We start from the raw sequence: 144,179 nt of genomic DNA on the forward strand, positions 1-144,179 counted from the left end.
GCTGAATTTTATCACCACAAATGCAGAACATGTTTACCTAAATGTTTTAATATCAAAATGGGATAATAAGAACAAAATTTTAGGGGCCGTTAGTTTGGTAGGATGCTTGCCTAGCATGCACGAAGACCTGGGTTCAATTACTTGGTACCACATACATAGGGAAAAAAAGCCAGAAGTGTTGCTGTGGCTCAAGTGGTAGAACTCTAGCCTTAATAAAGTCCGAGGACAGCCCAGGACTGGCAAAAATAAATAAATAAACAAACAAACAAACAAACCACTATAAATGTGGAGGAGAAATGAAGCAAGAGAAGGTAGAGAACAAATATGATATGTTATAATAAAATACAACTTTACTGTGTGTACTGGTCATAGAGCTTAAACTCAGGGCCTGGCTCTATCTCTCAGTTTTTTTGTGAGCATTCCACCTACCATGTGAGCCACAGCTCCATTTCTGGCTTTGTGGATAAGAATCTCATGGACTTTCTTGGGCCAGCTCTGAATGGCCATCCTCTGATCTGAGCCTCCTAAGTAACTAGGATTACAGAAGTTAGCCACTAGTCCCGCAGCTTGAAACACAATACAATTAATGAAATATTAAAAATCCAATAAAACCTGATATAAAAATACTCATTTAGAAATACTGGGCCAGGAGTGTGCCCTTCCAGTAGAGTGCTTGCCTAGCATATACGAAGCCCTGGGTTTGATTCCTCAGTACCGCATACACAGAAAAAGCCAGAAGTGTTTCTGTGGCTCAAGTAGAACACTAGCCTTAAGCAAAAGTGCTCAAGAACAGTGTACAAGCCCTGAGTTCAAGCCCCACGACTGGCAAAAAAAAAACTTCTACTAAAAACATGTTGTAATTCCAGGAATAATTTTTTCTTCCTTTCTATAATTGCTTTTTTCAATCACTATGTAAAAGTGGTTAGAAGGAATGAAACCTTTTAGATTGTAAATATAAACTACCTAACTCAAAGCAACTGACTTGGTATAATATGTTCAGTATGCTATGTTTTATGAGGAAATAAGATAAACATAGTCATGAAAAAGTGTGAAGTTCCTCAAAAATTACAAATAAAATTACTGTATGGTCTAATAATCATTGAGAATATATCTAAAGGAAATAAAATTATGTCCAAGACTGCCTCCATTTTCATTGAAACACTTCACAGTAACAACCTAATGTCAACAGGTTTGAATGGAAATTGAAGAGGGTGTGTGTGGATGTGTAGTAACTCAGGCTAAAAGGAAAATATATCTTGTCTCATAACATAGGAATGAACCTGGTGGCCATTAAATGATATAAGAAGGCAAAGAAAGACAAACGCTGCTCAAATGTACAATCTAGAAAGTTAAACTCATAGAAGCAGAGAGTAAATGGTGGTTTCCAGGGGTTAAATGGTGAGAGTTGGTAGGGGGTTGGGGGGACATAGACTGGGACAGATGTTTCCTAAAGGAAACAAAATTTCAGTTAGGAAGAAAATGTTCAAAATATTTTATATAACATAGTGACTACCATAATAACAATGTATTGTATACTTGAAAAATGAAAGGAGAAAGTAAGATGTATTTGTTGTAACTTTACCGAATCTTGGGATTATATATAGGAAATAAAAATGACTACCTAGGGGCTGGGAGTTTGGCCTAGTGGTAGAGTGCTTGCCTAGCATGCACGAAGACCCAGGTTCGATTCCTTGGTATCATATACATAGAAAAAAGTTGGAAGTGGTGGCTGAGGCTCAAGTGGTAGAAAGTCCAAGGCCTGCTCAGGTCCTGAGCTCAAGCCCTGGACTGGCAAAAAAATAAAATAATTAAAAAATGACTACCTATTGAGGCTAAGGAGTGGGAAATATATAGATGCATACAGGTAAGAAGTAAAACATTACTGTTTAAAAATTTTTGAATCATGTATACACGTATATATTACATGAGCCATTTCTTAAAAATCATGAAGAAAAAATAAAACCTAGAATGAGTTGGAAGTTTGTTTTAATTCTACATATATTCTTTTAGAATTTGAGCCACATCAGGGCTGGGAGTTTGGCCTAGTGGTAGAGTGCTTGCCTAGCATGTACAAAGACCCAGGTTCGATTCCTCGGTACCACAAATGTAGCAAAAAGCCAGAAGTGGTGCTGTGGCTCAAGTGGTAGAGCCCTAGCCTTGAGAAAATCCAGGGACAGTGCTCAGGCCCTGAGCCCAAGCCCAGAACTGGCAAAAAAAAAAAAAAAACCCAAAACCCCAAAACAAAACAAAACAAAAAAAAGAATTTGAGTCACATTATCAACAGTATGCTTGTTTTTCTTTTAAATTTCTTTATACTGGCACTGGTGACGTATATCTGTAATCCTAGCTACACTGGAGGCTCAGATTTGATGACCTTATTTTGAAGCTAGCTGGGGAAGTAAAGTACAAGAGATTATTATATCCAAGAAACATCTCAAAACAAAAAAATCCAGAAGTGGAACTGTGGCTCAGTAGTAGAATGCTAGTCTTGAAAGTAGTTCAGGGTTAGCATCCAGTCCCTGAGTTCAAGCCCTAGTTCTGGTCTTTATTTACAAAACAATATCTAAATCTAGGATCTCTATGAAACTACCCAAAACAGCCCAAAGTGGAGCTGTAGCTCAGTTGTGGTAGGGTGCAAGCCTTGAGCAAAATGAAACTTAGTGACAGCACCCTCACCCTGAGTTCAAGCCCCAGAACCAGCCAAAAAATTTAAAATGGAGTGGGGGAATGAGGTCCAGTTATTATTTCGGTATTACTTCCTTTTCAGATTCTCAACTTTTACCTAGACAAGTTTAATACCCACTATTAACAGTTCTCCAGGTTGCCATTAATTATTGGAATGGCTATCCTCTTCTTGGCTTGTTTTGCAACCACCTAGTTCTATCTCTAGTATAGCAAAAAATAAAAAATATACTTGTGATATATTAGATATATTACCTGGTTTTATACACTCAGCTACAAGAGAAAAAGCAATGTTTTAGTCCGTTCTTAACCAACAAAACCTAACAAATTGCTCTGCACACAGAACACAAACAGATGCACACTTAGTTTCTGGACATAGATATAAGACAAAGGGACAATATTCTACTTAAACATTCAGGGAAAGCTAGTTGTATGAAAAAGCATGAACTAAAAACTGATCATTGTAGATCAACTACAAGGAGACATTCTATTTCTTCACACTTAAAAGATAAATGTGGCACCAAACTTTGGGTGCACAGTTCCAACTATTATTGAATATAAGATGCTTTATGCAAAGGAATCCAAAGTTATCCCACTGTGGAAGGCCTTCTATTTGATTACTTTCAAGAGAGTTTAGTGTTTATAAATTGTGCACTTACACTACAAAAAAGCTTTTTTTTTTGCCAGTCCTAGGGACTGAACTCAGGACCTGAGCACTGTCCTTAGGCTTTCCTAAGGCTAGAGTTCTACCACTTGAGCCACAGCACCACTCCTGGCTTTTATATGTATGTGGTACCAAGGAACAGAAGCCAGGTCTTTGTGCATGCTAGGCTAAGCCCTCTACCACTAGGCCAAACTCCTGCCCCCAAAATAACTTTATAACATATAAACAGACATTATAAAAAGGAAACATAAACTGAGTTTGAAATGCACTTTTTATATTGTTTCAGTAAGTTTCACATACTATTTTATGTTGCCAGTTAATTAAATCTAGCAACATTTTACATTGTTCATGAAGTAGCAATTACCAGAAGATAGATATTCTGCAAAAGGTGTATTTGGCTAGTACTAAAGATGTGATTCAGCAGGGACCACATTCCCAAAGAGATTAACATTCTTGATGTCTCCTATTTTGAGAGCTTAGATCCTGAGTTATAGACTTGATTTAATCTATAATTTGAGATGCTTTTGAATTAGGGCTATTTAGTGTAATAATTTCTTTAGCTACACAACGAGTGTTTATGATACAAAACATATTTCACGTAAGAATAAAAAAGGATCAAAATAATGATTAGATTTTACATAACGTAGACAATACACATTTTTTTCTTTGCTTTTTGCTGCGTTAAGTAATACGGAAAGCTCTGTAACAGTCTCAAATACATAGTCTTTAACTTATTTTAAATATCCTGATATAAAAAATAATTATCATACAAAGAATTTAAAATATGTAAAAGTAATTAGTTCATTAAAATGTACATTTCATACATTGTTGTTGATGAAAATATGTAGAGTTGTTAAGAATTTTCTAAGGATTAGCATGGAAGTAAAAAAAAAACCTGTTTCAGGTTGCATTTATTGCTACATAATGACTACTTCAAGGGTCATCTCTGGCCTATCGTCAGTCTTACAAGTGTTAAATGCAATGGTATACTTTGAAAGGAAGGAAAAAAGATAATACACTGTGATATAAAAATATTGCCTATTTATAAATTATTAACCATTTATAAAACACATTCCAAATCATATGTTACTATAAAAACAATATACTTAAATATAGAAGCATAAAATCCAGAAGCACCCACAATAATTTTATGAATACCCATTTAATCAAGAAAAATGATATATCTGTTTTTATATCTAACTATATATATATATATATAATAATTTAGGGGAAAATGTAAAATTCTGACTCCAATCCAAACAGTTTATCTAATCATGGAGGTAGATTTCCACTCCATTTATACAAATAAGTTACTGGCTTTATTCAAAGAATGATATCTAAGATCTCTGAACTGGTCAGTATCATTGAAACAGATTTTTAACAGACTTTAGAAACTGGTATTCTAAAGTGACATACGCACAAAACAGGTATTTCCTTCATATAGTTACATCTGAAAAGCGCCTTCACTGAAATCACTCTTGGATATAAAGAGGTATAACTAAGCGTAGATACTTTGGCTTAACATTTAAATAACACAGTAAATTGGACATATTTCTTAAAGTGAGAAGAAACCTGTGTAATTTCAGTACTTGTATTATGTAAAGCTGAAATAATTGTGATTTTCTTAAATTCTTAGATTATTTCTGCCTAAAAAAAGCAAAGCCTCTATGTATCAATCATTAAATGTTTACTTTTTTGTAGTATTTGTGGCATTTCAGCAGTGGTACTAGAAACAGTTTTAACAGATTAATTCGTAATATAAAATATAGCACATCCTTTCACTAAAAAAGATTTTCTATAATGAAAAATACCAGTTCTATTTCCAATGGTAAACTAGAATTGGAGGTCCCGCCATGGATCACAGGAATCAGAGCACTGTCAAGATCATTTAGATAGTGCTGAGGCAGAAGGTGGCCTTCACATCCCGCCTGAAATTCAACCTGAGGAAAAAGAAAATCTTGATAAGATGACTCTGAATCTTAACAATCTAGTTTACCTTAAGCAGGTGAATATAAATGTAAATATTTAAAAAATCTACTTAAAGTAGTTCAAATGTGATAATATTAGAATTTAATATTGATGGTAAAATTACATTTGACTTAAAAAAAAAATCAATAGTGGCTCATGCCTGTAATCCTAGCTACTCAGGCTGAGATCTGGGGATAAGGTTCAAAGTCAGCCCGGGCACAAAAGGACCTAAGACTCTCATTTCCAATTAACCTCTAGAAAATGGGAAGTGAGGCTTGGCTCAAGGGCAGGGCAGTAGCCTTGAGTTGAAGAGCTCAGGGACAACACCCAGGTCCAGGGTTGGGTGGTAGCCTTGAGCTGAAGAGCGTGGGGACAGTGCTCAGGCGGCTGAGTTCAAGCCCCATGATCCACAAAAAGAACAAAAACAAAACCAAAAAACCAACAATGGCCAGGAGTTTGGCCTAGTGGTAGAGTGCTTGCCTAGCATACACGAAGACCTGGGTTCGATTCCTTGGTACCACATACATAGAAAAAAGTCAGAAGTGGTGCTGAGGCTCAAGTGGTAAGAGTGCTAGCCTTGAGAAAGTCCAAGGAAGGTGCTCAGGTCCTGAGCCCAAGCCCAGGACTGGTAAAAAAAATATACATATATACTAAAAAAAAAAAAAAACAACCCAAACAAACCAACAATGGTGCGTATTCAAATAACTAATAATTATAAGTAGCTTCCTTGAAAGGGAGTTTTTAACAAATATAATGAAAACAAAACTTCTTCTTTACATTAAGAAGTATAATATAGGGCTGGGAATGTGGCTTAGTGGTAGAGTGCTTGCCTACCACAGATGAAGCCCTGAATTCGCTTCCTCAGGACTACATAAACAGAAAAGACTGAAATGGTGCTGTGATTCAAGTGGCAGAATGCTAGCCTTGAGCAAAAGAAGCTCAAGGACAGAAGCTGTAGGACTGGCAAAAACAAAACAAAACAAAGAAGTACAATATATCTTGGCTGAGAAAAACAAACCAGTATATTAGCCACTCTAATGAGAATCTGCTTTGAAAATAATAGATGTTGGAAGCAGTTACAAATGAACAATACACTTTATTTAACAGATATGAATGAACTGAAAGCTTAAAACAAATAGCTTTTACTTGTAAGGTGAATATTGTTCATTGTTAAGAATAATACAGACTAAGAAAATATTATGGTATCATTTTTTTTCTTTTTTGCTAGTCCTGGGGCTTGAACTCTAGGCGCTGAGCACTGTTTTTGAGCTTTCTCAAGGCTAGCCACAGCATCATTTCCAGCTTTTTCTATGTATGTGGTACCAAGGAATCGAACCCAGGGCTTCATGTATACTAGACAAGCACTCTACCATTAGGCCCTATGGTATCCATTTTTTATCTATGAAATTGTCAAAGATCAAAAATTTTAGGGCTAAGAAATATAGCTTAGTGTCACAGCACCTTCCTAATTGTATGCGGCTGAGTTTGATTTTTATATGCATGACAGAAGAATAAATCTCTCAGAATTTGCAGTTGAAAATATAGCTTGGCATGATTGCTGTTTGGGACAATATGACATCTATTGAGTACATACTTGAATCTGTCATTCCCCTACAAAATTTTCTTATGGCTGTATCCATACTTGTTAAAAACAAAACACTGTGTAGATTAAATTTTAACAACATATACCTAATAATGCATGAAGACCTTGTTGAAAGATTATCATCTACCATTTATTTACACTACCATTAAAAATATGTCCTAATGAGTAATATATCCATGACATATTAAGGAAGCACAGAAAAAATAGAGGGGGGATAAAAAGCACTCATACCTAACTGCTTTGTACATGTATAAAATCATAAAGAATATATAGGAAAATGGGTAATGTGGATTGTTTGATCAGGGATAGAGAACTGAGGAGAGATGATGGTGAAGCAGGATTGAGAGTAAAGGATTGTTGCTTTACATATCTACTGGTACCAATTACTTTATTGTCTGGAGTTATCATCTCCAAAGTTCTACCATTTATATAGAATATATGGTGAATGCACTTTTCTGGAAAATGTTCAGAAATGATCCTTTCACATATGTACTTTCAGACTTTGTGTGTGTGTGTGTGTGTGTGTGTGTGTGTGTGTGTGTGTGTATGTGTGTCATGGGGCTTAAACTCTGGGCCTGGGTGCTGTCCTGAGCTCTTCAGCTCATGGCTACTGCCCTACCCCTGGAGCCCTAGCACCATTTTCACTTTCAGACTTTTAAATTTTTAAATTATGTGAATCTAGTCACATAAATATACTTATGTGAATGGGTCAGTACACCCTGCTATATGTAAAATAAATTGCACTGGCCACATTCATTCACTTACATATTGGTCAATAGCTGGTTCAACTATAATGACACAGTTGAATTGTAAGAGACACAATATCCTACAATGCCTAAAATATTTAATGTCTGGCCTTTTATTTTAAAAATTGGCTGAATTAGGGGAATAATGATTCAGTGTTAAAGCACTTGCTTAGTATACTCAGGGCCCTGGCTCAATTCCTACTAATACAAGAAAAAATGTAATTGCATTTTATTGTCCAGTTAATGTATAGAGGGGTTACAGTTGCAATTGTCAGGTAATGAGTACATTACTTCTCAAACATTGATAATCCTTCTCATGTTTTTGTCCCCCTTTCCCTTTCCCCACTGCCTCCCAATCATCTTGTTTTCACCCTTCTTTTACTTATTTCAAATAAACAAATAAGTGCAATATACAAGGTAATAAAGTCAGAAACAGTAACCACAAAAAAAATTGGCTGAATTATGTTTTGGAGATTAACAGGTAATATATGTGAAGTGTTTAGCACACTACTTGTATTCTTAACTTCTAGTTAAGGGCTGGGAATGAAGCTCAGTGTTATTCCCAGCACCTTCAACAAACAAACAAAAAAAGACCCCCTAATCTCAAAATGGTACAGAAAATCTTTTATTTTAATATACATTATATTCATCTCAAAATCATACCACAAAATCTGCCTTACCATATCCGTGTCAATGGAGACTCTGAGCGCAATCTTATTCATTTTATTAGCCTTAAGAGTTTTCAGGTGAGGGCACAAGGCAGCACTACAAGCCACAGCTATTTCTTTTGCAAACTGATAACATGTCGATACAACAGATAAATCCTGGTCTTTGGGGAAGTAGATCACCTAAAATAAATTTAATTAGGAAATAGTAATGATTAAAAACTTAAAAGTTAAATGCACTAACTGCTACTTTCAGTTCAATTTTAATTCCAATGTTTCATGAAAATCACTAGCTGAGAACATTCTATACAAATCTATATAAACCAAAGATTGTAGATGATGAGAAAGGCTCAGTTACTTTTATCTAAAGTTGGCTTGTATCAATAAAATTTTTAGAAACTCCATCCTATAAAGACATCTATTTGAAATTAAGACTGAAGATAATATTCTATTATTTTTATATTCTCTATAGCTTTTATCTAACACATAATAAAATAATAAAAATTACATAAGAAATGAAATATACTGCTTGCCTGACAAGAATATTTGAATGAAGGAGAGAGAATAAAGAATTGAGAAGCTATAATTCTAGTTTCATATTCTCTTACTATTTTTTTTTTAAACAGTGAGCAGGCCGGGTGGGGTAGCTCATGCCTGTAATCCTAGCTACACAGGCGGCTGAGATCTGAGGATAAAGTTCAGAGCCAGCCCGGGCACAAAAGGACCTGAGACTCTTATCCTCCAATTAACCTCTAGAAAACGGGAAGTGGAGCTAGGCTCAAGGGTAAGATGGTAGCCTTGAGCTGAAGAGCTCAGGGACAGCACCCAAGCCGAGTTCAAGCCACATGACCCCCTCGCCCCCCCCCAAAAAAAAAAAACAGTGAGCAAACTAGGCACTGGTGACCCATGTTTATAATCCTAGATACTCAGGAGGCTGGAGACTATCTCTAATTTATCACCAAAAAAACCCGCCAAAAAGTGGAGCTGTGGCTCAAGTGGCAGAGTGCTAGCATTCAGCAAAAAAAGAGCTCAAGAACAGCATCTAGAACCCAAGTTCAAGCCCTAAGCTCAGCACATTAGGAGAAAAAAAAAGAAAAATTAAAAGAAGCAAAACTAATTTTATATGCTGATTATAAGCTGAAGTCAATAAAATGTTAAAAGAGTAAAATGAAAATATTGTGAAATAACATAAAATAGTACAAATACAACAATGGACAGTCAGATGATAGCCTAGAGTTAGTCTACTGAAAGCCAAACATGATAGGTAAGAGTCAGTCTTGGGTAAAAGTCTGTATCTCAAAGCATAAAGTAAGAAGAATAATGAACTATACTTAAACATGCAGAGGTAGAGTATGTGCTATAATCTTAGCTATTCAGGAGGCTGAGATCTAAATTTCATGGCTCAAAGGCACCCAGGGCACAAAAGTCCCTGAGACTCTTATCTCCAATTAACCACCAGAAAACTGGAAGTGGCACTGTGGCTCAAGTGGTAGAGAGCTAGCCTTGAACTGAAGAGCTCAGGGACAGCACCCAGGCCCAGAGTTCAAGCCCCATGACCAACCAAAAAAAAAGCCAGGTACTGGTGGCTCATGCCTATGATCCTAGCTACTCAGGAGGCTGAGATCCAAGAATTATGGCTCAAAGCCAGCCTCTGCCCAAAGGGCAAGAAAGTCTGTGAGACTGTCTCCAGTTAACTACCAGAAAACTGGAAGTAGAGATGTGGCTTAAAGTAGTATAGCGCTAGCCTTGCAAGAAAAGAACTCAGGGACAGTGCCCAGGCCTTGAGTTTAAGCCTCAGGACCCAGACAAAAAAAAATGTATCCTTACCTCAGTACATTTTAAAATCTTCTCATCAGTTTCAAAATCTGCTTCTAGTTTTATTTTTTCACTTGGAAATCCTTGTAATGATATTCCATCCACTGAACTGGTAACACTAAAGAATTTTTAAAAAATGCAATTCTTTTATTAACAAAATGCTATCTATATAATAAATTAACAGGTTTGAACAGGTGGGAAAAATTATGAAACAACAAATAAAGTATCTCAATTATATGCAAAATAATTAAATCTCTAGTTTATATACTTGACTGTATAAGTAATCGTTTTTTCTTAGTCAGTAAATTGTATCTTCTTTTTCATATAGACAATTAGGGCCTAGGTTTAAAATACCTTAAAAAGTGTCCTAAAATCTGTCTCATCAAGTCAAAAATTCTATTTTGAAATGCTTTAGCACTAGCCCCTCTCTTTCTTCTGTGGTCCAGACCCCTCAGCTAGTCTCCAAAAGAGAAAGACCATGGGTAACTGAAAAGCAGAAGGAAGGGCAGCAATAATTCAAGGTCCATAAGTCCAACTTATATTTATAGTAAGTCCAAATAATTCAGTCATCCAAGGGGCATTCTTCTTTGAAAAAAGAAAATGTACCACACAACAGGAAAAAAAACGTGCTGACTTTTCTCATTCCCAGCAGCAAGCCCACAATACTATTCATTAAGTGTTTTGACATTGGTTCCTTCTCAATTTGGCAACCAATCAATAGCAACCTGACCAAGAAAACGCCTTTGAAAAATAAAACTATATTTAATAAGCACTTAAAATAGTGGCATAATTGTATGTTCAATCATGACATATTTCACTATATCTTAGTTTTCATCCATCTCCTTCCATCAAATCAATTACATTGTAGTAATAAAAATTCCTACCCTTTATTTCCTTTTTCCTCTGAATCTACCCAGCAGATATCCACATATTCTCTCAGGTCTACTGCATCCACTTTTCCACAAGTAATTTTAAAGTCTTTTTGCTCTCGTAGAGCGAGCCGCAAGGCATCCATAGTTTCTGGAGTTATCTGGACCATTAAGCCATCTAAAAAGGAAAGTTATGTTTCACATTTCTAAATATCTCGGTGTACCCATGACATAAAACTCAGTGGGTAAAGATGATGTGGTATGCATATAGACCAGAATATTGTTCATCTAAAGAAAGAATGAAATCCTTCATTTGCAGCAACATAGATGGAACTGGAGGATATTATGCTAAGTAAATACAATACACACAGAAAAACAAAATGGTTTCCAGTTTACATGTAGGAGCATAAAAGCTGATTTAACTAGAGGTTAAGAAAGACAGTAGAAAAGGGTATCAATGTATGGGAATTAATGCACCATCTATCTGGCAAATATCATGTAACCCTTCTATTAATTACAATAAAAAATATATGAAAAAAAGATAGTAGAAGGGATACATAGATATTAAATGACAAATACCCAATTACAGTTACATAGGAAGGATACACTTCAATGCTCTACATGCAGAAAAACGACTAGAGTTTGCACAAATTATTTCATAAAAAATGTAAGAATTTCAAGTTCTCCAACAAAGAAATAAGTTTATGAAAATGAAAATACTAGTTACTGATTTAATCATTACAAATTATATATGTATTAGATAATCACATGCACAGCAAATAAATAGGAATAATTACTATATGTAATTTAAAAAACAGAACTGAAGCATCTACAGTGTCTACCATTATATCAATTACAAGTTAGTTAGAAAAAGAAACATACAAACATGAAAAATGGGAAAATAATAGGAATAGGCATTTCAAAGTGATATATGTGCATTATATATAAGGTACTCTATTAATAAATAGAAATATGCTAATAATGACCAGATTTAGAAACACCTACTGACACAAATAGTCTGATCATACTGTTTGGAGAATATATACACCAATGAAAACTCTTATACACTGATGGTAATGAAAATCATTATAAATACTTCAAAAAACATTTTAGCAATGTCTTGTAGAGCTAAATATTCACTAATCTAATTGCCCCAGAGATTCCACTCCTAGACACTATGTTGAGAATGAACTATACAACTTGTGGGTGGGGAAGGGAGGGAATAACTGGGAAGAGTAGGGGAAAGGTGACAGTGTCCAAAAAGAAATGCACTCATTACTTATCTTAAGTAACTGGAACTCCTCTGTATATCACTTTTATAATAATAATATTTTTTTTTCTTCCAGGCTTTCTGATTTGAGCTGAATTATTTACTCTCTCTTTTTTAAAGAATCTATTAACATTGATTTTTTTTTTGCCAGTCCTGGGCTTGAGCTCAGGGCCTGAGCACTGTCCTTGGACTTTCTCAAGGCTAGAGCTCTACCACTTGAGCCTCAGCACCACTTCCGGCTTTTTTCTATGTATATGGTACCAAGGAATCGAACCCGGGTCTTTATGCATGCTAGGCAAGCACTTTAACCACTAGGCAAAACTCCCGGCCCTTAACATTGATTTTTAAATCATATTTCAAATGTCATGTTTAACAACAAAGATTCGAGAAGGGAATCTCTATATACAATCACTGGCACTTAGGTTTTAGAACATAATTAAAATTAAGCTGAGGGTTTGTATGTCATAGATAGATATTAATCTATGTAATAAAACATTACATATAGAGTACATAGCCCATCATAGATCTTTATGTCTATGTAGTTATGATTATATCTCCAAGAATATGTCCATAACATTAGGTACCCAAATATTGAGTCTTCGCTCTTGTACTATCTGGATCTAATATCCACATATTAAGGATACGATAAGCCTTTTGTTCCTTAATAACAGTATTTTTAAAAGTACAGAATATTGAACATATTATTAAGTCTAGTAGTTAATTCTAGGGACATGTTCTAGTTCTTGGATTGGATGATAATTTCACTTAAGTCTATTCTTTATAATGTATATAATAACTTTATTCTTTATAACATATACAATATTATATTAAAACATTAAAAAAATGAAGCTCATACCTTCCACTATACTGGACTTAGCAAGAAATCCTGAAGATGTTTTCAGTGCACCATTGAACACCACAAAACTTGCACCTGTCACTGATAGTAAAATATAATCATTATTTATGTCATAACCTGCTTATTTTATATGATATTTGTGAAAATCAGAATATGGAACATTTTATATTTTGAGGGAGAACGGTAGTTCTGAGGTCTAAATTCAGAGCCTGGGTGCTGTCCCTAGACTTTTTGGCTCAAGGCTAGTGTTTTATATACTTCAACCACAGCTCCACTTTCTGCACATGAGTGAGTGTGTATGTGATGTGTGTGTGTATTTAACTGGAGATAAGAATCTCCTAAATTTTTCTGCCAAGTCTGGCTTCAAACCACGACCCTCAGCTCTCACTCTCCTGAGAATTACAGGCATGAAATACGTATGCCTGGCAGGATTACACACACACACACACACACACATTTTGCCAGTCCTGGAGCTTGAACTTGGGACTTGAGCACAGTCCTTAGGCTTATCCTCAAGGCCAGCGCTCTATCACCTGAGCCACAGCACCACTTCTGGCTTTTTTTAGTGTATGCGGTACTGAGGAATCACCAACCCAGAGCGTCGTGCATGCTAGGCAAGCCTTCCACCATTAGGCCAAACTCCTGGCAAGGATCACATGTATTTTAAGTACTCAATAAATATTATGCTTCTAATACATTAGAAACACACAACACAAAGCAGATAAAATTAAAACATAGCATAAAAACAACTTAATGTTCTTGTGTAATAAATAACAGACTATATGTGAAATGTTTATACTATGTAAGGATGTGAGGAATACTATTAGTGAGAGCACAATTCAGAATGGAAGCCCACTCTTGATAACTGTATATTAAATTACAAATGAATGTGACTTTTGACACAGCAATTCCATTTGTAAGAACTCAGCCTAAAGATAATATACATGGTTATTCAGAACAATATCTTTATAAAGAGCTTACAATTTATAACTCCATAAGGAACACATGCTGTACACATGAAATGTTATGTGAAAGCCCCTTTTCAACAAAGAATTACCACCATGATGTAAAAGAAAAACAAAAACAAGATGCACTATGGAACCAATGTTACAACATATCTTTAAAAAAATCTGGGATGATAAGTCTATGTGTACATAGTATTGAACATATACTAATGGAAAAAAAAATGTCTCTAAAGAGAAATCAAGGAACTAACTAATACCGATTCGGTTACCAGTGAGTAAGAGGATGTTTAGGTGGTTAAGAGACAAAATGTTTTCAATTACTGTATAAATATTCATATGCTCTGAATTTTGCCACACATATGTGTCTGTGTATATTTAGTTACTTATCAACAAATATCAAAGTTATTAAATGTAATGGCAGAAAAGCCAATCACATATTAGGTAAAACATAATACAAAGTAAAAAATATAAAATCAAGTATAAAAGTTAAGGGCTGGGAGTTTGATAGAGTGCTTGCCTAGCATGCACAAAGACGGGGGTTCCATTCCTCAGTACCACAAATATAGAAAAAAGCCAGGAGTGGTGCTGTGGATCAAGTGGTAGAGCTCTAGCCTTGAGAAAGCCCAAGGCCAGTGCTCAGGCCCTGAGCACAAGCCTGGGACTGGCAAACAAACAAACAAACAAAAAATCAAGTTAAAAAGGAATTATAATAGAATGCCAACAATGATCTTATCTTGGCAATTTTTCTTTTACTAGTTTTCAGAAGATATTTTCTAAACTCAATAAAAATTAGTTTATATTGCCTTTACAATTAGGGGGAAAATGACATATTAGCAGCCAGAATATCAGGGTTATTTTAAGTATGCCTATAATAATGTGTTAATTCCATGAAATATTTATCTCTACCTCACTTTGTGTTTTTCAGGCCCAGTACTTTAAGAAGTTGGCAATCACAGCAGTCACTGAAGCCATTCAGCCACAACTGAACATAATATCACTCACATATGTTCTTCACTCGACTACCTTCATCATTTTCATACCTGACCCGCTTACAAGTCTTCATCATTTTCCACCCTGTGCTTCCCCAACTAATAGAGTTAGGCAGAGACTAAGTATAAAAATAAAACCACCTATTTGTACACAATGGAATTCTATGCTGCTGTCAGAAAGAACGACATTGCCCCATTTGTTAGGAAATGGAAAGACTTAGAAAAAATCATATTAAGTGAAGTAAGCCAGACTCAAAGGAACTTAGGCTCAATGGTTTCCCTCAATTGTCATAATCAGTAGAAACCTTGGGCTCTACTAGCAGAGATCTGCAATAGAGCAAAATCTTGATACATAAGGCCATATAGTATGAAGCTAATTGAAAGGACCTCCAGGATATTGAAACAAAAGCCATATAACGAATGATTGTTGTCCTTAATGTACTATGTTGTCTCTCATCTCCTCTGCTGTCCCTTGGTTATCTCATATTGTTATAGTATCTCACTTTGTTATCTGATATATTGAATTTATTTGTATTTGGTTATTTGAAATTTGATAGGGAAGGGGGGAAAACCAAGACGGGTGGGGGGTGTGGGGGAGAGGGAAATGGGTACCAAGACATGTGAAAGGGTATCAATGTACGTGAATTAATGCACCTTCTATCTGGCAAATATCATGTAACCCTTTTACTAATTACAATAAAAAAATGCAAAAAAAAATAAAACCACCTTTCCAAAGATAAATTATTCAGATTATTCTATTATACTGTATATTAAACATGAATAGTACAAAAGGACTAAAGTCTTACAAGTCTTTTAATCTTGATGTAACTAGAAAATATCACAAATTGGAAGCAATTCTACCAATGTGCTATTTATGTAATTGAAATTTTAAGCATACTGTTTCATCAAGTCAGCAAATAAGTAAAATATATGTATATATTTAGCTGTGGCTTTAGCACCTGTGCCTCATGCCTGTAATCCTAGCTACTCAGGAGCCTGAGATCTGAGGATCACCGTTCAAAGCCAGCCTGGAGACTTCTATCTCCAATTAACCACAAGAAACTGGAAGCAGCACTGTGGCTCAAAGCGTTACAGTCCTAGCCTTTAGCTGGGACAGTGCCCAGGCCCCAGAGTTCAAGACCCATGACTGACCAAAAAAAAAAAGAAGAAGCGAGTTTTTAAATTGAGGAGGCTTTATAAATTAGCACTAAGAACTAGGTCTTACCTTTTCTAGGATGGCCAGTAGCACTGTTAGCCTGGGTTTGATAAACTCCATCATTCTGCACACAGACCAGATGAGAATCTGCTTCTGTACTAAAACTAGCGCCAATACTAATAACATGCTCATTAGAAGAATTTATTACTTTCATCACCTGGAAAAAAATCATTTGATGATGAAAAATAGGATTAAACAGATTATTATCAAATTCTAAAATATCAATTTCATACTTGTTGCTATTATATATTAGCCTAATTCAAAACAAAAATAGATTTTAACAATCCTAAGGAATTCTTGTGTCTAGCATACATCTTTAAAATTTGAATAAGCCAAATATACTCACATCACTATATTTTTTCCGAGGGATTTTTATAGAACTTTTCCCCATTTCCATATGAATCAACAGCTGGTCTATATTGTGCAAGGTATACTGATAATTTCGAAGATCCTACATAAAAGAATCACATTTTCATAAACTTTATGTTACCACCTCATGAACATTTACCTATTCATTAAAATCCATTTACCTATCCATTATTTAGTCTATCATATTAAAGCTTCTGACAGAGCTATCAAAATGTTACCCAGAAAGCCAGTACTAACTTTATAAGTTGTTACAAAACAAAAAAAAATTCTTTTGTAAGTTGTTAAAAAAACAAAATGATGTTAAAAATCAATGTTAATAAATTTTTTAATTAAAATAAAGAAACCAATTAGGGATGACTTGTTCCTAGCTCCATATCTTCCAAATACAGGTCTCTGCTATGGTTTTTGTAACTGTTCCCTGAAGGCCACTGCTAAATGCTTGTCAGTCTTTGGTGCTGTATGGGAGGTGGAGCCTTTCGGAGGAGGGCCTAGTAGAAGGGTTGGTCATTGAGGTATGCCTTGAAGGAGATATTTGTGTCCTAACCCTTTGCTGTTTCTTTGCTTCCCAGCCACCATAAGGTGAACAGACTTCCTCTGTGAAGAGCTCTAGTATAATGTTAAGTAATTATGGGCTGAAATCTCTGAAACACTGAAGTAAACTTTTTCTCTTTATAATTTGATTGTTTCAGGTATTTGTCTTGAATATGAATATGGATAAATGAAAATACATACTTTTCTATGGCAACAGGTAAACACAAAAAATTATAAAATGTATAGATGGAAGGGAACCAGATTACACCAAATCCAATCTTTGCTTTTATAAATGTAGAAACTAAGGCTATTATTTGTTCAAAATCACAAAACGAATTGATTTTTTACTACTACTCTTTTTACTAAAGCTTCAACAATTCTAGAGAATTCTGTAAAGGTCTCATATTACCTAAGTATGTAAGAATTGCAACCAAAGTCATCAAAACATCAGAGTCATTTACACATAAATGAAGAGATACTATAAAAAACCCAACTCATCAAGAATAGTCTACATTAAGTGAACTGGGTTTTAATATGAGTTTTCAGCTACCCAAAATGTAAACTTGAAACAGAAAACACATACAATTTGTTCAATAGGAATACTTAATAAGTTGTTACTCACAACAAGTAAGTTCATAATTGTGTGTCCTATTTCTCCGAAAAGAGGTTTTCGGCCTCTAATACTTGTTAGAGGAACAGGATAGGCTATATATACATAAGAAACAACTGGTTACTACTAACAAAGTTTAAAAAATAAAGCCTATGCTTATTATTTTCATTCTTAATTTCAAATAAACATGCATAAAGCACCTACCCAGTCAGTTCTTAGGGGAAAAATAAAAAATGATATTAACCCTTATTGTGTAAATATACACTATTCTCAACAGACTCATGGCCTATCAGTGTTATAAAGGGAATTTGTAAGTTACCTAATTCAACATTTAATGACATTTCAATCAGGTTGTCTCAACATTAAAGAATAGCTAATGCTCATTAGTTTCAGTCATTCATTTTGAGGTTTTAACTTTCATTATTAGCTTCTTTTTTTCTTTTTCTTTTTACCAGTCCTGGGGCTTGAACTCAGGGCCTGGGCACTGTCCTTGGACATTTTTTTGCTCAAGGTTATCACCCTGCCACTTGAGCCACAGCGACACTTCCGGCTTTTTCCATGTATGTGGAATCAAGGAATTGAACCCAGGGCTTCACACATGGTAGGCAAGCACTCTACCACTAGGCCAAACTCCCAGCCCTAGCTTGTTTCTTATTATGCATTATTTCTATAATAAAAGCCAAGCTATGTCTAACATAGCTAGATATAGGTTCAAGCACCACTACTTTCAAAGTGCAAGTTTTGCTGGTGTCTCATGTCTGTAATTCTAGCTGCTAAGGAGGCTGAGATCCAAGGATCACTGTTTAAAGCCATCCTGGATAGGGGAATGTCCTTAAGACTCATATTTTTAATTAACCAGCAAAAAACCAGAAGCAGAGCTGTGGTTCAACGGTACAGCACTAACAGTGAGGGAAAATAACTATTAAGGACAGAACCCAGGACCTGAATTCAAGCCTAATTTCACACATGCACACACACATACATACACACGCGCACACACACAAACCCAAATTAAAAAGTTGCCTGTTTATCTAAAATTTAACAGAACATAAGAGAAAATATTTGAGTACTTATTCCATATGTATAACTGATGATTTTTATTCATTACCACTAAATAGCTATTAACTTTGCAGTTTCAACCCTTGCAATTAAAAGTTCCCTATGATGTTCCAAAATTTTCCAACTTTCAGTCTTATTATTTATAGGTGTTATCAGCCAAAATACTGACCTGTAGTACAGATTATATGTTCCATAATCACTATGATTAGCTAGTAAACTCTAAGCATCCATTAAAAATAATATTCAAAACTGGGCACTGGTGACTCATGCTTGTAATCCTAGCTACTAGGGATGAGGTTCACAGCATGGACAGAAAAGTTTTGAGTCTCCATATCCAAAGTAACCAGCAAACAGCTGGGCTAGAGGTATGGCTCAAGGGAAACTGGCCATGAACAAGCAAGCTAAACACCCAGTTCATGGCCCATACTTAGCAAACCAAACAAAATATAACACAAAAAAATGGCATTCCAGGGCTGGGAGTTTGGCCTAGTGGTAGAGTGCTTGCCTAGCATGCACCAAGACCCGGGTTCAATTCATTAGTACCAGATACACAGAAAAAAGCTGGAAGTGGTGTTGAGGCTCAAGTGGTAGAGCTCTAGCCTTGAGAAAGTCCAAGGACAGTGCTCAGGCCCTGAGCTCAAGTCCAGGACTGGCTAAATAAATAAATGAATAAATAAAATTAATAAAATAAAAATAAAAATAAAAATGGCATTCTATTATCAGAAACAAGACATTAGGCTGAATTGAGAAAGTGCTGACTCAGAATGAATTATCTTCTGTGCTTTATACAGAGAAAAATCTCAAATGAAAGTAATTTTTGTTGCTGCTGCTGTTTCAATAGTACTAGGGGTTGAACTCGGAGTCTTGAACTTGCCAGGCAGGTGTTCTACCACTTGATTCACGCTCCTAGCCTTTTTGCTATAGCTTTTGTAGGAATAGGGTCCCTGAGTTTTAGGGGGTCAGTCTGGGAATGATAGATGCATACTGGCATGTCAACTTATTGGTTGAAATGTTATCTGGCTAACTTTATGATTTTCTGTGGTTAGCCAAAATTTATTATTATTGTTTTGCGTGTGTGTGTGTGTGCGTGTGCGCGCGCCAGTCCCTGGGCTTGAATTCAGGGCCTGAGTACTGTCCTTGGTCTTTCTCAAGGCTAGGGCTATGTCACTTGAGCCACAGCACAACTTTCGGCTTTTTTCTGTATATGTGATACTGAGGAATCGAACCTGGATCTTCGGGCATGCTAGGCAAACACTCTACCACTAGGCCAAACTCCCAGCCCTGTGTTGTTTTATTCTGGTACTAGGACTTGAACTCAGCTTTTTTCATTGAAGGCTAGCGCTCTACCACTTTTAGCCACAGCTTCATATCTGGCTTTTTGCTGTTTTAATTGGAAATAAGAGCTGGCTTCAAAGTGTGATCCTCAGATCTCAGTCTCCTAAAAACTATGATTATAGTAATGTGCTCCCAGTGCCCAGTATTATCAAGAATCCAAAAGTAAGAATTAAGAATTGAAGGCTTAGAAAAATGACAGCTAAAATATTTAATTCTTGATTATGGTCAGCAAGTAAATGAAGTAGCACTGATTTTTTTTGTTTAGCTTTATGATATGGGTAAATTCAGAGGGTTAATAACTTATTCTCACTAATATACACTTTTATGAAGACTTTAACAAAAGTAACACTATCAAAATTTTCTATGTTTTGTTTTGAATTTCAGAAAATTTTTAACTTATGAACACCTAGATACTTCATAACATACTAAGGTTGTTTAAATTAACTTACTAGAAGATGTTTCAGGAATTTAAAAGTATAGCAAGTAAAAAGTAATTCCAGTAATCTGTTAAATTATTTTTAATAATTTCCCTAAATGTTTTAAAAAATGTGCAATCTTTTTATTCTCAAACTTACCTTTATATTCTGTACCCAATCTCAACATTAAACGCATAGGAAAAACTTTTGCCCATGGAATTTCCAGTTTCTGGATAAGGATTCCACAAAGAAAAGGACTACTTGGTAATGGGAGATCATCAAGTTTCTGAAAAGTAGGTGTAATAAACAAGAATCCTCCATGATCTTTGCTATTGAGAAAACTCTCAGTAAAGGTAATATTGTCCAAGTTTTCTATGTATTTTCCTAGAAACGAAATTGTTAATAAAAATATTAAAATTGTTTCACTGTTGCTGAAAGATGAAGACAAATAGAATTTTTTTCTCATTTCTACATTTTGTTTTGTTTTGGGTTTTTTTTTGGTGGGGTAGTGAGAGGAGCAATACTGTGGTTGAACTCAGGGCCACACATGATATATTCCGGTACTCTACTACTTAAGCCATATCTTGGCTCTTTTTTAGTAATTCTTTGTATAGTGCCTTGCATCCTAGTCTTAGGGCCAGCCTAATACCATGACCTTCCTACCTAATGCTTCTTGAGTAGTTAGTATCACAGGTATGCTAAACTACTGATTGATAGTATCACAGGTATGCTAAACTACTGATTGATAAAGTCTCATTTTTTTTTTTGACACCAAGTGGTTTGGAATTGAAATCATCCCAATCTCTCTTGAGTAGCTAAGATTAAAGTTTTGAACCACCATGCCTAGTCTACTTATTTCTAATCTTAGAGAAGTAACTAGGCCATATGGTGGCACGTAACTATAGAAGCAGAGACAGGAGGATATCAGTTTGAGGCCAGCCCAGGCAACAATAAATAAATTAAAAGTCAATGAGACCTTATTTAAAAAAGCAATCTAGGGGTGGTGGCACTCCTGTAACTTGGGAGGCAGAGGTAGGAGCAACACAGTGTAAGATGAAGCAAACAAGGTTGGGAACATGGTTCAAATGGTGAAGTACCTGCCTAGCAAGCACAGGGCTCTAAGTTCATATCTAGTGTCTCAAACAGGGGTCAATGTTATCTATTTCTAACTGTGAACCAAAATTTGAAAATATGGATAACTTTATATTCTTCTACCAAATTATGTCCCCCCAAAGTGAAGTGAAACAAATGGTAAGCAAGTATATAAATACATTTTTTAAAAATCAAGGAGGTAGACACATTTCTATTTTTAAAATTGAACCTCTTTATATAGACACTAATCAAATTAGTGCTAAGTTTAAGGGGACAAAAAATGATTATTAGTTAAATCTATCACTTTAAGGAGGCTAAAAATGAGTAGGTTCTTTTAAGGAAATTACCAATTCCTCCACAGCAATAAGGCAGAAAGACTGAAAATAAAGCCATCTCATATAATTTGCACAAGCAGAGACATAAATTCCTTTAGCTACTTTATACATCTCCTACTCTGACAGTACAAAATAAAGTTATACCTTTTAGAGCATTCTTATACAAAGTGATGAACAGTTTGAAGATGTCCTTAGGAATTCTGTCTTCATTTGGCAAGCATAACAATAGAATAAAAATTTCTGCCTGTCCTAAACCATGCAATCCGTTGGTTGAGAAGTACCAATATTTTTCTGAAGAATCTTGAATGACAAAAGCATACAATCATAAACTTCAACTTCTATTAATCTAATAAGCTAAAAGCTGCTTTTGCATGAAGCAAAACTTTTTGAATTTCTTATTTTTCCAAAGATACCATCATAAAAACTATAAATTGAATAGGATTAATGTAAGAAAAGAGAAAGAATTGTCTTACATCAAATAACAAATAATATTGAAGGAAAAGGTATAGTAATATGGTGAAACACAGTAAGAATTATGCTAACTTTCAAAGAGAATAAAAAGCTAGAATATGCATTAATGAGTAGTGAGAATTATTATTCAGGGTTTAAAAAATTAGATCCATGACATTTACTTTAAAACTTATCTTTATTGCTTTTATTGATTTCTATTTATTACCAAATGTCAACTTTTCAAAAAGCCATGAGTCAACTGTATTATAAGCATCAAAATATACTGCATCTACTGAACAGATGAACTTAACAGAGGGATGCTGTTCAAAATCTCTTAAGCTTATATATCAAGTTTCAGTGAGTATAAGTTTATGAAATTTGTTCTAAATTTTTAGTCATATGTGACTAAATTGCATGTGCTCATTTTTTCCCTGTTGCGATTCAAAATGTAACTTAAAGATATAATGACTTCAGAAATCTCACTTAACAATTAAGCAAAAATGTGAATATTTACTTACAAAATATTAGCTTGACATTCACGAGCAGATTAGCATTTAGAACAAATGTAACAGGACAAAGCCCTTCACCTTCAAGAAGTAACATTATCTGCTCATGGGATGGGTGCTCTTGTATAACAGGCACTAAACAAGAGAGGTCACATATTAGTCAGCACAAATATATTCTTAAATATACTTACAATGAAAAAAATACAAATGTGTAAGTTCACCAACAGCGTGATGAAACTGAAGAATAAACAAAAACAAATATATTTCATAAAATTAACCAACATCTTGAAAACTATTTTATATTCATTTTTACCTTTCTATTCAAGAACAATATTGATACTATTATAATGTAGCATAACATTTGTACATATAGTTACTATAAATATATGTACAGTAAATACGTAAATATAGAATATGTACAAATACATATAAAATTTTAGCATCTTCAAACACGTATGTTAAAAGTACATTCTAGTTTTGCGTTCACTCCAATTCTAACTTCTGAAATTACAAGTATGTGAAAATTTCTAGTTTACAAAGAGCAAATATGGATAAGTTGGGGCTATACTGTTAGCTCTATTTTATAAATGCTTCCTGATGCTACAGTGACACACAGTAAAAAAACAAAAAACAAAAAAAAACCTTGACAATCAACAGGAAAATATACATGGCATGCAAAGGAAACAACTTCATATATTTTTGTCATTAGAGCTACGTTTATGAAAGAAACATTCAGTACTACTCACTACTACTCATATGACTTACTAACAGTAATGCATTTGTCAGCTTTTTATTCTCTTTGAAAGTAACATAATTCTTAACTCACTGCATTTCACCATATTAATATACCTCTTCAGTGTCATTTGTTATTTAAGATAATCCTTTCTCTTTTCTTACATCCTAGGAATAGGCATCTTAAGCTTCATCTCTCTACATCACGTAGAGAACCAGAGTTTCATGATTTATGATACATCATAATAGATGAAATGGCAAATATCTATTCTAGGGTGTCAGTCTGAGGTATGAGCTAGTTACATAATCTCTTAGAAAGGACCTTAGAGATCATTTGGTTTATAAAGGAAACTGAGACCCAAGGAGATAACTTTAAAGCACATGTAAAATAAAGAACAGATGGGGAACTAAAATCCCTAGTTTTGTCATCTAATCTAATACTTTTTTTTTTCTTCTGGCACTATGATTCTTATTTTAGATCAAAACAGTAATATAATGGAATTCTACATGTCTATGAATTTCTCAACTATATTGTATTTTGACTAATTCTAATAAGGGACCTAGATGTAATAAAACATCATAAAAATTCAAGTAATTTAGGATTTTCTCTCTGTAATAAAACTTTTTATAAACTAAAATAATATCCCTAGTACATACCACAAAAAAAATTGTCTAGGTAGCTGGGTGGTGGTGGCTCATGCTGGCAATCCTAGCTATTCAGGAGGCTGAGATCTGAGGACTGTGGTTCAAAGCCAGCTCGGGCACAAAAAATCCGTGAGACTATTATCTCCAATTAACTACCGAATATCAGAAGTGGCACTGTGACTTAAGTGGTAGAGTGCTAGCCTTGAGCTGAAGAGTTCAGCCTGGGACAATGCCTAGGCCCAGAGTTCAAGCCCTACAACCAAACCCCCCACTCCGCCCCCCCCAAAAAATTGTTTAAGTAAAAACTGAAAACACTTCTCATAAAATATATACCAAATTCATCAGCATATGATTTTTAAAATTTTAAGTAACTGCTATCCTACCTGATCCTTCTTCTCCAGATGTTGCTAGAAGTGGAGGCAAACCATCCTCATCATCAGGTAGAAGACTAATCTTGTTGCAAACGTATTTGTCAATACCACACAATAACCTATAATCTGACGTACTGGCAACAGGTAAATTGCTATTAACTATGATGCCAGTTGAACTAGATGGCTCCTCAATTTCTGCAAAAACATCATCATCTAGAGTAAAAGAAGCAGCATTTGGTAACCCCTCAGTTGCTGTGTTTATAAGCAATTTTTCTGAAGATGGAACGTGAGAAATAGGACTCTGAATTATCTCATTTCTTGTACTATCTCCTATTTCATTGTTTTGTTTTCCCACTGTTGTAGAAAGAGTATGATCTCCTGTGTTTACAGTCTGTAAAATACAGAATAAAAATTAAATAAAATCACAATATATTATCTTGTTCAAATGCAAATGTTGACATCTATAACCAAACTACTTTTTTTTTTTTTTTTGCCAGTCCTGGGCTTGGGCTCAGGGCTTGAGCACTGTCCTTGGACTTTTCTCAAGGCTAGAACTCTACCACTTGAGCCTCAGCACCACTTCCAGCTTTTTTGCTATGTATGTGGGGTACCGAGGAATTGAACCCGGGTCTTCGTGCATGCTAGGCAAGCACTCTACCACTAGGCCAAACTCCCGGCCCAACCAAACTACTTTTTAATAGAACAAAACTCATAAAATTTTCTGAAGTCAAAGTTCCCAAGAAACAATGTCACTTTACTTTTAAGTTCAGAGGCATTTGCCATTAAAGAGCATGTTCAGGTAAGTATTAATGACTTTAAGATTACTGACTTGAAAATAAAAAGTTGGGGATCTTGAACCACATTAGAGAGCAAGTAACTCAGCTCAACTCAGCCAGTCAAAAAAGCTGTGGCAGTCGGGCTCTGGTGGCTCATGCCTGTAATCTCAGTTACTCTGAGGTTGAGACCATCTGAGAATCTTGGCTCAAAGCCAGCCTGAGCATGAAAGTCCGTGAGACTCATATCCAATTAACCACCAGAAAACACTGTGGCTCAAGGGACAGGGCAGTAGCCTTGAGCTAAAGAGCTCAGGGACAGTGCCTAGGCCCAAGGAAGTCCCACAACAACCCCCCCAAAAAAACAAAACAAAACAAAACAACAACAACAACAAAAAAAACAACCTGTGGAAGGGTAGGAGAAAAGGAAAAGAGAGAAGGGGAATGGTTAGGAAGCAGAAGGAAGATACATTCCATAATAGCAACTACCTAGAAAAAAATACCCATCAAGTCAGGTTAATAAAGCCTCCTTTCTCATTTTTAATGCCAGCATTGGGACTTGAACTTAAGCCCTTGAGCTTTTTTGCTCACAGTTGGCATTGTAGCAGTTGAGTCATACCTCTACTTCTGCCTTTTTGCTGGTTAAGATAAGTCTCTCAGATTTGTCTGTCCAGGTTGGCTTCAAACCACAGATTCTTAGACCTTAGCTCCTGAGGAGCTAGCATAATAGGCATGAACCACCAGTGTCTGGCAAGTCCCCTTTTTCTAAACTGTCAGGAATAATAGTGAGAACATTTCACAAACTCAAGTGAGAATATATTATCCTATCTGTAACTTTTATTTTGTTGAAATACTGAATAAGAGGTAATAGCTAATAATTGGATAATTGTGCTTATTTGTAAAATTGAGTTCAAGAACCCTTACGTACAACAAATGGTATGTTATCTATCTTCTACTAAACATATCACTTTTATGTAAATACATAAATATCACTACCAGATTCTTTCCAGTTTTGAAAACCATGAAATCAATACTGATTTAAACTTAAATCATAAAGTCTCAGTTACAACATTTTACTATAAGCCTTTATGAACCAAAATGTAGCCTACGGATCCGTGGCCTTGTCGAGATCCTTTCAGGGATCTGATAAAATCCCAGGGTTCTCTTCCGTATAGTCAATGAACACAACGCATCATAAAATACTACCAGAAGTGATGGGAAATTTGTGTTCTGTTAATTCAATTTTTTTTAAATAGCAAAAACGTGAAACAATGTCACTCTTTTCACAAAAATTCTTCAATGTAAGAATATTTTCCTTGGGGCCGGGAGTTTGGCCTAGTGGTAGCGTGCTTGCCTAGCATGCACGAAGACCCGGGTTCGATTCCTTGGTACCACATACATAGAAAACGCCGGAAGTGGTGCTGAACCTCAAGTGGTAGAGCTCTAGCCTTGAGAAAGTCCAAGGACAGTGCTCAGGCCCTGAGCTCAAGCCCAAGACTGGCAAAAAAAAAAAAAAAAAGAATATTTTCCTGAAAATATTATTTCTATTAGAATAGTGAGCTATTTTAAAATTTACTCCATTTTTAACTTTAAATACAGAAATTAGTAATATAACATATACGCAACTTCTATGTTTTTCAAGTCCTCCCTAACTTTAAAAATGTAATAGGTACCTGAGATCAAAGAGTTTCTGAACCATTGCCTTAAATTCACACAAAAAAGGATAAAAATCTAAACTATATAAAGACATAAATATACTTCATAAATAAAGACATTCATTTCTCAGAGATAATGTGGGCTCAGTTCAGAGCATGGTCAATAAAGCAAGTCATTTAAATTGCTTTTGTTTGTCATAGAATACAAATGTTTATACTATATTGCAATCTACTAAGCACATAACAGTATTTTTTTTCAAGTATCACAATGTTTATGGATAGATACAAGTATATAAAATCAGGGTATGAACATGACTTGATAAATTAAGTAGACTTAATTTCAATATTATAATAAGAGGGACCAATTCAAATTCTCACCATTTGTTTCACACCCACAAAAACCACCAAGGGAATTAACGATCTCTCAAAACTGATCATCTTTGTGCAAGTAAACCATGCATGTAACAATATTTTATCAAACATAGCCAGGTGCCAGTGGCTCACGCCTGTAATCCTAACCACTCAGAAATCTGAAATCTGGGGATCATGCTTCAAAGTTAGACTGGGCAGGAAAGTCCATGAGACTGTTACCTCCAGTTAATTACCAAAAATGCTGGAAAAGGAGCTGCAACTCAAGTGGTACATTGTTAGCCTTGAGCAAAAAAAGTTCAGGGACAGTACCCAAGCCCCAAGACTGGCACCAATATTTTTTCAAGAAGTATACTACTTCATTTAAAAATGCTCTATTGTTAAAAATTGTTAACAACTATCTGAGCTGTTGAGACATAGGACAAATAAGACTTGCTCTGTGAACAGTTACCACAGTTTTCAACTCATACATAATGCAGTGTGTGACTGCAAAATACAATGAAGGAAGCCATTTCTTATTTCACCAAACTCAAATAATCACCCAAGTAATTAACTAAAAAATAACATTTTACTTAATAAGTTAAATTCTTTACCATGGGCACACTAGGCAAGACAGGACTAAAATCTTCAGAACATCTTTTATTTCCAGATGATAATTTTGTTGTATCTGCAACTTCACCATTAGGCAATATGCCATCTGCAAACCAGACTCTCTTCTGTTCTTTGGAACACAGTCCTACAATCAGTTGGAAAAGTAATTAACTTTAGTTTCTCAATATTGCTCTGATATAGTACCAAATGGGTTCGGGAAATGTTTTCAAAACCTGCTATCCATTGGCAAGTCCCAAATTTTCAAGCCTGTGAATTCTCATGGTTTTTTTTGATTCACCTATGGTGAACAAAGTGTGTTTCTGCATATCATACAAAAAGGAGCCTAAAAGGCCAAGTGTAGCCCTTGGAATCATACCCTGAAGTGTTCAGTGAGATTACTCACAAAAGACAGTAGGAAAGCTGGGTATGGTGGCTCATGCCTGTAATCCCAGCTTACTCAGGAGGCTGAGGTCTGGGGATCGCAGTTCAAAGCCAGCCTGGGCACCTAAGTCCATGAAACTTTTATTTCCACCAGAAAACCTGAAGTGGCACTGTGGCTCAAGTGGTAGAGCCCAGTCTTGAGCTGAAGAACTCAGGGGCAGGGCCCAGGGCCCAGGGTTCAAGCCCCATGACCACCACCACCAGCAACAACAACAAAAAAGATACTAGGAAAGATATAAAGCTGATATTATTGAGGCTGTATTTGTGAATGTGGAATGGTATCTTAATGAGCTTTGCATCCCTTTATCAAACATAACTACATAGACATAAAAGTCTACGATGGGCTATATACTCTATAGACATAATGTTTTATTACATAGATTAATATGTATTTATGACATACAAAGACTCAGCTTAATTTTAATTATGTTCTAAAATCTATGTGCCAGTGATTGTATATAGAGAATCCCTTCTTGAATATTTGTTAAACATGACATTTGAAATATGATTTAAAAATCAATGTTAATAAAATCTAAAAAAAATACCAGAGAATATGACTTCAAAGGAGGAAAAATATACTTTGGCTCATGATTTCAAAGAGTTCAGTCCAAGGCTGTTTGGCCCCATCACTGTAGCCATGTGCCAAGGCAGAGCATAATGGTGAGGAGGGTGTAGCAAAGCAAAGCTGTTTATCCTATACAGCAGAGAAGAAGCAGAGAAAGAAAGAGAAAAAGAAGAGGAGGAAAGACTGTTCTTCTAGGGCTTACCTTCAATGACCTACTTCATCAACTAGGTTCTACTTTCTAGTTTCTACCAATTCCTCACAATACCACTAAATCATGGATCCAGAAATGGATTAATCCATTGATCAGGTCAGAGCCCTTAAGATCTAATAACTTCCCCTCTTAATACTACACAGGAGTAGTATTCAATATAAGCTTCAATAAAGCCTTTGGGAGACATTTCACATCTACTATAATAAGTGGAGAATAAATAAAATTTAAGGACTAAAGGAGATATAAAAGTGGAGACCAGAGTATAATGGATAAGGAAAGAAACACATACAAAAAGACATGAAAATAAATAAAATGTTTTATCAAAATATATAACAGGCTAGGCATAATAGCTCAAGAGGCTGAGATAAAGACTATTATGGGCTGAGTACCATTTGGGTAAGAGGTTTAAAGATTCTCTAATCCTAGTGGTAGTAGCTGATTCTTACATTTATTAACTACTGAGATTCTAGAGCATGTCCTTTTTGATCTTCTAGTCTTTGTGTATTTATGTAGTAACCTATTCCCTATATTAAAATCCTCTTCCTATTTGGTTTGGGTTCCACTCCCTAGCTGGACTCTGATTATAATAGATAATTCTATTTTAATAATTGAGCTTTAAGACATGGTGCTGTTTTCATTACCTTCAACATTTGGTTGTTTAAGTGCTGAAATTGGCAAAGCTGTAGGTGAAGGTATACTGGATATTTGGGTGTCTTGAAGTGGCTGGACAGTGGCACGTTCACCAGAATGATTCGATTTAGAGTTAGAACCAGTTGGGCTCATCATCCTTTCAAATGCCTGAGCTACAAATGGGAAAAAATAGTATTAGCAGTGTCTTTTTTGAACCTCAAAGTAAATTATAATTTTTTCTTATTTTTCAGTTGTAAGGAGAATAAATAAACCAATCCAGAAAAAGTGGGCACTTTACAAAGATTCTGGCTCCTTCTTCTAGCTGGTAGCACTCCAATTTGATAAGCTAACAATGAATTACTTCAGTATTATATCTGGCATATGTGTGACATCTACTGCCGAAAATAATACTTTTTTAAGTGTGAGTGTCCTTATTTTTTATCTTATACTCCAAGGGTCTATTTCTAACATGATTCAAAATCATTTTTTAAAGACATGAATCATTACCATTTTTCAGAAAAACTTAAGTTGTTAAAATGACTAATAAGATCCGTATGCTCCAGATCCCCACTTCTTCCACCTTCTTGCTTACCTGTCCAACCTCATTTCTTACTTTACTCCCACTCATTTACTACAAATCCAGACACCTGGGCCCACTCATTCCTCAAGTTAATCCCACACTGTCCTAGCTTAGGCTCTTTGCTGTTTTTATTCCCTTTGTCTCTGGTTTTTTTTTTTTTTTCCTTTCTTTCTTTTTTTGAGGGGGGCTAGTCCTGGGCTTGAACTCAGGGCCTGAGTACTGTTCTTGGACTTTCTCAAGGCTGAGCTCTTCCACTTGAGCCACAACACCATTTCCGGCTTTTTCTATGTAAGTGGTACCGAGGAATCAAACCGGGGTCTTTGCATGCTAGGCAAGCATTCCACCACTAGGCCAAACTCCTGGCCCAACCTCTGCCCTTTTTTTAGGCATCTACATAGCTCTTGTCTCTCCTTTCAAGTTTCTAATTTACATGTCATGTTATCTTAAAGTCTTATGATGACTACTTGTGAAAAACACTTCTTGCCACTAATCTGTTATTATCTGCTCTGCTTACACTTTTCTATTTCATTTCAGGATATTATCACCATCAGATATCCTGTTTACTCTCTTCCCTATATTTATAAGTTTCATACATCTAGTATGTGCTCAATTGGAATATAAAATATCGTCTGAATATTGCTGAGTGAGTCTGAGTATTGCTGAATGATTTTTCAATCAAAATATACATCAGCTCTTGTAGCTTGGCCTTCAGCATTTATCCAAAGTGATCTGCTGTTGGCTACTGCTAAAATAATCTTCCTTAAATGCCACTAAGTGACAACATTCAAAAAATGGCTTCCAGCTGGGTGAAGTGGCTCATGCCTGTAATACTAGCTACTCAGCAGACTGAGATCTGAGGACCAGAGTTCAAAACGAGCCCAGGCACAAAAGGACCTGAGACTCTTATCTCCAATTAACCTCTAGAAGTTGGAAGTGGGTCTTGGCTCAAGGGTAGGGTGGTAGCCTTGAGCTGAAGAGCTCAGGGATAGCATCCAGGCCTAGTTCAAGCCCCATGACCTCCACCCCCCCAAAAAAAAAGGCTTCCAAGAACCAAGATAGCTTACTATAATCAAGTGAAATCCAATTGCTTACTCTCAAGGCTTTAAAGTAATTCTAATTTGCTCCAGCTCTTACAAACAGCATTCACATGCAAGGCTTCCTAAAATTCATACATCTTAGCACAATGTTTTCATTATTTACTATCATTTTCTTCTTTATCTACAGTGAATATGGATGGGTCACAACTCTTAAATCTTATATGATAAAAATACCCATTTCTATCATTTCAAACCCTAATGCTGATGTTAAGATAACTTTTATTAATGCTTTCTTGTAGTATATAAATTATAGCTCTATTAAAAATTGTACAAGAGATAACAAAGAAAATAAAACATAACTAAACAAATTCAATTCACCATATATTCTCTAATAAATCAAAGTTTGATTTTAGTATCCTACGTAGTGTCTTACATCTTCTCCTCTCTTGGACTTTGTCAGAATATATTTTAATCCTCATCCCCAAATCTAACCTGCTAACTCAGAGAACACATCAATTCTTCATAGGGGTGTTAACTTTTTTTTTTTTAATGTTTGGGAGATAATTATGTGAGAGTTCGCTCTAAAATTTCTGAATTGTAGCAAATTATCTTGGCTAGCAGCACGACTAGTTGTCTTCTATACTTTTGCAACAGTGTAAGTGTAAGAGAAAACCCAACTAAAAGGACTTAAAACTTAAAAAAAAACAAAAAACCAACAACAACAAAAAAAACAGGCCAGGAGTTTGGCCTAGTGGTAAGAGTGCTTGCCTAGCATGCATGAAAACCCAGGTTTGATTCCTCAGTACCACATATATATAGAAAAAAAAAGCTGGAAATGGTGCTGTAGCTCCAGTGATAGAGTGCTAGCCTTGAGAAAGCCCAAGGACAGTGCTCAGGCCCTGAGTTCAAGGCCCAGGACTGGCAAAAAAAATTTTTTTTTCAAAAAACAATATGGTTACTGAGAAAATGTTTACACTCTATTAAAAGAATTTATAGTCTATAATCTTCCAAAGAATAGGCAACAGCAGGGAGTAGGACAGCTTACCTCAGGCTAACAGACTCACATCAGAGCTTTTTGGAGAACTGCTGAAAAAAATTAATCTTCATTCAAAAGAGAAAAATAAATTATTATCAGGTATTTATTCTCCTTTTTAGTAGGAAGCAGTGTCTGAGCTAGTGCACAGGTCTGGTCAAAATGTTCCAAGTAATCTTTGCTGAGAACTGAACTGTCAAAAATTTTTAAGAATGAAAGAAGTACTCAAAAGAACAAATATGTATTTAGGGGGAAAATACAATATAACACATTCACATAAAACCTATAGAACTCAAAGAAGACCATCAAGACTATTGCTAAAAATGAAAACTAGCTAGAAAGCCAGAGAACAATGAGAAGCACACATACACATAACACTCTAAAACTTAGAAAGGGGGGGGGGGGGAAAGGAGGCTATAATGTATATAATGTACAAACGGCATGGCAGTCCTAAAAGTTCATAAAACTATATAACTACTTTATATCTTATTGTCAATTTAGGTTATTCTTGAAAGGTGCAAATTTTATCTTTATAGATAATATTAAGCACTATTTTTGGTAGGTATTTTTTAAATGTGAGATTAAGATGATGAGGATGACCATGATGATGACAAAACCAATAGGCAGATGAAATGCAGCATTTAGGGACTTGGTACCTGTTAAAAGTTAATGAACTGCTACTCCAGAAACTGAATGCTTCCTTTCCAGACTGGTAGTATTAATTGTGAGAGTGGAACAAAAAGAAGAGAAACCAAGCCTTGGGATGTCCCACCTAAGCCAGATAAGTCAACACTAGGTCCTTACCTTAAGAAAATAAAAAGTTTATCTTTGTCACAGTCCAGATAAAAACAAAACAAAACAAAATATGTATTACTCAATTACTGGAAGTGAACATGTCAGATTAATACTCACCTTTATTAATAGTCTCATAGCAGATTACACACACTCTTGCTTCCTTTTCAAGATACTGAAGTTTACATTTCCTATTACAACAGACACCACAAAATACCTACAAAGGAATAAAATACCAAATATGTTTTTATTTCAAGCATATTTATACATACTAGAGGCAAAGGAGGGGAGATCCTAAACTAATAACTAAAATCCACTTTTCAGCATGGCACAGTAGTTAACAATAGTAATTGTACCTGCTTTGCAGAAGTGTTTAGGATTACAGTTCAAAAACTGTTTGCAATGAGACCTCCCATCTCAACTAACAAAAACCTGAGGATTGTGGTACGTGCTGTCACTAATTAGGTGGGAAGTTAGGAAAGTGTTAGAATGAAGAGCTAAAAAAGAGCTGGGGAAGAGTACACAAGTGCCTGCCCAAGGCCCTGAATTCCAACTCCAGTGTGACACAAAGCTAAGGACAATATTCTTAAATTTCACAAAATGGACATGTTCATTACTTTCTAGAATATAATGAAAATTTAACATAACTATCAATTAATTTGCAAAAGAGTAGCACTTTATGTATTTCCACAATAGGAAAGAAAAAAAATCTCATTTTAAATTAATGAAATCTTATAACTACTTATTAATCAGTGTTTTTTTATATTGGATTTCAGAGACTCAAAAGAAATGATTTGGCTGGGGATAAATGTGATAGAACAGTTGATTAAATTCCCAATACCATACAACAAAAAGCAAAGCAAAAAAAATGATTTTTATAACTTACTTTCCCACATGCTCGGCAGTGATGTCGCCTTTTTGTAAACGTAAATTTGACTTGGCAGTTCATACAGTTGGGAGCTTCCGAATCAGGAACCCAAGTAGGTTGTTTTTGGCCCAAAACCAAGCCTTCTTTGCAAATGTTTTCGGGTGAGGATTCCTCATTTGCACTTACAAAACTGGATCCACCTTCAAAATTACTTTCTATATCAATATAATTAGAATTGAAGCCAACCTGTGGATCAGTTGTAGAATCTGTAGTACAAGTGACTGGAGAAATGGTATTTGCTAAGCAGGGTTCACTTTCTGGCGTATTTGGAACATCCAGCTTATTTGGTTCCTTTGAGTTGCTTATTCTTGGTGGAAGACTAAACAATTGTTTAGGTCTAGCCCCTCCAACATGAGTAGACTGACTGTTAATACCAGAAGCTGGTAATTCCTTTACCATTTCAGACTTACTAGTAGGTAACTCTTGTTCATTTGGAATTGTACATTTTTCTCCTGCAGAAAGGCCATTGTCTCTTGTATTTTGTTTATCAATTGTTTCACAAAGAATGTTAATGCCACCATTTTTCCCAGGAGTTCCTGTTTCTGCATTGAAATACATGTCACAGACATTTCCATCATGAAAGCCTTTCATATCTGTCTGATTCACTTGAGGTTTAGAATCTTCTACATTTTCTTCAAAAGATTCTATGTTAGTGGTCTGAAGATACTGTTCTGTCAAAAAAGCATCAAGTTCAGCATCACTAATGAGCATGCCACTTTTCATGCTTTCATCAATATTGAAGTAATCTAAGTCTTGCACGTCCATATTATTGCTAGAAAAACTGAGACTGTGACAAGGCTCTGGGGCACTCGCACCAAGGAGCTCGGCTTGAGATTCTGTAGCTGCAGAACTGGAGTCCTCATGGTACTGCAAAGGTTCAATTCTGATTACCATCTGCTCACGTTCCACTTCTCCATCATCCCTCTTTCCATTCACTGGCTGAAGAAATATGGTTTTAGATTTTTCCTTTTTCAACAGGTCAGACTCCCTGAAGGATCCCCCATGTACAAGAGTGCTCTTCTGTAAATCTTCATGCATAGTCACTACATCTTCTTTATGACCTTTAGGTTCACTCTGAGGTAAAAAGTCATCCTGTGTTTTACTATCTATTAGTGATCCACACAAAGACCCAGATAAGGAAAGACAGGACAAGGAAGAGTGTACACTTTCACTTGAAACAGGTAAAGTGGGAGAAGAATCTTGGACTGTAGTGTTATCTTTAAGGTCTGGATTTCTTGAGGTTTCATTTGCAGATTGTTTTGTAACCACGGCAGTTCTATCTTCCTGCAAAGGAAAGTCAGGCAATTTGAAATTCTCATCTCTTGAGTGTGAGTCATTGAGGCATAAACTTTCAATATTTGGAAGACTGCTAGGCAAAATACTCATACTATCTCCTTCTTTTAAACGTTCTGTGGTGCTTCTTACTGCCATATTTTCCTGTTCTTCGGCCAAACAACCATCATCTTTTTGTAACTCACATGGCAGAGTCTTGTGTTCTAGGTTATCTTTGGCATCATACATTGTAGAACTTTGTTGTGTGAAAGCAAAGGACATGTTAAAATCAACAACTGGTTCTAATTGATTAAAGATCCTTTTGTCCTTTAACTTTTCTGTTCCACTGTATTTACACATATCTGAAAGTGATGTGTCTACTTTTATTCCTAATTCTTTGGTTCCATCAATTTCTCTATTTTGTAATTCAGAGCTGACATCATTCTGTTCTTCTCTGACAGTAGTACTATCATAGTCTGTGGAAACACAGAGAGTATCTGAAACTGAGGAGGTCTCCAATCCAATCAAAGAATCTGTATTGAACTTTAAGTCATCTGGTTGTAATTTTTCAATGTCTTCTTCGCTATTAGTTGCATGAACTAAGTTACCCATGTCACTTATCAGGTCACAGACAGGTTTACTACATCGGCTCATATATAAAGGCAATACTTCATCTGAAGTACTACCATCCACAGAAGAAAGGAGGTCAAGTCCTGTTACATTTTTTTCACTTTGTATAGCAGTCAGTCCTTCAAGTGGTTTTTCAGTCAAGAAAGTCTCATTTTTTTCACAGCATGCTTCTGATGAGGCACAATTGTTAACATACTGCTGGGCCTTTGGTAGTAGCAAAGTTAGCTGTGAAGAAGCTAACTCTGAAGAAACTGAACAGTGGTTATCATCATATGTATTTTGTGGACCTTGGAGATAATCTTGCTCATCTAATTAAAACAGAAACGAAGTTTAGAAGATCCAAATCAAGTAAAAATTATTCAGAAAATGAAATCCCTCCCCTCTGCTATTAACAAGTGCTAATAAAAAACAAAGTTTTGTAGTTACTCTGCATTTTAAGACTTCTATACTATATGACCTTATTATTTGTCATTATAGTATTTTCTGATTTTCATTTTTCTTTTCTTTTTTTTTTTTTTTTTGTGGGTCATGGGGCTTGAACTCTGGGCCTGGGCACTGTCCCTAAGCTCTTCAGCTCAAGGCTACTGCCCTACCCTTGAGCCACAGCTGCACTCCCCATTTTCTATAGATTAGTTGGAGATAACGGTCTCAAGGTCTTTAGTGTCCAAGGTCTTTAGTGCCCAGGCTGGCTTTGAACTGTGATCCTCAGAACTCAGCCTCCTGAGTATCTAGGATTACAGGGGTGAGCTACTGCCTATTCATTTTTCAGTACACATATCAAGAGTGATAAAAAAAAATTTTTTTTTTGTCCAGTCCTGGGCTTGGCCTCAGGGCCTAAGCACCCTCCTTGGGCTTTTTCAAGGCTAGAGCTCTATCACTTGAGCCTCAGCACCACTTCCAGCTTTTTTCTATGTATGTGGTATGAAGAAATCGAACCGGGATCTTCATACATGCTAGGCAAGCACTCTACCATTAGGCCAAACTTCCAGCCCAAGAGTGATAAAATTTTGACTCCTAATTAAGTTGTATATAAAAACCAGACTAAGAGCTAAAAACTAACTGAAATATTTTGTTCCACACACCCACCAAGTTCCTAATTTCATTCTGAGGGAAGCTCCATGAGCTTTTGCCTTATGTCATTTATAGATAATACTGAGTAATATGTTTTTGGTAGGCATTTTATAAATATAAGATTAAGATGACAATGATGATGACAAAATAGGCAGATGAAATGAAGCAATTAGGGACATAATACCTGTTAAAAGTAAATGAACTGCTATGCTGACTTTGCAGGTTTTTCTTATAGCTAAATTTGTATCTGAAAAGAAACTAGTCTGTGCGGTGGCTCATGCCTGTAATCCTAGCTACTCAGGTGGTGGTTGAGATCTGAGGATCAAGGTTCAGGGCCAGCCCAGGCCCAAAAGGACCAGAGACTCTTATCTCCAATTAAGAGGGGCTTGGCTCAAGGGTAGGGTGGTAGCCTGGAGCTGAAGAGTTCAGGGACAGTGCCGGGTCCAAGGGCAGGGTGGCAGCCTTGAGCTGAAGAGCTTGGGGACAGTGCTCAGGTCGCCGAGTTCAAGCCTCATGACCCACAAAAGAAAGAAAGAAAGAAAGGAAGAAGAAAGAAAGAAAGAAAGAAAGAAAGAAAGAAAGAAAGAAAGAGAGAGAAAGAGAGAAAGAAAGAGAAAGAGAGAGAGAAAGACAGAGAAAGAGAGAGAAAGAGAGAGAGAGAAAGAGAGAGAGAGAGAAAGAGAGAAAGAGAAGAGAGAGAGAGAGAGAGAGGGAGAGAGGGAGAGAGAGAGAGAGAGAGAGAGAGAGAGAGAGAGAGAGAGAAAGAAAGAAAGAAAGAAAGAAAGAAAGAAAGAAAGAAAGAAAGAAAGTTTCTTTACTTCTGTTTCTGGCTATTGGTTCCATTCTAAGAATAAACTAGTATGTTATAGTCAAACAGGTGAACTTTTTAGAGAAGATGACAATGTGACCAAACTAAACTAAGAGTACTTACTCTATTTCTGCAATAACTAAATTACAGACATTTGAAAATTTTGTTAGTGGTAAAACAGAAAACCAACAAACCTGGGTTCTGTTCAAAATCATCAAGGAGTTTGTCCAAGTCACAGACAGCTGCTTTAAAATAATGGTCCATCCTGCTTGTAGACTTACTCAAAATTTAATCCTTGTACGTCTAAAAAAAAACCCCAGAAGATATAATATTTAATCTTCAAATATGAAATATTATGTCACATACCATAAAATATTCCCTGAAAATAGAAATAAAAGTAAAGCTTAACAGTACTTTCTTGAAGAACTTGTAATTTAGGCTGAAAAACTATACATAAAAATAACATGATGGCTGGGAGTGTGGCCTAGTGGTAGAGTGCTCGTCTACCATGCATGAAGCCCTGGGTTCAATTCCTTACTACCACATACCACAAAGAACCAAAAGTGGTGTTGTAGCTCAAGTGATAGAGTGATAGCCTTTAGAAAGCTCAAGGACAGTGCCCAGTATCTGAGTTCAGGCCCAGGACTGGCAAAAACAAAAACAAAAAAACATAAAACCCAACTCTTCTAGACCGCTCCCAAGACTGTGGCCGCACAGACCCTGATCCTGAGCGGAGCCACGGCAGTGAGGAGGAAGGAGGAAGTAGAAGTATTAGTGGAGAAGGAGGAGGAGGAGGAAGAGGAGGCGGAGGAGAAGGTGGTGGTAGTGGTGGAGGTAGAGATGATGATGGTGGTGGTGGTGGTGGTGGTGGTGGTGGTAGAGGAGGAGGAGGAGGAGGAGGAGGCGCCAGACTGGGTGGAGTGTCAAAAATTTAAAAACCACACCATGAGTGAGTACAAGTTAGTAGTCCCCAGCTCAGGAGGCATGGGGAAGTCTGCTGTGACAGTTCAGTTTGTTCAGGGAATTTTTTTTGAAAAATAGGACCTGACGATAGAAGATTCCTATAGAAAGCAAGTTGAAGTAGATTGCCAACAATGCATGCTAGAAATCCCGGATAGAGCAGGAAAAGAGCAATTTACAGCAATGAGAGATTTATATATGAAGAATGGCCAAGGGTTTGCACCAGTATATTCTATTACAGCTCAGTCCACATTTAATGACTTTCAGGACTTGAGGTAACAGATTTTGTGAGTTAAAAAGACAGAGAAAATGTCCCAATGATTTTGGCTGGCAATAAATGTGATCTGGAAGATGAGTGAGTAGTTGGCAAACAACAGGGCCAGAATTTAGCAAGACAGTGGTGTAACTGCTTTTTTAGAATCTTCTGCAAAGTCAAAGACCAATGTTAATGAGATATTTTATGATCTGGTCAGACAGATAAATAGGAAACCACTGGAAAAGAAGAAGCCTAAAAAGAAATCATGTCTGCTTATTTAGATCTGAAGCAGCAGCAGCTTTGAGCCCAGATGAACTGTTGCCTAATGGGAAAGCGCCAGCATTCCAGACTTCAAAAAACTACATCCGAAGAAGCTTCTCCTGTTTTATATATTATGTGAAGAATTTAGATCTTATATTGGTTTGCACAAGTTCCCTGGAGAGAAAAAAAAATCACTCTGTATATAAATCTCTTGGAAAATAAGACAATAGTATTTCTCCTCTGCAATAGCAGTTATAACAGATATGAAAATAAGTATACTGGACTCTAATACAATTATACAAAAGAGCATGGATGCATTTCAAATGTTAGATATTTCTACTATAATCAAATGATTTCATACTGACCTTTTTTTTTTTTTTTTTGCCAGTCCTGGGCTTGAGCTCAGCGCTTGAGCACTGTCCTTGGACTTTCTCAAGGCTAGCACTTTACCACTTGAGCCTCAGCACCACTTCTGGCTTTTTGCTATGTATGTGGGGTACTGAGGTTATTAAACTAGGGTCTTCGTGCCTGGTAGGCAAGCACTCTACTACTAGGCCAAACTCCTGGCCCCTCATATTGACCTTTTCATCATAATCCTCCCTGTCAACTAAAAAGTTGAACCACGGGGCCGGGAGTTTGGCCTAGTGGTAGAGTGCCTGCCTAGCATGCACAAAGACCCAGGTTCGATTCCTCAGTACCACATACATAGGAAAAAGCCGAAAGTGGTGCTGAGGCTCAAGTGGTAGAGCTCTAGCCTTGAGAAATCCCAAGGACAGAGCTCAGTCCCTGAGCTCAAGCCCAGGACTGGCTAAATAAATAAATAAGTAAGTAAATAAATAGTTGAACCACTATACTTTGTATCTGTAATATTATAGATTACAAAATTTCCCCTCAAACTCATTTCAGCAAATAACTTTTTCAAGTCGTTGACTTCATTTTATATTTAAAACTTATAAAATATCTGTTATACTCTAATTAAAATTGTGTATAATGCTTTGGAAAAATGGGTCTTTTATAGGAAAAAAACTGGATAACTGATTTCTAGCTTTCAAAGCTAAAATATATAATATACTAAACAAACTCTAATATTGCTTCTTGTGTTTTGTGTCAGATTAAATTACAGCTTTTATGGATGATTAAATTTTAGTACGTTTTCAAAAAACCCAACTCATATTTATTTACATAAGTTATAAATTTTTAAAACTATATCTACTAAATAATTTACAAGTCAAAAAATTCACAATGAAAATCTCCAAGTTGGGTGGGGGAAGGAAAATAGGGACAAAAACATGAGAAAGAGTATCAATATGGGAGAAGTAATGTACCTACTACCTGACGAATGTAACTGTAAGCTCTCTATATATTACCCTAACAATAAAAAAAAAGAAAAAGAAAATCTTCAAGTATACTACATACAAATAAATATACTACATGGAAACTTAAAAGTTGATTTTACTAAAAGATGAATAAATTAGATGAACCTGTGGCTTGAGACAGATTTGGAAAGAAACTTTAAAAACTATGTCTGAGATCCTTTGTGGGAATCTACCCAAAACTAACTGAATAATGTCAAGAAGCCAAGAGTAGGGCGCTCACTGGCTTGAATGCAACAAGTGAACATTAAATGAAGACCACAGAGTACCAAAAAATCACTCATATCGATTTTAAAAGCAAGAGGCCATAACAATATTGCAGTAAAAAAACAAAAACAAACTACTTACTTGAGAGTTGTTAGGGCAATTACCTATTATTCTGAAAATTAATAAAGTAAGAGAAAAGAGCCAGGCACTGGTGGCTCATTTCTGGAATCCTACCTACTCAGGAGAAAAGAACAACAACAACAAAAAACTATAGTAGAAAAGTCTTATCAGCCAGGTAATTGAAGTTAACAACAAAAAGCACTTAGTCATATGTATAACATATAGCACTGATATAACCATATCTTTAGTATTCTTTTTGATATCTCTCTAGTCTACTATCTCAATTTAATCATGACACAAATCTCAGCTAACATTTTACAAAATACCTAAAGAGTAATCCTCAAATGTCAAATACATCAAAAACAAAGAATAGCTAAAGAAATGGTTATAACCAAGGGGTACTGGAGGAAACATGTTGCCTAGTCACTACACTTTACCATTCTGAATGGGATCTTAGAATAGAAAAAAACACACTAGGGAACACATAAGGAAATGTGAATAAATGTTATTAGTATTAATATTGGTTCATTAATCAGGACAAATATATTAATATATGAAAATAAACAAGGTGTGAAGTAATTGAAAACTTATCTTTACAGAATTCTGTGAGTTTAAACCTATTCTAAAATTAAGTTTATTTTTAAAATGCAGTCAAGCTGTCATACAATACAATTGATCCGCTGCACTAAAAAATTTTAAACTACCTTTAAAAGTTGAAGAGATAAAAATAGGAGATAGAATATTAGAGCATTTGAGAATCAAGTATAATATAATCCAATACTCAAATAACAGAACTCCAGAAAGTAAGTTTCTCAGTTATAGCTGAGAAACTTATAAAATGGGGAAACACATCACATGAATGAAAAACCCTTGCACTAAGCCACATCATTGACAGACTTCAGAACAACACATTTTAAGGGAAGAATACTCAACGTAATACAGTAATTTGCATCCCCTTCCTTTCCCAGTCCTAACACTTCTAACTTTCCCATTTAATCCTGTTCGTCTTTTCTTTTTTTTTTCTTTTTGTCAGTCATGGGGCTTGAACTCAGAGCCTAGGTGCTATCTCTGAGCTTTTCCTCTCAAGGCTAGCTCTCTCCTATTTTGAGCCACAGCTCCACTTCTGGTTTTCTGGTAGTTAACTGTTTCATGGACTTTCCTGCCCTGGCTGGCTTTAAACTGTGCTCATCAATCTTAGCCTTCTGAATAGCTAAGATTATAGGCGTGAGCTACTAGTGCCCAGTTTTATGTTCTTCTTTTTCTCTTTTCTAAAGCACTTACATTCTTTTAACATTTCCTACAAGTTATTTATTAAATGTGTTGCTTCCTATGTAGAACAGCACTTCCCATAATTTAAGTTCCCTAAAAGCAAGGGTCTTGTATCTTTGTTCACTCATATATTCACAATGTCTTTACCAGTGCCTGGGATATAAAATGTGCTTAATACACATTGGTAAATAAACATAAAACTTTTGAGAGAATACATCACAATCAAAGGATGGGCTATCATATCTAGCATCAGATGTCTCAAAAACAGCAATAAAATGGAGCTAAGCCTCTTCTAAAATTAAATGACTGATAACCTAGATTTGTACTGATATCAACTATGAGGAATAAATTTTTTTAAAAAACAACAACAACAAAAAACCTTTAGAACTTCAAATCCCCCAAATTCTGCCTATTTAGTCTTTCTTAGGAAATGACTGAAAGTTGTATTCTACTACCAAGAAATAGACATTGAGAAGAGGAAGAAATCCAGGAAAAAAGACTATCCAACACAAGAGAGAGGCAAATAAAATTCCCAGAACAATATAAAATGATATATCGTCCAAGAAAACAGATGCACAGAGACTTACAGAGCAACTCATCAAGATGAAAGCAGATGACAGATCATAATGGGAAGACAGTGTAAAACCTGATTATGTGACACATTTATATTTACTAAGATGTGATTGTCATCTGAGGGGTTAATGTATCTAATATAGAATACAAAAGATGTATTAAGAGATACAAAACACACATTTACAAAGATTCACAAAAGGCAGATATACAAAAGACAAAATTACTAACTTTAGGAAAACTGTACATAGTATTTATACAGTTTAAATTATGTAAACACTAAACAACAATAACCATTTTGAAAATATTTAGGGGAGAGGCAATATTTAAAGGGTATAATGGACCTAAATCCTACCCACTATCATTTGGAATGCTATCTGAAACCAGAGTCAAACAGGAAAGGGAGGAAAGATAACAGTCTTAACTAAACATACTACTTAAAAATACTGGAAATGGGGGCTGGGAGTTTTGCCTAGTGGTTAAAGTGCTTGCCAGGCATGCACAAAGACCCGGGTTCGATTCCTTGGTACCACATACATACAAAAAAGCCGGAAGTGGTGCTGAGGCTCAAGTGGTAGAGCTCTAGCCTTGAGAAAGTCCAAGGACAGTGTTCAGGCCCTGAGCTCAAGCCCAGGACTGGCAAAAAAAAAAAAAGTTATAGTATGGGGCCGGGAGTTTGGCCTACTGGTAGAGTGCTTGCCTAGCATACACGGAAGACCAGGGTTCCATTCCTCTGTACCACATACACATAGAAAAAGCTAGAAATGGTGCTGTGGCTCAAGTGGTAGAGCTCTAGCCTTGAAAAAGCCTGAGGACAGTGCTCAGGCCCTGAGTTCAAGGCCCAGGACTGGAAAAAAAAAAGTTATAGTATGCATTCTTACTACAAAATATAATTGTTAGAAAAACACTCGGTAACTAAACTCTGAATGCCACCAGACAACAAGGTCATGAGAAAAATTATCAATACATCACCAAAGCAATAGTTAGAAAAAAAGAAAAGAAACACTTATAGTCTACTAAATTAAAACTTACATTATCTAAATAATAAAAGTCTTGGTGACATGATTTAAAAAAACTGATACTGCTGACAGTTGATACAACAACTCAAAAAAAGAAGTGACAATATGTATCAATTATGCCTTATGTTTGCTGTAGACTTGAGAAAGTCCAAGGATAGTGGCCTAAGCTCAAGCCCCAGGACTGGCAAAAAAATAAAAATAAAAATGCCTCATATTTGACCTGAAAGTAAAAATATTGGTGAACTTTGATTTAAAACACAACTCTGGGGGCCAGGAGTTTGGCCTAGTGGTAGAGTGCTTGCCAAGCATGCATGAAGACCGGGTTCGATTCCTTGGTACCACATACATAGAAGAAGAAAAAAAGCCGGAACTGGTGCTGATGCTCAAGTGGTAGAGCTCTAACCTTGAGAAAGCCCAATGACAGTTCTCAGGCCGTGAGTTTAAGGCCAGGACTGGCAAAAAAAAAACAAAAATAAAACAAAAACCCTCTGATACAGCTAACAGAAAGCTGATACAACTTCTCAAAAACAAAACAAACAAAAAAAACCAATGTGACAATACTTTTAACATATTTGACCTGAAAATTCTCTCCTCAAAAACTTAAGAATCCCAAACTACTGAAATATGCAAAGCTGTTTCACCAGTCATTAATTGCAGTGATCTATACCAATGTTAGGAAGCAGAAAAATTACAGTTATCAAAAGCAGTATTTATCTCTATCCCCCCCCAGAAAAAGGGGAAACATTAGCATCTGTGCATAAGAATGCATGAGAAAGAACTTTCAGTATGCCAAGTTTGCAATAGTGTCAAATTGGAGGTACCCTAACCAGCTTATTAATGACACAATGATTAAATCAGCTTTCTCAAATTGTGTACTAAGTATCCCTGAAAGTCCTAAGAGCCTTGGAGAATCTACCAGACATTCCCTTTCTGGGTAGATAAGATGGGTTTTCTTCTTATGTACAGTACATTAGACTGATCTAAGCCAAAATAATAAAAAGCAAAAGAATTCAGGTGTATTTTATAGCACCAGAAATTAAATAGATTTTCCTACAGGTAAAATACCTTAGAAAATTCTACTCTAGAAATAATTATTCTTCATTAAAAATCTAATCAGCTGTCATTTTTAAACAAATGAAAAAATGTTTTGAGTTTTAATTTTCAAAATGGTAATTATACTGTATTAAGAAACAAAAATCAGGGGACGGGAACATGGCCTAGTGATAGAGGGTTTGCCTAGCATGCTTGAAGACCTGGGTTTGATTCCATGCACAGAAAAAGCCAAAGTGGCGGTAGTAAGAGCGATAGCCTTAAGGAAAGTACAAAGCCCAAGACTGGCAAAAAAAAAAAAAAAAAAAAAGACTTTGGTACTCAAGAATGGTTTTAGATGTGATTATCCCCAGTGATATTGTTTAAAGTGAACCATAATGTTATCCCATTATGTTACAATATGACTGGAGTAAAACTAAATGGGAATTTATCTGTTATGACCTCAAAAGATACCTTTGCTCTTGTATTATTTGTACAATCACAACTATGTTTATAAAACATTAAACATGAGAAAAACCAGCTCTGCAACTATATACTATTATCTCACCACTTTAATCGCAGGGAGACCTCAAAAAAAATATTAAACGGCTGACGACGTGATTATATTTTCCTTAGGTCTTAAATTGTTTTTTCACATTTACTGTCAAGTGTGCAGCTTGACAGCCAGGAGAGGAAAACAGAAACTATATGGAAACAAAAAAATTCCATAGCGTTCTACCGTATCAAACCACTGAAAACTCCCAACTTGAAGAGGCAACTTTCAGACGAATAAACGAAGGGACCTAATCGAGATCAACAAATGGTTTTTCAAAGAAGGTGGTTGGGAACACGGGCTAGTTCAGTTTTGTTTTTTAAACTCGTCGATGGAACACCATCTATCTGGAACGCAGTAACTGGCAGCCTCGGTAGTGTACAAGATTAAGTTAGCTGCGGATAAAAGTAAAGACAGCTCCTCCAAGATGTCAGAGAGTGGAAGACCGCGGGAGGGGCGGGGAGCCGAGGCTCGGCGGGGTGCGGAGGGCGCCGCGCCGGCGGGGGCAGCCGGGCCTCCCCGAGGCGCCCCCCGGCCCGCACCCCTCCGGAACCCGAGGCTCCGCCCGCCGCGGCGGCCCCTCCCTCCCCAGGGCGCCGCTCCTCAGCCCGCCGCGGCCCCGGCCGCTCCGCTCCCACCGCGGGGGTGGGGCCCCACCGCTCTCCTCCCGGCGGGCGCGTCCACCGCCGGGTCTCCGCGGTCGGCGAGCCCGAAGCCACTCCCGGAACGGGGAGGGCCGGCCCCGCCGCGCAGCCCGGGGTGTCTATCGGCACCCCGCCCCCTCCGCGAGGGCACGGCGCCGAGGGGAGGCCGCGGAGGCGGCGGCGTCCTCCGGGAGCTCTTACCTCCCCACGCCCTGGCGCGTCTCGCAGGGGACTCGACGCGCGACGCCGCCGGGAGGACCGAGTTAGCGAAGACCTACCCAGGCTGGGCGTCCCGGGAGTGCGCGACGCCAGCGCCCGGTCCGTCCCCCTCCGGACCTGGGCAGCGCGCAGGCGCAGAGTCGGCTTCCCGTCCTACGCCCCCCGCCCACAGCGGCCGCGGCCCCCGGCGCCTGCGCGCTGCGCCTGGGTCCGAGCCCCAGCGGTCGCGTCCTACCGGAAGTGTCAGACTGCGTTGTGGGCTAGCTGCGTCGCCGCGAGTCGCGGCCTCCAGATTTCCACTGGTCACCCTGCACCCGGGATGTGGAGTCAACTCGCGCCACCCTCCGGCTTCCTTCGCCCTTCGCTGACCTAGACGCCTACCGCCGCCGCCGCGTCCGGAGGAGCCTGCGCTGCCTCCAGTCTGCCCTGGACAAAACCGCCTGGCCGCCGCTGACCAGGCCTGCGCACTGCGGACGCGGGGCCTCCAGCCGTGCAGATGCACCTAGCAGCCCCCAACACATACACACTTCCAACTTCACACCCCGACCCGCGCACACTCCCCAGTACGACCCCACATTCTCTACTTGCTGGCCTCCTCACAGGTTCTCAACATAACACACACACTCCAGCTTTCTTCACTCTTCCCCTACCTCTCTGTTCTAATATCCCTGTCTCTTTCCCTCTCTCTCTCACCCACCTGTAGCAACAAAAAGGCTCCCAATTTCCACACTGGCCAGTGCCTGCCAGCCACCCCTTCTTTCCAGTCCTCACTTTACTTCTGCTTTTCTAGCCATGGTGACTCTCAAAATGAAGGCTAACTACCCTGATGCAAGGATAGAACGTCACTCACCTGATGTCCATGTTTCTTGCTGAGCTTTGTCGTTTTTCTTTTAACTTAAAACAAAACGTGACATCTTTGAGGAGTCAGGGTATCATTTCAGAGGGTGTGTTAGGAGAATCATTGGCTAACAAGTTCTGGGTTTTCAAAAAAAGATGGCAGCAGTTTTGCTGAAGTATAGCTTCAGGGCTCACATCTTAAATCTACACTTTACAACTAAAGTGATTTTTTTTTTTAAGTCAGTCTCTAATCTTGGTTTTCCTACACATGAATGGCACTGTGATTCAATTCAACAGCAAAAATTTTGCCCGAAACAACTTAGGCATCATTAGGTGCATTGCTTACATTATCTCCTTTCATCCCAAGAGTAATCCTACAAAGTACAGTGCATAGTTTCTCAACTATGTGTTAGACACTTCAAGACGAAATGGGGACCACTGCCCTCAGGGGACTACAGTCCACTAGCAGGAGCTCAAATGTATGAATTTGTATTAGAGGCAGGAGTGTTTGTATAGTTCAGTGTGAGAACAAAGAGAATAGATGTAAAAGTAGAAATGAAAAGTAAATGAAATTACACTTTGTGTCACTTATGAGTCTTCTTGCTACTTCATGCAAGGAATTAGGAGAATTGCAAAGATGAATAATTCATAGTTTTAACTCTGAAGAGTTTCACAATCCACATGCCATTTTTTTATTTACTATCATAATTATTTGAGAAGTAGATTGAAGAAGATAAAACTACAAGATTTTGGATAGGTTCCTAGTTGATCAGATTTTCTGTGATTGCCTTTGTTGACTGAAAAAGAAATAAGTACCTGAAGTGAACTGAAAAAATTCTGGGCAAAACTTGGGTCACAGTTGTTTTTAAAAATTGTGTTTGTCTTTTGAGGAACTGCCATAGTGCTTTCCATAGTGGTTGAATGAGTTTGCACTCCCACCAGCAGTGTAGTACTGATCCCTCCTGGCCACATCCCCTCCAGCATCTGTTGTTATTAGTTTTCTTGATCCTGGCCATTCTAACTGGAGTGAGGTGGAATCTTAGAGTTGTTTTGATTTGCATTTCTTTTATGACCAGAGATGTTGAGCATTTCTTCATGTGTCTATAGGCCATTTTTGTTTCTTCTTCAGAGAAGACTCTCTTTAAGTCTTTGGCCCATCTTTTGGTTGTTTCTTTGGAGATTAGTTTTGGGGTGATTCAATTTTTTGAGCTGTTGATATATTTTAGATATGAGGCCTTTATCCATTGTGGGCATAGAGCTCCCCTACGACCCAGCAATTCCACTACTAGGCATTTACCCAATTGTCCAGAAACAAGGTCAGACTACATCCACTAGCACAACGATGTTCATTGCAACACTATTCACCGTAGCAAAGATATGGAACCAACCCAGATGTCCCTCAGTTGATGAGTGGATCAACAAGATGTGGTTTTTGTACACAATGGAATTCTATGCTGCTGTCAGAAAGAACAACATCGCCCCATTTGTTAGGAAATGGAAAGACTTAGAAAAAATCATATTAAGTGAAGTAAGCCAGACTCAAAGGAGATAGGCTCAATGGTTTCCCTCATTTGTCATAATCAGTAGAAACCTTGGGCTCTACTAGCAGAGATTTGCAATAGAGCAAAAGCTAGACACATAAGGCCATATAGTATGATGCTAAATGAAAGGACCTCTAGGATATAGAAACAAAAGCCATATAATGAGTGATTGTTGTCCTTAATGTACTATGTTATCTCTCATCTCTTTTGCTATCCCTTGATTATCTCATATTGTTACAGTATCACACTTTGTTATCTGATATATCGGATATATTTGTATTTGGTTATTTGAAATTGGATAGGGAAGGGGAGAAAACAAGATGAGGGGTGGGGGTGGAGGGAGGGAAATATGGACCAAGACATGTGAAAGGGTATCAATGTACGTGAATTAATGTACCTTCTATCTGGCAAATATGATGTAACCCTTCTATTAATTACAATAAAAATATATGAAAAAATTGTGTTTGTCAGCTTTGTTCTCAAGTCTGCTTATAACTAAAGGGTTTATTTTTAAAAATAATCCTTTAAAAAGTAAAATAAAATTCAAGTTATGTTTGCAGATGATATGATCCTGTAAGCAATCCTTAAAAACTCCAACTGTACTTTTAGATCTCATAAACAATTTCAGCAAAATAGCAGGGTACAAAATTATTATACAAAAGCTAGTAGTTTATATACTAACAATAAGCTCAGAAAGAAATCAGGAAAACAGCTCTATTCACAATAGCCTCAGAAACATACCAATGAATAAATTTAAGGTAGTAAAAGACCTCTATAATTAAAATTATAAAAACATTTAAAAATAAATTGATGCTGGGCATTGGTGGCTCACATTTGTAATCTTAGCTGCTCAGGAAGCTTAGATGTGAGGATAGTGGTTCAAAGTCAGCCCAGACAGGAAATGTCTGAGAGACTCTAATATCCAATTAACCACAAACTGGAATAAATACATCTGGAAATGGAGTGTAACTCAAGTGGTAGAGCACTAGGTTTGAGTGAAAAAGCCAAGGGAGAAGAACCAGGCACTGAATTCAGGCTCTAGTACCAGCACACACATACTCAAAATAACCCCTCTTTTTGGTGGTGGTGGTGGTGGTGGTGGTCATAGGACTTCAAGTCTGGGCTTGGGGACTGTCCCTGACCTCTTTTGCTCAAAGCTAGCACTCTATCACCTGAGCCACAGTCCCACCTCCAGTTTTCTGATAAGTCTCATGGACTTTTCCTGCCTGGGCTGGATTTTGACTGCAATCCTTACATCTCAGCCTCCTGAGTTGCTAGGAGTACAGGCATGTGCCACCAGCACCCAGCCAAAAGAGCCCTTGAGAAAATGACTTCATTGTTATTATAGAAGTGATACGCAGAGGGGTTACATCTACATGTCTAACTGATTATTGACTCCTTTTGGCCCTGTCTCACACAAGAGCTTCATATGGACTTAGCACATTATCTGTGGCATCATGCAAATTAAAAATACGGAGCTGGGAGTTTGGCCTAGTGTTAGAGTGCTTGCCTAGCATGCACGAAGACCCGGGTTCAATTCCTCGGCACCACATGCATAGAAAAAAGCCGGATGTGGCACCGAGCCTTAAGTGGTAGAGCTTTAGCCTTGAAAAAGTCCAAGGACAGTGCTCAGTCCCTGAGCTCAAGCCCAGGACTGGCAAAAAAAAAAAAAATACTAGCTAATTGTCAAATATATTTATATAGTCTCAGGTAAAGTACTGACACATCAAATTCACTTTCATTTACAAAATCAACATTTTATTGTACTATAACCTAATAATAATGTGTTCTGTATGAATGAGACAAAGATAGACCATGTCAAAAATTCAAAGAACAAACAAAAAACCCCTGAAGTCATTGTATTTCTCACCCAGACAGCTTTTCCTCCAGTAGTTACTATATAGTGAACTATACCCATTTGCTCGACAGGAAATTGAGAGACATCTACTGTGCTACCTTTATCCTAACCAACTATCCATCCACCAAACACACACACAGCACAGGCCTATGACATTTCTTATACATAAAATTGACTATCAAATCCTCAGTCCTGGCCCTCAAAGTATGATTTAATAGGTGCTATCAGGTCTGTTTCTTAGCCTTCATCTTTTCTGACCTCAATTTGTAGCCACTATCTGTCTTACTCCTTTGCCTCAAGCTGCGGTGGCTTCCATGCTCTGCACATAGGTCAGTGTTGCTCCAGCTACTTGGAATGCACATTCCAGTTTTCTGTACTTCAATTCAAAAGTTACTTCTTCAGTTAAACTTCCCTAAAAACTTACCACCTTGGGGCTGCGAGTTTGGCCTAGCGGTAGAGTACTTGCCTAGTATGCATGAAGACCCAGGTTCGATTCCTTGGTAACACATATAAAGGAAAAAAAAAGCCAGAAGTGGTGCTGTGGCTCAAGTGGAAAAGCTCTGGCCTTGAGAATATCTCTCAGTACCCACAATTATATTTATATTGTGCTAGGTATTCTAGTAATCTACAAATGATTGAAGGTACATGGGAAGGTATGCGCAAATTCTATACATTACTTTATGCAGGGGAAAAGAGAATCTATCAGTCTTTGTATCCCTGTGGATACTGAGAGATAGCTGGCTCACTATCTAGCATCCTATATGTTTTACCTGTCTTGTTTGGTATCTTCTCTAATAGAAATAAGCTCGGTAACAGCAGGATTTTTTTTACAGAGATCAGTTTGGTTCACTACTGTTTGATCAACAATAGACCAGGCAGATTATACACATGCTAACAAATTTATTAAATAAATGAATGAAGTTTTCTTCTGTTCCTCCACTTACCTCAGAAAGTCACTCAGTCTTATCTGGTTTGCAACAAACCTGAATGGAAATAAGATTATTTAAGGTGAATGAAGAGAACTAAGAATATAATTGTAATGAGAGAAAAAGCAATAATCAATGAACAGTACTGGACTCATAATAATACTCAAAACAACATATGTATGTGAACTTTACATGGGCCAAACCATGCTAGAAGTGTTACATTTATTAGTTCATTTGCCACAACTGAGCTAATGAAATTAGGTTTATTTATTACTCACACTTAATAGATTAAAAAAAAAAACAGACACACAGAGGATAACTGACTTGTCTGTGGTCACAGGTCACATTATTAAGTGTCAGAACCATGATTCTTACAGGTTCTAAGTAAGCCAGGAAGTCTTACTCAAGGGCTGAGTCTTGGAAGAAGGAAATTGCAGACACATACCACATTCCAGTGTCTCACCAAACCAGAAATAAAGTCTCAGCTTCTGCCCCAATCTAGAACTTTCAACTGACCCTGGAATACCATACCCAGCCTGCTGTCCAAGGACAACCTCCATGAATTAGTCCAGAGGGTATATGTAACACAATAGAAGTACATTCAGAAATCTGGGTGCTGAGCCAGGTGCGGTGGCTCACGCCTATAATCCTACCTACTCAGGAGGCTGAGATCTGAGGGATCAAGGTTCAAAGCCAGCCCAGGCACAAAAGGACCTAAGAGGTTATCTCCAATTAACCTCTAGAAAATGGGAAGTGAGGCTTGGCTAAAGGGTAGGGCAGTAGCATTGTGCTGAAGAGCACAGACAGAGTTCAACCCCCATGATCCACCAAAAAAAAAAAAAGAAAGAAATGTGAGTACTGAAGATGGACAGAGTATGCACTTTGCTAGAGACTAGGCAAGCATACAATCTGTTTTGCCACCACCAAGAAATACTAACTTTTCTTTTTCTCTTTTACAAACTTTTCTATTGGTTGTTCATTTTACTTCTTTGTTCTATCATTGTTACTATTTCTGTCACTTTGTAATCCAGGAATATAGCATCCTTCCACTTAATAGCTGAACTTATTTGTGTTCATTATTATTTTGTTAACCTCCAGGCCACATCCATCTCCTTTTCCTCACTTCTTGTTGTTATTTAAGTTTAATTATTATTACTTTGTTGTTGCCAGTACTGGGGCTTGAACTCAGAGTCTCCCTCTCTCATACAAGTGTTATTTTGCTCACAGAGGCACTTTGCCACTTGAGCCACACCTCCAGTTCCATCCCCTTCACTTTTTCCCCTGTATCTTTTTTATTTTTGCCAGTCCTGGGCTTTGAACTCAGGGCCTGAACACTGTCCTTGGGCTTTCTCAAGGTTACAGCTCTACCACTTGAGCCACAGCACCCACCACTTCCAGTTTTTTCTACATATGTGCTACTGAGGAATCACATCCTGGTCTTCGTGCAAGCTAGGCAAGCACTCTACCACTAGGCCAAACTCCCGGCCCCAACTATGTCTTTTTTTTTTTAACTTCTTTATTTTAAATACCTAATTTTTTAAACTCCTACACATTCATTGTTTTTCCTGATCCCTCTACTATACCGTATACAAATATTAGGGCAAGGAGATGCTTGGTATGATAACAGAAGTTTACAATAGAGGAAAGCAAATGAGAGAGGAGACAGGCGACAGGAGGGAAGAGAAGATAGGAAAGGAGAAGAGAGAGGGAGAAAAGGGAGAAAAGGAAAGGACAAGAGAGGAGAGAACAGGAGAAGAGCAGAAAGAGCCAAAGCTATAACACTAGGAATTGCACTGCATTTACACAGTGAACAGAAAGGAATTTCAACAGTAATTACACAGAGGATAATACAAACTGAAAGTCAAGGAGAAGTTTACAAAGGTTTACATTGTCAAAAGGGAATCAAGAAATCAATAAGCTAGACTTGTGGATTTAATAAAGATCAGTTGCAGTGAATGCATTGGATATAAGGCTGGGGAGGGTTTAGATCTAGCAGAAAAGTGAAGGTGAGGAGGAGAATCAGATAAAAACTGGTCTTTTGAGATACTTGCTTATACAGGAAGAAACAATCCAGGATCTAGAAGAAAGTGCAAAAAGAGATAAGGCATGTATAATATGAAAGTTGATTGATACTTGTAGTCAATTCAGTGAAATGAACTGAATATATTGACAGTGATCAAGTAGGATAGGAGAATAAAACTCAGAGTACAGGTAAGAGGCCAAAACAGTGATTTTTTTATACCTTTTTATGAGAGTAAATTAATTGTAGAACGGAATTATTTCATTGTAACATTTCAATACCTATATAATAACATAATTTGGTTGTATTCAGCCCCTTATTTTCATTTTGTTTCTTTCTTTCTCCTGATGGTTCCCTTCCTTTTCCCAAATAGCCCCCTGTCTTCATCTTCTTCTTGTTCTTAACTTAGATTCTGTATATGAGAGAAAACACACATTTATCATTCTGGGTCTGGGTCCGATTCAACAAATCAAGGGGAAAAAATCTTCACACACAGGTATGACAGAGCCCTTGTAATCTCAGAATTTGAGAGAGAGAGAGAGCCAGGAAAATACAAACTTGAGCTACAATGCAAAATTATTTTAACTGCCGCCCTCAGCAACCAAAGTTGCTGTCTCTGCCTAAATGCTAAAGTGCAAAATCAAGGATCTTTAGCTAAGAAATGACTCAAGATTATTTGGGTAGCAGTCATAGTTTAAATTTAAAAAGTAGAAGTATGGGGGTGGGGGACTGGAAAGGAAGAGAGCCTACTCAGAATGTGCTTGAAGAATAAAAGAAAATTGAGCAAGTGCAGTATTTTGGTATGAAAGTTTGTATTCCACCACCTCCCAAATTGATGTTAGGACCTAATCCTCATTACGATGGCATTATTAGCAGTGGGGTCTTTAGAAGGTAATTAACTATACCATAAAGGCTTTTGTGGATGGGATTAGGGCCTATATAAAAAGACTTGAGGGAATGAATTCATTTCTTTCTTTCCTATTATCCTTTTTACCATGTGAGGACATAGCATTCATCCTTCAGAGAACACAGCATTGTGGAAGATACCATCTTAGAAGCAGAGAGAAATTCTTATCATACACTAAGGCTATTGGCACTTTGATCATGGATTTTTCCATTCTTCAGAGCCATGAGAAACAAATTTCTAGTATTTACAAACTACGCAATGTAGAAGTAGGAAAGGATGAAGACATACAGTGACTCAGTAAGGGTGGGCTGGTAGGACTTCTAGAGAAGAAGGGACCCTCTGGCACCCCAGAGGTGGTAGTCACATGCTCTGACGAAAATGAGAATCATGACAGCCTTCAATGGGGGTGATTTTAGTGGAAAGGAAAAGGAACTGAAATCAAATTGCAAAAGCTAGCAAGAGGCTACTTCAATTTATTGAATTGACATGTTGATGGAAACATTTAGCTGAGACAAATGGATTACTATACCCCAAGTAAACATTTAACCAAGTAGCAAAGTCCCCTAGATGAAGTTTTTGGCAAAATAATAAAATGAAACAGAACATCAAGCCTGATTGTTTAGTTTTCCTGACAACAATGTCTCAGCGGATACTAAAGCTGGCAAAACCCAAGCTAGTGAGGGAAAATGTAATTTCCAGGATTTATCATGTAAATAAATGCTTTGATCAAAGCTAGGACCTTTAATTTCCCAGAGCTTTAGTTATGATCTGTTTGCATATGTCATTCTCTTGTGTAAACCATGTAAGAATAGTATTTAGCAGATATGCAACAACTATTGACTGTTATTTTTATTGTTGCTGACTAGGTCATAGGAATTCAATAAGGATTCTCCCTTCCTAAAAATGAAAAAAAAAATAAAAGCTTTAACCCCAGTTTAAGACATTTTAGTATGTAAGCTTATCTCACTAGGGGAAGGAAAGGGGAAGCACAGAAACAAGGGGACAAAGGATAAACCAATTCAGCAGTGATTCTCTCTGACACTATGTTAGAAATGAGCTATACAACTTGGGAGTGAGGGAAGTAGGCAGGGGAAAAACTTTGAGAGAATGAGGGAGAGGATAACACTGTTTAAAAAGAAATGCACTCATTACCTGACTAATGTAACTGTAATCTCTCTGAATATCACCTTTACAATAAACTATTTTGAAAAAAATTTAAAAGATGTTTCAGTGATCTATTGGGATATGAAGAGTCAAAAAATGATACCCTTAAATATATATCTGAAGTTCTGCAAATGAAAGTTAAAACTCGGAACTAAAACCATTAGGAGTATGAAAGTGCACTTGCTCATCCTAAAGACACGTCATTTACAACATCTACAAGACTAAATTCTTGATTTTTCTTTCTTTCCTTGTTGGACTCCTCTGTGTTTTCTCATATTTAAACTCAACTTTTGGAACTCTCCTGACTTACTCTCCTAGCCTCATTCCTCACTTCCAATTTATTGCTAAATCCTGTCCACTCCTTTCTCTGTCTGCTATTCTCCATATCCAGGCCATTCCTGTTTTTCTGCTCTTGGCTCTCAACTGAGTTTTAGCTTTTACACACAGATGCCAGAGCCATCGCTTAGAAATAAGAATGGCACCATCTTTCTCTTCTTTTTGAAATATGGCAATGATATGATGTAAGCATTTGAACCTTTTATAATTTTTGGAGAGTTTACCAATTGTCCTGCCACTAATTAGGAAATAATCTTCCTCTTTATTTATAATGATGGTAGATATGCTTTTATTATATAGTTTAGTCTATGCTTTTAAGATATCTACTTTAATCCTTTGATTTGTCATGCAATTGAATTTTTAAAAACATAAACAGAATTTTCTGCATTTATAACATGTACTTGGGCTGATACTCAGTAATTCAATAAAGCACTTATATGTAGCATTTTTATTTGAAAAGCTTTTTAGTTTTTAATGACAAATATCTGTTTAGTATAAGCACAAAGTAAATGAGTTAAAATAAAAGGATCCAAACACATAAGGATGAAATCAACTTAGCTCGGTTTTCAGATGCTATGACCTCAAAAACTCCACCTGAACTTTTAGATCTCATAAACAATTTCAACAAAATAGTAGGATATAAAATCACTACATCAAAACTAGTACCTTTTCTCTCCTCTATCAATGAATAGGCTGGGAAATAAATCATGAAAACAATTCTATTCACAATAGCATCCAAAACATACCTAGGAATAAATTTAAGGAAGTGAAAGACCTCTATAACTAAAACTATAAGATACTGAAAAAAAGGAATTAATGCTAGGCACCAGTGGCTCACACCAGTAACCCTAACTGCTCAGGAAGCTCAGATCTGACAATTATTTTTCAAAGCTAGTCCAGTCTCTCCAATTACCCAACAAAAGGCATAAGTGAAAATGTAGAGTGCTAGCCTAGAGTGGCAAAGATAAGCGAGAATGAGAGTCCTTGAGTTCAAGACCCAACACAAAGAAAATAGAAATTGAAAAAGACATTAGAAGATGGAAATCCCACTCGTGTTCATGGACTGGCAGGATTAACATTGCAAATATGTCTATGGTGCCAAAAGCAATCTAGACTTCATTCAATGTCCATTAAAATTCCAATGTCCTTCCTCACAAAGCGAGAACATCAATTTTAAAATTGATATAAAAGGGCCGGGAGTTTGGCCTAGTGGTAGAGTGCTTGCCTTGCATGCACGAAGACCCGGGCTCAATTCCTCGGTACCACATACATAGAAAAAAGCTGGAAGTGGTGCTGAGGCTCAAGTGGTAGAGCTCTAGCCTTGAGAAAGTCCAAGGACAGTGCTCAAGCCCTGAGCTCAAGCCCAGGACTGGCAGAAAAAAAAAATTGATATAAAAGCACAAATGACACTGAATAGTCAAAGTATTTCTGAGCAAAAACAGCAGTGTTGGAGGTAATGTGACACCTTACTCCAAACTGCTTGTAAAGCCATAATAAAACAAAAACAAAAACTGAAGGCTGGGAGTTTGGCCTAGTGGTGGAGTGCTTGCCTAGCATGCACGAAGACCCAGGTTCAATTCCTGGGTACCACATACTTAGAGAAAGCCGGAAGTGGTGCTGTGGCTCAAGTGGTAGTGAGAAAGCCCAAGGACAGTGCTTAGGTTCTGAATTCACGCCCCAGGATGGGCACAAAAAAAAAATCAAAATACATCAGAAGCTAAAAAATAACTCCCGAAGAACAACTCAATTAATATATAGGCAAGTAACCTTAAAAGAAGTACAACCAGTAAATATGTGAAAAAACATATTCAACATCCTTGACCAACAAGAAAACACAAATCAATACAATACTGACACTCTATCCCGCCCCAGACAGAATGGCTATCATGAAGAAAATCAACAGCAAATACTGATGCCAAATCTTTATATACTGTTGATGAGAGTGTAAATTAATGCAACCAAATAGAAACCAGCATGAAGGTTCTTTTCCTTCTTTTCTTTTTCTTTTTCAGCTCAGGGCCTGAACACTGTCCTTGGACTTTCTCAAGGCTAGGGCTCTACCACTTGAGCCTCAGCACCACTTCTGGCTTTTTTCTATGTATGTGGTACCGAGGAATCGAACCCAGGTCTTCATGCATGCTAGGCAAGCACTTTAACCACTAGGCCAAACTCCCGGCCCCGCTTTTTCTTTTTCTTTCCCTCTTTCTTTCTCTCTCTGTCCCTTCCTCCCTCTTTTCCTTCCTTCCTTCCTTTCCTTTTTTTCATACATTTTTTATTGTAATTAATAGAAGGGTTACATTACATTCACCAGATGGAAGGTGCATTACTTCACATACATTGATACCCTTTCTCATGTCTTGGTCCCCATTTCCCTCCCCTCTTCTTTTTTTTTTTTAAATGGGTCATGGGGCTTGAACTCTGGGCCTGGGTACTCTCCCTGAGCTCTTCAGCTCAAGGCTACAGACCTATCCCTTGAACCACAGCCCCACTTCCCTTTTTTAGTGATTAATTGGAGGTAAGTGTCTCAGGGTCTTTATTGCTCGGGCTGATTTTGAGCCATGAGCTTCAGATCTCAGCCTCCTGAGTAGCTAGGATTACAGGCATGAGCCACCACGCCTGGCTTCTTCCTTTTTTTTTTTTTTTTTTTTTGCCAGTTCTAGGCTTGGGCACTGTCCTTGAGCTCCTTTGCTCAAGGTTAGCGCTCTACCACTTGAGCCACAGCATCACTTCCGGCTTTTTCTGTGATTAATTTTGGAGAGATATGAGTCTCCTGTACTTTCCTGCCCTGGGTGGCTTTGAAACATGATCCTCACATCTCAGTTGTTTTTTGGGGTTTTTTTGGCCAGTTCCGGGGTTTGAGCTCAGGGCCTGAGCACTGTCCTTGGGCTTTCTCAAGGCTAGAGCGCTACCACTTGAGCCTCAGCACCAGTTTCAGCTTTTTCTATGTATGTGGTACCAAAGAATTGAATCCCGGTCTTCGTGCACGCTAGGCAAGCAGTCTTACACTAGGCCAAACTCCCAACCCACATCTCAGTTTTCTAAGAGGCTAAGATTACAGATTTGAGCCACCAGTGCACAGATCAGTATGAAGGTTTAAAAAAAAACAACAAATAAACAAACTAATTAACTAAATATAGAACTACTATACAACCTGATACCACTGGAGCATATAGCCAAAGGAATATGAATCAGGATATAAAGTCACCTGTACCTCTATGTTTGGTGTAGCAATATCTACCATACCAACCTCTATAGAATCAGTATAGCTGCCCTTCACTGCCTAATAAATGAAAAAAACTGTAGGATACAATGGGGTATTATTCTCCCATAAACAGACAATGAAATTATGTCATCTGTAGGAAAACATTTTAAGGGAAATAAACCAGCTTCAGAAAGACAAATATTGCATGTTTTCTCTCATAGGTGGGATCTAGACTATATATGTATGCATAACATGAATGTGATTATGGGACTATTAAGGGGTCACTAGAAAGGAAGAGAGAAGAGAGGAGTGGTGTTCAATAATATTAACATTCATTACGGATGTGGATTAGCAAAACTATAAAAAAAATAGAAGAGGAAGGAAATAAAGAACAAATTACCAATAGAATGCAGTAATCAAAGTACTATACATGCATGTATGAAACACTGTGGCAAAACATCTTTGTGAAATTAATAAATACTAATAAATAATGAAAAAAATTTAAACTTTAAAAAGCACTTGACTTGGTGGGTGCGGTGACTCACGCCTATAATCCTAGCTACTCAGGAGGCTGAGATCTGAAGATCTCAGTTCAAAGCCAGCCTGGGCACAAAAGTCCATGAGATTCTTATCTCCAATTAATCACTGAAAAACAGGAAATGGGACTGTGGCTCAGGGGTAGGGTGGTAGCCTTGAGCTGAAGAGCTTAGGGACAGTACCCAGCTCCAGCGTTCAACCCCCATGAGCCACAAAAAACCTAAAACCAAAACCAAAAAAAACTTGGCTTATATTAGTTAATTGCCCATACACATCTTCATATAAATTACTGTAGCATAACTGCTGGCAATATGTAACTAAGATAATTATCATGCTATGTATATAACACATTTTATCATAACTTAGACAAGATGGTTACCTCACTATCTATAAATCTGGCACAGAATTAAATTTTTGTAACTTAATACTGTTGAAATTATGGAGATGATTCACAAATGCCTGATTGCCAATATTCTACATAAATTCCAGGCACTATAATAATCACAGCAGAAGATTTATAAAGTAATAATTTTTTATATACATCTGCCAAATAAAACTCTTGAAGAAATCCTATCATGCAGTTTTTTTAGGTGGAACTTAAATCAAGATAAAAACAAATTTTTAAATTTTGCATAGCAAAGTTAGAAAATAAAGAGAAATTATTTCAACTTACCACTTGGTTACTGTCATTTTTTTTTTGCCAGTCCTGGGCTTGAGCTCAGGGCCTGAGCACTGTCCTTGGACTTTCTCAAGGCTAGGGTTCTACCACTTGAGCCTGTGTATATGGTACCGAGGAATGGAACCTGGGTCTTTGTTCATGCTAGGCAAGTACTCTACCATTAGGCCAAACTCTTGGCCCCTGTCATTTTTAAATAAGTATACTTACAGATATTTTTCCCCTTAGCCAATCTAAGGCCTTCCTTCCTTACCATTTAAATTAATGGTCTTAGGAGTATGGCTCAAGTAGTTATTATTTTTCTAAATTATGATCACAATTTTGGAATGCTGGTCAATAAATACTTCATATAAAATAAATACTTCATACTAATATATCTTTTGTAAAACATTCTTTCAGAAAGTTTGATTCATAAATTAGTCTTGAAAATTAGTAATACTCAAATAAAGAAACAACTTCTTTAGTTGTCATGATGTCTGGAAGTTTTTTTTTTCCCCAAGGGAGTGTATATAAATATCTTTAAATTCTGATATAAACTATATTTTGTTGAAATAGCCAATTCCTGATATGTCATCATAATAAGCATTTTTGTACATTTTAATATTGTAAGGAACTTTGGATTGAATCAATTGCAACTTTAGGGTCAAAAACTGGGGAAGCTGGGCCGGGCATGGTGGCTCATGCCTGTAATCCTAGCTACTCAGGAGGCTGACATCTGAGCCTCAAGGTTCAAAGCCAGCCCTTCACTAAAGGACCTGAGACTCTTATCTCCAATTAACCTCTAACAAATGGGAAGTGGGGCTTGGCTCAAGGGTAGGGCAGTAGCCTTGAGCTGAAGAGCTCAGAGACAATACACAGGCCTAGTTCAAGCCCCATGACCCACAGGAAAAAAAAAAAAAAGGAAAAGAAAACTGGGGAAATGGGAGTGGAGAATGTGGTTTAGTGGTCAAGCACTTGCCTGTTCTTGTGTGAGGTCCTGAATTTGATTGCTAACACTTCCAAAGAAGGGGGGAGCTGGGAAGGTAGTTTAAGTGAATAATATCATGTAAAACACAGCATTCTGATTTTTTAAATTATCTTTAAGTAGTTGTGCAAAGGAGTTACCATTCAACAAATCAGATTATGAATATAATGTATCTTGATGGATATCATTTGGAATGTTTTATGACTTTTTAAATTAAATACTATTTCTCATACAATTTAATTCTTTTTCTTTTATAGTACTGGGTTTTGAACTCAAGTCCTTATGCTTGTCACATCCCCAGCTCTAGAATTTGATCTTTAATTTGCTTTTCAGTATTGTCTTTTATTTTCAATGCATAAATAAGTAGCTACCCTCTACTACTTGAGCCACAGTTCCACTTCTGGCTTTCTTTATTGGGGAAAACAATGCCATGGGCTTTCCTACCCAGGCTGGTTTCAAACTGCAATTCTCAGATCTCAGCCCCATGAGTAGCTGAATTTCAGGAGTGAGCCACTAATGCCTGGCCTTTGTTTTTCTTCTTTTAAATGATAATACAAGTATTGAACTCAGAGCCTTGTACTTGCTAGACAAGTATTCTACTACTTGAGCCACAATTCCCCTTCTTACCTTGCCTTTGTTTAGTCAAAGCCATCAGAATGCACTGAAATTTAAAAATATATAAGCTATCATTATATTATAGATTATATTACTCTTAATAAAAATAACATAGCATAAAATCATGTTTCAGACATTCATTCTTGAAGCTGTCAGTCAATATAAATAAGTAGAGGTTTACTATTTTTCAGATATGTCCTCTGTATAATATTGAAGCTTTTTAAAAAAGTAACATATTTCATTAAGAATCTCCAACTATAGTTAAGAATCATATACAAATCCATTATATAAATCTACACATGTATTTATAACTTATACATTATTGTATGCATGTAATTATCAATCCTAAGCTCTTGTAGGGTTAAATGTGAGTGGACATAATAAGTGCTTCTGTGCTCTAAGTTAATTATTTACAAAGTAAGGAGAATGATGTTCATCTCAATTCTTGTAGAGATTAAAAGACCAGAGTAGACAGAAGTATTTCAAAAGCTTTAAGAAGCTGGACAAGCCAGGTGTTACAATTAGGAGCTATGTATAAAAATAATTACTTGGTAAGTTGGGTGCCAGTGGCCCATGCCTGCAATCCTAGATATTCAGAAGTCTAACATCTGTGGATCGCAATTCAGAGCCAACCCTGACAGGGAAGTCCATCAGACTCTTATCTTGAAGCAGCCACAAAAATGTGGAAGGAGAGCTGAGGCACCAATGAGAGTGTTGAGCACAAAAGCTTCACTGATAGCACAAGGCTCAGAGGTGAAGTCCCAGAACCAAAATAATAATAATAATAATAATAATAATAATAATAATAATAACAATAAAATTAAAAACTACTTTATAAAGGATACGTATGTAAATATGCACCTGGCATTTGTTAAAGGAAGGTCTCCGGTCCTTTGTGGACCTTCAAAGTTTTAAAGAACTTTAGGAAAACAACAGAGAGGATACTGTTACTTTAAAGAGATAAATTTGGTAAACAGAAAAAAAAAAGTATCTTCACAGAAAAAGAGCCTTAAAGATCAGTCACTTATTAGGAAATCATGAATTTTAGGAGAACAAGCAGAGAAGACACAGATATTCTACCACAGTTGAAATAGTTGAGTAAAGCTCTAATAGGAAAAAAAGAAAGACATCAATTAAATATATTAGCATCTTAAAGATAGCTAAGCAGCTAGCCTGATTTTATAGGTTATTGGGTTTTCCCATTTTTCAGTATCAAGCATACTTAAGCACTCGCTCTTGAGCTCTTCTCTTTCTTTGTAACATAGCCCTAAAATATGAAGATAAATATGCTAAACTTTTATCCAGAAGCAGATTTTCCCACAAAACAAATGGGGTTGAAACTTCAAGGTCCTGAGAAACACCCTCAACAACTTTGCACAATTGTATAATGTGCAGTGTTTACAAAATTATCACTTCTTTTCTTATTTTAAATAGCTATTTACTTTATCTTAAAAGGCCTCCCAAAATAGAAGATTCAGGCCCTATAAAATCTGGACCAGCCTTGAAAAATAGAGAAGAATAAACTAAATCTACTATTGAAGGATTCATTGATTTTAATAGGGAATTCATTAATATTAAATGATTGATTGAGGGTGAGGTAATTTGGTAAAGGTTAGACAGCAGCACAAAATAAAGAAAAGAAACAGGACTTTAGGGCAATGCTCATAATTACAAATAACTATTTGCAGCTACATAATTTGCCAGGCTTGGTGTGCAAAATAAAAATGTAGGACCCCTCCTTCGATCAAAGATTATAATGAATTTCAAGGTGCAATGGAATCACCTTAAACAAAGCTCAGGGCTCTTCTCAGGGACCCTAGTATACTGCACAGGTCACACACCCAAGAAGCCATCCCTGCCTGTCTGAATGATTAGATAACACAGGCAAACCTTTAATTAAAAAAAAAAATTGAAAAAAATTTACTTAAGGAACCTCTGTTATTTAGCTTGTCTGATGTTGCCTGGTTGATTTCATAGTTGTCACCTCTGGTTAGTTTTTGTGAGAAGCTAGAAATGAGGATTTCTGTATTCAGCCAGCCAATTCTAAAATATTACTTATGTGAGAACTACTAGGCAGAGTATGCCAAATGGTAACAAATACTGCCTGTGGATCCTTATGAGGAGTCATTACTTCAAAATCAGAAGACCTGAACTTGAATTCTGAATATTCCATTTGGTAATGGCATGACTTTTCTGCGTTTCGTGTTCCTCATCCAGATCAGAGCCTGGCATAGAGAAAGTACTGCATCAATGTGACTCTTAAGTACGTGCACCAGTTGCTCTTTGAATTATGTCATTGTTGTAGTAGACATTCTATATATTTTTATTGTAATTAATAGAAGGGTTACAGTTATATTCACCAGATAGAAGGTGCATTACTTCACCAACATTGATACCCCTTCTCATGTTTTTGTCCCCATTTCCCTCTCCCCACCCCCTTTCCTCATCTTGTTTCCACCCCTTTTTTATTCCAAGCTAAAAAAAATTCAGTTTATTTGTTTCCTTTGAATACCAGGCAAATGGTAGATCTCTCTGTGTTTCAGCTAATCCTGGACTAATACAAAGGGAGAAGCTTATATGTTTATATATATCCAACTGTGAAATTCTATCTTTCTTCCCTCCTTGTAGTTTCGGAAAACTTGCAGCCATGATTTACCCATTCCTTATCCCACAGCCCTTGTCCTTACCACAGAAGATTGGTGTACTATTGCTTAGGGAAATTAACTAGCTCAAGTGGAAAATTCCTACAGATACTAATGATTAAGAATCTTCTATAGGAATATCTGAGTCTACAAAGCAAACTCTACAAAGCCACAAGTTTCTTGCCATGTATATTCTAGCTATGTTGTATGTTTAAGTTTTTAGGGGGGAAGGGGTGGTGTGGGCCTGGGCACTGTTGCTGAGCTCTTCAGCTCAAGGCTATCGCCCTACCCCTGGAGCCACAGCCCCACTTCCCCTTTTCTAGTGATTAATTGGAGATAAGAGTCTCATGGTCTTGGCCGGGAGTTTGGCTTAGTGGTTATAGTGCTTGCCTAGCATGCACGAAGATCCGGGTTCGATTCCTCGGTACCACATATATAGAAAAAGCCAGAAGTGGTGCTGAGGCTCAAGTGGTAGAGCTCTAGCCTTGAGAAAGTCCAAGGACAGTGCTCAGGCCCTGAGCTCAAGCCCAGGACTGGCAAAAAAAAAAAGAGTCTCATGGTCTTTAGTGCCTGGGCTACTTTGAACCGTGATCTTCAGATCTCAGCCTCCTGAGTAGCTATGATTATAGGCATGCGCCGGGTTTCAAACTCCCAATCTTCTTGTCTCCCAAGTTCTGGGATTATAGGCTTGGGCTACAATGCCCACTTTCAATTTATACTTTTTGTTGTTGTTGTTGTTGTTGTTTGGGGTTTTATTTTGCCAGTCCTGGGCTTGAGCTCAGGGCCTGAGCACTGTCCTTGGACTTTCTGAAGGCTAGAGCTCTAACACTTGAGCCTCAGCACCAGTTCTGGCTTTTTCCTATGTATATGGTACCGGGGAATCAAACCTGGGTCTTCTTGCATGCTAGGCAAGCACTCTACCAAACTCCCCACCCTCAATTCATATTTTTAATTCTACATACTTTATACAAGTTATCAGTCAAAATCACCAGACTTATTCAAAATTCAGTGCCTATACCTGAGGAAGACAAGAGGCAAAGAGCTCATTCTCAGAATTCAGTGAAAATTTTGGCGGATTTTTCTATATGACACCTGGAAAACCTTCTTTCAATGTAACTGTTTTTCAAACATAGTTATAAAGAATCTTATGTAACTGTTTTTCAAACATAGTTATGAAGAATCTTAAGATTCCCAGAAGGTCTTTTAGGGGATTGTAAATATTTTATTAGAATCACGTTAGACTTAGAAAACAATCTGAACTTTTAAATATGCTACACAGGGAGAGCCTGGAAGTCATTAACTTGATATTTGCACTTCCAGATGGCTTATTTTTGTTCAGACACCAGAATAAAGCTTCTTCTGTCATGAGATTAATTGAAGAGAATCCAGAAAGCTAAGCTATGATTATTGTCGGAGTGTAGATGAGTCATAATGTTCTTCACACTTGATAATCAAAATAAGTACAGGTATATATTATATGGTAAGACTGGTATATATTATATGGTATAACATCTCATTTCATATTTGATTTCCTTGGTCTTGCTGATTAATTTCCTGCAAGTACATGCTATATTTGTCATTATAAATTAAATTCATGCTATAATGTACCTCGAACAATTCTCTGCAAGAGAAAGTAATCTCATGCCAAAAAGTATATAGAAAATGCTTCTCTTAAATAAATGTAGAAATGTGTTTAGGATAGGAACAAAAGAGGAGACCTATTCCATAGAGACAGATTTTTCATTGAAGAAAGAAAAGTACAAAAATGAACATCAACAGGAAAAAATCTGAGACAATGAAATGGAAAAATAATTTTGTGCAGTAGTAGGGCTAGAATACCAGGCCTTAGGCATATTAGGCAAGTGCTAAACCAATTGAGCTTTACACCTAAACACCAAAATAAAGAGAAGGAATGGAGAAGGTGAGAAATGAAGTCCCATATGCAATGCATATTCTATGAAGCTAGAAAAAATGGGGGAGAAGAATGGGGAGAAAATGATGAAAAGTGTGATCTAACAAGATGCATTATATTTATAAACTGATATGTTGAATGCTGTACAATTACTTTAAAATAATTTTAAAAGAATTCAATAAAGATTACAGTTAGATAATATAGGACAATTGTCCATAGGTACAATTGAAATAGTTGCATAAATATACATATAACCATATGTAAATATGTCCACAAATAAATAATGTTAAAGATTAATATATAAGCTTGTCATATTTAGGGTTCAAGACTCCTTTGTTTTTGTGCTGTTCAAACTCAATTCCTGCCTACATTTATTTACTATAGAGAGAAACTACAGCATTGTGTAAAGTAACTATTAATAAACTAAGTCAATATTTGTGTGAATCTAAGAGAAAAATTAATTGCCAGAAACATGATTTGGAGCAGAAAATTATACTTGCTAATGTATGTTTCTATCAATTCAGAGATAAAACATAATGAAGTTTCAGTAATGCCTTTGATTGACTATCAGACTACAATTTAAATTGCTTGTTTATAACTCTTACAACATTGGGTCAAGAAAATGCATTGCATAACTGTCCCTCACTCCTACAAGACCCTTCAAGAAGTCTATAAACCAAGTGAATGATTTCCCCAATGGCATGGAGAAGTGAAAGTTTAAGTCTGAGGAACATTGACAGTGTTATTCTCTTAAAAAAAATGACAGGTAGCAGTGGCTCACACTTGTAATCTTAGCTACTCAGGAAACTGAGATCTGGGAATCACGGTTCAAAGTCAGCCCAGGCACTAAAGTCCATGATACTCTTATCTTCAGTGAACCACCAGAAAACTAGAAGTGGCACTGTGGCACAAGGAGTAGAGCGCTAGCCTTGAGCTGAAGAGCCCAGGCCCAGAGTTCAAGTCCCATGACCAAGAAAGAAAGAAAGAGAGAGAAGGAGAGAGAGAGAGAGAGAGAAAGAGAGAGAGAGAGAGAGAGAGAGAGAGAGAGAGAGAGAGAGAGAGAGAGAAGGAGGGAGGGAGGGAGGGAGAGAGAGAGAGAGAGAGAGAGAGAGGTAAGAAGAAAGGAAGAGAGAAAGAATAAACAACAACAACAAACAGAAATAGCAACAATAACAAAACCAAACATTTAAAGCTAGTGCTCGTGGTGCATTCCAACAATTCTGGCTACTTGGAAGGCGGAATCTGAAGGATTATGAATTTAAGCCAGCCAGGCAAAAATTATCAGACTCTGTCTCAAAAACCAAACCAACAAAACAATAATAGCCATAAAGATGGCTAGTGGCATAAATCAAATGGTAGAGGGCTTGACTGGCAAGGGCAAGGACCTGGGTTCAATCCTTACAACACACACACACATACACACATTTAATCCCCAAATCAAAACAAAGCACACATCATCAGGTCCTCAGAAACTGAAGCTAAATAAAAGACTAATATCAATCAAAATGATGTATGCTTCCCTATGAGAAGATTTAATCAAATACAAATTAGTGGTTAGTAGTTTCCTCTAGAACACTGTAATTGTTTGAGAAGAAAAACATGCCAGAAACAATGACACTCCAGTGATAATCCTTTGCCTGAGGTCTTTGCTCATGGTTAGAAATATTTTTAAATGATTGTCTGATCAGGTTTGTAGAAGAGCATTATAAAAGTGATGGTATTAGCAATATGATGATGATAATTTCATTGCTCAATTGATTCAAATATTGGTTTCCTTCTTACTTGTGGCCTATCAGCGACCCAGATACATATTATTTGCTATTGTTCTTCCTTCCTTCCTTTCTTTTTACCTTTCTTTCTTCCTTCCTTCCTTCTTTTCTTCCTTTCTCTTTCTTTCTTTTTTTTTTTTTTTTGCCAGTCCTGGGCTTGAGCTCAGGGCCTGAGCACTGTCCTTGGACTTTCTCAAGGCTAGAGCTTTACCACTTGAGCCTCAGCACCACTTCCGGCTTTTTTCTATGTATATGGTACCGAGGAATCGAACCCGGGTCTTCATGCATGCTAGGCAAGCACTTTAACCACTAGGCCAAACTCCCGGCTCTTTTTCTTTTTCTCTTTCCTCTCTCTTTCTGTGTCTGTCTGTCTGTCTTTCTTTCTTTCTTTCAACTTAGTCTGCTTCTAATTCTTGTTTTGCTTCTGGGGCAAACATAGATCTTACCTGAGAGAGACCGAGAATCTTTGAAACACAGTTCCTCGCTTCGTAACAAATTAATATTTCTGGGCAAGGAGTGTAGCCTAGTACAAGAAGCCTGCCTAGCATGCATGAACCCAGGTTCGAGTCCTTGGAACCATAAACAGAAAAAGCTGGTAGTGGTGCTGTGGCTCAAGTGGTAGAGCACTACCCTTGAGAAAGCCCAAGGATGGTGCCCAGGCCCTGAGTTCAAGCTCAGGACTGGCAAAAAAATTAGTATTTCCTACCTTACAAAATAATTAGGACTCAGATAAGACCTAGGTCACTTCTCTATTATATAATGCATACATTTTTACCATTATTATTTTTTAAATATAAAATATTTTATACTATTGGAAAGGGTTAAAAGGCCCAGAAAGCATAGATGTGTGTAAATGGACTTGAAAATGTTCAGAATTGTGAAATTTTTAATCAGTCTAAACTCCTCTTTGTAGACTAATTCCAAAGACAAGAAGAAGACTTCAGGAGTTTATAAGATATGAGTTCTTATTAAATATTGTCAAGAACTATTTGGTTTTAATCTATGGATTAAAAGTGCTTTGAAAATCCAAAATCTCTATTTCATTACTCTGAGGAACTTATTGCAAAAAATTGACAAACTTTATGAGTTCCTCCTTCCTTATAAGGAGGTTACCTAAAACATATTTTTGGAATTACCATTACTATCAGATAGGAGAATACTAATAAGAATATTCAAAACTAACAAAACCATATTCTGAATTTGATTAGAATTTGAAACTTTGGTAAGAAGAAATTTAAGAATATGGGATCATTGGTAATACTGATTTAGTTTTAGATATTCATGGATATGTTCCATATTTTTTCTGATTTCACACTTTGGCTTTCCTCTAATATTGATGAATAATGGTTTAAAGTTTCTTTTAGCCCAGTGCTGGTGACTGACAGCTGTAAAGCTATCTCCTTAAAAGACTGAGATCTAAAGACTGAGGTTCAAAGTCAGCCTTGGTAGAAAGTCCATGAGATTCATCAATTAACGAGCAAAAAAATTAGAGCTAGAGGCATGATTCAAGTGCTAGAGTGTAAATTTTGAGTAAAAAAGCTAAAGAATGGATTAAAGACCTCAGCGTCAGACCAGAAACCATGAAACTACTACATGATAAAGTAGGAGAGACACTGGAACTCATAGGCACAGGCAAAAGATTCCTGAACAGAATCCCAGGGTCACAGCAGATAGGAGAGAGACTCAATAAATGGGACTACCTAAAAATAAAAAGTTTCTGTACAGATAAAAACATAGTCGCAAAAGTAGAGAGACAGCCAACCAACTGGGAAAAGATATTCACCAATAATACATCTGACAAATGCTTAATATCCAGTATCTACGGGGAACTCAAGAAATTATTTCCCCCCAAACCCAATAAACCATTCACTAAATGGGCAGGGGAACTAAAGAGAGACTTCTCAGAAGAAGAGATTAAAAGCATATGAGACAATGTTCATCATCTATGGTCATAAAGGAAATGCAAATAAAAACAACCCTAAGATACCACCTTACCCCAACAAGAATGGCCAAGATTTTGAACTCAGACAATAACAGTTGCTGGTGGGGTTGTGGAGAAAAAGGAACCCTACTGCACTGCTGGTGGGAATGTAAACTAGTTTAGCCACTCTGGAAAGCAGTGTGGAGGTTTCTTAAAGAACTGAAAATAGGCCTTCCCTATGATCCCGACATACCACTTCTGGGCATCTACCCTGAACATCATAACCCAAGATATGATAAAGACACCTGCTCAGCTATGTTCATCTCTGCACTATTCACAATAGCCAGGCAATGGAAACAATCCAGATGCCCTACTGCAGATGAATGAATACAGAAAATGTGGTATATATACACAATGGAATTCTACATAGCCAACAGACAAGATAAAATAATGGCATTTGCAGGGAAGTGGATGAATCTAGAGAGAATCATGTTGAGTGAGACAAGTCAAGACCTAAGGAACAAAAGGCGCATGGTATCCTTAATATGTGGCTATTAAATCCAAAAAGTACAAGAGCAAAGACTCAATATTTGCATACCAATGCTATGGACATGGTAATGGAAATATAAACATAACTATATAGATATAAAAACCTATGACTCTATAGACATAATGTTTTGTTTCATAAATTAATGTTTCTATGACATACAAACCCTTAGCCTAATTTTGATTAAGTTCTAAATACTAAGTCCCAGTGATTATAGACATTACCTTCTTGAACACTTGTTAAACCTGTCATTTAAAATATGATGTAAAAATCAATGTTAATTCCTTAAAAAAAAAAAGCTAAAGAAGAGCAAAAGGTTCTGAGTGCAAGCTCCAATACCATGATAATTAAATACATAAATAAAATTAGTTCTTTTTATTCACAAAATACCATTATATTAATCCAAATAAAGTTTACTTTTTTTTCACCAGTACTGGGGCTTGAACTCAGGGCCTGAACACTATCCTTGGGTTTTCTCAAGGTTAGAGCTCTACCACTTGAGCAACATCACCATTTCTGGCTTTTTCTAAGTATGTGGTACCAAGGAATCAAACCTGGGTCTTCATGCATGCTAGGGAAGCACTCTACAACTAGGCCATTTTTTTTCTAGTTCAGGGGCTTGAACTCAGGGCCTGGGCACTGTCCTTGAACTTACTAGCACTCTACCACTTGAGCCACAGCACTATCAGCTTTTTCTGTGTATGTAGTACTGAGGAATTGAACCCAGGGCTTCGTGCATGCTAGGCAAGGACTCTACCTCTAGGCTACACTCCTGGCCCCAAGTTTACATTTTTTTAAAACAGGAGTAAGATAACTTATATACTGAACTCTATAGCAAAAATCTTAAAAATGCATGTTGTTTAGAAAATTTTATTTAGTTTTAGAATTGAATTAAAATGTAAGTATTAGGGGTCCTTGGTACCACATACTCAGAAAAAGCCAGAAGTGGAGCTGTGGCTCATGTGGTAGAGCACTAGCCTTGAACAAAAAGTGTCCAAGTACAGTGCCCAGGCCTTGAGTTCAAGTCCTATGACTGGCAAAAAAAAATGTATTATTTACAGTAGGAGAACAACTTTATAGTGCATATATCAATACCAAATCTGGAGAGAATGTTTAAAGGATATATGTGTCTTAAAAAAATAGCTTTTAAGCAATAGTTTGATTCCTAGGAACATGAACTGTACATGCAATAGCCCATGTATGTTAGATTCTTTGCCTCCATTTTTTCCCCTTATGTCTTGCTTCCTGCTATTGAGCTTGTACTTGAACTTTGATCAATCTAATTTCAGTCTTTTTTTTTTTTTTTTCAATTGTGAGCCTTGAATTCTAGGCTTAGGTGGTGTCCCTGAGTTCTTTAGCTCTTGAGCCACAGTGCCACTTCTGGTTTTCTTACATTCTTTAGTGCCTGGCTGGGCTGGCTTTGAACTGAGTTCCTCAGATCTCAAAGTAGCTAGAATTACAGGCATGAGCCACCAATCCTGGCTTCTAATTTTAGTCTTTTATGGTCATTGAACTCTTGGGCAAGCACCATCACGTCTAGCTTCCATTCATGAAGATGGAGTTTCACTGATTTTTCTGCCCTGGCTGGCCTTCAAGCACCATTCTCCCAAGCATAGCTTGTCATATCGCTTAGGATAACACATGCATGTCATGACACCTAGCTACGGATTGTGAAGGGGTTTTGTAAACTGTTCTATTTAGCTTTGACCCTTATCCTTGGGGAGGCTGAAGTTTCCCTACACACAACGGTGTCTTCAATGCAAGTGAGGAATTCTGGGAAAGTAATCTAAGTATTTACATAGAAGTATACAACAGCTGTCGGGTGTCAACCTCTGGTAAAAAAAGAAAGGAGAGGCTGGGAGTGTAGTCTAGTGGTAGAGTACCTGCCAAGCATGCACTAAGCCCTGGGTTTGATTCACCAGCACCACATACACATAAAAGCCAGAAGTAGTTTTGTGGCTCAGGTGATAGAGAGCAAGCTAGTTTTGAGAAAGTTCAAGGTCAGTGCCCAGGCCCTGAGTTCAAGCCCAAGGATTGGCAAAAAAGAAAAGAAAAGAAAAGAAAGAAGAAAACCCCTTCTACTCATTAAGGTGTGAAGGATCCTGAGTTCTCACTCCTACCCTTCTAGATTGTAAATAAATTTATCCAGGGACCAGATATATCGTGTCTTCTGTTTTAGAACCAACCACTGACTCCAAGGTCCCTAGCCTTACCCCAACATGGAATATAAACACACATATCTGAAATTAGGTAAAATCTCTTGCATCAATGCATTTGCTCTACCTTCCAGAGCTTGGGTTTAGTCCAAAGTCTATCATATTCCCATAAAATTACTCAGAAAATTCTGTATAAGCTCAAAAAAACATATTATCGCGCCTGTCCTCAGACACAGTCTCCGGAGAAGGTCACAGGGATTCAGTGGCTGCTGTGTGGACGTTTGCTAGCCATGTTGGCCCGGGTGGCAATCTCCGTCGTCAGCCCTGCTGACACCGGGGACACTGCAGACAAAAAGGATCTTTCATACTACACAGCCAAGTTTTGCCCCTGTACCACCTCTTCCCGAATATGGAGGAAAAGTACGTTTAGGGGTGATTCCGGAGGAATTCTTCCAGTTTCTCTATCCTAAAACTGGTGTCACAGGACCCTATGTGCTTGGAACTGAGCTTATCTTGTATTTTCTATCCAAAGAAATATATGTGATTACTCCAGAGACCTTATCTGGCTTAGCAGTATTGTTATTAATGGTCTATGGAATTAAAAAATATGGAGCCGCTTGCGCAGATTTTATTGATAAACTCAATGAGCAAAACATTGCCCAACTAGAAGAGGTGAAACAGGCTTCCATCAAGCAAATCAAGAAAGCAATTGATACAGAGAAGGCACAGCAGGCACTTGTTCATAAATGCCACTACATTTTTTATGTCCAGCGGAATAACATTGCTATGGCCTTGGAGGTTACTTACTGGGAACGGCTGCATAGTGTATACAAGGAAGGAAAGAATAGCCTGGACTACCATATCTCTGTGCAGAATATGCTGCAGCGAAAGGAGCAAGAGCACATGATAAACTGGGGGGAGGAGCGTGTGGTACAGAGCATCTCTGCACAGCAGGAAAAGGAGACAAGTGCCAAGTGTATCACAGATCTAAAGATGCTGGCGAAGAAGGCTCAAGCACAGACGGTTGTCTAAATGAACCATCAGAGATCACCAGAAACAATTGGCTGAATTGAAATTTATGTGCAAAAGTCTTTCTGTATTACTATCTATTGAAATCAGTTTACTTCTCTTAAAAAGGAAAAGTTCAAGTTTCATTTAGTAAACGAAATCTATTGTCCAGTTTCACATTCTGAGCTGTCTTTTGAGTTACAGTATCACTTTTGAATAAGCAGTTAGCATTAATTAAAATGTGTTGCTAATTTAGGATTATTACCAAGTTACAGTTTAATTTTATAACTAATTTCACCATCTTCCAATAAAGTGACATCATCTTCCAGGTTTCAAAACAAAACAAAACAAAACCTATTATCTATACCTTATAGCTTGCAAATATAATTTTCTTCTGCTTGAGCACAGCTAAACACTGTCCAGCTAAACACTTCATGTCTTAATCACTTACAGATAGAAGTGGTCATGTGACCGAGTTCTCATCAAATTTGCTTTGGCTATGGTATGGTATGTAATCCAAAGTTGTAACTATGCCAAACTACCTTGAGTTTAAACAATATACAACAAATGCTGTATATTCCTCTAAATCTCCTACAAATTTAAAAATCTTTCAGTTCCTTTATACATTTGATGTAGTACCAAGGGTTTCTGAATTTAGGAATTAGAGATTTCAAAAACAGTCTTTGACAGATAAATGGCATTTGCAAGAGTGATAGATATAAATGAAAACACAAGAATCATGGTCTCATTTGTGATGTAGTTTTATGTTTCACATTCAATTAGTACCTCCAAATTTGTTGGAAAATGGGAGTACAAAAACTGTCTAAGATACTCATTTTCTTGAATCTAAAAACGTGCCTAAGATCTGGAGGAGGCATAGCTTAGCAGTGTCAAGCTGACCTAGTAATGGTGAGGCCCTGATTTCCAGACCTCAGTACCAATGAAAAAAAAGTGACTAGTTATGTGAACAAATCCATTTCCAGCAGATGGTGAGAAACTGTTCTGTCTTTCCCTTATTGATTTGACCTCTATACCTGAAGTATATTTCACATGGTAAAAGAATTGTGATTAACATTCTTTTTCCTCTAGAGCTTGGAGACCATTCCACAGTTTCCATGGTTTCTGAAAAGAAAGTCACAATCATTTAGATGATTATGCAGCTCAGAATATATATATCTAATCCAAAGGAACTCAGTACCATGTTGTTTCTTAATACTCAGGGCCAGCTAGGTGCCAGTGGTTCATACCTTTAAGCTTAACTACTTGGAGGCTGAGAATGAGAGCACTATGTTTCTAGGGAAGTCCAGGCAGAAAGTTGAAGAAACCCCTTTCTCAAGTGACAGCCGGGCATGGTGATTCACATCGATCAGCTCAGCTACTACAAGAAGCCTAGAATAGGTGGATTGAGGCTCAGTTGTACACCTGATCAGGAAGTAATGCTCTCCCCCAAAATAACCAGCATAAAAAGGGGCTAGAGGCATGGTTCATCAGTAAAGTGCCTGCCCCAATACCTGTTCCAAAACACAGACTCAGCTCAAAGTGTCTGGCCACTCTACTTCCCTCCACTTTTCAAAATCTCTAATTTGTGAGATTATATATACATATACATGACATATTATTATATATAGTGTCCAGAGTTTAGCTTACTTAAAAATTAGTGGGGGAAGTGGCCCTGTGGCTCAAAGGGTAGGGAGGTAGCCTTGAGCTGAAGAGCTCAGGGACGGTGCCCAGGCCGAGTTCAAGCCCCATGATTCACAAAAACAAGGAAAATTTAGTGCGGCTGGACACTGGTGGTTCACGCTTGTAATCCTAGCTAGTCAGGAGACTGAGACCTGAGGATAGCAGGTCAAAGCCAGTGTAGGCAGAAAAGTCCCCGAGTCTCTTATTGTCAATAAATCACTCAAAAACTGCGAGGGGTGCTGTGGCTCATATGGTACAGTGCTAGCCTTGAGGACAAAGAGGCTCTGCCTGAGGGCCGGGAGTTTGGCCTAGTGGTAAAAGTGTTTGCTGAGCATGCACAAATACCTGGGTTCCGATACCCCCATACCACATACATAGAAAAAAGCAGGAAGTAGTGCTGAGGCTCTGGTAGAGCCTTGAAAAAGTCTCAGTCCAAGGTCAGGCCCTGAGCTCAAGCCCAGGACTGGCCAAAAAAAAAAAAAAAAAAAAAGAGGCTCTGCCCTACAGCACTCATTACCCCTGGGCCTGGGCATTGTCCCTGAGCTCTTCAGCTCAAGGCTACCACCCTACCCTTGAGCCAAACCCCACTTCCCCTTTTCGAGAGATTAGAGATAAGAGTCTCAGGTCCTTTTGTGCCAGGGCTGGCTTTGAACCTTGATCCTCAGATCTCAGCTTCTTGAGTACCTAGGATTACAGGTATGAGCCACCTCATCTGGCACTGCTACATTTTTTTGAAGACCCAGAAATCTAGACTTCCTAAAAGAAGACATTTTGGGGCCAGGAGTATGGCCTCTTAGTAGAGTGCTTGCTTAGGATGCATGAAGCCCTGGGTTGGATTCCTTGGTACCACATACACAGAAAAAGCCAGAAGTGGTGCTGTGGCTCAAGTGGTAGACTGTTAGCCTTGAGAAAGCCCCAAACAGTGCCCAGGCCCTGAGTTCAAGCCCCAGGACTGGAAAATAAAAAACAAAACAAAATCTATCTTATGTGTGTGCGCATGCAGGTGTGTGAGTGCGCCAGAACTGAGGATTGAACTCAGGGCTTTTTTTATTTAGCTTTTTTTGTTCAAGGCTGGAACTCTGTCACTTGAGTTACACCTTCATTTCTGGCTTTTTGTTGCTTAGTTATGGCTGAGTTTCACAGATTCTTCTGCCCGGATTGGCTTTGAAATTCAATCCTCAGATCTCAGACTCCTGTAGCTAGGTTTAAGCCACAGGGGCTTAGATATAGGAGGACATTTTTACAGCAAACAATGAAGTCTGGAAACATTTGTATTCTCCTCAGCAAGTGAAGGGATCTTTCCCTAAGAGGCTCTGATGTCCATTATGCCCTCCAGTCCCTAAGGACCGTTAGAAAAAATAGAGCCAGCCAATAGGAAAACTGATAAGGAGAAAAACTGTGGGTGACTTGTTCTTACTTCAGTAAATATAAATTAGCAAAGTAAGCTTTAAAAGACAACTAGAGCACAGCATACTTTTTTCCCCTTCAGAACTTCACTTCCTCCCCTGAATAATCAAAAATGAAAAAAAAACCCCAAACTTCCTTTTTTACCCTGATTTTTATTTAGCTTTTCACTTAATTGGACCTGTCACTTGACTTAAGTGCTATACAATCTCTAATAACCATTGTGACAAATGGTTATTAGACCAGATTGTAAGACAAGCAGTTATGAATCGGCTATTTACACAGTGGTTGTTAAAGCCCCCACATATAGAACTACTTAGGTAATGGTGGATTTGTGTCAATCTTCTTGTTCTCTCTTTGTTGCTTGGACCAGAAGATCTGCCCTAGGTTAGATAATCGCTTTTGTCCCAAGTTGGGTGGCTTCCCTGTAGGTTTTTCAAGATTCTCTTTTGTTCTCTTTCTGGTATTTTCTAATTTGAGAGATTTGTTGGTCTTTTTTTTCCCATAAGATCTCTTGCAATGCGAATATTGAACCGATTATTTCGAGCTTTCTTACTTAGACAAGCATCCGTATGTTTTAAGATTCTGTTTTTTTTATGTACCGTACCCTCCATTTCTCGTGTATTATTATGCTTATTAGTTTCTACTTTTTCTGCTTCTGATGGCTTCTCGTTTTTCTTGTCCAGACAATTTTTTATCAGATGTAACATCTCCTGAGGTGGTCCCCCTTGGTGAAGATGGAATTCCTTGAGAATATCTACTCTCTGCTGTAGGATCTGGCATTCATTCTCCAGCAGAGCAGCAATCAAATGCAGGGAGTAGGTGTCGTGGTTCAGTTTCCGCACCTGTTCCTCCAGCTCAATCTTGGAGGAAGAAGCTTCGTTATCTGGTTGGCTATGGAAGTCAGCTTGATGATTTTGAAGGATTTCTCTTTTGTTTTTATGAGATTTCTGGTACAACTTGATCAGTTCGTTGAGCTCTGTTTGCTGTTTACTCCAGTGATCTGCTTCCTCAAGTAACTGTTCCATGTTGTTCCTAAGTTTCCTATTTTCTTCGTGAATGTAAAGGGACCTGTATTTTCCTTCATCCATACTCAGCTGAATTCTGTTACGGGCTCTTCTTTCTTCTAGACGATTTAACAAATCCCTTGCAGACATTTGTACCATGTCCTCAGACTGCTGGCTTTTCAATATCATCTCCTGTTTCTTTGTATTCTTTTCTGGGTCTAACCTAAATAGCAAGTCTTTCAATAGCCTCTTATTTGTTCTGTCAAGTCCTCTGAATTTTTTGATAAGTTCTGATACATCCTTGGAAATATTGGTGTCCTCAAAAACCTCATTCGTTTCTGTGGTCTTCTCTTCAACTTCAGCCATACTTTTAAGGACATCTTTAATGTCTCTTATGAGAGCATCTACTTTCTGTGCTGTCTGTGATCCTGTTACTGGTTGGCTACAATTATTTGGGGAAGGGAGGGAGCCCCAGCGTAAGGGGGGACGACATGATCCAATTTCCAACAGGGCAATGGTGATCCCAGAGTCTAATGTCTCTTGACGAAGACCAGGAGCATAGTTCTGGTTTGGGGTGGTAGTCATCTCAGCTGATTTAGGTAAGCTGGCCATCAGGACCCAAGGAAAGCAGAAAACCGTAGAGATTCCAGGAAGAACAGGTGACAGTCCTCTGTGCAAAAGGGTGGAGAACGTGGAACCACGCAGAAGGCAGAGTCTAGAATTAAGGACCGAAACTGAGGAGATGATGTTAGGTGGAAGGTGACATCTCAGATAGTCTATGGGGGGAAGGGGATGGGAAGAGGGCCAGGAGCTGGGGCTCCATCCCTTCTTTTCCAGGTGTCTGGTATTTATTCCCTGATCCTAACAACCAGCCTTTATTCTGTCACTACACCATTGTGTCCTCTCCCCACTTCCTGTCTCCCTGATGTCACAATGGTAGTCTCTTTAACTCCTCCCCAGAAACTGGTGCAGCAAAACCAACCTGATCTACCCCTTCTCCCAGGATCTCTGCCACCGCCCTTTGCTTCCTTTTTCAGCTTCAGTTCTTGGCATTCTATGGGCATTTTCCTGACTTCCTTACCTCAGCCCTGCCTCCGCAACCCTAAGCTCAGCCTCAGGGTGTTCACGCCTCAGGGTGTTCACGTCCCACCCGAGGACTTGGCTACCCCTGGTGAGGCTCCCATTCTTCCCTAGAAACTGAGGGCCTTGTGGCTCCTATTCTAAGAGAGACACTGCTGTGAAAGAAAGGTAGGAATAGAAAACAGACCCCCCCCAAAGAAGGTTAAAAGAAATAATGTTAGGAATCTCTCCATGAAAAACACTATGTGAGAACCTGGTGTGGGTGACCCACACCTGAAATTTTAGCCTGTTCAAAACTTGCTCAGACAGGAAAGTCTGTGAGTCTCTTAGCTCCAATTAACCACAAAATGTCTGAAATGGAGCTATGGCTCAAGGGGTAGAGTGCTAGCCTGGAGCAAAAAGAGATCACTGACAGTGTCTAGGCCCCAAGTTCAAGCCCCAGGACATAAACAAAAATGAGAAATGATTATCTGAACATCTCTATGAACACAATTTCAAGTTGGGAGTTTTTTGTTTATATATCCATTTATTTTAGAGGTACTGGGGATGGAACTCGGAGCCTTGTGTATTAAATCCCCTACCACTGAGCTCCATCTCCAGCCCTTGGGTTGGGACTGACTTTAGCTTTGAGGGCAGTAGTCTTTAACACAGACTCAGTGAGTTTATTCATTTACATCCAGCAACACAAAACATCACCCATTACTTTTTCACAGCAATTAGTGAAAATGAGCATTTAAACCATTTAAAATAGCTAAAGCCAATGGCAGGTTATGTAAAAATAGAAGAATAATTCCAAACAAAGGGTCTTCCTGACTTTTGTCCTCAGAAGTCAAGACTATGAGCAGACACAATTCTAAGTAAGTGTATTTTGGATGAGATTGTATTTTACTTTTTACTATGAAAACTAGATATTTGCCTCCAATCTTAAGGAGTAAATGGCGCTTCATTTTCCCTCCTTAGAGAAGAGAACGTATTTTTTTTCTTCCACATGTACCAACTAACATTGGCTTAATTTCCCTGAGTTTATGCTCATCTTTCAGAGCCCAGGTCACTGCTGACCCAAAGATTTGACAAAGCCAGGCTTTCTTTTGCTTGAAGGGCCACCATTTCTGACTCACACCATGATGACACAGAGGCTAGTGGTCACTCTGACACAGTCACCAAAAGGTTCAGTTTGGGTTCTTTCTCTCTTTGCCATAAGCATCATTTGAGACAATTTTAAGTCTCTAGGACAAGGAGAATTTTTTTCTGATTTGGTCATTCTAGTTTTATTGCCCTGAAATCAGAAAATATCTCTGGCCTAATATATATATATATATATATCCAGCTTGAAAAAAATAAAGGAAAAGAAAATATCTACTTTTTGCAATCAGTTATCTTCTTTTTGGTCTAATGCATTATCAGTGTTAATACTTAAAAAGAAAGCTATATTTCTTATTTTCTTTTTGTTTGCAGAGATTCTTTCTTTCATACTGTTGGATGCAATCTGATTGCTTTGGTTTCTATGGGAGCTAGTTTAAAGGTGGCTTATTCAAGACTGAAGGATTTGAATATTTCTCTTTTCCTTACAATTATGGTGAATTTCAATGCATTTTTCTATTAATTTTCACTGGTGTCTGAGTTTACTGTGCTCCAAATTATACATTCTGAAGTCTCATCTTTTTCTTCCTTCTTTTTTTTTTGTCTCTTTATTTTACTTTTGAAGTACTTAGGATCTTATATAAGCTAAGCAAGCACTGTACCACTCAGCTTACTCCCTCAGTTCCCTCTCTTCTTTACTGACTTATCTTCCCATTGGAATATTAAATACATTTAGATTGTATTACTTTTATCTGCTAAGTTCATATGTCCTGTTGACTTCAACATTTTTAGAGCTATTTCTAAAATTAATAGAAAATCTGTGCTATTTTCTTCTCTCTCTCTCTCTCTCTCTCTCTCTCTCTCTCTCTCTCTCTCTCTCTCTCTCTCTCTCTCTCTCTCTCTCTTTCTCTTTTTGTCAGTTGTGGGGCTTGAACTCTGGGCCTGGGCGCTGGCCCTGAGCAAGGCTACTGGCCTACCCTTTGAGCCACAGCGCCACTTACAGTTTTCTAGTGGTTAATTGGAGCCAAGTCTCATGGACTTTAGTGCCCAGGCTCGCTTTGAACTGTACTCCTGAGATCTCAGCCTCCTGAGTAGCTAGGATTACAGAGGTGAGCCACGGCGACCAGCTACTATCTTCTCTTTTTAGAAACAATTTGCCTTTACAAAAATCCTCTCTTAATGTATTTGTATTTCAAAATACATATATTTTGTACCAAAATATAGACTTAGCTATTTTTCTGAGGCTAAACTCAGATGGGTTTAAGTGAAATAAACAGGTGGGAGAGGTAGTTGAGAATGTTAGTAGCTGGGATAATTTAAATATATATAGGAGGATCTGGCTTCTACAGGCCTGAATTTGGGGGTTCAAATTATAAAATTAGCACTTGCCCATTTCTAAGTTTTCTGTTTCTGTGTCTGTCTCCCTCCCCCTCTCTTCCTTTCCCTCTCTCTCTCCCTCCCTCTCTCACCCTTCTCTCTCTCCTTCCCTCCCTCTCTCTCTCTTCTCTTGGGATTCTCTCTCTCTCTGGCTCTTAGCCCCAGGCAGCTCCAGGCCTATATCCTACATGCTTAACAGTTCCAGAGGAACAGAATTTTTTTCCCCATATAATTCTAGTAAAAGTGCCTAGGAAACTGCCAGACACGGAGAGATATACCTATAAGCAATCTCAAGACTTTGGAGGCTGAGGCAGGAGGATTAAGAGTTTGAAGCCAGCCTGAGCTATAGCTGAGACCTTGGTTTTTTTTTTGGGGGGGGGGTGAAAAAGATTTGATTAGCCAGCTGTGGTCATGTGCAGGCATAGTCTAAAAGACTGTCTGCCTATGGACTGACACAGGAAGATAATGCTGGGAAGTGTGTCTGCTAGGCAAAACCAGTAGTTGCATGTCACGTTGTGCCCAATGCAAAATAACAGCATAAATCATTATCTAAACTGAAGATATTTTCTCCTCCCACATGAAAGTTTAGAAATTGTATTCACTGTCCTATAACTGTCCTGCAACCTTTCATGACAATTATATTTATTTTATGTGGGAATGTTTTTAATTTTTAATTTTTAAAAAAAATGGACTTAGGGAAAGGTTGCAAAAATAAGGCTCTCACATCTCTGGCCATAAAAGAAATGCAAATCAGGGCCAGGAATTTGGCCTAGTGGTTAAAGTGCTTGCCTAGCATGCATGAAGACCCGGGTTCGATTCCTTGGTACCACATATATAGAAAAAGCTGGAAGTGGTGCTGAGGCTCAAGTGGTAGAGCTCTAGCCTTGAGAAAGTCCAAGGACAGTGCTCAGGCCCTGAGCTCAAGCCCAGAACTGGCAAAAAAAAAAAAAAAAAAGAAATGCAAATCAAAACGACTCTAAGATTCCACCTCACTGAAGTTAGAATGGCCATGATCAAGGAATCTAATAACAACAGATGCTGGAGGGGATGTGGCCAGGAGGGATCACTACTACACTGTGAGAGTGCAAACTCATTCAACCACTATGGAAAGCAGTATGGCAGTGCCTCAAAAGACTAAACATAGAGCTCCCCTATGAACCCAGCAATTCCACTACTTGGCATTCACCCAATCGTCCAGAAACAAGGACATACTAAATCCACTAGCATAACAATGTTCATTGCAGCACTATTTACCATGGCAAAGATATGGAACCAACTTAGATGCCCTTCAATTGAAGAGTGGTTCAACAAGATGTAGTATTTATACACAATGGAATTCTATGCTGCTGTCAGAAAGAACAACATTGCCCCATTTATAAGGAAATGAAAAGACAGAAGAAATCATATTAAGTGAAGTAAGCCATACTCAAAGGAACATAGGCTCAATGGTTGCCCTCATTTGTCATAATCAGTAGATACCTTGGGCTCTCCTAGCAGAGATTTACAATAGAACAAAATGTAGATTCATAAGGCCATATGGAATGATGCTAAATGAAAGGACCTCCAGGATATAGAAACAAAAGCCATATAATGAGTGATTGTTGTCCTTAATGTACTATGTTATCTTTCATCTCTTTTGCTGTTCCTTGGTTATCTCATATTGTTTCAGTGTTTCTCCTGGTTATCTGATATATTGTATATATTCGTATTTGGTTATTTGAAGTTGGATAGGGTAGGGAGGAAAACAAGATGAGGGGCTGAGGTGGGGGAGGGAAAAGGGGACCAAGACATGAGAAAGGGTATCAATGTATGTAAAGTAATACACTGTCTATCTGGCAAATATAATGTAACCCTTCTATTAATTACAATAAAATATATAAAAAAATAAGGATCTTATATAACTTTCATCTAGCATTTCCTAATGTTAATACTTTATATAGTCAAAATTCAGTAATCAAAACAAACCTTGACACAATGATGTTAATCAATCTAGGGATTTTACTAAAATGCCTAGTTCTCTTGCTAATTTTTTTTTCTCTTATCCACTGCTCTCTTTCTTTTTTGCCAGTCCTGAGCCTTGAACTCAGCCTGAGCACTGTCCTTGAGCTTTCTCAAGGATAGAGCTCCACCACTTGAGCCACAGCACCACTTCCAGCTTTTTTCTATGTATGTGGTACCTAGGAATTGAACCTGGATCTTCGTGCATGCCAGGCAAGCACTCTACCACTAGGTCAAACTCCCGGCCCTCACGCTGCACTTTCTATGTCTAATTTCTAATGATCTTTGACAGATCTTAACCTTTCCCTTATTTTCCAAACATTTCTGATGAGTATTGCTTGGATATTTGATAGGCTTCATCGTAAATGGTGTGTGTTTTCTGACAGTCAATATACTGAGATTTCACATGCTAGGCAAAAATGCCACCAAAAGGTGGATGTTCACCAGAGTGTGCATGATATCAGTATGCCTTATATTTAGTAAGGGTCATCCTGATCATTTAGATATCTGTGAATTGTTTTGCTCAAAATAATTATATTTCCCTGTGTAGTTAATGAACATCTTGGAAAAATACTTTGAGACTATGCAGATAGCCTATATACTGGTTTTATACCCACAAAAGGACTCATCCTATAACAATTATTAAAATGTTCTAATGGTAATATTTGGAGGTACTGGGATTCAAACTCAGTACTCCATGCTTGCTAGACAAATACTCTACTACTCTAATCACTCCTCCAATCCTTTTTGCTCTGCTTATTTTTGAGGCAGCAGCGCACTTTTTGCCTAGGCTGGCCTAGAATATGATTCTCCTATTTATGCTTCCCATCATTGCTGAGATGACAGACAGAAACCACCCTACCCCACCCAGTTTTTTTCTATTTGGCTGGTCTGACCTTGAACAACAATAAAGATACCCACATCCAACTTCTAGTGATGATTTTTTTATTTCCCTTATTCCTTTAATATCTACTAATTGGATATATTTTTCCTGAATTTACTTACTTACCTATTTATGTATTTGTTCATTCTTTCAGCTATGTATTTATATAAATATGCATTCATAAATATTTGTTTTATTCTTTCGGCTACAATACAATTCTGAAATTTTTTCTTAACCATGTACTAATACATTAATATGATGGGAAATGTTTGGTATAATACAACATATTTACCAAGTTTATTTATTTTTTTCAGTTGTGGGGCTTGAACTCTGGGCCTGGGTGCTGTCCCTGAGAAGTTCAGCTCAAGTCTAGTACTCTACCGCTTGAGTCACAACGCCACTTCTGGTTTTCTGGTGGTTAATTGGAGATAAGAGTCTCACGGACTTCCATACCTGGGCTGGCTTTGAACTGTGATCCTCAGATCTCAGCCTCCTGAGTAGCTAGTACAGGCATAAGCTACTGGTATGGCTTAATAGGTTTTTAAAATCAAACAATAAAAGATTGGTAATGAGTAATGAAGGGATTGTGTAATTTGCTTTTAAGCTTTTCTTTATGTGTAGTGCACTTATATGTGGCCATTTTATTTTTATTATATTTTTGTTCATTGTGGGGCTTGAACTCAGGGCCTGGTTGATGCCCCTGAGCTCTTTTTGAGCAAGTGCTCTACCATTTTGAGTCACAGCTCCAGTCTCACAGACTTTTCCTGCCCAGGCTGGCTGTAACCATGGTCCTCAGACCTCTGCTTCTTGAATAGTTAGGATTACAGGCATTAGCCACCAGCTCTTGGCTTATATATGTGGCCATTTTTAAGAGGAAATAAAAATAGAAGTTTTTATTCAAATAAAACAAAGCTATAACTGGACACAGCTGGCAACTTTTCCTCTGCATGTCCTTTTCCCTTTTACCACCAGGTGGTACTGTAGGCCTTGTTTATTGCAAATGTTTGTGTGTGTCTGTGTGTGTGTGTGTGTGTGTGTGTGTGTGTGTGTGTGTGTGTGTGTGGTGAATTCTTGAATTAGTAGGGTCATAAAGATATTCATATCCAATCCTTTTTTTTTTTAAATGATTTAGGAGTGTCCATTCTGAGACTTGCTGTACTTACAGCTAGTTACAATAAGAGCTGGAATTAGAGTTCTCGTCTCTGGAGACTCACTTTTGCAGAGCGGGAGACTGTGGAAGAAAAATTTAAATACCCACTGTGTTCTACAAGAAAAGGGTTAGGTCAAAGAGCATGTTTTTTTTGTTTGTTTGGTTGGTTGTTTTTTTTTTAAGTGCTAGGAATGGCTTGTTCTGCAAGGAATTTGGATAATGCAAATAGTATTTCTACTGACAAAAACGGTTGGGACCAAAGGTCCTTGTTTTCCAGAAGAAAGAAGTTCAAGATTTGTTAATTCAGTGTTCAGAGACTTTATAGATTACAATTAAAGAAGATTAGGAGAATTGACTATGAATAAGAATCAATTTAACAAAAGAAGCTAAAAACTTATCCTCTGAAACTATTGAAATATGGCAAAACATGAAATACCTCGTTATGACTGGAAAGTTTAATAACATTATGATGGTGGTAGTCTCCAAATTCATCTGCAGATTCAATATAATCCTTATCAAAGTCACAGCTGCACTTTGCAGAAATGGACAAGCTCATCCTAAATTCATCAGGGAAATGCAAGGAATCCAAATAACTGAAAAAGAACAGCAAACAGCAAAACTTGTATTACCTGAGTGAAAGCTCACTATCAGGCTGCAGTAGTCCTGACAGTGTGTGTCAATGGAAGAACAGGCATAAGAATCAATGGAGCAAAGCAGAAAGTTCACAAATAGACCCTTACAAGTTTAGTCAGCTGATTTTTAGGAAAGCTACAAAGGTCACTCAGCCAGTACTGAAAACCTGTATCTCTATATGTAAAAGCAATACACTTTACTATAGGTATTAGATACATTGCAATATCTTTTCTCACTCACCAGGAACATTAAGGCCAGCACTTTTATAACAACACATCAGTTAGCAAGAGAAGAACATAAATAATTTATTTCACCAATTTTATTTTTTGTGGCCTAGGAACCTTCAGAAATGAAGACTCAGACATCCAGAGACAAGTGTTTTTATGCTTAGTTTTTCTGAAAAAATAAAAAATGAACAGCCATGTGGAAAGATGATTAGACAAAAGAGGCATGCTCTGGTGGGAACAGAAGGGGAGAAACCCAATAGAGCCTGTTCAGATTCTTCTTGGCTTCAGATTCTTCTATAGCATTCTTGGTTTGTTCTACTTTTTGTACTGGACAGTACTGGGGCTTAATTCCTGGTCTCACCTCATTGGGTAAGTACTGAATCACTTGAGCTACATCCACAGCACCACTTACAGCTTTTGTGTGTGTGTGTGTGGTACCAAGAAATCAAACCCAGGGCTTCGTGCATGCTAGTTGAGCACTCTATCACTAGGCCACGCTCCAGGCCTTACATTATTGTATATCTGGGGGTGGGGGAGGGAAATGACCCTAGGCAAACTCTGCCATTTCCAGATATTTCTCTATCCTTTTTTAATTTCTCCTTACCTTATCCTATCTTACTTAAAATAAGTTCTTTCACCTTGTGAATACTCTTCTTTTTGGGAAACCCATCAAAATACTTTTCATAGTGAGAGCTAAGGGACCCTCTCATCCTTCCTTTTTCCTACATCACCTCACCATTTTCCAGCTAAGACCCTTAGCATCCCTTCTTCCTGGAAGATGGACAAACATTTCCTTATTCTTCAAGCTGCTAGAATCTATTGGGCCAGCATTCAACAAATTCCTCAAACACATCTGCGCTGATAAATGCAACAAAAGGCAGCTTCATCATTTTTACTGGTCTCCTGGGCAGTGTGTGACTTTTGGCCATGCTTGACATGCAGGTCCAGAAAAGCTTTGATGTCTAGAAGCCTAAGTTTTAACCTGGCTTGGCCTAATCACCCAGTGCCTCTGCTTCCTTGGCTGTTAGAACGGGCATTCTACTTCTATGTACCTCTCTACACAGGATATTGTAATGATGAACATAGTATCTGGTTAGCACTTCAAGAATTGAAAGTTTTGTTTTGTCTTGTTTTGGTCTTGCTGTGTAGCCCAGGCTGGTCTTAAACTCATAATTCTCTTACCTGGTCTTCCTAAATGCTGGGATTATAGGTGTGTACTACCTTGTCCAGTTCGTGACTTTTTCCTTTTAACTTCTCTTAGCTTAGAAACAAGTCTCCTGACTTTATATCTCTATCATTTCTTCTCAGAAAAAAAAAATTCTTTTCCATAAGCTTTAAATAACCTCAGGGCCCCATCCTAGGCCACCTTCTCTGCCATCAGCAGGTTTTATTATTACTTCATGACAGTAACTGACGTTTTTAGTAACAGCTTTCTTGAGATGATAGAACACAAAAGCTATTTTTTTTCAACTGTAGCTCATGCCTATAGTCCTAGCTACTCAAGAGGTTGAGATTGCAGTTCAAAGCCAACCTGGGCAGGAAAGTCCATGAGACTCATCTCTAGTCAAACACCAAAAAACAGAAGTGGAACTTTGGATCAGAGTGGCAGAGTGCTAGACTTGAGCAAAAAAAAGAAAAAAAATGCTTGGGGGCAAGGCTGAAGCCCTATGACCAACAAAAATAAATACATTTGAAAAAAATGTATAGCTCAGTGGGTCTGGGCAAATCATAGAGTTGTATAATCATCACCACTACCTGATTCTGTTAAAGAATGAAGGGTTCAGGATGAGGGGTGAGTAGTGATGGCTTAGGGAGGGGGGAATGAGGGAGCTTCCTTCAGTTTCCCAGTTTCCACACAAAATCATGACCCTATGAGATCTGCTTGATCCTCTTGCCTTGTGCAAAGAATTTCAAGATGTCTTACAATCAGTACTGTCTCACAAGATAGAAGATTAATAAGGATTTATTTTAGTATAATAGGATAAAGCAGAAAGAAATGGAGAAAACAGGGGAAAAATCATTTTCTGCTTCCCACACAGGAAATGAGAGGCAAAGACTCAAAATGTTGGTTCTTATTTGTGGTCTTTATACTCTGTGGGAGAATACGCTTAGTTATGTTGTCTAGCAATCCTTAATCCACACACAATGGTGGGAGGCCAAGATCATCGTTGTTTATTATTTTGAAACACAAGGACAATAAGTGAGCCTTAGTAATTTCCTTTTCCAGACATGCTTTCTGATTTTGTCTCTTTATACCATAGTGGAAGAGTTTGCAGACTGTTGACATCTCCAAGGAGAAGAAAGATAACTCCTATATATTTCCTTGTCCTTGTAACTTTGTACCAAAAAGGCAATGGGAAAGGAGTTAGCTGCTCAGGCTTTTCAGTTTTCTCCCTGGTTCCAATAGTGGAATCTGGCCCTTTTAATAGTTTCCAATGTCCCTGTCCCTTCATCTTCTAGCTATCCTACCTCAATTCCATTTTCATCATCCTCTAAAACTGCCCCAGGCTGAATAGTCACCTTCCTTATCTGAGCTGCATAGCCTGGAGTCTCCTCCTTGTCCCTTGGATTACCTGTCTCACATGCTGTGTAGATAGAAGGAATCACTGTGTTGGAGCTTTGTGTCTGTCTTATTTTACCTAGTATATTACTTTAGAGGCTCATCCATGTTATAAGGGATGCCAACATTTCATTTCTTTTTATTGCTAAATAATTTTCTGTTGTGTGAATATAGCATTCGTCAGTTGAGGGCATTTGAATTGTTTCTCCTCGGGCTTGTGATTGATGTTGCTGTCAATATTTGAGTACAAGGTTTTGGTAGAGATATATTTTCATTGCTTTGGTGATATATGTAGTAGTGCAACTGATAGTGCCTTTTGCTGCATGTTTATATTTTATTTATTTTATTTAGACAAAGTCTCTATGTCTCCCATATCAGTCTAGAACTTAACTATTTATACCAGGTTAGCCTCAATTTTATGATCCTTCTTTCTTTGCCTCTCATTATAGATGTACACTACTTTTCCTAGTTCAAACATTTTAGCTTGAAGTTAAATTTATGGATTCTATTCTTATCTTTGTACTTTTCAATGCTAATAAAACTTAGGTTATTGCCTAAACAAAATTTATTCAGACTTAAACTCATGTGTTTTGTAGTTTCCACTCATATTCAGATCCAAAGATCCAAAGATCTAAATGTCATTTCAAGTTAATTTTATACACGGGGGTAGATAACGAGTCTATTCTTTTCATGTGAATAATCAGTTGTTCTAATACCCTTCATTCAAAACTGTTGGAGACCATTGCTTTCAGCCTCCTGAGGAAGTAAGATTATAAGATGGCACCTGGTAGCTCGCCAATGAGTCAGTACTTGCTGACCAGGAAGTTTCTTTGCATTTGTTGATTTGCTTCTTCCTTGCTTGTGGATAGAGTGGATGGCTAGATTTCTTCCAGGTTTGTTTGCTGCTTTGCAGATGACCTTTATTGTGATTGGCTGCTTAAGGATATAAATAGTGTAGGATTTCTGGGGAAGGGAGGAGAAAGGCAAAGAGAAGGAAAAAGGCAGAGAGAGAAGAAAGGAGAGAGAAATAGAAACCTCTGCTTGCAGCTATTTGAGTCTGTGTTCATTCCCAGTCTGCCTCGGAAGTGACGAATCGTTGCGGCAGGCAGCGACAAAAACATTGTTCTTGCCAGGTGCCAGTGGCTCACAACTGTAATCCTAGCTACTCAGGAGGCTGAGATCTGGAGACCGCGGTTCAAAGCCAGCCTGGGCACAAAAGTCCGTGATTCTATTATCTCCAATTAACCACCAGAAAACTAGATGTGGTGCTGTGGCTCCGTGGTAGAGCACTAGCCTTGAACTAAAAAGCTCAGGGACAGCACCCAGTCCCAGAGTTTAAGTCCTATAACCGACAAAAATGAACAAAAACTATTCTTTATCTCATGAATGACCTTGATACTCTTACCAAAATCTGTTTAGAGCCACTTTATCGGGAGTTTGGCCTAATGGTAGAGTGCTTGCCTTGCATGCACGAAGACCCGGATTCAATTACTTGCCATCACATACATAGAAAAAAGACAGAAGTGGTGCTATGGCTCAAGTGGTAGAGCTCTAGCCTTGAAAAAGCCCAGGGGACAGTCTTACACCATGAGTTCAAGGTCCATGACTGGCAAAAAAAAAAAAAAAAAAATCTAGTAAGAGCCACTTCATCGTTCCACACTACAATATTTAATGTCAGTATCACATTGCCTTGATGAGGGTATCTTTGTAAGATTTATTTGTGGATTTAGAATTCTTAGTTGATAAGTATTTATTTTTCCAGTTCTTTGAATACATCATCTCACCTTTCAAGGATTCCATGGTGTTTGAGCTCTGCTTCCATTTCTGGCTTTTTGGAGGTTAACTGAGGATAAGACTAGGCTGGCTTTAAATCTCAATTCTCAGATCTCAGCCTGAGTAGCTGTAATGACAAGAGTGATCAAACAACACCCTTTCTCCCTATTATTTATTCTGGTATTACATTATAGTATTTTAATATAAGGATAGTGTCTCACAGCCCAGGTTCTTACTTTTTGTTCATTTCCTTCATCCTTTTTTTTTTTTCTTTTCCACAGACTAGAAAATTGTACTTGACCTATTATCAAATTCTCTTTTTTTTTTCCTGACAAAGTTGCTTTTGATTCTTATTAGGAAAAAAATATTTCAGCTTGGCTGTGGCAGAATATATAGTTAGCATACATGAAGACCTGCATTCAATCCCTAGTAACATACACAAATACAAATTTCATTTCAATTATTTAAATGTCAACTATAGAATTTCTCATTATTGTGGTTGGTTTGGTTAGGATTCTTCTTCTCCTCCTCCTCTTCCTCCTCCTTCTTTTTTAATTTCCCTTGACAGGGTCTCATTGTACAGCATAGCATGGCCTGGAACTCATGATCCTCCTGCTTCAGCCTATCAAAACCAGGATTATAGGCGGAGGGATCTATTTGATTCTTTTTTATATTCTCTATCACTTTACTGATAATCTTGCTTGGTAAGACATGTTTATATATCTTTTAGGGTTTTTTCACATGTTTTTCTCTAGTTGTTTGACTATATACTTGGCAACGAATTTAATGTCTGCCTAGAAATGATAATGTATGGGCTTCCATAGGAAGTTTCTATTGAGCGTTTTTTTTTTGTTGTTGTTGTTGTTTTTTAAACTTACTGCATTGCTGAGCTTGTAGTAAGGAGTCTAAGCCTAAAACATTCACATCCCGAATATGCTTTGCCTTGGGGCCTTTACTCTGACCATTCCCTCCATCTGGGAGAGTCTTTCCTAGATCTTTACATTCACATTACTTTTCTCTCCTCGTTTCTCTTCTCAAATGTTCCTTCTTAGTGCAGTCTTTCCTGACCACTATATGAAAAGCAACCATCTGCGTTACTGCTTTACTCTGTTTTCACTCCTTTATCCTGTCTGCCACACCCTTTTTATAGTCCACTTGTCCTTGAATTCAAGATTCTCCTGCCTCAGCTGCCTGCATGATGGGATTACAAACATGTGCTTCTACATCTGAGTTCATCTGTTTTTACCCCAAAACAAGAATTTCATCTTGTTTCTTATGTATCTCTAACCCATGACTCATGAAAGGCATATAACAAGATTTTGTAGAGTGGTTGAATAGATAGATACAAGAAGTTGGTAAGTTTCCCTGATAAAGTTTATTGCTAAAACTATCTTAGGTGTAGATAAAAAATAGATATGCTTTAGAAATCTGGAGTCAGCCCTCCACACACATGAGTTCTCTTTAGCTCTAAAATTCCATTACAGAAATCTGATAATCTGTGTCAGTTACAACAGAGGTCAATGACCAACTTCAATTGAAGCTTCTCAGGGAAAAGTCTCTTATTATGGTCTTCCTGGAGTTCTTAGAAATTCCCTGTCCTTTTGGGAAGTCAGTTGGCTTCTGATACACACGTATCTGTTGCGGGCCAGCAGCTTGCACCTGCTTGCCAGCAATGGCTCATTCAGCAGGCATGCGGGCAGTCAGCTGTCAGGGGCTTCCTTAATATGAAGAGAAATCCAGGTAAAGTCTTGTGTTCTAGACTTCATCTTTTACTCGAATTCTCTGCTTGCAGAATTTATCTCTTAAAATGGGTATATTTTTTTAATTGTTCTCTTCTTCCTCTGACGCTTCCCAAAACAGTATTTTTGGAAGCATTGTAGCCTTCAACTGTGGAGTTTATTAAGAACATCAGCTTTCTGATGTTAAATTTATATTTTCTAGCCTAGTGTTGGCTTAATGCTGTGAACATAATTGTGGTCTAAATTCTCTGTTTTCTAGCCTTTGCTGAGCTATCAACTCAGCATTCAGTTTCGATTAGAATGGCCTTTTATCTTTTTTCAAGTATTCTAACAAGGCCTCTTTGTCAGACACGCATCATCTGTTTTTTAACTTCACAGTCTGGTCACCTGCCAGCTAGTTCAGCTGTACAAGGCTATTTCTCAAAATCTGAAATCCATTTTTCTTTGCAAGCAAGAACACTTGCTATGCCTAGTGTAAATCTCTGACAATATTTGACTGGATGTTTGGCTCACATCGGTCTTCTTATTGTAAATATTCAAGCCTCTCTTTGAAAAAAATATGTTTAGGGTTGGGAATGTAGTTAAGTGGTAGAACACTTGTCTAACATGAAACAACCTTGAATTTAATTCCCTGACATTACAGAAAATTGTGCTTATGTATATAGATATGCTAATAAAAATGGCATGTATTCAGGGTATACAATGTCACAATTTAATATGTATGTATATCATGTAGTGATATTGCAATCAAATCAACATATTCATCATCACCTTTGCCATATGTTAAGCAATCAAATTTTTTTCATTTTGTAAGTGGAAATTTGTATTTTTTGATCAAGAACTGTCAAGTTTGTTTCCCCCTCTCTTCAGCTCTGGAAAAGCACTGTTCTCTGTTTCTGTGAGTCTGACATATTAGATTTCACATGTATGTAACACGATGCAGTACTTTCTTTCCCTGTTTGGTTCACTAGTTAATTGGTATTGCATAATTTTCTTTTTTTCGGAATAATATACCATTGCATGTATATATACATGCATATTCACAGAAACACCATATTTTCTCTCTTTTTCCTGTCTAAAACTCATTATCAGGGCCAGTAGTTTGGCCTAGTGGTAGAGTGCTTGCCTAGCATGCTGAAGATCCGGGTTCAATTCCTTGGTACCACATACATAGAAAAAAAAACAACAACAACCTGGAAATGGTGCTGTGGCTCAAGTGGTAGAGCTCTAGCCTTGAAAAAGCCCAAGGCCGACGCTTAGACTCTGAGTTCAAGCCCAGGACTGTCAAAAAAAAAAAGAAAAGAAAAGAAAAAACTTATTATCTTCCTGGCTTTATAGGCATGTAACATTATTCTTTCCCTCTTTCTATTTAAGGGATCTGTAGCTCTAATGGCTATGATGATTTATTCATTTGTTTATTTGTTTGTTTGTACCAGTCCTGGGGCCTGATACTGACCCTGAGTATTTGTGCTCTAGGCTAGCATGCTACAACTTGAGCCACAGGTTCACTTCTGGCTTTTTTGGTAGTTAATTGAACATAAAAGTCTCATGGACTTTGTTTTCTGGGCTGGCTTCTATCCATCATCCTCAGATCTCAAACTCCTGAGTAGGTAGGATTAAGGATGTGAGGCACCAGCTTGAGAAACCGTGTTTTATGAGAACTGTGAGCATCCTGAAGCTAACAAGAAATTTTGCTTTTCTGAAATATGTGTTGTATTTCTCTGTAATGTAGCCATATTTTATATGCAATTTATGGAAACAAAAAGATCTGCAGAACTAGGGAAGGATGCAACCTCAAACACATACAGCCTCCCACGATGAATTTACTTGAATCAAGGGAACATAGATTATAGAGAAAAAGACTTTGTGAAACCAAAAGCCACAATGTAACAGCAGCCAGGAGACCATGTCCTTGCTCTACCATCTACTCCTGAAAACAACAAACCTGGCTTCCTCAGCCACTGCTCTGTGCCACCCTTGCCCCTCAGCCAGCTTGAAGGACCAGCAGGTGCCAGGCAATGAATGCCAAGCAGCCAAGTGAGGATGAGGCATAGGGCTAGTGGATCTTTGTAAACAGACCCAAGATCAAATCTCAGCTCCACCAAGAAGCAGTTGTCTCCTTGGATAGGCTGTTTATGTTTTATCTGTTTCCTCGTCTTCAAAATAAAGCCACTCTCCCCTTGCTCACCGGCTGTTGTGAGGAGTGTAGGGAGAGGATGTGTAGTAAGGGCGTTCAACTGGGTCGCAGGGGGAGCCATGGGACTGCTATTCATTGTGATCTGTGGTTAGGTTGATTTATATTCCAATATGCTGATTTACTTTCCAATACTGGTTATTCTTGCTTCTTTGATGAGAGTCCTTCTAACAGGTGTGAAGTGCTATCTCATATCTCATTGGAATTATGATTTGCATTCCTCTGAGGATGTATGAGGCCTAGCATACTTTCATGTCCCTGTGGCTATTTGTATGTTTCCTTTGTAAAATGTCTAAAGTCCTTTGCATATTTTCCAAAGCAAGTTCTTTTTGTTTGTCTGTTTCTGCAATTATGTCGATTCCTTATGTTTCTTTGTTAAAATATATTCTTAAGTAATTGTCCAAAGGGATTACAATTCCTAAGTCAGGTTATATTTCTTGATCAGTGTCACCCCTCCCCCTGTTCTCCCTCTTATTTCTCCTTTCTGTCCCTAGCCCCTCCATTTACATACTTTTTAAAAATATAATGTACATTGACTATAATGACTGCATTTGCTCTCACCCGCTCCCATGCTTCCCTTTACCTACGCTCTAAACCATGCTTCTACTTCCCAGAATTTCTATCAGATTATAGTTTGCCAATATTTTCTCCCATTGTGTAGGTTGCCTTTTCTTTTGTTGTTTTCCTCGCTATGCAAAGGCTCTGTTTATTTCTTCTTTTGTTACCTGTGCTTTTGATTTCATATTCAGAAATCATTGCCAGGACCTATGTCATGAAGTTTTCCCTATATTTCCTTCTAGGAGTTTTTGTTTTGTGTTTGCCGTGCTGAGGATGGAGCGTAGGGCCTCTCATATGCTAGGCAGGCAGGTCCCTGAGCTACAATTCTGGTCCTCTTCTGGAATCTGAGTTTTAGGTCTTTGGTTTAAACTTTTCATCTGTTCGACTTAAGTTTTGTATATTGCATAAAACTAAGGTTCATTGATGTCTGTTTTGTCCATATCATTTATTGCTGCTATTATTGTTGGTAGTGTTGGAGTTTAAGCTTGGCTTGTGCTTGCTAGGCAAATACTCTGCTACATGAGCTGCACTAAAAAACCCCATCAGTGATGGGATTTTTCTTTCCCTAATGTGGATTCTTAACACCCTTATCAAAAGATAAGATCTTTTGTGTGAGTTGATGCATGAGCTGTCTGTTCTCTTCCATTGGTTAAAATGTCTGTTTTTATGCATGTACCATACTGTTGTGATTACAATGGCTTTGTAATGTAGTTTGAATTCAGAAAGTGAGATTCTTGCACCTTTATTTTTTTCTCAAAATGTATTTTTAGATGTCCAAGATCTTTCATGGTTCTGTATAAATTTTATTTTTTTTATTTCTTCAAAAATGCTATCATGATTTTTGATATGGGCTGAATCCACACTTAGATAACTTTGGGTAGTATTAATATTTTCATGATTTATTTTATTCTTTCATCCCGTAAACATTGATTTCCATTTCTTTGTATCTTCTTCAATGTCTCTAGTCAACGGCTTATTTTTTTTATTAAACAGCTCTCACTCTTTGGGGTAAACTTATTCTTTTTTATTATTTTTGATATTATTATAAGTGATACTCTTTCCTAGTTTTGGATAGTTAATTGTTATATGAAATGTGTATGTGGGAAGTAAAAATAAGGTCACATGGACAAGAAGCTCATTCTAAGATGATAAATAAATCAATGCATCAAGAGGATACAACCGCCAGGTGCTGGTGGCTCACGCTGGTATCCCTAGGATACTCAGGAGGCTAAGGCTGAAAGTAGAATTGTGGTTTAAGTGGATGGAGCATGAAATTTCAGAGAGAGTTCCCAGGCCCAAAGTTCAAGCCCTAGGACTGGCGAGAGAGAAATAGAGAGACAGAGACAGAGTCAGAGACAAAGACGGAGAGAAAATAATAAGGTGTAACACTATAGAATAAATGAACTTAACAGATATAGAGCATGCTATCCAACAGTGGAATACATTCTTCCCAAGAGAACATGCTCCAGGATAGATTATACATTGGACTGCAAAAGCAAGTCTTATTTAATAAATTTTTAAAGAGCAAAGTAATTTCAAATATCTTTTCTGATCATATGGTTATAAAACTAGATATCAATAATGATAGCAAGACTTGCTTGGTGGGTTCATGTCTGTAATCCCAGTACATGATAGCCTGAAGCAGGAGGATCATGAGTTGGAAGCCAGCCTGGGCTATAAAACAGACAAGAAAGGAAGGGGAGGGAAGGGAGAAAAGTACAGAAGGAAGAAAAAGAAAGAAGGAAGAAAGAAAGAGGGAAGGAAGGAAGGGCAGGCAGCCTGAAGGGAGGGAGAGGAGAGAAAAGGAAAAAGGAAGGAAAGAAAAAGAAGAAAATGCTCAAATAAATAACTTCATACTTCAAGGAACTAGGGGGGAAAAATAAAAACTAAGTCAAAAATCAACAGCAGGGCTAGGAACCAATGACGTATACCTGTATTCATAGCTATTTGGGAAGCTGACACCTCAGAATCAAGGTTTGAACCCAGCCCATGTAGACAAATCTGAGATACTTGCCTCCAATTAACTTGTAAAAAGCTAAACGTGGGGATGTGGTTCAAGTAGTTGGGTACTAACCCTGAGTAAAAATAGCAAGCAACAATGCGTGGCCTAGAATTGAGGCCCCAGTACCAGCATTTAAAAAAAAAAATTAGCAGGAAAAAAATAGTAAGATGTATTCTTTTTTAATTTTAGTATTGCTTCAGATTAATCTTATCTAAAATATTTTCACCTTTGCAGTTTTTGCAAAAACTGCTATTTGTAAAACTACTGCTAACTTTAGTAAATTGTTGCTTTCTAATTCTTTTGTTTGTTTACATACTTGCTCCTCACCGGGGTCTGAATAACAGTAGATTTGTGTTTCAGTTTTTCCTTCAAGCCCTTTGAGTAGCCCAGTTCTTCAAAGACAGTCTTTCCATGTTATTTGTGTCTTGAGTCCCACCAAAAAAAAAAAAAAAATTCTGTATCTTTAATGATCAGTGAAAATCTGACAACTTTTTCTTTCTTCCTTTCTTTCTTTCTTTCTTTCTTTCTTTCTTTCTTTCTTTCTTTCTATATATATATATATATATATATATATTTTTTTTTTTTTTTTTTTTTTTTTTTTTGCCAATGCTCACGGCCTGAGCACTGTCCTTGGGCTTTCTGCTTTCTTAAGGCTAGAGCTCTGCTACTTGAGCTACAGAACTACTTGTGGATTTTTCTATGTATGTAGTACCGAGGAATAGAGCTTGGGTCTTTGTGCAAACTAGGCAAGCACTCTACCACCAGGCCAAACTCTCAGACCTGAAAATCTGACAACTTTCTAAGGAATTACTTTTTTACTTTTATATTTTTATTTTTTGTGGGTCATGGGGATTGAACTCGGCCTGGGCACTGTCCCTGAGCTCTTCAGCTCAAGGCTACCATCCTACCCTTGAGCCAAGCCCCACTTCCCATTTTCTAGAGGTTACTTCGAGATAAGAGTCTCAGGTCCTTTTGTGCCCAGGCTGGCTCTGAACCTTGATCTTCAGATCTCAACATACTGAGAAGCTAGAATTACAGGCGTAAGCCACCATGCCCGGCTTACTTTTTTGTTTTTCTTCTCAAAAAGTTTTAAAATTTCTGCACAGGGTACTACCAGTCACTTCATGTCATATTTTCCCACAGACCAAGCATTCCTCTTGAAAAAAAAATACTAAGGTGATTACTTCCTGGTGAGGCAGTTATAATTTCCCTAGGCTTATTAAACATCACAGCATGGAGACAGAGCAGGGTTAGTGACATGGCAGAGAAGAGAGGTGGAAGCAGCAGGGAGCTACAATACAAGCCTGGGCCCAGAAACAGGCAAGCCATGCTCTCTGATTCTGGCAGTTTGTGAGAAAATGAGCCAGAGAAGGACTAGCTAGAAGTTGTAATCTCTGGGCTCCCCATGAATTCCTTCTGGACAGTCTATGGCTCTGGCAGCTGAGGCAGAGTAAACTAAGACATTGGTAGATGAGAAGCAGAAACTGGGCACACAGAAATAAACCTGATGTTAATGTATAATGTAACTAAGATGTGGCCCAGACAGCATTATTTTAAGCTTCATGCTCATTCCCTGAGCAATAAGCAGCAGAAAATTAAAAATTAAATATTTTATTCTTGTCCTTACTTCAGCAAACTATTGTGCCCTAGGGATCAAGCATACACTTTTTTCATTTTTATTTTTTATTTGTTTGGGAGTGGGCGGGTGGAGGGTGTCCTGGGATTTGAACTGAGGGCCTCAATGCTGTCCCGGGGGCTTTTAGCTCGAGGCTAATGCTGTACCACTTGAGCCGTAGCTCTACATCTAGCTTTTTGGTGATTAACTGGAGAAAAAAGTCTCAAGGACTTTCCTTCCCAGGCTGGCTTCAACCTCTGATCCTCAGATCTCAGCCTCTTGAGTGCTACTATCATCCAGCTAAGCATATATATTTTCAAGATAACTTTCTAATATACACCTGTCTCTTGATCTGAAATATGTTCGTTAAAGAAGGAGTGGAGTTGCCTCAAATCATTGAAAGCCTGCCAAGCAAACTTGGATCCAGAGTTCAAACCAATACTGAGAAGAAGAAAACAAAGTCAGATGAAATGATTTAATCAGATTTAACATCTCCAGGCCAAAGTGACTAACAAAAACACTATGACAGTAGGAAAGACTGGGATAAACAAGGTACTAGGTCAAAGTGTGACCTTATTTGTCCTATGAAAAGTGTGGGAAAACCCCTACCCTTCTCATCCCAATTAAAGGAGTGCCCCAGGTCCTTCTTGTAATGCCTTTCCTGTGAGGTGCAGCTCTACTTTCTGCTTTACTTGCTGAAAAATTTTCAGAGATTTACCTTCTGTTTGAAATCCTTTTTCTATGAAACTCAGAGCCAAGTTCAGTTCCTTGACTTTCCTCTAAGACAATTCGTAAGACCTTCATCCCAGTAAGATAGCCAAGTCCTGTTGATTTCTAAGACAAGGTTTTACTATTTTGCCCAGGCTAACCCTCAATCCAGTTCTCCTGTCTCAGCCTCTAGAATGGCTAGGATTACAGGTATGTGTCACCACAAGCAGCTTGGCAGCCAGAATCCCACCCCTAGACTCTATTCCAATTATGCTATAGCCAGCACAGTGGTACAACAATACAGGAAGACATTTTGAAGAACGGTAGCTATCTAGGTGGGTTAAATGGTTAAATTTGGCACTGGAAGACCCCCAACCTGGTTCTCACCTGCAAGAGTAAAATTGGCAAAATTCTCTTGACACAAGCTTCTGGAAAATAAAGGGCCGATATTAATTTTGCACACTTTAATATCTTAGAGTATGAATGTATGTATGTATAAATGGGTGTGAGTGAACATGTTCAAGGTTAAATTTTCAGCATGCTGTGTAAAATAATGAGTGAATTTATATTTGAAACACAAAGGCAATTGGGTAAATCTAAGTCTAAACTTCAAGAAAATTATTAGGCTTGAATGTTTCCAATAGTCTCAAAGGACTATTGCATTGTTTTAAAATGAGAAACTGGTTAAAAGAATTTTTTTAAAGATTTTAAAATCTGCGTTTAAAAAATTTGGTATTATAATACATAGGGATGTTTACATTGTAAACATTGTATCCTGTTTAGCCCAGAGGCATTAGGGAATTTGGAATTTATTTCCCTGAGTTAAAATTTGAAGATAAGTATCAGAAATTTAAATGTGAATTTGTTTATCAATGACAGAAACTTTGCTTGTCTTTTAAAACTGCTTAGGTAATCAAATGCCAAAAGAAAGGACAGGGAAAACTTAGGATATTTCTGTGTGGCCATCTTTGGGAGAGAGGTGAACTGGCAAAGGTGCAGCTCTGGGTTCCCATGGTGGAAAAGGCCCTAAGGGAGGGTCCACACATGGTGAAAAGAAAAAAAAAGTTGGCACAAAGGCTGTTCATCTAAACCTGGTCAGATGGACTGAGTGGACTATCTTTGTCCTTTTTCCTTGCAGACTGACACTGGAAATCTGATAGTAAAATGTGGGTGTAATTAGTATTTCTTAAACTGCCTCCTAAAATGTATTAAATTGGGGAAAAGGGTTTTAAAAGGAATGTTTAAAGGTTTATCTCCTAATGATTTGGTTTCATGCTACTTTGCAATTAAATGTATTTTAGAAAAAAAAAAGAAAGAAAACTAAGTCTGGTGCAGGGATGATTGCAATTCTTGCATTAAGGAAAAACTGTTATGTGAGTTAAAACTGTCTTGGAGGGGGCCGGGAGTTTGGCCTAGTGGTTAAAGTGCTTGCCTAGCATGCATGAAGACCCAGGTTCGATTCCTCGGTACCACATACATACAAAAAAGTCGGAAGTGGTGCTGAGGCTCAAGTGGTAGAGCTCTAGCCTTGAGAAAGTCCAAGGACAGTGCTCAGGCCCTGAGCTCAAGCCCAGGACTGGCAAAAAAAAAAAAAAAAAAAAAAAAAAAACTGTCTTGGAGTTCTAAGCAGTAACCTAAACTGGAAAGAAATGCCTCTTCTACAAGGAGGCCTGGAGGCAAAGGGAGTGTCTTGAGCCCATAAGGTTCTTCAGATGCAATTAAAGGCTAAGTGTTAAGTGTTTAAGCAAATATCAGTAAAAGGTTTTTTTGTTTTGTCGGTCCTGGGCTTGAGCTCAGGGTCTGAGCTCTGTCCTTGGACTTTCTCAAGGATAGAGCTCTACCACTTGAGCCTCAGCACCACTTCCAGCTTTTTTCTATGCATGTGGTACCAAGGAATCGAACCCGGGTCTTCGTGTATGCCAGGCAAGCACTCTACCACTAGACCAAACTCCCGGCCCAGTAAAAGTTTTAAAGAAAATTAAAAATGGGTTTCTGAACAAAATTTGAAAGTGAAGTTGTCCTAAATGTTTCAAGAAAAAAAAAAGAAGGAAAATTAGGACTACCAAAATGATTGCTTAATTGCTACTTCAGTTTGCTCTTGTAAGTTTCTTTATAGCAATTTCCTGTTGGCGGTGGAGACTCAGATGTAAGGAGACTTGAGCAAGAGAGAGTAACAGGGGTGCCAAAAATGGTTTAAATCTTGGTTTAATGCCTCCCCGTGGCTAACAACATTAATGTAAGGCCTAGCTAAAAGAAAAAGAGAGGAAACAATGGGAGGACTGGTTTGAATCGTGGTTCAATTATTCCCTTGGCTAACAACTCTACTTTGGCTGGACCCCTACTTATTCTTTTATTAGTTCTTACTATAGGCCCTTGTGTAATAAATAGACTTACAGCTTTTGAAAAAGATAGAATAAATACAGTACAATTAATGATATTAAGAACTACCTACCAATCCATTCCCAATGAAAACACCATGTACCTTCTAGGGCCGTGATTGGCACTAGGGTGCATGATTAGAAAGTGGGGAATGAAGAGTGGTAGCTGAACTGAATGTAGCTAGACTGAATCCATCTTGTTAAAGCAGCCTCCATTCTGTGAGAGTTAAGTTCTGAGAAATCCCCTAACTGCCTCTTCTCAGAACTGCAAGATGCTCCATCAGATGTTTACTTAGAGAGCTAGCAAGGACACCTAAAACTAAAGTTCTGTGGGAAACCATAACATCAGAACAGATAAGAAACTGAGGAATGTCTCTATTGTAAAAGTTAACTAAAACATGAGGCTGTGAGAATGAAAACTAAAACTTGTTTGTTCTGTACTAAAAGCTGTGCTGATTTTGTACTTAGGGCCTCCAAGCGTCACTGGTTTCTAAGGCGTGGAGGACCAAGCTCGAGCTTGCTAATAAACGGCTCTTTGTTGCATTGCATTGGTCATGGACACTTGCCGGGGCCAGCCGGCAGCAAATCAGGGTTCGCGGATTGGGATTCCTGAAATAGGGGCAAGGACTAGGAAAAAATAGAAGAGAGACAAACAGATGGAGTTCGGGAGGACTACAGCCCAAGTCAGCAGTCCAAGAAGACTGTGAGCTCCAGACTGCCGCTTAAGACTGTCCCGTTTATTTTAAGTTCCGACCTTAAATACTCTTCTTAAAACTAGGGAGTTGCCAGAGGCTACATTCATACAAAATAGTAAACAAATCACATATAGGATAATTGAGAAAGGATTAACATTGCTTAAAGTCATCATGATAAGAACTGATTGACATAGCTTAAAGTCATCATGATAAGATCAGATTGACATTGCTTAAAGTCATCATGATAAGAACTGATTGACATAGCTTAAAGTCATCCTGATAAGAGTTACTTCCTTGTGTATACCGTTGTGTAGGTCCAAGGTCAGGTCCAAGGTCATTGACCCCACAGTCGGTCCCCAACAGACACTGATGGTCTTTCAGGGGGATTGGGAACTTTGGGCACAACAATTTCTGCCATGTTCTTTTCCCAGGATGCTTTGCTGCCATCTCAAAGTATGAAATGCACTGATATACAATGAATGTGACGGGAATGAGGCTCCTAAAATCTTGCACAACTCTGCACAGTGGCCTCTCACATTCCCTACAGTGTGTCTCACCTTCTCCTGCAATCTTCTTGTGCTTCTCTAGTGCCCTACCATAACCTGATCCTAAAACGAGTATTGTATTACTTTTGGGTGAGTCCTTAGTAGACTTTCCATTTCCTTCACCCCTCCTCAGTGAAGCCATTCAAGATTGAAGATAAGTCACTGAGATGGCTTTACATGCCCAAAATACTGGAAAGAGATAAGTAAACTGCATAAAGGTTGAGAAGAATCAGGGGCACGCACCCCAGACTCCAGCAGTTGGGAGGGTGGGACAAGGAGGATTGAGAACGCAAGGCCAAAGTGCATTGCATAGTGCAGAGACTCTAACTCAAAAAGAAGGGAGAGGGGCTGGGAGTTTGGCCTAGTGGTAGAGTGCCTGCCTAGCATGCACGATGATCTGGGTTCGATTCCTCAGTACCACATACATAGAAAAAAGCTGGAACTGGTGCTGAGGCTCAAGTGATAGAGCTCTGGCCTTGAGAAAGTCCAAGGACAGTGCTCAGGCCCTGAGCTCAAGCCCAGGACTGGCAAAAAAAAAAAATAAATAAATAAAATAAAAAATAAAAATAAAAAAAGAAAAAGAAAAAGAAGGGAGGGAGGTGGGGCAGAAGAGCCTATTTTCAGTCATGGGAGGAAAGTATAAAGAGCAGGAACCATGTGTCAGAAGCCCTTACCCTGGCCCAAGGGGATAGTCAGTAGATCCAGGCAAGTTAAGGCATTTTACTCTGGGTTTCAGACATGTCAACTGTTAGGATACGTGGATTAAATTAGATGATTCTGAGGACTGGCGAAGGCTTAGTAACCAGACTCTGAGGGAACAGTGACAACCATGAGTAGGTTGTGTGGACATGGAGGGGAATGGTGGCTCATTTGAGGGAACTGAATCATGGCAGACTATCTAGACCTGGACAAACAGTCCTCTCTCTCTCTCTTGTTGTTTGCACACTCAAGCCGGGCTAGCTTTACCTTCAATTATGCAGGTATTTGGCAGCCCACAGTGCAATGAGGTCTTAGGTAGAGTACATTTAGTAGTTAAGGAAGTTTCCTGTTGATCATAAATGAATGCTGATTCTACTGTATTTAATATGTTTTCTTTTTTTGTGTGTGGGTCATGGGGCTTGAACTCTGGGCCTGGGTGCTGTCCCTCAGCTCTTCAGCTCAAGGCTACCACTCTACCCCTGGAACCACAGCCCCACTTCCCTTTTTCCTGATTAATTGAAATGCGATTCTCAGACCTCAGCCTCCAGAGTAGTTATATGAAAGAATCATATAACTTTCTTCTAAGTCTGTTAATTATTTTGGAGTCATATTATTTAAAAAAAAATATTTCTGGGGCCAGATGTGGTGGCTCACGCCTGTAATACTAGCTCCTCAGGAGGCTGAGATTTGAGGATCAAGATTCAAAGCCAGTCTGGTACTAAAGGACCTGAGACTCTTATCTCCAATTAACCTCTAGAAAATGGGAAGTGGGGCTTGGCTCAAGGGCAGGGTGGTAGCTTTGAGCTGAAGAGCTCAGGGACAGTGCCGAGGTGGAGTTCACTCCCCATGACCCACAAAAAAAAATTAAATATATATATATATATATATTTATTACTGGGCCAGGCGCCAGTGGCTCAATCCTATAATCCTAGCTACTCAAAAGGCTGAGATCTGAGGATCACAGTTCAAAGCAAGCCCGGACAGGAAAGTCCATGAGATTCTTTATCTCCAATTAACCACTAGAAAGCCAGAAGTGGAGCTGTGGCTCAAGTGGTAGAGTGATAGCCTTGAACTGAAGAACTCAGAGACAGTGCCCAGGCCCAGAGTTCAAGCCCCATGACAAATGAAAAAACAAATAAACAAACAAACAATACATATATGTATAAAAAACTAAATTGGATATGCATGATTTTCTTAGGATGTTTCTACTATGTTATTAAACAATGTTTTATATTAAATTCAAAAGGCTTTATTGAATCATTTAACCAAAAATCCAATTGTAAGCTAAGTACCAGTTACTACTGGTACTACTACTTCAGAAACTGAGGATCTCAGGTTTTGTCTTTTTGTTGGTTTTCGGGGGGGGCGGCACGGGGTTCCCAGTCCTGGGCTTCAACTTGGCCTGGGCACTGTCCTTGGACTTTCTCAAGGCTAGAACTCTACCACTTGAGCAGCACCACCTCTGGCTTTTTCTATGTATGTGGTACCAAGGAATCGAATCTGGGTCTTAGTGCATGCTAGGCAAGTACTCTACCACTAGGCCAAACTCCCTGCTCAAGGATCTCAGTTTGAGCCAGGTATGGCAGACAAATCCTCAAGACTTTTATCTCCAAATAATCAGCAAAAAAGACTAAGAAGAACTGGAGATGTGACTCATGGGATAAAGCATCAGCCATTAGTAGAAAAAACTAAGTGAAATCTCAAGCCTCTTGAACACAAGCCTTCATCAGTATAGGACAGGGATAAAAAAAAAAAAAGAAAAAATGCAATCACAATTCTATCTATGTATATAAATGAAATTGATTCTTCTTCTTTCTCTTTTTTTTTGGGAGGGGGGATGGAGGCTAGTAAACTCAAGGCCTGGGTACTGTTCCTGGGCTCTTTTGCTCAAGGCTAGTTAGTGCTCTACCATGTTGAACTACAGCTTCACTTCTGATTTTTGAGTCATTAATTGGAGATCAATCTCATGGAGACTTTTTTTTTTCCCAGTGCCAGCTTTGAACCATGATCCTCAGAACTCAGCTTCTTGAGTAGTTAGGATTACAGGCATGAGCCACTGGTGACTCAATATTTTTTTTGCCAGTTCTGGGCCTTGAACTCAATGCCTGGGCACTGTCCTTGAGCTTTCTCAAGGCTAGAGCCACAGCACTATTTCTGGCTTTTTTCTTTTTCCATATATATTTTATTATAATTAATAGAAGAGTTGCATTATATTCACCAGATAGAAGGTGCATTACCACACATACATTGATACCCTTTCACATGTCTTTGTCCCCATTTCCCTCCTCCCACCCACCCCCATCTTATTTTTCCCCCTTCCCTATCCGATTTCAAATAACCAAATATGCATATATACAATATATCAGATAACAAGGTGAAATGCTGTAACACTATGAGATAACCAAGGGACAGCAAAAGAGATGAGAGATAACATAGCACATTAAGGACAACAATCACTCATTATATGGCTTTTGTTTCTATATCCTGGAGGTCCTTTCATTTAGCCTCATCCTATATGGCCTTATGTATCTAGGTTTTGTTCTACTGTAAATCTCTGCTAGGAGAGCCCATGGTTTCTACTGATTATGACAAATGAGGGCAACTATTGAGCCTATGTTCCTTTGAGTCTGGCTTACTTCACTTAATATGAGGTTTTTTTTTTTTTTTTTTGCCAGTCCTGGGTTTGAGCTCAGGGCCTGAGCACTGTCCTTGGACTTTCTCAAGGCTAGAGCTCTACCACTTGAGCCTCAGCACCACTTCCGGCTTTTTTCTATGTATGTGGTACCGAGGAATCGAACCCGGGTCTTCGTGCATGCTAGGCAAGCACTTTAACCACTAGGCCAAACTCCCGGCCCCTAATATGAGTTTTTCTAAGTCTTTCTATTTCCTTACAAATGGGGGGATGTTGTTCTTTCTGACAGCAGCATAGAATTCCATTGTGTATAAATACCACATTTTGTTGATCCACTCATCAACAGAAGGGCATCTGGGTTGGTTCCATATCTTTGCTATGGTTAATAGTGCTGCAATGAACATCGTTGTGCTAGTGGATTTCTGGCTTTTTTCTATGTATATGGTACTGAGGAATTGAACCTGGGTCTTTGTGCATGCTAGGCAAGCACTCTCCCATTAAGCAAAACTCCCGGCCCCAGGAAAATGATTTTTAAACTTTTTTCCTTATTTATCTACTGTAATTTGGATGTCAGGGTCAAATAAATTGTGCAAAATGACTTGTGAAACTTTGTTTTGTATTTTCTGACACAGCTTGAGACAATATGTTTAGCTGTCCTTTGAAGATTTATTAGTGAACATTAATATTTATCAGACTGAACAATTTGTATAGAATGATATTTTCACCAGATGCAGGTGAGGGTTTGTGAAGTTTCCCTCTAAAAGTAGGGACACTTCATTTAGGGTCCTGGGCTTCAGTTGCAAAGTAAGAATTTCTGGACAAGTCATGGCAGTAAGAAAACTTACCAGAGCCAACAGGTAAACAGACCAAGCATACAAACCAAAAGAAGGAGGCACAGGGCAGGAAGTTTGGCCTAGTGGTAGAGTGCTTGCCTAGCATGCACGATGACCGGGGTTTGATTCCTCGGTACCACATACATAGAAAAAAGAAAAGAAAAGCTGGAAGTGGTACTGAAGCTCAAGTGGTAGAGTTCTAGCCCAGAGAAAGTCCAAGGATGGTGCTCAGGCCCTGAGCTCAAGCCCAGGACTGGCAAAAAAAAAAAAGAAGGAGACACATTTTAATAGACTGTGGGGGTTCTCAAAAAAGAGAGACTCAGCTCTCTGTCTTCAGGGTTTTTTATGTGATAAAGGCAGGGGGTCTGACTCAAAGTCATGTAGACAGATGTTTTTTGTTCTTACTTATTCTTGGTGTTGTAATGCTTTCTAAGCTCCTGGCTGCCAGGGGCAGGTGGCTCATTCCTGTAATCCTGGCTACTCAGGTGCTGGGCTCTGGGGATAATGATTTGAAGCCAGCCTGAACAGGAAAGTCTGAGAGACTCATAGCTTCAATTAATCACAGAAAAAGAGTGCTAGAGTGCTAGCTTGAGCAAAAGGATCCCAGGGATAGTGCCCAGGCCTAGAGTTCAAGCTCAAGAACTGGCACAAAAAAAGAAACAAACAAACAAATAAACAAATAGACTAATTAATTAATTAAATCTAAGTTCCTGGCTCTTGTTTACTATTCTGGGTTGTTTATGTTTTACATCCCCCAAATGCAGCCTGTAAACTGGTGTTAATTCTTTGTTTTTCTAGATGTTCTTTTTTTTTGAGGTGGGGGAGAGGCAGCGAGTCAGTTGTTGGATAGCACTCAGTGCTATCCTTAAAGTCTTTTGCTCAAGCCTAGCGCTCTACTACATTGAGCCACAGGTTCAATTTCAGTTTTCTGGTGCTTCATTGTAGATTAGAATCTTACAAACTTCCGGCCTGGGCTAGCTTTGAATCTTGTTTTCATCAGGCCTCATTTCCCCTAGTCTATCCTGCCTCATTTTCTCCTAAAATGACTGGTCCCTTTATCTTAAGGGAAGTCAACAAATGAATATGTCCTGTATTTGCTTTGTGTTTTGAATTCCTGGCAGATGTTTACCATACCCATTTTCCCTAATTTATCCAGACACCCAGGAAAAACCTCTCAATAAAACAACTACATATGCTTTTTTTTAAGTTATGTAACTCTGTATTGCTCAACTGGCCAAGAAATCAAAACAAAACAAAACAAAAAATCAAGGGAAAGCAGGAAGCAAGAAGCCAGATTCTTCCCTCTAGGCATTTTTAAGGTTAACTATCTTGAATCATAGTTGTTGTAGCTGAGCAAAGTCCAATTCAGATTCTACTAGAATATTTCCCTATAAAGCTAGACTGTAAAAGGCTACACCCAGTGGGCAACAGCAAACTAGAAAGAAATGCGCAAAGAGTGGACAATAAAAAGAATATATTGCTTAACTTCATCTTATTTCTGACTAGAAGGAGGCAGATGACTTCCCTGAACATTTAAAATCAGTTTTTTACTTTGAGCATAAAGCTGCCTTCAGTAAATTTCCATCTTTTCTGTAACTAGATATGGTCATAGGACTGCATGTTCTAGCTAATGAACATGAATGGAAGTGATTCCTGTATTTCATCAAGATTTTCTGATTATGTACATAAATGAAAAAAAATTTTTTTTTGGTCAGTCATGGAGCTTAAACTCAGCCTGGGCACTGTCTCTGAGCTCTTCAAGCTCAAGGCTATCACCTTATCCCTTGAGCCACAGCACCACTTCTGGTTTTCTGGTGGTTAAATGGAGATAAGAGTCTCACAGACCTAGTGCCCAGACTGGGCTTTAAACCATGATCCTCAGATCTTAGCCTCCTGAGTAGCTAGGGTTACAACTGTGAGCCAATGTGCCCAGCATAAGTGAAATTTTTAATATTCCTTTCCCGAGGCTTTGTGTGGTTCGAGAGGTTTTAGGAAGGGAGAAGATGTTAAAAGTAAGCAGTTGCTGTAGTAGTGTAAGAAGAAGAGGAATAGACCGCAGGGTCACAGAAATCGCTTTTACAAGAGCAAGATGAATTTTAATTGTTTAAAGAAAATCCTTGAATAAAAACGTAACTCAATGGTAAAGCACTTGCCTAGCATGCACAAGGCTCTAGTGTAATAGGGTTTGTCAAATTTCACCATCTTAAAGTTTGCTCTTAGCTTCTATAACTCTAATTTGTTTTTGTGACTCCATCTTAAGGGCTGCACCACTACCAGTGCGACTAGTTCCTTGTAGTTGGACCCTTAAAGATATATGTAGCCGTAGTTCCTTTATGCTTCTAGGTGGCAATCATTGTAATGGTTTGTGGAAATGATCATAGTAATGTTACAGAAATGATCACAGTAGTGGTTCTAGAAATGCCATGGTGACTGTCATGTTGCTCCACTGATAATTGCTTACAGCATTGTTTTAGCTTGCTCATGCTTGGTTATAGCATTGCTTTAGCTTCTGTAACTTTATGCTTCACTTGCATCTTCTGGAGAGAACCATTAGGGACCTTTTCCCCCTGACCAAAGTGTGGTGGACTTTCTGCTTTAAAAGGGGCCATGAGACCAGTGTTGGCATTGAGCATTTTTGGGCTCCCGACTGTCCAGTGTAGTCCCAGCCAGGACTTCCTGTTGACTGTACTCTGAATCTGCGTAGTCTCTCCTCCATGTCACATTCTATCCCCAGCACTATAAAACAAACAAAACGCCCAAGCCTGAATTCATCTTAAGATGGCTGCCTCAAAAAGAAGCCATAATTAGCGTTGGAATAAAGAGGATAAGAAAAGTTACTTTCGCCTTTATTCCAAAAAAATTTCTAGAAGTAGAAAGAATTTTTAGGTGAACTACTTACAAAGAAGGATCTGTATCTCTTTCCCCTCTTTCTCTCTCTCCTTTCCTCTTGTTTCTTGCTTCTCCTCTTCTTCCTATCTTCTTCCCTTTCCTCTTCCTTCCTCTCCCTTTCCCCTCTCTCCCCTTCTCTTTCCTTCTTGTCTCTTGTCTTCTAACCTCTCTCTCTACTACTCTTCCCCTTCATTAAAGAGGTCCAACATAACCTTAAAATTTCTTATATGATCTATATTCCTGGATGTGGTTGTCAAGGGTCTTATTTCAACTGGGCCTGAATTCAACTGAAATCTGGTCTTCCACATTCCTCTTCTCTTGGGTCCAAACCTGCATTCCTGTGCTCCTTGAAGACATCTCATATTACCAGCAAAATCAATATCTTCTTTTAAGCAAGCCAGTCTTACTTTCCTAACAGACCTGGGCTCAAGGCCACTGTGTTCAAAGCCACTGTGCCAGTTCTAGCCAGAGTTGGAACTTGCTAAGAATTTGTGCATGTGGGATATGATTGCTGATGGGAAGACTGAATTCAGTACAACATAGAATATTTATGAAACCTATCAGCTCCACTTGATTGCACAGGTCCAAAAATACCTTCCTCCTTACTCCTGGGTTGAATCTACATGTTTGTAGACATATTAATGCTCTTCTAATTTTTTGTTAGTGTAAAACATCCAAAAGTTTTGAAAAAATGGTGTACTTCTTCACAAATTTCTAGTTGAAAATCTAATATTTCTCATCAAATTTGTTATGGTTCATCAGATACAATTATTAAATATTGAAATTTTGTTAAAAATTATCTGTTGCATTCTTTTACATGTATTGAATGGAATCTAAAGAACATAGTGATTTGATTCTCACCACAATAAATTTTGAAATATAAATGAGTTTCTTTTTCTATTCTTTTCTTTTCTTTTTTTTTTGGTGGGTCATGGGGCTTGAGTTTTTGGCCTGGGTGCTGTCTCTGAGCTCTTCAGCTCAAGGCTACAGTCCCCTACCCCTGGGCCTGGGTGTTGTCCCTGAGCTCTTCAACTCAAGGCTACCACCCTACCCCTGGAGCTACAGCGCCACTTCCAGTTTTCTAGTGATTAATTAGAGATAAGAGTCTGTCTTTTGTACCCAGACTGGCTTTGAATCTCAATCCTGAGATCTCAGCCTTCTGGGTAGCTAGGATTACAGGCATGAGCCACTGCACCCAGCTTAAAATGAGCATTTTTTAACAATGAGAAATTTCATGCCACTGTTCTTTCTCCTTAAACTCATATTTACATTCCGCTCCCTATACCCAGTATATTTTCCAATATAACTTATACTTCTTCCTTTGTGTGTGGCAGGGATAATGGAGGTTGAATTCATGGCCTTGAGCTTGCTAAGCAGGAGCTCTACCACATGCCCCATGCCCCCAGTCCTTATATTTTTTTCCTAAGGTAGGGTCTTGCTGTGAAGCTGTGGCTGCCTTCAAACCTTCTGTGTATCTCAGCCTAACTTCAGTCATTCACTCTTCCTGCCTTAACCATCTAAGGAACAAGTCATGTGGGACACTATACAAAAAGACCAAAATTACAATGATGGACATAGAGGATGAAGAAATACAAACTAAGAGCATAGGAAATAAAAAACAAAATAAAAAAAATAAAATGGCAGAAAACTTCCTCAGTCTTGACAAAGTATTATGTAGGTCCAGGGAAGACATTTAGAACAATCAATATTTTTTTCAGGTATTTTTATTGTAATCAATAGAAGGGTTGCATTATATTCACCAGATAAAAGGTGCATAACTTCACAAACATTGATATCCTTTCTCATGTCTTGGCCCACATTTACCTCTCCCCACCTCTACCCCTCATCTTGTTTTCTCCCCTTCCCTATGCCTAACATGTATTTTTCTCTTTAATTGGAGATGTTTTCTGCATTTCATTTTTCACAACTTGTCTGTAATTTATCAGGTATTTGTGGCTTTCTTCACCTTTATCCTACTACATTTTTTGAATCAGTTGTTGGGTGTATTTATTCAGACTGGGGAAATTCTCACTCATTTTCTTTAATGTTATTTAAACTTTTTGTCCTTCCTTTCATTTTTTTAATTAAAGAACTTATTAACGTTGATTTTTACATCATATTTTAAATGACAAGTTTAACAAACAAGAAGGGAATCTCTATTTACAATCACTGGGACTTAGTATTTAGAACTTAATCAAAATTAGGCTAAGGGTTTGTATGTCATATAAACATATTAATTTATGAAATAAAACATTATGTCTATAGAGTCATAGGTTTTTATGTTTATATTTCCATTACCATGTCCATAGCATTGGGTATGCAGATAATGAGTCCTAGCTCTTGTACTCTTTGGATTTAATAGCCACATATTAAGGATACCATGCACCTTTTGTTCCTTAGGTCTTGACTTGTCTCACTCAACATGATTCGCTCTAGATTCATCCACTTCCCTGCAAATGCCATTATTTTATCTTGTCTGTTGGCTATGTAGAATTCCATTGTGTATATATACCACATTTTCTGTATCCATTCATCTGCAATAGGGCATCTGGATTGTTTCCATCACCTGGCTATTGTGAATAGTGCAGAGATGAACATAGCTGAGTGATGATGTTCAGGGTAGATGCCCAGAAGCGGTATGGCAGAATCGTAGGGAAGGTCTATTTTCAGTCCTTTAAGAAACCTCCACACTGCTTTCCAGAGTGGCTGAACTAGTCTACATTCCCACCAGCAGTGCAGTAGGGTTCGTTTTTCTCCACAACCCTGCCAGCAACTGTCATTGTCTGAGTTCAAAATCTTGGCCATTCTTGTTGGGGTAAGGTGGTATCTTAGGGTTGTTTTTATTTGCATTTCCTTTATGACCATAGATGATGCTTTTCTGCCATTTTAATCTCTTCTTCTGAGAAGTCTCTCTTTAGTTCTCTTGCCCATTTAGTGAATGGTTTATTGGGTTTGGGGGGGATTAATTTCTTGAGTTCCCTGTAGATACTGGATATTAAGCATTTGTCAGATGTATTATTGGTGAATATCTTTTCCCAGTTGGTTGGCTGTCTCTCTTTTTTTGCGACTATGTTTTTATCTGTACAGAAACTTTTTATTTTTAGGTAGTCCCATTTATCGAGTCTCTCTCCAATCTGTTGTGACCCTGGGATTCTGTTCAGGAATCTGTTGTTGCCTGTGCCTATGAGTTCCAGTGTCTCTCCTACTTTATCATGTAGCAGTTTCACTGTTTCCGGTCTGATGTTGAGGTCTTTGATCCACTTTGAGTTAATGCTTGTGCATGGTGAAAGGCTAGGGTCAATTTTTAGTTTTCTGCATGTGGCTGCCCAGTTTTGCCAGCACCAATAATTGAATAGACTGTGTTTGTTCCACTGTATATCTTTGGCTCCTTTGTCAAATACAAGTTGCCTATAGGTATGGGGTTCTATTTCTGGGTCTTCTGTTCCACTGATCTTCTGGTCTGTTTCTAGAACAATCAATATTTTAAAAAGCAACAGCCTGTGCAGGCTCCTAGTGGTCACACCTGTAATCCTAGAGACTCAGGAGGCTGAAACCTGAAGATCATAGTTTGAAGCCAGCCTAGGCTAGAAAGCTGGTGACACTTTCATTTCCAGTTAACAGCTAAAAACCCAGAAGTGTAGTTATTGCTCAAAATGGTAGAGCAGTAGTCTTGAGGACAAAAGCTCAGATATAGTGCCTAGGCTCTGAGTTCAAGCTCCAGGACAGGCATCAAAGAAAGAAAAGAAACAAATCGAGATAGAGAAACAGCTTTAGGCATTATTAAAACACTAAATATGCACAAAATAATCAGAAGAGGAGACAAAAGTGTCTGTGATTTCTTACTAATAAGAGAATAATCCATCTGTAAGCAATTGTTTTATAGATGTGCAATTGAAGACCCCAAAATAGAAAAAAAATCCCCATGTGCATAGTTTGGCAGAATCAAATTGTGAAAATGGCTATACTACCTAATCTGTTCATCAGTGCAATTTACATCAAAATTCCAATGTTATGTTTTTCAAAGGTAGAGGAAGCAATCACCTCAGACTATACTATAGAGCTATAGTAATGAAAAGAGCATGGTTATGGCACAAAAACAGAGAACAGAAGACCTAGAAATAAACCCACAGAGTTGTACCCATCTGATTTTTCACAAAAATGTACATTGGAAAAAATACTTTGTTTTCAACAAATGTTGCTAAAGAAACTGGCTGCCCATAGGCAAAAGACTGAAACTAGAACCTTATCTCTCATTCTAAAAGCATCTCACTATGAATTAGATATTTTTGAATAAAATTTGAAACACTGAAATTACCACAGAGAAAATACCCATAGATATAGGTGCAGACCATTATTTTTGGAATTGAACTCCCAATTGCTCAGCAAACATAAAGAATGGATAAATGGAATTGCATAAAATTAAAAAAATTTTTTCACTTCAAACAGTGATTAGATTCAAGAGATGAACTTTAGAAGGGGAGAAAATCTTCACCCACTATTCAATGGATAAAGGGTAAATATCCAGAGTGTACAGAGAACTTAAATATTAAACAGCAAAAGAACAAATAATTGATAAATGAGCAAATGAATTAAACACATTTCTCAGATGCTGTAAAATGGCCAATAAAGACATGAAATATTTAATGTCTTTAGCTGTAAAAGATACATAAATCAAAGCTACTTTAAATTTTATCTTACTTCAGTCAGAATGGCAATCATCAAGAAGACAAATAACAAATTCTACCGAGAATGTAGAAGGGGGAATGAATTCCTGTATATTCTTAGTGAGAATAGAATATAAACTAGTTTATCAACTATGGAAATCAGTGTGAAGATTCATCAAAGAAACTAAAAATAGACCTACCTTACTATTCTTGGGCATATATCTAAAGGAGAAGTAAGTATAAGAGATGTAAATTTACATCCACCTTTTTTTGGTCATGGGTCTATGAACTCTGGTCCTGGGCACTGTCCCTGAACTCTTCAGTTCATGGCTAGTCCTCTACCACTTTGAGCCACAGTGCCACTTCCAGTTTTCTGGTGGTTAATTGAAGGTAAGAGTCCCATGGGTTTTGCGCCCAAGCTGACTTTGAATGGTAATCCTCAGATCTCAGCCTCCTGTGTAGATAGGATTGCAGGTGTGAGCCACAAGTGCCCAGCTTTTACATACATCTTAATTGCAACACTATTCAGAATAGTCAAGTTGTAGACTTAGATTAGATGCCTGCTGAATGGATCAAGAAAATATTGTTATATTCCATTACTCTGATTTAATCACAAAAGAGAATGTATTTATATCATTTGGTAGGAAAATGAACTGGTGATCATCATGTTGAACAAAATAAGCCAAGCTAGAAAAGATAAATAATCCCATAATTTCACTTACATGTAACATTTAGATCTAAAATGATGCTGGTGATTGATGCTGCTTCTGCTGCTGCTGCTGCTGCTGCTGCTGCTGACATAAATGGGGACTGATGGTAGAGTGTAAAATCAGAGGGAACAGGTGGAGAGGAAAAGAGAGAGTACAGGAAATAAGAAGATTGAAATATCTTATATACATATCATATCACATATCCTATCGACTAAGATACCATAATGAAACCCAGAAGAACCTGGAAGAATAGATGAGAGAGAGGTTAGGAAAGATAATAGAGGGGGCGAACCTCCAAAATATACTGTATACATTTTTACAATTATCACAATGAACACTCCCACACTTGCTCTATTAATGTTTTATAATTTTTTGTCAGTCCTGGGCTTGAGCTCAAGTCATGAGCACTGTCCTTGGACTTTCACAAGGCTAGAGCTCTACCACTTGAGCCTCAGCACCACTTCCAGCTTTTTTTTTTTTTTTTTTTTTGCCAGTCCTGGGCTTGAGCTCAGGGCCTGAGCACTGTCCTTGAATTTTCTCAAGGCTAGAGCTCTACCACTTGAGCCACAGCACCACTTCTGGCTTTTTTCTATGTATATGGTACCGAGGAATCGAACCTAGGTCTTTGTGCATGCTAGGCAAGCACTCTACCACTAGGTCAAACTCCCCGCCCTGTTTTATAATTTTTAAAGTAAAAAACAAAGTCTTTTTCATCTGGATATGGTGGGACACACCCATAGTCAGCACTTGAGAGGCTGAGTCAGGGGGTGCATGAATTCAAGCGCAGCTTGAGCTGTATGCAAAACCTTTTCTCAGAAGGAGAGGAGAGGAAAGAAGAGAAGAGCAGGGAGGAGATGGGGCTATAATGAAGTATGCAATCATTTACAATTCAGTCAGTGGTTACATATCTGTCTTTCCTCCAAGCTGCAGCGTTTTCAATATTAAATAGAACAAAAGCAGATCCCAGAAATATACATCTTCATCAGGCATCGTGAGTTTATAATTCTGTTTTTTGTTTTTAATATTCTTTATTGTAATTAATAAAAGGGTTACATGATATTGCCAGCTAGAAGGTGCATTCATTCACATACATTGATACCCTTTCACATGTCTTGGTCCCCTATAATTCTGTTTTTTCCGGTTCTGCCGCCATAGCTTTGGGGGCAGTTTCTATTCAGCTTCCTTCCCAGCATGACATAACTAAACTGCTTGTGAGAAGCTGAGATGGAGACATAAAGACCAGTTTAGCAGACAGATTTTCTCTAAATTATTTCATATTCTGTTACAGAATATGGGGGGGGGGACACAGTTAAATAAAACAAGGTGCCATTGTTTTGGGTGAAGCTTTTGCACCAGGTCCAAATAGATCAGGTTGAAAAATCAAAATGGAGTCATGCATGTTAAAATTACACATTACCAAAGAAAGCTGAAATGGTTAATTTGACTTTTTAAGAAATCAGTATTAATTCAATGTATATTTTATAAGATTAAGAAAAGTAGTAAAAAGGGTGGGTTGGAGGAGCAGGTGAAAATGTTGAAAGGGTTGATGTTGGTCAAGACATACTGTATTCATAAAGTGCCTTGTTGTTTTATTTTATTGTTGGGGTGATGTACAGAGAGAGGGCTTACAGTTACATTCATCAGGTAGTGGGTTCATTACTACTTGAACATTGTCACCCCTTTCCATGTTTTTCTCCCACTTTCCCTTCCCCCACCCCCAACTGCTTTGTTGAATGGCAACTCCTTTATACAAGTACTTAAGGATAGTAATTTTAAAAATTTTTAATTAAAGAATTTATTAACATTGATTTTTACATCATATTTCAAATGATGAATTTAACAATCAAGTATTCAAGAAGGGAATCTCTATATATAATCACTTAGATTTTAGAACATGATCAAAATTAGGCTGAGGGTTTGTATGTCATAGATACATAATAATCTATGTGATAAAACATTATGTCTATAGAGTCATAAGTTTTTATGTTGATGTAGTTGTGTTTATATTTCCTGTACCATGTCCATAGCCTTGGGTATGCTAAGACAAAATAAATCAGGATCAGAAATAACCAAAATTCCCAGAGAGTACATATATATTTTTTTCTTTCTTTTTTCATTTACAGTGCTGGAGGTGGAAGCCATGGTCTCTAAATCCTGTAGCACATAAGCTACATTTCTAGTCCCCAAATAGTTTAGTTTTAATTGACTCTAAAGTGTAATTACTTGTGCCTTAATCCTTATTGATTAAAAGTGACTTCAACTGGAAACACTTATCTCTCCCCTTGACAGCCACAGGCTAAAAAAATGCCACAACTACCCTTTTACCCTTTTACTAGGTTTTTATACCTTGTGGCTATAAAATAGATAAGCTGTGAAGTGAGAGCCATATCATTTGCTGACAAATCTGCTATACCAGATGCAGTAAATAACTACCACAACAAAAACCCACTTCCTGTAACTCAAGATAAGATTGCTCTTCTATTCTACTTCCATCTCTGCAAAGAACCCCTTCTCCTGTTCCCATATTGCCTCCCTCTCCATGGTGAGACACAGCTACTCTTGACACCTGCCCCACCTGACTGCCAAACAAAAAGAGACCTTACTTTTTCTTCAGCCCAGCTGGAGGAAGCCTGGCAGCCCTTCTCAGGTTTCAGTCCAATAAGTCCTGTTGGTCTGTCCAGTTTTCCTTTCTGCTCTTTTCTTTAATCCTAATCCTGGTACTTGAAATATCTCCTTACACACATACACATATACAAATGGTGATTTAAAGTAATATAATGTTAATCAATGTCATTTTCTATTGTTTTGGCTCCCTGTCCTTAACAAGGAAAGTAATTCTGAAATGATCTAAGTCCTTTTTTTTGGTTTAACTTTCTGTGAAGACCAAGCTGTGCCATGCTGATAGAGCAGTCGTTTTCAAACTATGCCTGGCTGAGTGACTACAGTGCATAAAATAGCCATTTGTTCTATTTTAAAAAATTAAAAAAATATGTAAACAAGCTGATTGTTATTATTAAAGTATTGCACAGAGGGTTACTGTAAGGTCTGCCTGGGAGTGCCCTGTGCAGACTCCTCCCCCTCTCTTAAGTCTCCACCCAGTATCTGCATTACCTAGGTAGGCTGACACATCTGGAGGCAGTTACCCTCCTTCCCACCCCCCCCACTCTTCTGAGGTCACATCCTAGGCTGCTTCCCTGGGACCTTCGGAAGGTCCCAGGATCTGAGGTCACGTTCCTTACCTAGCCACACCTTCCCCCACTGGTCACACCTTCTCTCGGTCCCCTACCCAATTTAAACCCCAGCCAGGTAATTCCTTCCTCCTTTGGCCACAGGTGTGCAACCTAGGCTAAGGGGCCAGCAGTTCAGAAATTAAAGTTCTTTCACCAACTTGAAGACCACGTGGTAGTCCCTTTCATTAGTTACCTAATTAGAATCTAAAACAATCTTGTGGATACCTGCTATTTACAGGACATGATCAAGGCCTTTCCCTGGGTACTTGACCAGTTCAATCCAGCTCTACCACCTGTCTGGTTATGGGTTCATGCTCAGAATGGAACTTTTCTGACTTGTGGCCAGAATATGTTCTAAATCATTCATGTTAACTGTTCCTGCCACCTTTGTCAGCCTTTTGCCTGATCTCCCCTTCTTTAAGTTTCTCTTTAACAGGACAACAGCCTTCACTCAAGATACCACATGGCCACCTTATTACTGCAGGCAACTAGAGGCTTTGCTTACACCACAGTGCCCTGCCCAGCACAGACCTCCATTCTAAAGACCCCTACCTCAGTGATTCCTGGATGCCCCCATGTCATCAGGAAGTAGCTAGAAAAGGACTTCAATGTCCATCAACTTCTTATACTCATTCAGGGTTTCAAATGATGGGAATCTGCTTTGTTCTCATAATTCCTGTAGCTCCCATCTCAGTCCAACTTTTTTTTTTAATGTATCTAAAGACCCTACATGAAGAACTTGCCTCTTCCCTCTCATCCTAATCTTTTATGTATCTAAAGATGGAATATGAAGGATTGAGTCCTGCCATATTCCTCAGTCAAGTAAAGCACCAGGTGCATGCTCATGTGCTTGTCCAAAGGAAGGTCATTCTGGCCTTGGCCTCCAGGAGACAATAGCCCCCACCCCTTGGATGGAACATTCCACTCTGGACCTGGCCAAGGACACTGCCCTTGGCCCCAAAGAAACTATAGCCCATTTTTATTTTCTGCTTCCTTGGTAAGACCTACATAAGCCCACCCCAAAATCCATTTGCTCGCACAACCTCCAAACCCATGGGAAGGTCTGTGCACCTCGCTGGCAATAAACAGTCTATTGACACGTCCAGCCTATTCCTTTTCCATTCTCCTCCATTTTCTTAACATGGGCATGGAGGAGACTTTAGGAGAAGTTCTGGGAAAAAGCAAAGTGAAAACTCAGCACTGCAGGGGAGTCAACAGCCTTAACTGAAGTGCTGTGCTGGTAGATGCTTTCCCAGCAGCCCCCCCACCCCAGACCAGGTAGACTCAAGACCTCTCTCTTTTATTGTAGTGTATGGAGGGGTCAGTGCTGGCGAACTCCCTTAATGTGTCTTTAACTTCTGAAGACTGGGTTATCTGTTATCAGTTCCTTCCATATTTCAAGTGGTCTGGTTAAGACTGGGGCCATTTTCCAGAGGCTGGGTAAGAGGGTGCTTCAGGTCAACAACATCCTGCTGTAGGTTCAAAGTCATTTGGTTAACAGCAGTCCTTCTCATCATTCAAGCCTCATTTTCAGCCATCAGTTCTCCTAACCTATTGTCCAAACTCCATGAACATGCTTGAAATCCCAGCCCTCGGGAGGCTGAGGTGCAACGATTGTGAGTTTGGGGTTAGCTCAGGTAGCATAAGGAGTGAAGGACGGACCCCCACCCTGTTTTTCCATCTGCATACTGAGGGCCATTTCTGCCCAATGTTTTGGTGTATCTAAAGATAGAACATGAAGAATTGAGTCCTGACTTATTCTCCCAGGTCAAACAGGATACCAGGTGCAACTGTACAAGCGTGACCACACACCTGCCCTCAGGCAGGCTCCAGTCTGGCCGGGGATAAGGACAACAGCCCCTCCAATCAGGTGGAACTCCACTGCGGGCTTAACCAAGGACATTGCTGTGCCTGGGCCCCCAAGAAACCATAACCCATTAAAAAATTATTTTCTGGAAGGGAAGGGGGAAACAAGATGATTGAGAGGAGTGAGGGGAGGGAAACAGGGACAAAAACATGAGAAGGGGTATCAATGTGTGAGAAGTAATGTATCTACTATCTAGCGAATGTAACTGTAACCCCTCTATACATTATCCAACAATAAATAACTCTGCTTCTTCGTTGAGCCCTATATAAATCCCTTGCACAATCTCCAGTCCCATGGGAAGGTCTGTGCCCCACACTCTTCCTCAATAAACAGTCCTCACCCATTGACAAATGAGTCTGGCCTATTCCTTTTCATTTTCCTCCATTTTCCTAACACCTACAAAGATCAGGCAAGCCATTTAAGATTACCTGACTCCAGCAGGGCAATCTAAGCCATGCTGTAAACATTCCATCATGAGTCCAACCGAAAAGCCCCTACCTCCCGTGGCCAGTTTTGCATTAACCTTTGCCTCTTGCTCAGACCTCATAAAACCCAGTTCCTGTCCCAGCTTGGACACCCAGTCTCCAAGCCTGTGGGAAGGCTGTGTCTATCTTGCTGCTCTATCTCAATAAAGCAGTCCTTGATGGAAGATTGAGTCCAGCCTGTTTCCTTCCTTTCTCCTCCATTTTCGTAATTGGGGGAGAGAGAGAGAGAGAGAGAGAGAGAGAGAGAGAGAGAGAGAGAGAGAGAGAGAGAGAGAGAGAGGAGAGAGGGAGAGAGGGAGAGAGGGAGAGAGGGAGAGAGGGAGAGAGGGAGAGAGGGAGAGAGGGAGAGAGGGAGAGAGGGAGAGAGGGAGAGAGGGAGAGAGGGAGAGAGGGAGAGAGGGAGAGAGGGAGAGAGGGAGAGAGGGAGAGAGGGAGAGAGGGAGAGAGGGAGAGAGGGAGAGAGGGAGAGAGGGAGAGAGGGAGAGAGGGAGAGAGGGAGAGAGGGAGAGAGGGAGAGAGGGAGAGAGAGAGGGAGAGAGAGAGAGAGAGAGAGAGAGAGAGAGAGAGAGAGAGAGAGAGAGAGAGACCAAAATTACACATTGATAACAGTTCAATGAATGCATCACCATCCCCATCCCCCCATTTAAGGCTCTTGTTTCTAAACTTCTCAATGTTTGTTGTGTGTTTTCCACTTCTTTTTGTATCAGAAAAACAAAAGTGAAATGGTGAAATGGCCCTAAAGAAAAAAGAGAGAAAGGAAATAAACTATATTTTTGGGTATCTTTTTCTAGTGGTTTAAAATTCTCTGTTGACTCAAACATTCTTCTGTAACTTAAATCCCATTATAAATAAATAGGTTGGATTGTCTTTCTGTGAAATCTCAGGAAGCTCATTCTGTGTTTTTTTTTGTCCCTGGCTGAACAATATAAACATCTTTCAAGAGAAATCCTTAGTGAAACCTTGTATTGATTTCATGAAGCTATACAGTTACACAAGCAGTTAACTGGCTAGAGTTTTGTTAAAACCAATCATTCTCCAAGAGAGATCACTTCAAAGATGCCTCACATTCAGGCAATTGAAGAGACAACAGACCTCTTTACGCTTTGAAAAGACTAGCCTTTATAAAGTACCCTTATTTAAATAAATGAGATCACCTCTAGGAATTCCTCTAGGATTTTAATTCATCTAGAAATTTAATTGCAATGGATTGACCAGGAATTCTAAAGAGGGTTTGAGGGGGAGTTTTCTCTCGGTATCTGCCCCCTCCCTTCCCTCTATACTCTCCTCCCAGCCCCCCCCCAATCACCCCAAACTTATAAGGAATGTGTCTACTTGAAATCAGGATATGGAACATTTTGGGGATTGAATTTTAAAGCTAAAGAAAGTTTAAAATGCAGAACAACAGAAATGATTTGTTTTTTTAAAGGTTTTTTTAAAACTATCTAATAAAGTTAGAAAGTGACTGCATATTTATTTTCCTGATCCACTCAAATATTTGTCTAAGTGAAGAAAATGAAAATTTTCAAAAATCTACGTAGGGTTCAGATTTAGCTCAGTGGTAGCAGCTTTGCCTGGCATGTGTGAGGCCTTGAGTTCAATTCTCAGCACCACATGTATAGAAATACCACTTGAAGACAATTCTTTTTTTTTTTTTTTTTCAGTCCTAGTGCTTGAACTCTGAGCCTGAGTACTGTCCCTAACTTCTTTTGCTCAAGGCTAGTGTTCTATCACTTAGCCTTAGCTGCATTTTCAGCTTTTGGAAATAACAATCTTAGGGACTATCCAGTCCAGGCTGGCTTTGAACTGCAATCCTCAGATCTCAGCCTCCTGAGTACATAGAGTTACAGGTATGATACACCAGCGTGGGACAACAATTACATAAGTCAAAGAAACAAAAGTTTGCTACACTTTTTTTTTTTTCCTGCTTTCTTAATAGAAACTAGAGTCCTAACAGAAGCCTAACTATGGGATCACAAGACTAAATAAATCCGGCTATTTGTGCCTGAAGGATTGATTCCTGCCTTATTCCCTCAGGTCAAGCACCACACCAGACTTACAGGAGCAGGCTTGACCACATGCCTGTCAGCAGGCAAGTTGTTCCAATCCAGGCCTGGCCAAGGACAACTCCCTTGACCCCCAGGAGACCACAGCCCCTCACCTCAGGCCCACTCTGGGCCCAGTCAAGGATACTGCTCTTGGCCCCAAAGAAACCATAGCTTATTTTTAACTTCTGATTCCTTGTTAAGCCCTATATAATCCTATGCCAACATTCAGTCCTTGGCACAATCTCCAAACCAACCCGAAGGTCTGTGCTCCTCACTGGCAAGAAACAGCTCTGGCCTATTGATGATCTTATTTCTTTTCCATTCTCCTAACAGTCCAAAAAGAAAGACAGCATGCTGCAATAGAAAGATAGACCCAAGAATGGTCTTGGGGGTGTCAGTAACAGCTCTGACATACTGTGAGAGGCGGGGTTGGAGGTGATGCCTCAAGGGTTGATTACCTGCTTTAGTGGATTTGAGGGAGAGAGACAAAGAGACTGGGAGACACAGAGAGAATAAATACAGGGCAGCATCAACGTCAGAGTTGTCAAAAAAAAATTGTACCTTTTCAGGTGCCTTGCTTTCCTGGATGTATACTAATAATACCTGGGGTCCAGGAATGGAAGATTAACCAGAGGAAGGAGCCACTCAGTAAAGGACTGGTCAGAGAGAGACAATGTAAAATTAGGTCAGGAAGAACTAACTCAAAATCTTAGTGTATCTGATATAGAGATTGTGAATATATCTTCCTTCTATTGACATCAAGACTGGTCCTCCAATTTAAGAGGACAAAAAAGAAAAAAAAGAAAAAAAAAGGAAAATTAAAATGATGTTCCCTGAAGCGTTGAACAAGGCTGCAAAACCTGTTGAGCAACTCTATAGCTCTTATTAATGTGTAATTGGAGTTCCCTTGGGTGTTTTAAAAGTATTTTCCTTTATAGTATCTATACTCAAAGGACTTGCCAAGCAAATTAATAATTTGAAAGGATTTAAAGGGAGAATTTAAAAAATATTGAGGCAAAACTTCTAGACTACTACTGGGCCTAAAGGTTATTAGTGGTCCATATTTAGAAAAGAACTGATAATTAGTTGTACTAAGATTTCTCTTGGCCCCTAAGTTTCCTCTCAAAGTCACAACCTGACACTTCCATAGCTTTATTTGTAGTCATTATTTGAAGTCAAAAAAATAAGTGTTACAAAATTCCTACCAATAAGACATAGTTGAGATTCCATTTTCTTCACCTTTGGATAAAGAGTTAAAATAAATACGAATCAAACTCAAGCAAGAGGCTACACAAGGCACCAGTGGTGGTGAGGAAGAGCTCTGAGATGGGGAAGCATGGAAGCCAGGCCAGACAAGGTTCTGGAGCTTGAGGCATCAGACTGGGCTTTCTAGATTATGTGTATGTGTATATGTTTGTATGTATAATCTAGAATATCTAATATGTTAATATTAATATAATATAATATATAATGTGTGTATGTGTGTATGAGGCTTGAATTCAGAGCCTGGGTATTATCCCTGTGTTGTGCTGCTTTGTTTTTTCCCCTTTTGCTCAGGGCTAGATCCCTACCACTTGAGCTACAGTTTTATTTCTACCTTTTTGGTGATTAATTGGAGATAAAAGTTTAAGGAGCTTTCCTGCCTGGGCTGTTTTTCCTAGCATGCATGAAGCCCTGGGTTTGATTCTTCAGTATCACATAAACAAACAAAAAATATTTTTAAAAATATAAAAAAAAAAAATTAGCCGGATTCAGGAATTAAGATAGAACCAAGAAGTAAAGCTGAAAATAACTAAGAACAACAAACATTCAATCATGTTTATTTTACTTTATTTTTTAAAAATTGTTTTCATTTAGTTGTGGGCTTGCACTCATGTTCTGGGTACTGTGTTCAGGCCTAAACTGTAATGGGGAAAATGTATTGTTATGGAGTTGTAGAAATTAGGGACTGGGGTTTAGAGCCCTTTACTTCCCCTCTGCTTCTCTCTGCCATTGTTTACCCAGATTTAACACCCTTCTCCATGCTTCCCTCAGTCACTGTTTACCTAAACTTAACACCCTTTCCCCTACCATTCATTCACCAAGAAGAAGGCTGTATCTTGAGACATCCTGGCGCCCACAACCATATGCATCTTGACTATAGATAAAGAAGAAGATTTATGGTGTGACTCCCCCCACACCCCCGTGTGTTTGCTGGCTTTCTTTAAAAACCACCTGCTTTTACAGATTGGGGCTGCACTCCCAGATCCCGACCTTGGGATGTAGTCCTGGTGCGTTAGCTCTGTCCCTGCTCAATAAACTCTTAACATCTCAATCATGTTCTGACTGGTCTCACAGTTGTCCATCTGTGGGCTCCAGTACAAAACTCTTTTGTTCAAGGTTAGTACTCTGTTCCTCTGAGCCTCAGCTCTATTTCCTGTTTCTTGGTGGTTAATTGGAGATAAGGCTATCATGGCTTTTCCTACCTGGGCTGACTTTGAACCATGATCCTCAGATCCTAGCCTCTTGAGAAGGTAGGATTAGAGGCATGAGCTACCAGTGCCTCGCCACCTTCTCTTCTCTCAGATGTGAAGTAATTCACAGTCTTCTGGAAGAGTAGGGAGATGTGAAAATAGAACGGATTCCTTGATCAGGCAGTAAGGACCCAAATGCAACATCCATTGTCTCCATGTGTTATGAGAACTAGACTAATTTTCTCCATGGGCCGGTATCAGTAACTTAGCAAGTAAGCACATGTCTAAATGGGACTCGGGTTGGAATTCTCTAGCTCAGAGGTTATAAGAATATTTGGACAGGGTCTGCCATTTTGACCCTCTTCTCTCCCAATCTCTATGCTTCTTTTTCTTTTCCATTTTCCCCTATTTTGTTCTTTGGGAAATAAATCACTTGCTATCTATTTTGTGACTTTTCCTTTTTGTGAAACCCTTTGAAATGTTTTTCCTCATGATGTTCAAGGACCTTAGTTCTGAGGTGTGATTGGATCAGTGAAGAGAGAGAGCATTCCCTCTCCAGAAAATTGTCCTTGTTCCAAACATTCTTGCTGGAGACAAAGCAATGTCACTGAAGCAACATAAAATTCACTAGGTGTTTTTCCAGAGTTGTTAAAAAGCTTTAGGGAATTTAGAACTATTGATTTTATTGGCTTTTCAGCCATTCTTGAATTAGAACTAGAATTTACATAATATTTTCTAGCCAGGCAACCAGTGGCTCACGCCTGTAATCTTAGCTACTCAGAAGGCTGAGATCTGAGGATCATGGTTCAAAGCCAGCTTGGGAAGGAAAACCTGCACAGGATTCTTATCTTCAATTAATCATCAAAACTGGAAGTGGAGTTGTGGCTCAAGTGGTAGAGTAGTCAATTTGGGCACAAATTCAGCAACAGTGTTTAGGCCATGAGTTCAAGCCCCAGGACATTCACACACACACATAAAAAAGATTTTCTAAATTTACTGTAGGTAAAAAAAGGGAAGGTGCCTATTATCATACTTGTTTCATTAATAATACATGTGGACAACTGCTTTCAGTTAAATATGTTATGTTTTCAATATCAACATTCACCTCTACTAAAAACCCCTTCAAACTTAACAGAGGGGGGAAAAGCAAATTATAAGCTGGCTATTTATAACATGTCATATACTTATAAAATTATATTATATAAAAGGAGCTAATTCAGTTAATTTAAGAAAAATTTTGTGGAGAAAGATTTTACATGGCCTGCCAAAATCTACAGTCTTACTAAAATAGACCTGTTACTGCTGGTTCCTGAAAAATCCACATCAAAGACCTTGTCTTATACAACCACATTCATGTGAGGAACACCACGTCTTCCTTGGAAAAGTCTGCAGAGTTCTTAAAAATAAAAAATTGAGGTGCCACTGTTTTCTTTTTCTTTTATGAACATCGCATCTACTTTCTGTTAATCAACTACAATTCCAAACGATGCTACTAAGAAGAACTAAAGAGAGTAAACTGCAGAGTTTCCAGACTCAAGGAAAGAGAGGTCACCTCTAGTGTCACTCACATAGCTATGACACCTTGAAGACCTTGGAGCCCTGGGGAGTGCGACTGTACAGATTATTGGGGTTTTTGTTTCTTTTTCTTTCCCTCCTTCCATCTCTCCCTGCTTTCCTTTTTTCTCTTTCTGACAGATCCAAATCAATTTATTTGTACAAGTAGTCAAGGAGGACAGTTGGCAGATGGCAGCCCAGGGGTCATCATGTAACCTGAGTACTAGACAAGAGGTTTAACTCCTGGAATTCCATGTCAGGCCCAGCTACTCAACCCAACGTGCCAGATAAAGACATGAATAGTGGCCAAGGACAGAGAAAGAAGATTTATGATGTAGCATAGGTAGCCTCAGGAAGAGGCAAAGTAAGCAGCCCAGTCCTTCATGGGGCACAGACATGAACTTTAAGTTTAAATATAAACAGAATTGGAGGTCTGGCAGTGTAGCCTACTGGTAGAGTGCTCGCCTAGCATGCACGAAGCCCTGGGTTCGATTCCTTGGTACCAGATATTCAGAAAAAGCCAGAAATGGTGCTGTGGCTCAAGTGGCAGGGTGCTAGCCTTGAGCAAAAAGTGTCCAAGGATAGTGCCCAGGCCCTGAATTCAAGCTCCAGGACTGGCAAATAAAAAAAGAAGAAGAAGAATTGGAGCAGGAGTGAGAGGTATGTGTAATTATTAAACTGTCCTGTGTTAGGTATGACCTGGTTGATCATTATCTCAGTCTGGTTCTGCATGCAAGTAGTTCTAAAGAAGTTATTATCACTGAAAGGGCCATCTGCATCCCAGGAGATCATTTTTCCTGTTACACGTGCAACTTTGTCATTAGAAGTAATTATCATTTCTGCGTGGTCTATCCTCTAAGACTCTGCTTAGCTTTTCCTCGAGTGTAGTTTTGTTGCCTTGTCATGAAGATGTTATCAATCAATACTATCCTTGGAACCCCAGGTGATTGCAGGGGAGAGAGATAGAGTAAAAGAGACGTAAGAAATAAATGGAGGCAGGAATGCTAATTTTTGCTCTTGTTTTTAGTTAATTCATGGTCTCAAATAGGGAGTCAATGCTCTTTTAGTAAAAATGGGTTCTAAGTCCTTGTTAGAACCTGAGTTGTTCTTTAGATGAGACATCCTACAAACTCAGGAGATATTTGTAGGATTCTGGGCACTTTGAGGAGTTTAAACCAGAACCAAGATTGAAACCCAAACTAGAGCTGGAGCCATAGCATTGGCTTAGTCTGCTGGACGCCTTTGTGGCTGAGCTAGCCTTGCCTCTGTGGGCATGAACACACTCTGAGCTTGGAGTAGGGGAGGCAAGCAAGTCAACACAGCCAACTTGAAGATCTTGCAATGACATTTTTGAGCTTTATGAGGACCTTGAGGGCAACACATAGATGGTTTTGGCACCATTGACCTACATGTTCTATAGCCTTCTCTTTTTTTTTACAGTTCATTTTTATTTTATTATCTTATATAATTGTACAAAGGGGTTTCAATTCAACATGTCAGCTTATAAGTACAATGCATTTTGATCAATGCCATCATTCTCCTTTATCTCTTCTATTTCTCATCCCCAAATTTTCCTAGTTCCATCGTCGTGTGTGTGTGTGTGTGTGTGTGTGTGTGTGTGTGTGTGTATGTATATATATATATATGGATATATATATATATATATACCATCTATTGATTATGCCTGCATACTCTCCTACCCCTCCTCTCCTAATTTATCTATCCTTCTCCTCTTATCCTAATAATACCTCCAAGTTCCAGCTTCCTGGTATTCATTATGTTAGACTATAAATTGTTCAAAGGCCTTATACCATTGGGATTTCCCCCTCCATATGCCATACTGTTGTGAACACATCTGTGAATGTATGTGTTTATCCTTGTATTTGTTCATATACACCTGTGTATGCATATACACTTACAGAAACAGACAAAAACAGACACACATACACACATTTCCTTTATCCATTCATCCACTGAAGGCTCCATTTTGGGCTGTTTTGGTGGTTAGAGATAAGTGTCTCATGGACTTTGTTGCCTGGGCTTGTTATGGGGTCCAATGGACGAATAATGAGAACACTCGAGTCACAGTCGGGAATGGAAAAGATGTTTTATTGAGTGAGAAATGGCTGATGCATCAGGATGACACCGAGGTCGGGATCTCAGAATGCCATGCCAGGCTGCCTCTGTGGGCGCCATTTAACCCTGAAAACCACAGGAACTCCTGCCTAGTTAGTGTTTTGCTTATTTCTTGGAAACCTGGAAAACAAGGCAGAAAACAGATGAGAAACCTTCTGGTAGCACAGTAGGAGTTGCCTCCTGGGGCGGGGGGTGGTGCTTCAGGTGTGAGCAGCGGCAAAACAAGCTTGGCCACTACAATCACTACAGGCCAGGCTGCATAAAATGATACAACAGTAGAATACAGACTTTTTCTGGTAAAGGATATGGCTTGTTACCTTCTGCAATATACCTAGTCATAGACAGCCAGCATCTTACAAGTGTGGGCCATATAGAGCAAAGCAGATTGAGAATAAGTACCAATTCAAACCAAGTTTAACAAGTGTGACTACAGGGCTTTTTGGAAGGGGCTAGCTGGAAAACTTTTAGCTTTAATCAATAGAATAATATTGGCAATACTAAAAAGTGGAACAAGTTAAAACAATAACTTGTTTACCCCATTTCAGGCTGAACTGAGATCTTTAGATTTCAGCCTTCTGAGTGGCTAGGATTATATATGTGAGCTACTGACGCCCAGTTTATGCTCAGTTATTTGAGGAATCTCCAAACTGCTTCCCACAGTGATGGCACCAGACTACATTTTCACCAATACTGTAATAGGCTTCCCTTTCTTCCACATCTGTTGTTTATATTCTTGATGATGGCTATTCACACCAGGGGGAGATGGAATCTCAGTGTTGTTTTGATTTGCATTTCCTTTGTAGTCAGAGATGTCTAGCATTTCATGTGGCTTTTGGCCATTTTTACTGCTTTTGAGAATCCTCTATTTAGCTCCTTTCCCCATTTACCAACTGATTATTTATCAGTTAGTTATTGATACTCTGAAGGTTTGTGATATTAGGCCATTGTTTGACATATAGCTGGCAAAGACTCCTCTCTCCTTTTCCTTCTCCCTTCTTTCTTTCCTCCTATTTTCTCCTCTCTTTTCTTCCTTTCTCTTTCCACCCACCCTCCTTCCTACGGGGGGATCAAATCTGGAGCATCATACAAGGTAGGCTCTACCATCAAGCTCCAATCCCAGCCTGTAGCTGATATCATTTCTGTGCCACTTGCAGAACTGGTTGTTTATGACTACTGGACTAACTAACCATGTTTGTACCACAGCTCATGACTTTCGAAGTGGCTGAGAAAGTCTATAATAAAGTCAGAGGTTGTTGTTTTTAAAGTTTTTCATATAATTTCAATGTGCCTATTAATGCAAGCTGGATCTACATTTTACTCTGTTTCAAGGGATGAGGTCTGTACTGCTTATCTGTAGATATGAGTTTAACTAGTTCTTTTAGCGTGGTTTATAGAAGAGGAAATAGACTCAGGTTACCCACCTAATTCTTTGTGATTGGAATTTGCTACATACTGGCTTTGAACAGGCAGCCTTTCATTATCCTTTTCTGGCATTTTGGAGTATATTCTACAGATTCACAAGTTATTTTACTTGTTTTATTGTTAAGCTGGGGAGCAACTCATATATGTTAGGCAAATCTTCTACCGAGCGCATACAAATATTGCTAGATTTCATACCCTAACATGTCCATAGCCACTGAGGTGCTTTATAGAAACTGTAGGTGCCCAACTGGATTCGCTATATGGTTGGAGCCTGGCGGAAATTCAAAATGAACTGACCCTGCCTGAAGCAAACAATGAAGCTTTCTGTAAGGCCCCATTAAGGTCTTAATTTCTAATGAGTCATAAGCTGCTACCCAGCAGGTTGCTGGTCTGGTCTGATTTGATCTACTCTGTTTTTATTTTTGTTTTCAGGTACAGGCAACTCATTACTTTTCCTGGTTCTAAGTAGCTTCATCTCCATCATCTCTCTCCTACCAGATGCCTGGATCTTAGCTGTTGGGAGATTGTAGGCTGCTCATAAGACATTTCTGTAAGACTCCAATTCCTAAACTAATATACAAGACATTTCTTTGTCAAAGGCTCTATCCAGTGTAGGTTAAGACTTTGAGTGTGCAATAAGATCAGATATATGGATTCCAACTTAAGCTTTATTTCTTCACTGTATGAAACTTTGAGCAAGTTGTTTGACGTATTTGGTCTTCATTCATTGTGTTTCTCAAATAGAGTAATGTTTCCTCCTTTGAGTGCGCAAAGTGCTTGATAAGAGAAAGTTACACGACTAGAGACAATACTCTTGCTAAAGCACTTGTGAGATCCGTAAAAAGAAAAACTAAAAAGCATTCTTTGCTTTTAAAAGTGAACAATTCATTACAAGGAAGCCTCAGGGAGGTTGGGTGAGAGGAAGCAAAGACACATACTGGGTTCTTAGGCTCTCAAGCCATCAGAGAAGCTGGAGAATTGGAAGAATCAGGAATCAGAGGTGTTCAGGTACAGGTGGCTGACACCTGTAATCCTAGCTACTTTGGAAGCTGAGATTTGGAAGTTGAAAGCCCCAAGCCATCAGGTGCACAAAAGTTCGAGTCTCTAAAACCTTCAACAACAACAACAACAAAAAAACCGAGTTGGAGGTGTGATTCAAGAGGTAGAGTGCCAGCTGAGCAGGTTCAAGGCCCGAATGAAAACCCTAAAACTGGCAAGATAAACCAATATTTAAAAAAAAAAAAAAAGTCCAAAGAAATGCGGAAAGAGTTCTCCACGGGCCCTCCCCAAGTTCTTTAGGGGCAGAGCAGCCAAATTCTTCTGGGTTTGAAGAAGTCTGGGCAGATGTGAGAACTCTAAAATGGAAATGTCCTCGTGGCAGATAGGGAGGGGGTTAAAGGGGTTCCAGGGAAAGGAGCTCGGGGAGGCACAGTCCAGGGGTACTCACTGGGCCCATCGGTGGAGGGCACTGCGAATTGGACTCTAGTTTTCCGCCTCCGGGACGAGGGGTGCTGACCCCCCGCTCTGCTAGAGAGCGACAGCGGCTTGACAAACGCGCCAACCCGGACGCAGGGCGTGATGTGCGCCTCTCCGGGAAGTGACCACAGCGGCCCAGCAACCTGACGCCAGCGGAAGTGCGGGCCGGGTGCGAGCCTGCTGGGGCGCCCAGGCCCGGCGGGCGCGGGGCGGGGCGGGCTGGGCGGGGCTTGGAGTCAGTTGTTTGCACTGGGGCGGCGTTGCCCGGCGCACAGCTGGGACTACAGCTCGGCGCAGAGGCGGGATCTGCTCCGGAGAGGGGCGCGCGGAGCGAGGAGCCCCGAGGGCCGGAGGGGCGCGCGGAGCGGGGAGCGCACGGCGGTCGCGGGCAGCCGTGATGTCCGCGCAGTGCTGTGCGGGCCAGGTGAGCCTGGCGGGGCGCCGCGCGTGGGGTCAGGTCGGGCTGGTGGCGGGTCGCCCGGGCTGTTCGGCGCCTCCCGGGAGGGGAACGCTCCCGGCCGGCGCTCGGCGTTCAGCTCCGGGGAACCTTGCACTGCGCGGGTGGGCGGGGAGGGACGGCGCGGGGAAGCCGGATGGGCGACCCCGGGGTCGTCTCGTCTGGCCTCTGCGAGTGGCCAGGCGTGCCGGGCTGGAGCGGAGAAGCCCGGCTCTGAGTGTCGCCAAGCCTCCCTTGGCACCACCGTCCGTCAGGTGAACCCGGGATAGAACTTGGGTTGGGATCGGAACGGGAACGAAACTGTCCGGGCAGGTTGCGTTTGGCATCGCACAGCCTGGAAGATGGGCTGTGTACGGTGGAGAAGCTTTCGAAGCTCCACTTCCCAACCGCTTGGGCGCAGGTCTGGCTTTGCCTACAGCTCCCCGAGTTCACCAACCCAGTCCAGCCTTGCTCGGCTGGGCGCTAGCACCCCACTGCTTTGGGTAGGGCGCAGGCTTGAACGTCCCTCAGCAATTGAACTCTGCCCGAACCTGTTTTGTAATCTCTGGTATTGAATTTACAATAGCTAAAATCACGGATGTTCATTTATGCTGGGCATCTCCCACTAAATTAGCAGGCATCATGGTAGAATCTGTAGGATTTGTTTTTGTTTTTTTCTTTTTTAGCTAAGCCCTTTCATACTAATTGCATAAAGTGGGTTAAAGATTTCTGGGCCTTTACCTTGTTCCTCCTGTGTGTTTCTGTAGTTTTAATGGAGTGTTTTCCAAAAGTGATTGTGACCGCGGTGGGAGGGCAGGCAGGCATTCAGGTACAGGTTGTTCTTGCTTTCAAATAGTCGTTGGAGAATCTGTAAGTGCTGTGAATGTGGCAGGGTTTAGAGCTGCAGTCTCTGTACCCGCCTATTACACTGGTCGGTAATCTGTCCTCTTTGGGGGTGGCCGTGTGGGCTTATTTTGATTCCTGAGGTCTAATACTGTGCTTAGCAAGCATTTAAACTGGTATTTGCTAGGATGAGGAAACTGAGGAGCAGTGACGTCTTCCCCTCTGTCTGGCAAGGAAAGAGAGGGCACTGAAAGGTTCACCATCTTACCAGGGCGCTTGTGGAAGCAAGACCCATCAGAAGGGCTGTTTTCAGTAAACTGCAGTGATCATTATTATTATTTGTGAAGCTAGCGATTGAACCCAAGGCCTCCTGCAGGTATGATAGTCAAGTGTTCAACTACTTAACTACACCTTCAGTCCTTTATAAATCTTTTTTTTTCCCTTTGGTGCTTGCTGGTCCTGGGGATTGAACTTGGGACCTGGGTGCTGCTTCTGAGCTTTTTTTCATTCAAGGCTAGCACTCTGCTACTTGAGCCACAACTCCACTTCCAGCTTTTTGGTGGTTAACTGGAGATACGAGTCTCAGGGACTTTCCTGCCCAGGCTGGCTTTCTACCATGATCTTCAGATCTCATCTTCCTAAATAGCTAGGATTGCAAGCTTGTGCCAGCCATTGTTGTTTTGAGGTAAATTTTCCCTAGCTGGAGTAATTGAATGTATTTGGGGGCATCAGTCCTGGTCCCTTTAAAGCTCTTGTGCTTAATTTCATGCTCTAAAGATTATTACCAGTACTCACTCAAATGAATTTTGTAAAACAATTACTGGCATGATTGATATCTTGAATGACTTGTTTCTAAAATCCCCCTATTGGGCTTGGAAAGAACCAAATCTTGGTTGTTCATCACAGGACAGTGCCTTCTGCTTTCTCAATGTTGCTCTAGTCTCACTGGGATACGTTTCAGTACAGTGTGAAGGTCTGTGGCACGATGGTTTTATCTGAGGCTGTTAAGGAATTTATGTGAAGGGCTGGAGTAGAGGACTTGCCTTGTATGTGCTAGTTTTGGGCTCATTTCCCAGCATCCTGTAGAAAGAACTCCAGCAAACTTCATAGTACCATCATCAGAATCTAAGTGCACTAGTGTGGTTTTTATTATTTGAACACCTACCTATATGTGCTAGGAGGTGGGTATGTAGTAAGAAGCCAGACAAACATCACTGCTCATAATAGTGCTTAGTTTGTGTGTGTGTGTGTGTGTGTGTGTGTGTGTGTGTGTGTGTGTGTGTGTGTAAGGGAATATGATATTCCAAATAACAGAATAATAAATTCACTGGTCATGTAACAAAGCTGTGGGTTGAACAGCCTTAGGAGTGTTTTCAAAGAAGCCTGTCTTGAGAAGATGCCTCTAGAATTGAGACTGATTAATGAAAAAAGAGCAAGGTCTGTCTGAGTAAAGAATCTTCCAGGGTGTGGGAGGAATAGAAGGGAACTTGGGGGAGGTGTTTAGATCCATTCATGAATTAATGGATTCATGGGTCATGGATTATCCAGAGAGTAGCTCTTATATAAAATGGAGTTGTCTGTGGTATACTCACTGCCTGCCATTTGCTGCGCTCTATCCCATTGTGATATAGCAAGAAGATCCTCACTCAATATTAAACAGATGCCAGTGCCTCACTCCTGAACTGCCCAGCCTCCAGAATTTTAAGACTTACTTTTCTTTTCTTTTCTTTTTTTTTTTTTTTCCTTTTTGCCAGTCCTAGGCTTGAGCTCAGGGCCTGAGCACTGTCCTTGGACTTTCTCAAGGCTAGAGTTCTACCATTTGAGCCACAGCACCATTTCTGGCTTTTTTCTGTGTATATGGTATCGAGAAATTGAACCCGGGTCTTCTTTCATGCTAGGCAAGCACACTGTCATTAGGCTAAACTCCTGGTCCCGGATTACTTTTCTTTTTAAATGACCTAGTCTCGAATATTCAGGTATAACAACAAAACTAGCCAGTCTGTAGTGAAGGGAGAGGTTTGAGAGATGGAGATAAACCAGCTGTTGTGCATGAATAAATATGTCATCATCTATTACACAGTGGGTGTGATAATACTGGTTAGATGAATTATGAAGATTACATATGATAATAGAAAGTTACAGGACTTGGTGATACCCTAAATCTATTTTTAAGAAGTCATTACCACCAGCATCAGAACAGTGCCCAAGTCATCTTCTTTTCTTTTTGTACTTGGGCACTCTTAGCTTTTGCCTGAGCTCTTGGCTAATGGATGCTAATGGCAGCAGAGATTACAGAATGCTCATTCAACCCCTTGTAGGCACAGAGCACTGTAGTAGATCCTTAGAGATAGACTGATAAAGAGCTTCCTAGATCTCCTAACTTAAGTGGGGGAAGCTTGTACGAAATGACAGTACATACTGTCAGAGGTGAGGTCAGCTGTGTACTTAACAAATCTAGATAACGCTTCCCTGATGATAGAATAAAGTCCAGCAGGTAACTATAAACATTGATGGTAATAACTGAAATTTATTTCAGCAACAGTAGTTTTACAGATATGTCATTGCTACACTGAATGAGGTTGGTTCTCTACAGTGTGGCCTGCTTTTACAGAGGAGGCAGCTGGAACATAAAGCTGGAGATTCACAGTAATGTCACATAGTAATGAGTCCACTGCTTCACCTGCCTTAAGTTGAACAACCTTTGGGTCAGACTGCTATTCCTTGGTATTCTTAATAGAGTATGGAGCAATAATAACTTTTGAAGGAAAGACAGTGTTGAACACAACAAAAGGGTTTTGATAGATACTGTTGGCTGACAATCCACATGTATGCATGTTGGTTAGATTCTTCCTTAGACATGGTCCGCATTATAAACTCCAAAGTTATACATTGAATTCTGCCACACAAACAGATATTTATTAGTAAGTATGTACAAAACAGTTGTGTGGCCTGAGATTCTATGAAGTTCTAGCTATTTGATCTTGGTGATATGGCAAGCAGGCGTCTTACATAAAAAGTTCACATGGGAAAGACTTGATTTTCTTGTTGGGCTCAGGCAATCAAGAGTGCCACACCAGCAGGATCTGTAGCTGGCTCAAGGCCATGGTTTTCATTCATAGAGAGGACTCAGTACATCCTTTAGCCAGCTCACCAAGGGCAAGAGTGGTGCCCAAGCCCACATGTTTCCAGCCAGATGAGATGTCTCGATTACTGAGATTTTCCTCAGTGAAAGCTCATAGACTGTCTACTATATTAATTAACAAAGCCTCAAGTGCCACTAAGGATTGTCCTTCATCAAAGGTTAATAAAGAAGGATGTTAAAGCATAAAGAAGTCTCATTCAGTAGCTGTGGATGGGAGAGGAATAGGCTCCATTCCATCTTGTGAAGAAGTAAGTATGCCTTTGAAAGGGAGACTGAAGTTAGGCGGGGTGCATGGTGGCTCCGGTAGAGAACTGGAAGTTAAAGGTGGCAAAAGGTTATAAGTATCATGAAGTTAGTGGTGCCTGCTGGCAGGCTCGGATCAGAGTTAGGCTTTAATCCTCTCACTGAGCCTGGGAGACAGGAATCCTGTGCTGGTTGATTATATTGTGAAAGGATTGGCTTTTAGGCTCTGGAGAGGAACACTTTCACCTTCTTGTCTCTGCCCCTGGGCAACGGGATTGGTCCCAGGATCTCTAGGTGAAACTGCAGCTTCCCAGCTCCCTTATGTAAAATTATTTTTTATTTGTGTATATCCTATATACATCCTCCCATATGCTTTAAATCATCTCTCTATTATGTATAATGCCTACTTAACACAGTACTTGTTATAATGCATTGTTTGGGGGAACAATGTTCAGCACAAACTCATTTTTTCCCCTCAACATCTTTGATCCTTAGTTGGTTGGCTCCATGGATGTGGAGCCCCCATCCTTGAAGGTCCACTGAACACATCTTTTGAGAGAGGGCAGATAGGGGCCAGGAACAGGGCCCTTGTGGCCAGAACAAACAACGGATTCTTTTGACAGCCTTCAGCTTTTGTAGACTGGGACTCAAGGATCTGAAGGCATCTGGTAGCAGAAGGCCCATACCACCTGGTATTTGGTCATGGGCCTATCCTGGCTACTGAGGAATGCTGTGTGTGTGTGTGTGTGTGTTTGCGTGCGCATGCACATTTGTGTGTCTGTCAGTTTTTTTGTACTGAATACATTGCATGACATACTGGACCCTCCCCCCTACCAGACTACTCTTTGTTAGTAGTGTTTGGATCTCTTTTATGAGATCCACCTCCTCACCCCCACCAATTCTCCCATCCTTGGGAGAAATCCAAGTGTGAAAAGTCATTCTTTCCATGACTGATAATCTTTTGAACACTAGAGGTGGATTTGTGGAACATGGGGAAAATGACATTATTTACCCGGAGAGAACAACAATTGGAGGTTTTATATCCAGTCACTTATTTAATCTGTGTAATTTTACATTACAAAATTGGGATTGTGTTGTGCCGTATATGGTCATACTCCTTTTGATGGGTTATGAGGTGATCAATAATTTTTTTAACATATTCAGCACTAATTTACAGCCTAAATGTGTTCTGTGTTTATATTCAGATAAAGATAATGCTCTACTTCATTTTTCTACATGTGTCAAAGTTGAATGTATGAAACTCAATTGATTAATAATGTGTTAATAGGCATGAATGTGTTTCTAATCCAAAAAGACTAATAATAATGAAAAAATGACTAACTCAGCTTCTTTAAATGTTATCATTGATAGTATCTTTCAATTGTTTTCAACTTTAATTTGGAGCTTTTTAGTTATAGACCGCACCTGTACAAAAGTATTTGACTTATTGTTTTCCTGGTGTGTGTGTGTGTGTGTGTGTGTGTGTTTGATAGAGTCTGTCCTGTATGTAATGTCTTCCTATCTTCTTTCCCTTTTTTTTTTTTTTTTTGGTCTTGGGACTTGAAGCCTGGTCTGGGTGCTGTCCTTGAGCTCTTCAGCTCAAGGCTATGGCCCTACCTTTGAGCCATAGCCCCAATTCATTTTCTAGTGATTAATTGGAGATAAGAGTCTCATGGCTTTGTATTGCCCAGGCTGGCTTTGAACCATGATCCTCAGATCTCAGCCTCCTGTGTAGCTGGGCCTTTCCTTTTTTTTTTTTTTTTGGCCAGGTCTGGGGTTTGAACTCTAGGGCAGATGCAGTACCACTTGAGCTCTCTATGCTTTAGTTTCAGCAGAGTTTTACAGTTTTGCCTGGGGCCAGCCCTTGATTGTGATCTTCCAGCTTTGTCTGTCTCCTGCTTATCTGGAATGTCAGCCATGCCCCACAGCTGTTTGTTGAGATGGAGTCTCACTAAGTTTTTGTATAGGTTAGCCCCCAAACATAGTCTTTCCACTCTCTGCCTCTGAGCATCAGGGGATTACAGGTGTCAGTTACAACACCCTGCCTCACTCTTATGCTTCTTCCTACTAAGTATGAGGCACTTTTATTTTTCTACGTGTTTATACAATGAGGACAAAATGTAGTAAGATCGATGCTTACTTGCTCTACCATGCTGACACGGTGGGTCATCCAGGGAACTTGTGATGAACTTGGGTGTGTGGTTCTGTGCTGCAGCCAACTTCTGTTGTCTGGAAGATAAGTCTCTGCCCTTGAACAGTATCTTGTGCAGTAAGGGGAGTGAATGCTGATGGGTTTGTTAGAGAGCTGTCATGAAGGTCGTTCCTTTTCTTTTGGGCAGGGGAGAGGGAGAGGAGAGTGGAGGTGTCTGATAGCCGCCCTGGGGGAGTTGACAAGTAATTTTGGGCTGTAGTGAGGCTGAGTGGGGTGATTGTGCCAAGAGCCAGGGAGAAGTCAACCTAGGCTGAGGGAGTAGAAGGCGGCCTCTGAGTCATCTCTGAGCTGGAGAGATAAAGGGAACAACTGCCTCATTGCTCCCTGCCTACGCTGCTTTCAGTGTAAATATCACCAGTAGATTTCCCACAGATCTTGCATAATTGGGAAATGGCCTGCAGCTTCAAATTTCACTTGTCTGAGCCTTGTGGGCGTGGTGGCTCTTGCCTGTAATCCTAGCTACTCTGGAGTCTGAGATCTAAAGATCAAGGCTCAAAGCCAGCTGAGGCACCAAAGGACCTGAGACTCTTATCTCCAATTAACCCCTAGAAAAATGGGAAGTGGGGCTAGGCTTAAGGGTAGAATGGTAGCCTTGAGTTGAAGAGCTCAGGGACAACCCCCAGGCCTAGTGATAGGGCAGTAGCCTTGAGCTGAAGAGCTCAGGGACAACGTCCATGCCAAGTTCAAGCCCCATGACCCACAAAAAAAATAAATTCACTTGTCTGTTTCCCAGGCGTTTTCATGAAGGTATTCACCACTGAAAAACTTCAAGAAGGTAGAGCAGTGATCCTGAAGGTACTGGCTGCGTGTATTGGAAAGCAGCAGCTATAGACCATTTCATTTGTGGTAACTTGCACTACAAAGGAAGACTTTATAGAAGCTGGTGCCTGCAATATTAGCATGCAATTTCCATCTCATTCTGTCATCCAGCTATTTTCAGCATTTTGAAAAGGTGGCAATACCTGCCTAGTAAATGCCTAATAAAGATGTTATTTCTTAGTTCCCCGAACCAAGCAGCCTTGTTAGTGAATTTACACTTCATATTGTTGGTGTCTATTGAATTTAGTGTTCTGATTTTATGTTGAGAGCAGTACAAACTGAGGTGACACTAAGCACCATCGTTATCCTCACAGGGACTGCGTTTTAAAAATCAAAAGTAGTCAGACTGTGATACTCTGAAACCTTAGTCACAAGATGCCTTAAAACATTTCCATTATGTTTTAGCTTGAATATTAATGACTTCTTAAAAGATCTTAGGATATAATGTTGTAGTCAGCATAATATGTAGGAATAGTGAATTGCTTTGAATTTTAAAGGACATAGGATTTTGCTTTTGGCTTTTCTTCTATAGCTTGCTTTGTGAAATTAAAGTTGCTGATGTTTTTGGAAAGCAGCTGTTATGGAAAAACTTAGATTGAATTTTAATCGCAGAACAAGTTTTGAAACACTTTGGGGATTTGCAGAAATGTTACAGGAGATAGTGATTAGACTGTGGTTTTTTTTTTTTCCCCTTTCCCCGTGAAAACTGTCTAGTCAAAACAAAAGCAGGAGAAAGGAACACATCCACAACCTCTTAAATCTTATATAAGAAAGATGAAGACAGGACAAAGAAAATCTTGTGTTGGTTCATAGTGCATATTTATAAACTGGCTAATTACATTTAGAAACAATGCTTGTGAGATTTTTTGTGGAATTTCTCTTCCAGTTTTTTATTTTCTTTTGTGTTTGAATTCCATGTCAGTAGTTTTTGTGGAGGGGTTTGCCAACATGGGGGAAGAACTTGAGCTTTTGTTCTTGACTACATGTTCTTTATTTCTAGTGGTGTTCTCCAAAACAGTGACAATATTTTATAGTAGCATTCTTTGTGTATGAACTCGCTTCAGCTTTGCTAGTGTTTTATCCCTAAAGACTCTAAGACATTACTGACTTTATTTTACTTACTGTTGTCTTTGTCTTTAAACTAACAATCAATTGACAAATATTCATTGGGTATTCAGAAAAATACAATTCAAAGGTGGTAACTAGTTTTACCTCTGTACCATGATTCTGATTTTTCTGGCAGGGCAAGATGGGCCCAGGGCAGAATTCCTTCATTTTTGATGGAGGGTTTGAACATCTCAGTTTTGACCTTTGCTCCTTGGGAACCACTGAGGGGACTCTTGGTGGGGACAGTTCCCTTGAATGAGCTCTAGGTATTCTGCAGTTGTGCAAAATTGTGTCTGTGTGTACTGTGGACACTTTCCTAGGAAAAAGGTCTTACTTTCTCACAGACTGTAGAGTAAGAAAGAAAGATAACACAAAAACAGACACATATTCCCTATGGCACATGAGGAAAGAAAGATAATTCTTGTGAGGATAGAGCCTGCATAGAAAGAGCATGGAGGACCAGGGAGAGCACTGGAGCTGTTGGCTTGGTCCAGTCACCCCAGCAATCATGTGACAAAAAGATCAGTGCGTTGGGCTGGGAGTTTGGACTAGTGGTAGAGTGCTATTGACCCACTTCTGGCTTTTTTCTGTGTATGTGGTACCAAGGAATCAAACCCAGGTCTTCATGCATGCTAGGCAAGCACTCTACCACTAAGCTAAACTCCCGGCCCAATTTATCATTTTTTTTTTTGGAGTAAGAACATTCAAAATCTTTTTTAGCTATTCTGAAATATATAGTGTATTATTGTTAACATTGCCACTCTACTGTGCAACAGAATATCAAACGTTACCCTTCCTGTCTAACTGTAGCTTCCTGCCCAGTTGTCTAATTTCTCACCACTTCTCCCTTCCCTCTTCTAAGTTTGTACTTTAATTAAATCATCTCCTTACCTGAAGTGTTCTACATGTGGAGTATTATTAACTAAGATTCTGTTCTTTGGAAAATTCTGGACAGGCAAGTATAGTTTCATAGCAGTAAGGTTTTTTCTATTTGCCTTTTTTTTTTTCTTTTTCACTTGAGCCACAGCCCCACTTCTGACTTTTTCTGAGTAGTTTACTGTAGAAAAGAGGCTCCAGCACTTTACTGCCCCAGCTAGCTTTGAAACAAAATCCTCAGATCTCAGCCTCCTGATTAATTAGGATTACAGGTGTGAGCCACCTGCTCCTGGCTTGTTTGCCTGATTTTGGGGGCAGATTCTGGAATCAGGGCAATCCTTGGAAGAGACCATTGTGGCATCTGTTTTATTGTCCCATCTGAAACTTAGGGATCCTGTTTTATGTCCTTGCTCAGTGTATATCTGTGTTGGAACCTCTCCAGGGTCCTGCTGCTTTCCTAGTTCTTTAGCTCTGTGTTTTGGTTTCTTTCCTCATCAAATGAGGGAAAGGCTATCTTACAATCTCCTTGTTGACCCTTTAGGGCTATGTAAGAGACTTTGTTATCTGCCAAGCAGTGACATAACATGGCAGTGTTCAATGCAAGAAACTGTGACCACTCTTAGCGATTTAAGCAAAAGATTTACTATAGGAAATTCAGGATTTAAAAAGTAATCGGAAGAACTAGAGGAAACAGAATCAGAGGACTGCCTTGGAACTCTTGCCATTGAAAGATGTGATCCAGAGATCAAGGACAGATGCTGCCATAGTGATTTCCTCTTCACACCTACTGTTGATGGCTCTGAACTGCCAATCCTATCCAGGATCTTGCCTGAGGGCAGATACCACAGTAGGTATCTACATATATCACCTTCTACATATTTTCAGTGCTGCTTATTGTCAAGACTCTTAATAGCTAAGTCTAGGAAATGTGATACAATTTTCCAGATTCTGTAAAAGAAGGAAGGAATTGGAATAGAGTGAGATGATGGATGATCTGGAGCACAAACTACGAGCCCTTGATGGTTTCTTCATGACAGAGGCAGAAGGCTAGAAATGAGGAGGCCCAGGAGCAGGAAATAGCAATGTGTACAACAAAACCAGGCAGCATTTCTCACCTATACTGAGTGGTTGGCTCCTTACTGGTTTCCTTTTCATATAATCAGTAGATATCCTCTGCCTGATTTTTCAAGTTTTCTAAGTGTAAGCCCATTTTACGAATCTTATTTTTGGGGCTAGGAGTTTGGCCTAGTGGTAGAGTGCTTGCCTAGCATGCATGAAGACCTGGGTTTGATTCCTTGGTACCACATACATAGAAAAAGCTGGAAGTGGTGCTGTGATTTAAGTGGTAGAGCTCTAGCCTTGAGAAAGTCCAAGTGATCAGGCCCTGAGCTCAAGACCCAGAATTGGAAAAAAAAAAATCTCTTCTTCTGGGTTTCTATCAAGATAAATGATTCTAAATGTCAGGGTTATTATTATGGGAGTATAACAATATCTCAAACTTTGCTGGTCTTATTTTTCTCCCTCATTCCTTTCTTTAATGAATCTAACCAGGGTATTTACCTTTTTTTTTTTTTTTTTGATGAGTCGTGAGGCTTGAACTTGGCCTGGGGGCTGTCCCTCAGCTCTTCAGTTCAAGGCTTACCACCCTACCTCTGAGCCTGGGCATTGTCCCTGAGCTGAGTACCACCCTACCCTTGAGCTAAGACCCACTTCCCATTTTCTAGAGGTTAATTGGAGATAAGAGTCTCAGGTCCTTTTGTGCCGGGCTGGCTTTGAACCTTGATCCTCAGATCTTAGCTTCTTGAGTAGGTTGGGTTATAGGCATGAGCCACCATGCCCTGCCCAACTGATTTTTTTTTTATTATTATTGTCAGGTGTTTGCAGTAGAGAGCCTTGCAGCCATGTTAGACAAGTGCTTTAGCACTGAGCTACATTTCCAGATCTCTATTTTTATTTT

At 38.8% G+C, this 144,179-nt stretch overlaps 3 protein-coding genes and 2 pseudogenes across 3 annotated transcripts in view; 3 read left to right on the top strand and 2 right to left on the bottom strand.

Moving 5' to 3' along the window:
* Positions 1-3,599: 3,599 nt before the first annotated feature.
* On the bottom strand, positions 3,600-46,765 carry Zfyve16 (zinc finger FYVE-type containing 16). The gene is made up of 18 exons (XM_090331701.1): positions 46,685-46,765; positions 38,340-38,448; positions 34,323-36,574; positions 33,557-33,653; positions 30,006-30,167; positions 28,150-28,292; positions 24,772-25,150; positions 23,024-23,146; positions 22,200-22,355; positions 20,788-21,012; positions 17,831-17,913; positions 16,655-16,759; positions 16,318-16,465; positions 13,139-13,219; positions 11,028-11,190; positions 10,156-10,261; positions 8,344-8,511; positions 3,600-5,286 (listed from the first exon to the last, which is right to left on the bottom strand). The coding sequence occupies exons 2-18, from the start codon at positions 38,407-38,409 to the stop codon at positions 5,128-5,130; spliced, it is 4,620 nt and encodes a 1,539-aa protein (XP_090187827.1). The 5' UTR covers positions 38,410-38,448; positions 46,685-46,765; the 3' UTR covers positions 3,600-5,127.
* On the top strand, positions 39,091-39,642 carry LOC150064288 (ras-related protein Rap-1A pseudogene; annotated as a pseudogene).
* A 19,997-nt stretch (positions 46,766-66,762) lies between the features above and the next one.
* LOC150064289 (ATP synthase peripheral stalk subunit b, mitochondrial pseudogene) lies at positions 66,763-74,383 on the top strand (annotated as a pseudogene).
* Positions 74,384-77,386: 3,003 nt separating this feature from the next.
* Positions 77,387-79,102, bottom strand: Spz1 (spermatogenic leucine zipper 1). Its single transcript, XM_090331702.1, has one exon. It carries the CDS (start codon positions 78,864-78,866, stop codon positions 77,718-77,720), a length of 1,149 nt encoding a protein of 382 aa, XP_090187828.1. The 5' UTR covers positions 78,867-79,102; the 3' UTR covers positions 77,387-77,717.
* A 53,726-nt stretch (positions 79,103-132,828) lies between these two features.
* Positions 132,829-144,179, top strand: part of Serinc5 (serine incorporator 5) — a 95,937-nt gene continuing 84,586 nt past the window's right edge. The window contains exon 1 of the mRNA XM_090331704.1: positions 132,829-132,968. Within this exon, the coding sequence (XP_090187830.1) occupies positions 132,942-132,968 (27 nt within the window). The 5' untranslated portion in view covers positions 132,829-132,941. The remainder of the gene's footprint in view (positions 132,969-144,179) is intronic.

The sequence above is a fragment of the Megascapheus bottae genome, chromosome 4, assembly GCF_031878675.1.
Source record: "Megascapheus bottae isolate mThoBot1 chromosome 4, mThoBot2.hap1, whole genome shotgun sequence".
NCBI lineage: Eukaryota > Metazoa > Chordata > Mammalia > Rodentia > Geomyidae > Megascapheus > Megascapheus bottae.

Coding starts and splice junctions, on each gene's coding strand:
- Zfyve16 (XM_090331701.1), bottom strand. CDS start 38,409: ATGGACCATTATTTTAAAGCAGCTGTCTGTGACTTGGACAAACTCCTT. Junction 36,575..38,339: donor TGATTTTGAACAGAACCCAG/GTTTGTTGGTTT, acceptor TGTTTTAATTAG/ATGAGCAAGATTATCTCCAA. Junction 30,168..33,556: donor CTATGAGACTATTAATAAAG/GTGAGTATTAAT, acceptor TCCCATTTGTAG/CTCAGGCATTTGAAAGGATG.
- Spz1 (XM_090331702.1), bottom strand. CDS start 78,866: ATGGCCAGCTTACCTAAATCAGCTGAGATGACTACCACCCCAAACCAG.